Here is a 106089-nt window from a genome sequence, read left to right as displayed (position 1 = left end):
CATTGCTGTGTAAGAAGATCTAAAATTTTAACGTGTATTGTACACTATTTATTACATGGACATATACACGTGTTTTCATAGTTCTGATAATATACCGGTACTTTCTATTCAAACACTGAGAAATATAAGCTCCAATTATATCATTTTATCAGTATTGCTTCTGTTGTTGGTGGTATTTTTTGCATTGACGTTGACAAAATCGTTACTCACTGACAAGTTCTATTTTTCCCACAAAGAGACGCAGATAAGCGGAAGAGTTGTAAAATTGTAAACAATAAAATCAATAGTTGTAAGACCGTAAACAATGAAAGAAATAGTTTTAAGACCGTAAACAATAAAAGAAATAGTTGTAAGACCGTAAACAATAAGAGAAATAGTTGTAAGACTGTAAACAATAAGACAAATAGTTGTAAGACCGTAAACAATAAACCAATAGTTGTAAGACCGTAAACAATAAAAGAAAAAGTTGTAAGACCGTAAACAATAAGACAAATAGTTGTCAGACCGTAGAAAGTGAGAGAAACAGTTGTATGACCGTAAACATATAAAAAAATAGTTGTAAGACCGTAAACAATAAAAGAAAAAGTTGTTAGACCGTAAACAATAAAACACAAGGTTGTTAGACCGTAAATAATAAAACAAATACTTTTAAGACCGTGAACAATAAAAGAAAAAGTTGTTAGACCGTAAACAATCAAACAAATAGTTTTAAGACCGTAAGCAATAAAAGAATAGTTGTAAGACGGTAAATAATAAAAGAAAAAGTTGTAAGACCGTAAACAATAAAAAAAATAGTTGTAAGACGGTAAACAATAAAAGAAAACGATGTAAGACCTCAAACAATGAGAGAAATAGTTCTAAGACCGTAAACAATGAAAATTAGGCGTAAGACCGTGAAAACTAAGATAAACATTTGTAAGACCGTAAACAATAAAATAAATAGCTGAAGACCTTAAACAATTAAAGAAATAGTTGTAAGACCGTAAACATAAGATAAATAGTTGTAAGACCGTAAACAATAAAGAAATAGTTGTAAGACCGTAAACAATAAGAGAAATAGTTGTAAGACCGTAAACAATAAAATAAATAGTTGTAAGACGTGAGAAATAAAAGAAAAAGTTGTAAGACCATAAACTATTAGAGAAATAGTTGTAAGACCGTAAACAATGTGACAAATAGCTGTCAGACCGTAAACAATTAGAGAAATAGTTGTAAGACCATGAATAATAAAATAAATAGTTGTCAGACCGTAAACAATAAAATAAATAGTTGTAAGACTGTAAACAATAAGAGAAATAGTTGTAAGACCGTAACAAATAAGAGGAATAGTTGTAAGAGCGTAAACAATAAGAGAAATAGTTTAAAGACCGTAAACAATATAAGGATTGGGAGTAAAATCGTAAACAATAAGATGTAAAGTTGCAAGACCGTAAACAAATATATGAGTCAACCCATAGTAAAGCATATACCATAAATTCATTCTTTCAATCTCAACCAACTCTTTAAAATACGCATATGCACATCAGAAATGACCTTTACATAACACCAGCAGACCCGAATGAATACACTTCATTCATTTCAAAGGCTGATTTCAGCATAATCCCCCGGAACATTAGCAACATCACCGCGTCTTGGTAATATAGAATGTAACATTAATCAGTGTAAGGAAATGCGGACTACTCTCTGCATGTTTATTATGGCCCAGTTACAATTACGCATTACCGATAAATTCCATCCCCAAGACATTCAGGGTCAGTGCTGGGTCAGTAAATCGTAAGGGGAACACGAAATGTACTATTAATAAACGCCTTATGTTGATAACACATAGTGCTTTCAAAATATCAAATAACACAAATTTTGGGAAATAAATGGATGAAAACCTATCGGTAAATTCCATTTGTCTTGTATTGTGAGACAAAACTACCGAAATAGTATATAGTGTCCACAATAGAAGGGAAATCGTTTAATAATCTAGCCACACATGTGTGACGTACGCGGTCGGTCGGTTTGAAAATCTTTCCTGCAATCCAGAAAAGGCTATCAACATTTGCCAGTTTGCTAAATATAACGCTCGATTGGTCATTGCCGGCTCGGGTACTACTTAAAAGTACCCCGGGTACTCTTAAGTATATTTACCCCAGGTACGAAAAATATACTAAAACGCCCGGGAATACTTACGTTAAGTATGTAGTTGTCGGCTCTTTGTTTTGCGTTATCCCTATACAAAAATGATAAAGATATTCATATTTATGTCAATATTCAGTAAAATGGCCTGTTTATTAACGAAACTTATACTCATAAAAGCACGTTGAGGCAGGTTTAGTTCAAAGAGAATTTAGTTTCGTTATGTTTTGAGACATCGGATTTGGGGCGGAAATAAAACTCGGGTACAGTCTAATATGGGTCGGGTAAGTTTTAGTATATTTTTCGAACCGAGGTACATTTAAGTATACTTAAGAGAATGGCCCATGGCCAATCGAGCATAAATAGCACAGTTTGACTTCAATTTACTATCGGAAAGTATCGTGGTTTGATGGTCCAGCTTTAAGACTCAGTGAGATTTTTAAGATTCGCGTCATGCGAAAATGGGACTTATGCAATATGGTTCCAACGTAGCTCCGGTCCAGCCTGTGTGTCCACACAGTCTTATCATGATAAACATACTGAGGAGGAAACTCAGGAGCTTTCATGAAACCATGCGTGTTTTTTATAGCGGAAAGCGCCTGTCCTACTAAACACTGCAATAGACAGACAAAGACATGCAAAGACAGACACAGACATGCAAAGACACGCAAAGACATGCAAAGACACGCAAAGACATGCAAAGATACACAAAGACTGTTAATAGAATGCACACGGAAAACAATTACATGCAAGTGTACTTTGTTTGGCGTAAATGCTCTTTTTTATATTTTTATTAATATATTCCTTAGCAATATGATCAAAATTATCCGTTTTTGTTTCGACATCAGACACAGTCAGACGAACAATGCTTGATATTGCAACAGCGTCGTAGCCACGCTGAGGCACGCCGAGGCTAAAATTTACAGAGCAATGTTGAGATTTCAAGAAAAAAAGAAAAATTTATGTCAACGAATAAAATCTATATAAGAAATTGGGGCAATTAAATGAATTTTAGGCACTATGATATTCGCAAAGAAATATTATCATTGAGTACAATTGGTTCATGTTGAGGCAGATAATTATTTCAATTTATTAACTTCATTGATGCCAAAATGGCTCAGCAAAATGATTTGGAAAATCCGTATATTAAACAAAGCGTCGCACTGTACACTTCGATGCTATAAACATGGTGGACACACAGGTGGAAGTAACGTACCCTGGATAGTGTATGGGCCCAGGAGCCCAATATATTCAAATAAATATATAAAATCATGTTTAATGAGAGAAAAATTGACAAAAACCCATGAAAAAAAACCAAGCCTCTGATATTGGAATCATAACAAGGTCATTAACAAGAATTTATCATAGACCTGTGTTCGCGGGCCGCAAAAAATATCCAAAGCATCCCTTGGTCCTCTTATGGGCAATTGGACAACCTTTCAAAAAATACTTTAAAGAAATCTGTCCTGCCGTTTACTCACAGTCGGCCGATAACCAAGCAATATTTAGAGCCCGTTTTTCCATGAGAATAAATGAGCTTTCTCCCCTTAATCGATAGCTCGCGTCCTATTCATTTAAAACAACGAGGCATGTCACATAATGCATTTTAATGGTTTGAAATGGTTTCCGCGGTAACCACAAAGTTGTAATCATGGTCATGTACGGCCAGGTCTGGGTCTATTTTGGACCTAGACATACTTCGGGTGGTTGGCGTTTTCGGCTTTATTGGTATTCTCCTCTTTATGGCCGGCGTCGAGTTTAATCCGGGACCGTTTCAGGTGGTAAGAATCTTTGTTTACATTATAATTTTCAAATTATCCCGAGTATTATAAACTTTTTTGATATAAAGAAGTTCAAGTCTTTTCTTTTTAATAGTCAATGTAGTTGATGGTAGAACTGACAGAAAATAATGACGCAGTGCTAAAACAAAATTTTACACAAGAAAGTTGAAAAAAAATGGACAGAATCTTTACTGATTTCAGTTAAATATTTGTACTCCTCATGATTATCAATATGTTCCTGTGACGCAAACGGTAACGCGTCAGACTCTGGATCCATTGACCACTATTATATTGCCACTGCGTTGATTCGAATTCCAGTAGCACTGGGGGCTGACGAGGTCAAAGAGTAGTCCGTTTCTCTACGTCGTCGGGTATATGTTTTACTACAAAACATTGTATCAATCGAGGTACAGATTGGTGGAAATATTGGGTTTAAAAAAGGTAAGTTTCTAATAACAAAACTCTGAATTTAAGCACAATGACATTTCATTGGTCTGTTACTTCAAATTATGTTCCAACATGTTTTGGATTTATCAAACCGAAGTCAATTTCAATTTAACAAATGCAAATAAGGTTTACAACTATATTTAATTGACACAATTTTACAATTTCCATATTGATCTATGTATCGTTAAGCCACTGGTGTGTTTAGAAATGTGTAGGGTGACCCAGTTATCAGAAATAAAGGCTGAATAGTATTAATAGGCATAGGCATGATCATGTGTCTGACAGTAAACGTATATGCCTCGCTACGACAACGCTTTCGGGTATGACGTCCCACGAGGATCTAAAGTCACGAATTCTTCCTTATGAAGATTTATATCTTCCTAAGCTAGAATTCGTGACTTTATTATATCTTCCTAAGCAAGAATTCGTGACTTTAGATTCATGGAACGTCATACCCGAAAGCGTTGTCGTAGCGAGTCATATATCTTCCTAAGCAAGAATTCGTGACTTCAGATCCTCGTGGTACGTCATATTCGGGTGTATGCGTTTCTCCCAGAAGACGTATTGATTATCTCTCAAAGGCGAAAGTCATAAGGTTGTGTTGGAATTAATACGTTCGTGTCAGAAGAGAAAGTCGCAAATTGAATACTTTGTTGGGGGATTTTGCTGTAACGACGTTATTATGCACCATCTTCTACTTTATCTATATTTTCTGTACTTTGTAGTGTATGTTATGACTTCCATAATGGTGTGAAGGGGGCGGAACTATATATATATTATCATGGTATTTAACTCTTATGACCCTGCAGACGTATCTTTTGCGTCTATTAGCAGATGATGTACTTTGAAAAACTTATGACAAACGTAGACATTCGTCATCATCAGCAATGTGTTTATTTACCACAGTATTTTCAAGCGGTAATGATGTCTAAAAGAACATATCCATATTTCAAGCTGCAATTTGATAAAACTGTTACTCGAGTAAATCTGCTAAAGATAAATATTCTTGACATAAAGGTGTTGGGGTTTTTTTTAATACAGAGTCATTGAGTGGCTGGATGTTTCATTTGAGGAGGAGGAGGTTTTAACAACGGCACAACATGACACGAACAGCACAGTTGACATGGTAATGCACATTATTATTATATAATTAAATTCATGACTAGGCCAAAGCAAACGATCGAAATTGAAATTTCATCTATAAGACGACATTTGAACTAGGCAGACGTTGTGAAATGTCAAAGTATAAACGTATATATCTTGACCCTTCCCTTCAACGTACACTCGAGAGCCTAATGTCGTCGGTCTCAATAAGAATGACGTATCTTCAGCTTGTGACAATCCCTTATACGTTCTTTTGGATAGAGACCGACGATAGGTTTTTATCATACGGTACTCTTTATCAAATAACAGTCGATTCTTGTAATCTCCCACTCGCTTATCTCGAAACTCTGCTTATGCAAAGAAAAAGAAAATCCCATCTCGCAACTTCGATCATTATTTATCTCATACGGATTTTTATTTTTACATTGTATATATCAAAGCGATTCTCTTGAAAATCGGTTTCGCCAACTAATTTTCAGATGAATTTCATGTTCGTATACATGATTTTACCTGTAACGGCCGTTTGGTATGGATAGTCACAGGCACTCGGCATTAGCTACTACCCCCTTCCCAAACTCTCAAAATTGTCCATTAGTAATAAAAAATAAAATGAAAAAAAATGTTCGTCTAACAAAAAAAAATTTAAATATAATTAAGTGCGATAGTACGATGGCGACAATCCGACAATGCGATAGTGCGATAGTACGATGGCGACAATGCGATAATACGATGACGAATGTGCGACAATATGATGGCGACAGTGCGATAGTGCGATGGCGACAATGTGATAATACGATGACGATAGTGCGACAATACGATGGCGACAGTGCGACAGTACGATGGCGACAATCCGACAATGCGATAGTGCGATAGTACGATGGCGACAATGCGATAATACGATGACGAATGTGCGACAATATGATGGCGACAGTGCGATAGTACGATGGCGACAATGTGATAATACGAATACGATAATACGAATACGATGATAATACGATGACGACAGTACGATAACGCGATAGCACTGGAAAATGGCAGTCAGCAGTAACTGCAAACTACATGTGCTATGTCCTGAAATGGATGCAAATACTTCGTTGAGTAACCTATGCATTATATTTGTACTTCGTTGCACAACCAATACATACTCTGGGCGAAATCTATACAAAACGCGACTTGTAATTTCCTTCGAAACAAAGCATTTGAATAATTAAAATATATGTTCGTAACCTGTTTTGTACTTGCACAACTATTACGGATGCCAGAAAACGGAAAATAACAGCGTAAGCGAGCTTAGATTTCGCCGCCTACATTTAATTTTTTTTAAAGCACATTTCTCCATTAGGTGATTTGAACAGTGCATTAAAACAAACAGATCATGACTTTCGTGTCTTTGCATGTCTTTGTCTGTATTTGGATGTCTTTGTCTATATTTGTGTGTCTTTGCATGTCTTTTTCTGTCTTTGCGTGTCTTTGCATGTCTTTTGCAGTGTTTAGTAGGACCCGAAAGCGCAGCCCCTAACCAGACTATGCAAGTGCGCAGGCTTGGTTTGATCTACGCTGGCCGCATGTGCTATAAGACCAATTTCGCATGACACGGATGTAACAGTGTTATTTGAATGTGTGGAAAGAAAATTGCGTCTTTATCAAATATCAAATGATTCGGTGACGATGAAATAAATTCATAATAATGATGTGCTCACACGTAGTAAAATTTGTATCCACGAACACTATTACTAAATATACGTGCACTTCATGACATACATTTCATGCGTTGGATATGCGACTTTTAAGTTAAAAAAGAACACAGCAATACTTAAAAAATAATAATTTTATTACTTAGAAAAGTAAATTTCTACCTTTATTTCAAAGTCAGGTTATACGTCGAATATCCTTGAAAAGGGTATTTCTTGTTTCTCAATTCTGTCAAATTGTGCTTTAACGCCTTAATGATCTGCATATTTTGTCAAAAGTACATATGTTTGTATTATATTGCTTGCATGTGTTTACGAATAAATAAATAAATATTTTTTAAACCAACAATAAATTCCTCATAAGACAAACATTTTGTCGTAATGTTTTTATTCAACAAGTAATAATGTTTATTTCATGGTAACACCTTTAATAAACGAGTCTGCCACATGTTTAATAAAGAATAAAATTAATATGCACTTCTAATATACGTTTTAGCACCCTGTTTTTGTGTTGTTGTTTCTTAATTTGTATTTTGATGTTTCTTACTAAAACGATATTGGTGGTGTTTACGGACTCATTTTCTATTTAAAAAAACTTATTTTCAAACTTAAAGTTACAATAACACTGAAGCATGAACAAATTAAAACTATAGTGAATTCCTTGCAGTTTCGTGTAGAAAAAAATATATTGCAAGAAATGTCATTTTGAATGAAAAATTACTGCACAACCGACAAGTGGCGAACAGAAAAACGGGTAACGAGAACTGTGAGCTCATATAAGCTTAATACGGCACCGGGGACTGGGGAGTCTGCATCTGAAGCGTGTTCAAAATCAATGCTCCGCACAGACAGCTTATGTCTCATACTGACTTAGTTTTCTTAGTAAGTTCATGACATATGCGCGTACATGATCACCAAGGCATTGGAATTCACTGCCTGCAAGGCTCAAAGGGTAACAAAATGTACTCAAAATCATATAAAAGAGCTAAAAACATGGATTAGCTTTTATAAAAACGGGTGGATATCATTAACTACTATTCTATTGTATATTTTTACTTCCTTTTATCAAGCATGTAATAATTCATTTTAAAACTATATATGTTCAAAAAATTATGTGAATATATATAGAAAAACTTTTCAATAAGAAATACATTTCAAGTTTATATTTCCAGCATGGTTTTATCAGTTTGTGCATGTCTTTAGTTTTGCTAAAAATGTTTAACCCTCGGTGCATAAATATTTTCTGTAGTATTTTGCTAGACTATGGCATTCAATTTATTTATTTATTTATTTATTTTTATTTATTTATTTATTTATTTATTTATTTATTTATTTATTTTTATTTATTTATTTATTTTTATTTATTTATTTATTTATTTATTTATTTATTTATTTATTTATTTATTTATTTATTTATTTATTTATTTATTTATTTACTTATTTATTTATTTATTTGTTATTTATTAATTAATTTATTTATTTATTAATTTATTTATTATTTAATTTATTAATTAGTTAATTAATTAATTTATTTATTTATTTATTTATTTATTTATTTATTTTTTATTTATTTATTTATTTATTTATTTATTTATTTATTTATTCATTCATTCATTCATTCATTCATTCATTCATTCATTCATTCATTCATTTATTTATTTATTTATTTATTTATTTATTTATTTATTTATTTATTTATTTATTTATTTATTTATTTATTTATTTATTTATTTATTTATTTATTTATACAAGATAAGAACACTGCCTCCACTGTAGATCACATCGATCATATGGTAACTGTAAATAGTGCCACGAAATAAATAAACTTGCTTTTTGCAGTAGCTTTACAAAATTTAATTTCTTACTATATTTTATGTGTCGTGAATTGTTGAATTATATTAAATGTTTGCATGTTAAGCTTTTTGGGTTGGTTCTATTGTTGTCATATTGTTAGCGAACAGCAACGAACAGAAACTGCAAGAAGTGACAGTTAATTACAACATATACATATGAACATCGTCCTTTATACATACATTTTCTTAAGTAATGAAACGTTACATACATTCATTATATTGCAGAAAAGGGTCACATCTACAAAAATCGGAAAACGCTGTCAATTGTTTGGTTGTTGACAGTCATGTCCGCAGCCATTGTAACAGCATTTCTGTGCACCCGGGCAGTCATGATCGGAACTGCACGCTTCCCAGCATAACCCAATGTCAGGCTCAGGACATACGCCTGGTTTGTCTAAAACGAGTAAACTCACAATTGAAACGAGTACACTCACAATTGAAACGAATGCACTCACAATTGAAACGAGTGCAGTCACAATTGAAACGAGTAAACTCACAATTGAAACGAGTAAACTCACAATTGAAACGAGTACACTCACAATAGAAACGAGTGCACTCACAATTGAAATGTTTGCACTCACAATTGAAATTGTCTGCTCCCAATTGAGACGAGAACAATAACAATTAAAACGAGTACAATCACAATTGAGACGAATGCACTCTCATTTAAAACGAGTGCACTCACATTTGGAACGCGTGCACTCACAAATGAAACATGTAAAATCACTATTGAAACGAGCACACTCACAATTAAAGAGACACTTGTCTACTTATGTCGCAAGAAAACACAGTACACTAATAACATATAATATTGTGCACAAAATTATAAAAATATAAAAAATCAAAATGGGCAAATCATGAAAATAGTATTTGCTCTGATCATTCCTGAACTATTTTCTACCCCAGCCAAAAAAATTCATCAATGTAAGACAATAAAATGATCGCTCTTTTAATTTACATATGTATGCGAGTATGCCAATGTTTGTGCGTGTGTTTATTAACAATGGCGTGTTTTTGTATATGTTCAAATGTCTTCAAAATTCAGATGAAATAATAAAATATTACAAATATCTTAATCAATTAAGATATGTGAGTGTTTACAATTGCTTCAATAATGAAGAATCAATTGTCATTGGTTAGAATTTACAGATTTTTAAATAATGTATATAATACAATGTGCAAAATGTTCCCATGCTTTCTTGGAAATAATTTATAAATAAAAACATGATATTGAAGACAAATCGCCCATTATTTAAAAAAAACAAATGTTGAATTTGACACTGATTTTGCAACAGCGAAGCTTTTATATCGAAGTATATAAAGTATATGCAATCCATAATCCCCGACGCTTTGTTAAATACTTCAATATTATTTATTCAGAGCTTCATGTGAGCTATATCATTATGCAGTGCAATGTATGAACAAAATAATGTATGCACTGCAACTTAATAACAATATCAGGCCCTTTTTCTGGCCATTGTGGAAAAAATGCAACTTTGGGATTGTGAATTGTTTTGAGCCAAATGTCCGCTGTTTTGTGGCAAACAAATTTAATATAACATCAATAAAAAATATGTTATGTTATGACATCTTACACATTTTCGCTTAAGAATATCTCCTGTACTAGTTCATTTAAAATCACAAAATTCAAGAAATTCATTTCCGGCTAGAGATTTTTGTTTTAGCTTTAAGGCGATTTTTAATTAAAGATCTTAATTAAAACAACACATAAGTTTCAAACTACCGGTAAACCAGATACTGTTTATCAAAAAAAGTTTGCCTCTTCCTGAAATCTTACAGAGTTTCGCTTATAAATATTTCCGGACCTATGTGAGTTAAAATCACAAACTTTTTTTCGGCCATAGATTTTTGCATTACATTCAAAAATGAAACTTAAATAATGTGTGTTTGAATACCACTGTCAACTTCAAAGTTGGACATCCATGCGGGATATAACTCGGAAGATCTCCCCTGATTGCTTGGTTTTTGCGGAGGGCGCAGAATCAGTGTGGAACATCTCGCATAAATAGAACATGCCAACGAGAGTTGCAGCAACAGATGCATCAAAAAGCATGAAATAAGAATGTTGTTACTTAATTAGCGTGATCATGATGACCAAAATGGTAAAAATTATGATGATAATTATGAACTAAAAATTTATATTTAAAAGAACGCTTACCTTTATAAAAAAAAATCCTTACTTGTATTTGGTTCGCAAGTATACACTAAAGATTAAGCTGTGCTTTTATACAATATTGTTTGGCTTTTTGCCAGGATACAATAACATGATAATTTAGCTTCGATTTCATTTCACAAAACACATCCTATTTGTATCCTGTCCGGCTTGAACACATCCTATGTGTATCATTTCCAGTTTGTTTATCAGCAAAGAACATCCATCCTTAATCCTTAATCCAAAAGGTCAGACTCTTCAACTCTCGACCGAGAATAAAATCAAACATGTTCAGGCGATCCAGGATAGCGATGAACATGGTCCAAATATTTAAAAATAAATCGCCATTTTGATTTCTTTACTATTTGTTACGATGACTCAATATTTCATTCATAATTAATTTCGTGATCCAAAACGTCTTCTCTATGTTCATATCATTGAAAATATCATCACCTCGACATATACTGTTTGATACTTTAAAATTATTAGCAGATGCAACGATTATCAACATAACGAAAGCTTCTATAAAAAAATGTTTGACAATAATCATTTCATGTTAGTTTGATGGCATAACGAGCGATCTATAAAGCAAGAACCAATATACATGTAGCAAGAAAATAATGTGTAAATGCCTTTCGCTGTTTCACAGCATCATTAAATAAACGTTTGAAAGAAAAAGGGCAACTTTAATACAAGTAATTATTTCAAAAAGTTCAATGCATCGTTTTCTTGAATATACAGATTGCTTAAAGTATAGTTGTGTACACGTGTTGCTTAAAGTATAGTTGTGTATACGTGTTGCTTAACGTATAGTTGTGTATACGTGTTGCTTAAATTATAGTTATGTATACTGTCAGAGACAGGAAAGAAGCTCGTCACCATAGAGCTGACAGTACCATGGGAGGCAAGATGTGAAGAGGCTTACGAGCGGAAGAAGGCTAAGTACACAGAACTGATGGATCTGTGCAAGCAACAAGGCTGACGAACTTGGCTTTTTCCCGTGGAAGTTGGCGTTAGAGGATTCTGTTCCCAGTCCGTGCACAGGCTGATGACAGCATTAGGAACAACTGGCAGGGAGAGACGAGTGGCTATCCAGAGACTGAGCCAAGCAGCCGAACGGGCATCAAGCTGGCTGTGGCTGAGGCGAAAGGAGAAGAGCTGGAGGCAATCAACCAACACACAGTGACTGATCACCACTGTGGGCCCACCGCTATCAGAATGTTCATGGAAGTAAAGGGCCGAAACATTCTAAGACGGCGGAATCCATGCTGATGATGTTGGTTGAGGAGCAGTCTTAAGACTGTATTTAAACTAATTTTTGTTTAAAGTATCGTTATGTATACTGATTGTTATAAGTACATGTATATTTATGCATACTGATTGCTTAAAGGGTAGTTATCTATACTGATTGCTCGAAGTATGGTCATGTATAATGTTTGTTTAAAGTACATGAATAGGTATCTACGGCATCTTGATCCTCTCGATTATTTATTAAAATAATGAAATTTAACGCGCTTTTAGATCTTGAACTAATTAAAAAAATGAAATACTAGTAATATAAATAGTTAGTTTATTCAACGAATTAAGAACATTTTAAGATAGCATATAATATATACTGAAGTTAATCTTGCTTACTTGTCATACATTTGAAATGTAAAATAGATTCATCACAAGGGATATAAGGTCGCGGTGGTGGTAGAGAATGAGGTGTCCGCCTAGCGATCGGGAGATCGTGAGTTCGATTCCTACTCGGGACGCGTTCGCATTATCTCCTCCATAGACACCAAGTGCTGGTTCTTCTCAGGAAACGGACGCGACAGTGTCCATATCTGCCAATAATACCCGCGAGGGGAGTTCAGCAGTATAGATAGATAGACAGACAGACAGACAGACAGACGACAGACAGACCAGACAGACAGACAGACAACAGACAGACAGACAGACAGACAGACAGACAGACAGACAGACAGACAGACAGACAGACAGACAGACAGACAGACAGACAGACAGACAGACAGACAGACAGACAGACAGACAGACAGACAGACAGACAGACAGACAGACAGACAGACAGACAGACAGACAGACAGACAGACAGACAGACAGACAGACAGACAGACAGACAGACAGACAGACAGACAGACAGACAGACAGACAGACAGACAGACAGACAGACAGCAGACAGACAGACAGACAGACAGACAGACAGACAGACAGACAGACAGACAGACAGACAGACAGACAGACAGACAGACAGACAGACAGACAGACAGATTTGTTGATAGTTAAATTATATGTATAACAAACAAAAAGTGTGAACGGAACGGGTTATATTAAATAATTAATTAATTAAATTATTTTAATTTATTCATTTATTTTATTTATTTATCTATAAATCAATTTGTGATTCCTTTTGACCAATTCTTTATGAAGTATCCTGGTCGTTTCGCCCTAATTACCGTTCGCCCCTGAGTCGTTTTGCCCTTATTCCCGTTTGCCCTGGGTCGTTTAGCCATAATTCCTGGGTCGTTTCGCCCTAGTTTTTTTTAAAGATACAGCGATTTTAAACGATTTATCTTTAGCTTGTTAGAAGCTGAATGGGATATGGTTCAATGCAGTATTATATTATCTTTATTACTGTTTCTTTTGTCTTTTGCTTCAGGTATATCGTCAAAATGAGGTGTTACAATGCTAGAGACGCTTTGAAATAAAACAAACTACAAAGTTATTTATATTGCATATATTTGGATAGCTCTAAAGTGATAAGATAACAAGAACAATGCACATGACTAAACAAAACATTCAATACAGTGTCGTAGCACACATACACAATCAGTTGACATACATTTAAATTTACGTAACAGAAAACAACTGAGCACATCACATCAAAATACAGACTTCATTTTATATTTATTGATACACATGTCTCAACAAAACATTCAATACAGTGTCGTAGTGCACATTCACGATTTCGACGTTGTTAAATCACGCGTAACGAGACTGACAATCAGTTTACATACATTTTATTTTACGTAACATAAACGACCTGAGACCGTCAAGACCCTTTTTAAAGTATATTGATTTATTAATTGCGCATACTATATTTTTAACTTCCTTAATTGTAACCCCCTGTTGAATTTTTTTCTCCGATGCACAAGTGCAAAATACATTTGGTATGCTATTATAATTTTGCGGTCTCAATGTTTTTGAATCAAAATATCTTGAATCTCGGTTGTATATGACCGACATGACCTGATAACATTCGGTGTAGTATTCCGATAAAGTGGGTCCTACTAAATACCACTAAGGACCACTAAGGACCGCTAAGGACCGCTAAGGACCACTAAGGACCGCTAAGTACCACTAAGGACCTCTAAAGAACCACTAAGGAGGTCCAAATGACCACTAAGGAGGTATTTAAGAATTCTAGCCTGCAAAAAGATGCTATACAACACAACAACTATTTAGCTTATCACTTTGGAGTAAAATGAACCCTGATTTTACGGACAAAACTGGAAATATTTATCACTTTTAATAATAAAATTCAATGCATCATATATGTATAAACACATACAAAATTAAAACAATAAAATAGCAATAGGATATAATAATCAGAAATAATTACTTAATTAAGTGAAGAAATAAGTCCATTGTTCCATTTTATTATATTGGTATACAACACAACAACTATTTAGCTCATTACTTTGGAGTAAAATGAACCCTGATTTTATTAACAAAACTTGAAATATTTATCACTTTTAATAATAAAATTCAATGCATCATATATGTATCAACACAAACAACATTAAAACAATACAATAGCAATAGGATATAAAATTCAGAAATGAATGATAAACAGACAGAATCTAAAATATGTACGTATTTAAGTGAAAGAAATAAGTCCATTGTTCTAATTAATTCTATTGCTATACAAGCAACAACTATTAAGCTCATCACTTTGGAGTAAAATGAACCCTGATTTTATGAACAAAACTGGAAATATTTATCACTTTTAATAATAAAATTCAATGCATCATATATTTATCAACACATACAAAATTAAAACAATAAAATAGCAATAGGATATAAAAGTATTACTATAAAAGAAAACCAAGATTGATTCTTGAAACTGTATAAGATGACACAGAAATGAAGAATCTGAAATATTTATTTAATTGAGTACTAGAAATACGTTCATTGTTCTATTTTATTTCAGTATCTTGTCATTATTCACACTTCACTTTCTTGGTGTAAATGTTCTTGTAGCCTTAGCACGGGTCTTCTGTCCTGGTTTTTTGGCCACTGCCGGAGTCTTTCCAATGGTGTAAGTGCCATCTGATGAGACAATTTTTGATGGAACTTCCACTTTTGACGTCGCATTCAGGAATTTCATCTGGTAAGTCTTTTTTTCGCTATCACTTTTAGAGCGCCACACCCCCTCAACTAACCTAAACCTAGCGTATTTGGCACTTAGAGTATAATTGCCTGTACCATACAACGCACGTTTGACATCTACGTGCTGAACCCTTACAGTGTCATGTAAGTGTTGGACAAGTTCATCAGTCTTTTTCGGCTTCCAGTCTGTTGCCACTTTCAGTCGATTGTTAATTGACTCGGTGTTGTTGTTTGTCCACAATTGATCCTGGTCATTTACACAATAATCCGCGATTTTGCTCTGCACATAACGTTCATAATATGCTATAAAGTCTTCATGGCCCTTCTCCCTTAATGACGTTTTTAGCTTTTCATTTCTTTCATCAAACATTGCACTTGTATCTGCGCATGCTACACCATTTGGGCCAAATATTTCGTTCACAATTTCATTTCTTTCTTTCTCATCTTTGGGAATTTTGTGAGTCATTTGCCTTAGAAGATTATCTTTTATGTGCTTAGTGCACAGTCTGCGCTTAGCCTCAGGAAAGACAGAGTCTATTGCATTTGTCATAGCCTTCTCATCATCTGTCCCAATCAACATTTCAATGCTTTGCAGGTCAAGATCTAATATTCCCCGAAGAAACGAAAAGAAGCGGTAATACGTTTTAGTCGTGCCATCCCAATGTAACATCATTGGTCCTAGCATTATAGGGGGCTCACCAGTTCCTTTGCGAACAACTTTCAAACTTTTGTACACTAATAATGTCACATAGCATCGCCCAAGAAGAAAAGTCCTGTCAATACCCACAACACCTCCATTACTTTTCAAAAAGGACCTTAGATCAGCTAATTGTTCCTCGCTACAACACAAAATGAGTGGCTGTTCACTGTCTCTAGAATGAATGATTTCACTAACAAATTGATGGCCGTTCAGTTCTCTGATTACATTTAAAATTTCATCTGCTGCATTCTTTGCTTTGCTTTTATTTGGATTGGATTTTCCCTTGAAATATTGGCATTGTTTTATGTCTTTGGGGAATGTTTCTGAATCATCTAATTTAGTCAATTTATTGTATGCTTCAACTGGTTTTTCATATTTCACTGCTTCTTTGATACGTTTTATTGTTTCTGGATGTGTCCTTTTGTATGGATTAGCATTAATCTTGGAATTACCATGTGCTTTAACTTGGGTGTCATTTTCTCCCTGGTATTCAATTATAGACACGTACTGCCTAGCCTGAAGTGATTCTGGCAAATTTTCGAACCAACTTACTCTTTTCTTATATTCTTCATTTCCTTTCAAGACGGTATAATACCTATGTAAAGTCACTACATTGTTCAAATCAGGTTGAGGTTGCATATGTGTTTTCACAATTTTCCCCTTAACTTGATTTTCCACACTAACTACATTTTCTTTCACATGTACAAATTTCATATTTGTCGAGCCATTTCCAGAATCCTCAAGAAGAAATTTTGTTTTGCAAGTTCTTGACTTAGCCCCATTCCATACCCCACAGTCATCAAAATAACTGGCCTTTTTACCAGCCAAGTTGGCCTTAATGTTCTCTTCCCCATTAACTAACACAAACACGTTATTCTTCTTACCACGCGGAACATTTGGCACAGTTGGAGCATCTCCATGAATTAAGTTCATAAGGTCATGTACTGGAATGAACTTTCCATTGGGCAGAGTCTGAAAAGGTCCATTGTGCAATTCACTTTCATTTGATACATTATGATTTGGTTCACTTTCATGTGATACATTCTGATGTGATTCACCTTCATTTGATACATAACTTTCATGTGATACATTCTGATGTGATTCACCTTCATTTGATACATAACTTTCATGTGATATATTCTGATGTGATTCACCTTCATTTGATACATTACTTTCATTTGCTACATTCTGATGTGATTCACCTTCATCTGATACATTACTTGAACTATCCACATTTGACTGACTTTCAATGTTGACATTTGTTTTGAATTCACTTATTCTTCAAAACTACTCACATCATTTACATTTTTTAGGGGAGTGGCACTTTCATTGTTAGATTCCATGTGTTCACTAACTGTTATCAATGGGACAAAGTGATTTGGCAACCAGGCCTTGCCAAAGTGAGGTCCCATCTTGGTCCACATGATTGATACAGGTCCATGGCTGGACGAAGTGTGTCTTGTTGAATGTACCTGTAAATAAACCATATGTTAGTATTTCATACTAATTCACAATTAACATTTCATGCTTTGTCAATTAAAACTGATTTTAACGTGCTGTACAAATATTATTGTTTTTAAGTTATCATTTTCAAGTTACCGTAAATTTGGTGTATATAATACTTTAAATAATTAAAAACGTATAAACTTATTTGAATGTTATATTTATTTTAAATATTTAAATAGATTATGTTTTCATGCAAGTAGGGCCCATTACATCCACGTTAATTCCGTACATATAGTGTACATGTCTGTCTATATTGTAATACTCTGTATCTGCGGCCAAGCGCTGAAAACTGCACTCGGTCCCTAGGTAAAATCAATGTACCTATGCGATTCGTGTGCACATATATCAAATACTGACACACGTTCAGTTCGAGAAGACAATGTTCAAGGTATTCAGAATAAAAAATTAATAAGTAGTAATTATTTGTATTTACTATTTATTTTGGTATGTACCGATAAAAAATAGCATACGCAAGTGGGCTTTATTCTCAGAAAGAAAGTAGCAACTAGTTTAAAAAATGTACTTTCGCTTAAAAGTGTGACAATTAAAATGAAGACACATACCCGAGTAAGGATTTTTGCTGTCTGGTCAGATTTACCATTCATTTTTGGATATACGGAATATATATCTCTACACAAGGCATCTGATGCTGCCTGTATTATCCAAGGACTTGTCCAACGACCAGGGGCAGCACACTGACGACAGCTGTCGTCATACGATTCGGACACGAAGAAAAAGTCTTTTGCATATTCCTGAGCATTATAATACTCTTTGTTCAACACCATTTCTACACATGTGCGCACACGGATTTCTTCAGTTAAACGCTCACTACCACAGACACTAATTGACAGTGCATTAAATAAGCAATTGCCATCACCCCTGGTAAGAATTGGATGGTGATCATTCTGGACATCATCCTGGCAAGACTCAAGAATGGCAAGTGCTGTAAAGTCGACACTTAGTTGTGATCTGTCAAATGATTCTTGATGTTGTAAGTTTGGTGGCATCATAGTTTTTTCCCGAACACAAACTGCATGGAGATGGTCAGGGCTAACATCAGACGCCTGTAATAGACAAAGACACGTTTTTATAAGACCAGTTCAGACCCGAAAAGTAAAGCTAAATCAAAACGTTCAGCTTATAATCTTCGTCCAATACACAAAGTTAGACAACACTTAGTATGTATGTATATTCGTATTCGTATGCAATACACTAACCAATACGCGTGTCACCAATCAGCGTCATAAAGGTGTTATACAAACAATGGGCCTGGAGTGTATTGATGCATTCTTGTTAATAACACCTGTAGCAACAGTGGCAACAGTATCAGTTATCAATATAGTATACTGTAATAAAACAACGATTATTTGATCATTACAAACAACACTGGTGAGATCAACAATTCATCAAGACTAAATACATATTGCCGCATCAAGAATACGTTTAATACAGAACAATATCTGGATATAATTACAACAAAACAATTTAAAATAGCACTAACTAAATTCCGCCTATCATCACAAAGATTAGAAATAGAACGAGGTCGATATCACAATATTTCTCTTGATAACAGGAAATGTAAATTTTGTAATCTTAATGTCGTAGAAAGTGAATACCATTTCTTATTAATATGTCCATTATACAAAGATATTCGAAAAACATATTTAAAGTCATATTTTTTTAAATTTTTCTATATCAACGTTAAAGTGAAACTACTTATGTAGAACAGTGCACTCTTTGTCTCATTATTTTATTAACAACTGTCATTATCGATGTTAAAGGAACATATATTATTTTATAAATTAGTAAAATCTGTATTAACTTCTTCCATAACCTAATTTTCGTAATAATTACCTAATTTTCATTATTATTATCATCCATGTGTCATCACACTTGTGTAAAATTATGCATTTGGCTAAAAAGCAATTGTATGCTTAAAAGCTAATAAATGTTGATGTTGTTGTTGTTGTTATATGCATACCACCTAATTGTTCTATATATCGCTGCGAATATAACGAATATTCACAGAAAGTTCTGTAAAAGACTATTTAATGTAAAACTGTCAACAAATTCGATGTCACTTTATGCTGAAGTTGGCCGATTAATACTTCATACTTCATATCAAGTATCATATTAAGTATACACTTTAGGATAATAGTTTCAACTTAATAATCATATTCTACATAACTAATTTCTATATGATTTAGTAATTGTTCTCAATGTTAACTATATTAGGTAATTACGACACTCAATCAATTAACACAGATCGTTATCTCTATAATCTCTTAATTAATCGACACCGATCAATAAAGGCCGGTTGCTACTTCACACCGCGCAATACACGCGAGAATTATTCGAAGTTGATCAGTTTAGTAAATTGAATATTGATGATGTTTTTTTTGATATAATGATGTTCATATGAATTTTTAATTTATTTGCCTATGCAGGGATCGACAAGAATACAAGAATTTAGATAATCCGACAGACGGTGGTTATATATTGCTGAATGAAAGAACCATAAACAACGCAAGAAGTTACACTCAAAATCTCATAATCTTAATGGCTATATTACACATATAAATGTACAAGTAATTTATAAATTTAATATATACAGCTTATATATAGAATAATGAATGATGCACTTTATATTGTGTACATATTTGTAATATTTAAATTTCCATTTTAACTTATTTAATAATTTTAATTAATCATAATTAATAAAATTTTACTTAATTTCAATTAACAAAATTTTATAATTATTATTGCATATTTTTTAAAGTAACTATTGCATATTGTTTAAAATGACTAGTGCATATTGTTTAAAATAACTATTGCATATTGTTTAGAATAACTATTGTATATTGTTAGAAATACTTAAGGAATTGCGCAGTCCGTATCACGCATTAAGCCCATTTTTCACAAAACCACATCGGTATACTTTTTGTGCTAGGTGAGCTACAAATTCTAACATATGGAAAAATACATTGATGTACTATAATAAAACAGTTTAGTAAGCTAAGAGAGCGAGTAGCAAATTCCAATCTAAATTGTTTACCAAATCAAGAACGCAAACGTGATAATTCACAGTTAGGTTATTCCGAACATATCAAACAAAAAAGTGTTACCGAAATATAAAAGACGGCGCTCTTTAACTTGTAAGCGTATTTGTAACAAAGGCCAGTAATATTCCCTAATTGCTTATTATATTAATTAATGATGAAATCTAAGGTACAAACTTGCTTACATGTGTGAAAAATCAAAACGGCGCTCTTTAACTTGTAAGCGTGTTTGTAACATAGGCCAGTTATTTTCACTGATTGCTTACTATATTAATTAATGAAAACTTAAGGTTCAAATTTGCTTATATGTGTGAACAATCAACTGTTCATACCCCGATATGCACATGATAATATAGGGCGAACGAACCCAGGGCGAACGGACCCAGGGCGAACGTGTAACTAGGGCGAACGGACCCGATACCCGATCTCATTGTACATTAAATAATAAACACTAAACTGTTCATCTTATAAACTTTGTACATAGATAAAAACAGTTTGATAAGGTAACTTACCTCTCTCAGCCTGAACAGAGCACTGTTGTAACTGTAAGAATCTCTGTCCTCAACACTGATACAGATACGACACATGTATGATATTCCAGATAGAAATTGCAAGTCACTTTCATTTAATCCTTCACACTGGGCATGTATCCATTTAGAGCAAGAGTCACATTGAACAGATCCAATTGAACAGTTCACACTACACACAGCACAAGGCCAACTTTCACCTTTGGCTTTTTTTCGCGGTCTTGAAGGCATTTTGAATGATTAGAAACAGTTATAGAATATAAATATATTTCCACAGATTTGTTTTCATAAAGATGATACAATACAAAAAAATCACCAGCATATATACACACTTTAACAATTGAGCAACAACACTTACCTTGATTACTCGATAACCCGTGAAAACCTTGTCTTTATCCTCCCTTTGATTTTTTATTTGAAAATGACCGTGATAATTTTATAATTACATACTTACCTAATTGCTTAATTTATACCACAAATAAACATCCTTTGATGACACCGACAGTTCATTTTCTGTAAACATGATTAAAGAATGAAAATGTTTGATTTGTTCACAGTTTGAAAATTAAGATCATTCTCTAAGCATGATTAAATAAGGTAACTAATTGATAGTTTTCACAGTTTGAAAATGAAAGTCATTCTCACAGAATCACTCTTTTCTTCAAAGTATCACATTTCAATTATACAATAGGAAATACAAACTTAATTATTAACACAACAGTTTTTCAGAATATAACATTTTTTCCACCAACAATTTTTAATTTTATTCTAAATAACTGGTCAAGAGAAACACAAATATATATCCTAATTACCCCCTTATCACTACAAATGACATAAATGTCTTCTTAGTGGTCATTTGGACCTCCTTAGTAGTCCTTAGTGGTCATTTGGACCTCCTTAGTGGTCCTTAGTGGTCCTTAGCGGTCCTTAGTGGTCCTTAGCGGTCCTTAGTGGTCCTTAGTGGTATTTAGTAGGACCGCGATAAAGTTGTTTACTTCCGGTTGGATAGCGCCATTTTTCAAGTTTTCAAAGCACATTAACCAAATGCCTCCCAAAAAGAAAACTAGGGAGAGTCCCAAGAAAAATGCAGAGCCAATGGAAGTTGATGAAAATGCTGGAAAGGACCAGCCGACAGATCAAGCGCAGGTGTCCGCTGTCAGTCGAGGATTCAGACCTGAAGGTTCATAACACAGGGCCCAATTTTGAAAATTACTTCCCTCGTTCGATTTTTCAGTTATTTTATCTAAATAACCGTTTCAAATTAAATGCAGATTTTGAAACCGGAAGGGATATATCTTTTATACCTATTGATATATAGTAGAGAAAAGACTTGTAAAAAAATGTTGGTCGAATGGCCGGAAAAAAGTCTACTTTTATAATATACTCGGGGCTTTTTTTCACATTTTTGGGAAGATAGCCCGTGGCTTTGAAATAGGGAATTTTATCGGCATTTTCAAGAAATTGGAAAAATAAATTGGGATTTAAAAAATACATGAATGAGTTCAGCTCCTTTAATCACAAACACCACAACACCATCATGATCAACAGTTTTACACATAATAAGCTCACGCAAAGTTTTCAGTCGCATCAGGCACCATTTTATAAGGAGGCGCTTAAGCTTCTTCTGAAGAACTAATGCTTTCAACATGTTGAATATCAGTCAGCATTTGCTTTCGGAAATCAACGATGAAGATGCAAGAGTCACTTGTGTTTATATATGTCTATTATTAACATTAGAAGGAGTTTCAATGGGAAGACTTGTATTTCTTGACAATGTTTATTTATTTGATGCCACGCTTGCTTAAAAAAGTTTTAGTTTTGCCGCCAGGTTTTTGCTAAGAAATCTTTTAAACGTAATATTTCGAAATGCGCAACATCTTTGTTTTCAATTCAGCCAAATCACAAAACGCTAAAATTTCAGCGCAAATATAATAAGCACCTGAACAACACGGAGAATATTGTGCACACGAATAATGCAGACGTTATCCAAATGGAAGTATAGTCTAAAACCCGTACGACAGTGCTTTCCACAGGATTTTTGTCAGGCGCCCCGGAGCTGACAGGGGTGGTTCGGGAGGGGAATGGACATGGCGTAAAAAAATGATAGTTTGTTTCTGGTGGTCCGACCCTACCTAATTTTTTGCCGCCGGTCCTCATCTTTTTTAAGCCCAAAATTCGAAAAAAATCGGACCGCGTATTTTTGGTGACGCTCAATAAACTTGTCTACATTATCCGCATATTATTTTTATTGTTATTGAAGCGCACGTGGTAGCTGCCCAATCAGCATTGAGTTTGCTCACACATAATATTGGGTCATTCATGCGCAGACACTGTACACTTGGAATACACAGTTGATCTTGTCATCTGCCAACAATGTAGCGGCCGATGGCAAACGTCGTATTTAAAGATTAACAAATCAAAAGAAGCGTACCAATAAATAAATTATTTCTGAGCTGATTACTAAACACCTTTCTCCCAACTATCGATCTGAATTAAAGGATGATAATTAAATAATTATTTTTATTTCGACGATGTTACACCTTTCTGCCGATTATCGTTTGAAAAAGGTGATAATTAAGTTTTTTTTTACCCACAAAAAATGCTATTGTAAAGTAATATGTCAACCGAATTGTATATTTGCTAGGTTTTGCAATGTCTGCAGTCAAACGATATTCACATTTTATTTAATGTGGAAAACGCGTAAAAATTTTCGGACTGTCGTTTTCGGATACATTATTTTTCGTTGATTATAATTTATTTTCGAAGTTCTTTATAGAAGAAATAGAATGACGAATACACATGCCGTGATACGGACTGTGTGGTTTATAATATTTTAAATTGTATTCACCTGAAAATACAATAGGAAAGACTATAAAAAAGAACAATTAGTAAGGGCTCTGGATGGGGTGGGCGATCTGCCCTTTATTCCTGTTGGGTTCCTGTGGCTGGGGTTCTAAGACCCCCGGCCTAATTTTCAGGATTTCAAATTTGAAACAATCGACACCCCTATTAAATGTGCATCTATAAAATAACTTATGTTTGTACTTTGACAAGTACCATACTAATTATTTCTGTATTGAAAACTGTATGTTACATTATGATATGTGATATGCCCTTGTTGTCATTAAAAGAAATATAAACAAGTTGATAGTAAATGTATATATAATTATTTCAAAACCATTGTTAGCACATTGAAAAACAAAAACCTGGATGGCTCAAAGAAACTTTGGGACAGCGCTAGCCCTGGTAGATAGACCCCATGACACCAGTACATAATATAATCTGAAAATGTGGTTCTTTGTAAGCATAAACTGCATCCAAGAAATATAATAGCACATCCAGTTTGATTGGGTCTGTTCATGGTGATAATGTTACATGCAACACCTTTCTCGTCCCCCTAGCACAGCTTTTGGGCTATTTAATATATTATAAATTATAAATAATATAGTATACACTCCATGATCCCAAAGGAACAGAAATTATAACAACACTGAATCCCTATAGACACTGAGGGTCAAGCTAACTGCGACTTTAGTTATGCCTTTTATTGCTCATAAAATGGAATATTTGAGCCGTTGACAGAAGTCAACATTAAACTCTGAAATAAGGAAAGCAACAAATGCAAAATTAATGAACAGCAAGTTTTTATTTCATAAAAGCATTTAAATAAAGCCAAATACACTGTAGCATTACATACATCATCAAATTTATTGTACATACAGTTTTACACAAAAAATGAGAAGAAGATGCACCATGTACGACATTTTCTAAAAAAAAAAATATTTCTAAAAATAAAATTATTTGCCTACCTACCTACCCTAATTTTTTAGGCAATGTCAGTGGAAACAAACAAAAATTTTTTTTAGGCCTTAGCGTTTTTTTCCCAATTGGGAATTCTTTAGCAAATTTTGGGGAAAAGTATACTTTTTGCGATTGGGAATTTAGCCGAATTTCTGCTATAAAATTGGGCCAAAAAAAGCCCTGATACTCGACTGTCAAATTTTACTAGAACAAAATATGGCACATGATTTTAACTAACTTAGACAAAAGCTCTTTCATACGTTTATTTTCCTGCAGCCAATTGTATAAATCTTATCCAGCGGATAACTTTTGGTTATCTTATCATAAAATTGAAGATAACCAAAAGTTATCCATTGGATAAAAGTTATCCAGATTTATACAATTGGCTACTGGTCAAATGCTTTCCATGATTTGTTTACCCTTGACTGTATCAGTGCAATAAGAACATTTAAAAAAAAGCCTTGCTATTGGGTTAGATTTTTACTGAGTTGTTCTGCACATCACTCAGGAAACTCTTGTTCAATTCCTTGGTTGAAATCTTTTTTTTTTTTACATTATTGACAACAATGCAAACACAACCAATGAATAAGTAAACAGGATTGTGTAAGGGACTTAGGGCCATGCCCATGGCTATGCAGGCCTAGATGTTGGGGATTTTCTGATCCTTGAGGCTTAAGTGTCTGCTTGGTTCGTGAATTAACTAACAGGTCTGTGTTGAGATGTTCCTCTAAAGCAGACTCTTAAATACAACAGCATGCAGTGCGTTTTGTGCATCTAAATCACGGTCCGTGATTATGTCAACTGTCATTCATGTGTGTAAGTGGTTTCAGCAGATTCCTGTGTTGAGATATTAAAGCTCCAAACTCGACTAAGGTGCAACATGGATCCAGTCTGGGCAGTTTCAGTAAGGTTTGAAAAAAAGAAGTTGGTTAGTTATGTTGTGCATTTGAATACTTGAATTTAATTATTGAAGGAAGATTTCTGGTGTTTTTATGCCCCCGGATAGATAGATCGGGGGTATATTGTTTTTGGCCTGTCTTTCCTACTGTCATTCTGTCCCAAAACTTTACTGTACAGTAAAGTTTTGAAATATTTAACATAGCAACTTGATATTTGGCATGCATGTGTATCTCATGGAGCTGCAAGGTCAAAGGTCAGCAACAAAAAAAGCGGCACATTAGGGGGCATTGTGTTTCTGACAAACACATCTCTTGTTCTTTATTAGAAATACTGCGCTTTTTTAGAATTGATTTTTAGGCTCTTCTACTAATCAAATTAATGACAAGTACAAAATAATTTAAATAAACACAGAAGTCAGGACCATGCCATGATTTTTTAGGGAAAGTACCAGTAACCTTGAAATGGGAAAATTCGTGTCTTGAAGTCTTCATATTGGGAAATTGGTGGGTTTTCTGCTCCCAATGACAGTTTATAAAAAAAAATCGTATGCGGTTCTTGATATTTGCAGATCTATTTTTCAATTTCGCGAAAGACACCTTGCTGTAATTTGTAAAACAATGAAATTCGATTGGTTTAACAACACACACCTGCTTGCACACGTCATCGTTATTGTTTTTGACCGATGCAGTTCGGTCACATTCGGTTCTTATCGACGGTTTCTCTAGACATTAATCGAGAAGATGCTTTTTGAATCGATCATTTCAATCAAGTAATACGCTTCCGTTTTTGTCAATGTAAACAAATGTCATTGTCGACATAGAGGCTATGCAGTATCTTAGGTATGTTGATGGGGCTAATCCCGCTAAAGAACTTCCAAAATAGAAAATTGACTATGATTTAGAGAAAAAGGAAGCCAAGAAATGGTACAAGGACACCAGAGAACGCTCTTTTCAAGAGCACTGTTTTCAAGAGCACTGGTGTAATGATCGACCGTCTTAATTCTAGTGACTCATTAGATGTAGTTGTATTCACTACTATTGAAACAAATGTTCTGCTTTACTATGTGTAGCATGTAAGTGTTAAAATGTTGTGATTTGTTATAATTTTGGTTAAACAAGTTTGGGCATGTAAAAAATATGTTGGGCATGTAAAAATTCTTAAGTAACTGGCCCGACTGGCATGTAACTTTTCAAAGCTAATTTCGAAGACTGCTATTGGACTGGTACCGGTACTTTTCCAAATTGGGCAAAACAAGCTGTCCCGTATTACCCACCTTGACGAGTCAATATTATAAATCTATGGATTTATGCATCCCTGCAACCCATGCACCCACGGGCTTCATGAAAACATTAATACTTTACTCTTCAGATTACGGGGAAATTGAGATCCCAGCCGCCCCAGAGAGTGTAGCCACCTATGACATCAACGGGCCTCGGCTGATGATTACCAAAATTGTCAATGAGAACTTCAAGTCATATGCAGGAATACGTGAGCTGGGGCCATTCCATAAGGTACTTAGTTCCTGGTTTTGGACGTAAGATATTTTCAACACATCAATAATCATTTGTGTTTTTTCATACCAAACTAATTGTGGTTCCAGTGCCCCAGATAATTATTTGGGAAATACGGCAGGGATTTCAATAGACGCAGAATCCTGCGTTTTGACGCGAGCAAATTAAAAACGACTTGCTTTTGACGCAACCCTTTTTTCTGCCGTGCGTCATTTTGACGCATAGAAAATTTGACCTGTGCGTCAGTCTGTTAACATCTCGAGTTCCATGGTAATAAATCCCGTTGTGCTCCTAATTGACATTAATGTTTCAGTATTTGAAACTCGGTCTATAATCGAAGGAATACCCCGGGCGTTGTTTATCTTTTCTCATCTCTTCCAATACACATGTCACAGTCTAAATAGTGCATGCGCACTAACTGGGTAATTAGCAGCAGTGATTACGTGATAATCGATTGACAATCCGATAATTGCAGGGTTTATGCAGACTTTTCAGACGGCACGGTTAAAGAAAGTAGGCAAAAATAAGTAAAGAAAAAACAAAATTGATCAAAGGTCCATTAATTACGTAGATCAATTATCAAGTCCAGCGAGTTTTGTCAGTTTGTTAACCCACTGATAATTACGAGTAACACCCATCTTATATAAACTGGAAGCAAAGTTCATTTTGTATACTAACAAGTCATAATACTACACATAAACATTGAGAAAACACATTTCCTTGATAAGATATAATTTATCAGAGTAGAATTAAATTGCTACGTCATGACCTTCGACATTGTAAATGCCGGACATATTGTAAATTAACATTCAACCCGCGTTCAATTCAAAGCTGGCGATTCAAGAACAACAGATTCAAATTACAAGTACATGTAATGGTTATTCAATAATGGAGAAAGCATTAACTGGATTTAACAAACATTTGATTAGGTTTGTTAAACCAGATAACAACAAGGAAAATTTGGATTATTAAAGTTAAACTACTACAGGTAATTAAATTCTTAAGTGTACATATTTCGGACATGTATAGTATTCGGATAAACAGTAATAGATATACTACACATGTACATGTTCCATGCAGTTAGATTGTGTTTTGTTACAAAAGCTATCATAGGGATGATGATAATATACATGTTATGATGATAAATATGTGATGAAAAGGTGCTACTGGTACATATCTTAAATTACTTAAATGTGTTAAAAGACTTACATGTGTTATGATGAAGTAGATTTTAATGAGCATTTATTGTTTTTACAAATACACATAGTATAGTGATAGAAATGATAAAACTTGTGAAAGGAACATGTTTTGTTTTTGAAAAACTTAGTCGATATTGTTTGCACAAATTATTTATATTTTGTCATTATCTTTGTGTACCAATTCATTAAAATATGTTGTGTTATGTATCCTGGTATTGTTATTTAATAATTAAAGCAGTATAACTTTTTAAGATATTGTGTTACTCTTAGAGCATCTTTTTATCTAAAAAAATGAATAATACAGACAAAAACACAATTAACGTGCTTCAAAATTGACCCCAGCATTTGTCAATTTGACTCCTTAAAATTTCAATCCAGGGGTCATTGACTCCTGGTTTCTAAAATCTATTGAAATCCCTGTACGGTTTTCACCCATTGATTTTAAAAAATAGGGTGATTTCGGTCTTGAAATATGGTGAAATGAGTTATAAAAATTCATACCTTAAAATCATTGCTGCTTTCCCTGTTGAATAAAAGGCAATCTTGGTCACTTCAACGTATCGATTCAGATTCATATTACTTCTATTGAAGCTGCACATGTGTATTGATTCAATAAAACTGTAAACTATTATAATTAACTGTCATAAACTGATGTTTCATAACATCTTTAATTCTTCAAACTGTCCATAATATAAACTTTAAATTTAAAAATCGATAACACAAATAATTTGTCACTTAATGGCTCTTGCTTTCTTGGTTCAAAAAGTTTGTGACCGATGATATTTTGGCGCAACTATCCCGGACGTCTTTCGACCTGTCTTAGACATTTTTATTTTTCATCGTTATAGAAACTGAATGAACACAATGAGCAACGAAGTAAATCAGATTCAAAACGCATGTTTGTCGTAAATAATTTGGTCAGATTCTGTAATTATCCTCCGCCATAGGCGGAGGGATATTGTTTTGGCGTTGTCCGTCCGTCCTTCCATTTTTCCGTCCGTCTGTCCAGAGCCATATCTTGGAAGTTCTCGGATTTCATTGAAACTTGGTATGAGTATATATATGGATAAGAGAATGATGCACGCCAAATGGCATTGTACACCATCTTTTAATAACGGAGTTATGGCCCTTTGTATCTTGAAAAAATGCTTTTTTTGTGTGTCCGGAGCCATATCTTGGAAGTGCTTTGGCAGATTTCATTGAAACTTGGTATGGGTATGTATATCAATAAGAGGATGATGCACGCCAAATGGCATTGTACACCATCTGTTAATAACGGAGTTATGGCCCTTTGTATGTTGGAAAAATGCTTTTTTGAGTGTCAAATATAACACTTTTGTGTCCAGAAGCATATTGGCAGGGGATATCAATTCAACGCATTTGCTTGTTAACTATGAAATCTAGTCCGAAGAATAACTTTGACTGTTTTACTGCTTCTTCATCCAGACACTTGCTGAATAAAAGCGACGTCGCATTACGATAATAATTACTATTGTATCGTACGCATTGAATTTTATGAATTTGAGTAAAAGTCAAATTGGTTGCGTTTTCAATAATCATGATATTGTATTTCTTTGCGTTTTTAAACATTTTAATAGGGTGACAGACGGAGCAGCCTATCTGGGGCACTGGGTTCTAAAATAAAGCAAATTTTATTCAATTGATAAATGTATTATTTTTCCTACTTTAAGCTTATCTTTAGTACTTAGCAAATATTTATTTACAAAATGCATATATAAGCTGAATTAAGAAGAAATTATATTTTTTCCCATGTCTGCATCAGAGCAAGCAATGTTCATGATATGAGCTATCTATCTGTACATATTGTTTCACAAAAATGTCTTACTTTGATATCCAAAGCAGAAATTCTTGTGTTGTGCTTGTAACTGTTTGAGTTTTTGTTGAATTGTTGAATGAGGTATTGTATTTTCTCCCCAAGAGTATCTGCAAATCAAACTGAATTGTTATCACATAATTTGCAAATGGTGAATACTTCATATGCCCAAAAATAAATTAACTTGAAACCCATAGTTTATTGTCACCTACAAGTACGTTATTTGTTGTCCCTGTTGCAGAGCTTCACGTCGATTGTGGGACCCAATGGCAGTGGCAAGTCCAACGTGATTGACTCCATGCTGTTTGTGTTTGGGTTCCGCGCTTCCAAAGTGCGCCTGAAGACCCTGAGTGGACTGATCCACAACAGCGAGCATCACCTCAATGTCCCCGGCTGCACGGTGACCGTGTACTTCCAGAAAATCATAGACACAGGGGTTAGTGTTTATAAATTGTGTTAATTGTTTAATGGTTTTAGTGTTCGGTTTTGTTATAAAACAGTTCTATTTCAGATGATTTGTTGGAAGTTCTTTTAAGTGTGTGGTTAGGTTATAAAACAGTTCTTTTATAGATGATGTGTTAGAATTTCTTTTATTAAAGTGTGTGGTTTGGTTGAAAATCAGTTCATTATTAGATGATGTGTATAATTTAGGGATGCAATAGATTAACCGGTTAACCTACCCAAACGACCAGTTAACCGGTTATATTTTCGGGATAAGGTTAACCTGGAAAAAATATTTGATTATGTTTTTTCATGGAATAAATCGTACGATTTTACTTTTGCGCGTGACAAACTGCCAACTTGCGCTGGCTACTAGTTAGAACAACATGCCGCACCATCGACGGTAATAAATAACGTGTCAAAAATCAAAGTAATAAAGCAATAAATCAATACCTTTGTAATAACAAATAGGGGGTACATTTTGATAACTGACTCTATTTTTTTGTTTGACTCGCGAAAATTTAGCAAGCAAACTGTGGGGAGTCGGAGCAATAAGCGAAGACGTAATTGACACGTTTATTGAACTCGCGATAAAAAAACAGTTGAGACATTGGAGGGCTTATTTTGGTGTTTTGTTAACCAATATCCAACACTGATTGCTCACGAAAATTCCATGTTAATAAGTAACAATTTTATAAAGAATTGCATTCGTAGTTAAAATTTTGTTGAGTTGACATCGTTTTTGTTTATCAGAAATTAATTTTATTATAATTTACGTCCAATGATTCCACCATTACCGTCCGATGCAAGTGTTATTTAAGAAAGCAAATTATTAACTAGTTAAATAATTAAATATTAATTAAAAATATTTATTTTTTAACGTGAAATTTAGTATTTGTGTAATTGCTTAAAATTTGCGCGCTATGGTACGTTAAGTTGTTAACAAACAAACGTAACTATCAGTATTTGAGATCTTAATACTTAGTTACATCGCTATTAAATAAATGTACTGATTAAATTATTTAACTTACATTTCGTTCAAAATTAATTTAATTTGCATTCATGTCCTTTATTTTACCCACATTAAATTGTATAATGAACATCAAACAACAATACTTCGGCTACAGACGCTAAAATGCAAACAACAAAATATGATATTATCGAAGAAGAGGAGATGCGGATAGTTGAACACACGTGACCCACTTTACGTCAAATTGAAAGGGCAAAGCACATTTCTATATTGAGCCAATTTGAAACACACCATTTTTGTGAGCGTTATTTTGAAATAAAAATATGAGCTATTGTCATCACCTTGGCGTCAGCGTCGGCGGCCGGTTAAGTTTTGCGTTTAGGTCCATTTTTCTCATAAAGTATCAATGCTATTGCATTCAAACTTGGTACACTTACTTACTATCATGAGGGGACTGGGCAGGCAAAGTTATGTAACTCTGACTGGCATTTTGTGCCCTTTTTATACTTGGAAAATTGAAAATTTGGTTAAGTTGTGTGTTTAGGTCCACTTTATTCCTAAAGTATCAAAGCTATTGCTTTCATACTGCAACACTTACTAACTATCATAAGGGGACTGTGCAGGCAAAGTTATGTAACTCTGACTGGCATTTTGACGGAATTTTGGGCCCTTTATACTTGAAAATTTGGTTAAGTTTTGTGTTTTGGTCCACGTTACCCCTAAAGTATCAGAGATATTGCTTTCATACTTGGAACACTCACAAACTATCATAAGGGGACAGTAAAGGACAAGTTGCATAACTCTGGTTGTCATTTTTACGGAATTATGGCCCTTTTTTGACTTAGTAACTTTGAATATATGGTTACATTTTGTGTTTAGATCCACTTTACTTCTAAAGTATCAAGGCTATTGCTTTCAAACTTCAAATACTTTCATGCTATCATGAGGGTACTGTACCTGGCAAGTTTCATTTAACCTTGACCTTCGAATGACCTAGACTCACAAGGTCAAATTATTAAATTTTGCTAAAATTGCCATAACTTCTTTATTTATGATTAGATTTGATTGATACTTTGACAAAACAACTCTTACCTGACATACCACAATAGACTCCACCCAAACCATCCCCCACGCCCCCCCCCCCCCCCCCCCCCCCCACTATAGTAGTGGGGGACATATTGTTTTTGCCCTGTCTGTTGGTGTGTTGGTTTGCGCCAACTTCAACATTTGCAAGAACTTTTGCAATATTGAAGATAGCAACTTGATATTTGGCATGCATATGTATCTCATGGAGCTGCACATTTTGAGTGGTGAAAGGTCAAGGTCATCCTTCAAGGTCAAATATATGGGTCAAAATCGCTCATTTAATGTACACTTTTGCAATATTTCAATATTCAAGATAGCAACTTGATATTTGGCATGCATGTGTATCTCATGGAGCTGCACATTTTGAGTGGTGAAAGGTCAAGGTCATCCTTCAAGGTCAGAGGTCAAATATATGTGGCCAAAATCGCTCATTTTATGAGTACTTTTGCAATATTGAAGATAGCAACTTGATATTTGGCATGCATGTGTATCTCATGGAGCTGCACATTTTGAGTGGTGAAAGGTCAAGGTCATCCATCAAGGTCAAATATATGGGTCAAAATTGCTCATGTAATGTCACTTCTGCAATATTGAAGCTAGCAATTTTATATTTGACATGCATGTGTATCTCATGGAACTGCACATTTTGAGTGGTGAAGGGTCAAGGTCATCCTTCAAGGTCAAACGTCATATACGGGGACATAGTGTTTCACAAACACATCTTGTTTTTTTTTTTTTGTAAAGATCATCTAATAAATGACCCCCACACCCCCACACTATACCCCCCACCCACCCAAAAAAAAAAAAAAAATATCAAACATGGTTAAAAAACACAAATATTTATTTTTATTATTTTATTTTTGAAATACAGTCCAACCATCCCACCCAAGAATCCCCCCCCCCCCCCAAAATAAATATTTTTTTTTGCATTTTTGGAAGATAATGTAATAAATTACCACACCCCCACACTATACACCCCTCTCCACTCCACCCCTCCCTCCTTTGTGTTTCAAATTGAGATAGGTCCCTACACCTTTAAAAAGAAAAATAGATGAGAGGTCTGCATCGGTAAGGCGGTGCTCTTGTTACTCCTTTGCATATACGCAGGAAAAATAAATCATATATATAGGATACATTTACAAAATTGTTAAAATAACTTTTATAATACATTTTATTACAAAACTGGCATGTTATCAACGCACGCGATTTCAAATTTGAAATTACTTTTGTTTCTACCTAGTGGTTAAAACGGTATGACTTTTTTTACTAGCTCTTTATCATTTTAACTATGTATAAGGTGTTTCAGTTTAACCGGTTATGGGGAAAAGGTTAACCGGTTAATGATTTTTGTAACCTTTTGCATCCCTAGTATTATTTCAACAACACAATGTTCTGAAAATACAAATATCAATTGCATTAAAATGTGTCAGTATACATGTAATAAAGACTAAGTCGGACGTTGCTTTATCCAAACAAAGATGAGGAACTAAAATTTTCCCACCCATCACAGCTTGTGTACTTTTGTAACTCATTTTCTCAAAATGCATAGTGACACAACTGGTTTAGTATAATGGTTATTTACTTTATGTATGCAGACACGAATTATGAACTCCATGCTGATGGGCTAGAGGTTATCTAGAAGACTGGTTATTAATTGAAATCATTCATGTCAGCTTGCGGTGTTGTTGTTTTTTTCATTCAAAATTGTGTCCGGTATTCGGCCCCATTCCCAATGGAAAAAAAGTATATATTTTTCCCAAATGGGACCTAAAAATTCCCAATTTAAGGTTTAAAAAAAATTATTGTTTGTTTTTAGATGTCTACATTTTATTAATTTCCCATCCAGTTATATTAGTTTAACCTTTACTTTACTCTGTAGTCAGTATACAGGCCATGGCTGCATTGAACCCACACTTGTCTCTCCCTTGCAGCCGGGCGAGGATGAATACACAGTTGTGCCCAACTCAGAATTCCACGTCTCTCGTACGGCCCTGCAGGACAACTCGTCCCACTACTGCATTCAGGGGCGCAGGGCCACCTACAAGGAGGTCGGGAACCTGCTGCGCGCTAGCGGGATTGACCTCGATCATAACCGCTTCCTCATCTTGCAGGTAACTTCACAAATGAGGGCTTTTTTCCTGTCTTTGTGAAGCGGCTTTTAGGCCCTTTATAAGTGAAAAAAGAGTCAACATTTTTTAAATGGTGAAAAATTGCTTGTGAACTTTAAAAAAAAATGATAAGCCAACTTTTTTAAAATATATGTCGCAAACTTCTCAAAATTGTAAAAAGCATGTCACAATAAAGGAATAATGATTGCAACATTTAATCTAGAGGGAAATTCTTGTAACCATCTGCTAGTATTTTATTTTAGGCAAGTGGCAAAAAGCCCTTACAATATCAGACACTACATAATACATTTACATGACTTGAAACATGAAACATGACAAAAGCTAGGGTCACTTCCTTGGAACAGACTGCAGGGATATTCTGACATTTTGACCTGACCAGCCAAAACTTGTTCTGTTGGCATATTCTGCATGAAAGACAATATCCTGTCGAAAACGTATGTTTGCATTTACCAGTCTTAATGGAACTTGATATCCTAAGCTTGCATTGAGTCCTTGCATGGCATTGTATCTGATGCATTGTCAAGGTCACTGTTGCAGAAAATAGAAAACATAATTATTACTTTCACAGGGTGAGGTGGAGCAGATAGCCATGATGAAGCCCAAGGCGCCTACGCCCCACGATACGGGCATGCTGGAGTTCCTCGAGGACATCATTGGCAGCAACCGCTTTAAGGAACCCATAGAGGTGCTCGCCAAGCGGGTGGAGACACTCAATGAGCTGAGGGGCGAGAAGGTATCAGAGGGTTTTTAAGTTGTTTTTTCTTAACACTTTTCCACTCAGAAGCAAAAGTGAAAATGGCTATATGCAAACAGCATAAAACCAGAACAGCCTGCGAGTAACTCTCAGTATGTTCAGGTTTTATGCTGTTTGCTGCTCATCAGTAATTTACGGTTGGAAATGAAGCTTTTAAAACTTGAATCTAGTAAGAAAGGTCTTATATCAAATTTAACTTTCTAAGGAGCTACAAATGTGTAAATAAACATATCTATGTGGTAAAGGGTTAAGCAGGGCTCCTTAATCCAAGAAATGGCAACCAAGGGTTTTTCTACAAAATGATGGTTGGTTTTTCTTGGGAAGTAGTTTATCTTGGGAAGTTTATTCCCATTATCAGGGTTATTTATACCCCTACTAAACAAAGTTTAGGGGGGTATATAGGAGTGAGCTTGTCGGTCGGTCGGTTGGTCCGTGTCTCTCTAATTCAAGTAGTTTTCATCAGATCTTCACCAAACTTGTTCAGAAGTTGTATCTACATGATATCTAGGCCAAGTTGGAATGTGTGCCTTGCCGGGTCAAAAACTAGGTCACAGGGTCACTTAGTGCGTTTTAAACATGCAGCATGTTTTCCGCTCTCTAATTCGAGTGTTTTTATACGCCCGTCTATGACGGGACGTATTATGGTATACCCCGCGTCCGTCCGTCCGTCTGTTAATGTCGTACGCTACATCAAATATCCTTTGACAGATTTTCTTCAAATTTTAACACAATCTTAATATTGATAAACCCTGATCCCCTTTCGTTTTTGACGGAATTCTGAATTGTCGTTCCAGAGTTATGGGACTTTGTTCGTCAAAATTTCGTGATTTCATTGAATGTCCTACTGTAGCTCAAATATCCTTCGATGGATTTTTTTCAAATTTCAACACAATCTTAATATTGATAAACCCTGATCCCCTTTCGTTTTTGACGGAATTCTGAATTGTCGTTCCAGAGTTATGGGACTTTGTTCGTCAAAATTTCGTGATTTCATTGAATGTCCTACTGTAGCTCAAATATCCTTCGATGGATTTTTTTTTTTTTTTTTTTTAGTATCCCTGAAAAATTGAACAAGGTGAGCTTTTTTCTATTCCGATTGTACACTACCACTTACCCATCTACATTTCTCTTTTATTATTGGTCAAAATATCTATAACAGGTTTACTTCAACTCCATATCCTCTAAAGAAATGCATACATATACTCAAAAAAAGATATGGTATGAATGTCAAGGAGACGGCGCTCCATGCTCATGTACTTATAAAATAAACCATGTATTCAAATACAAATAAACTGAAGTAAAAAAATGATTCAAAGGGTTATTTATTACCTTACTACTTCATTGGCGAACGACGGGCGTATCATGCGCTCATGGCGCAGCTGTTTATTTATCAGAGCTTCACCAAACCTGGTCAGAAGTTGTATCTTGATGATGTCTAGGCCAAGTTCGAACATGAGTCATGGCAGGTCAAAAACAAGGTCACGGGGTCACTTAGTGCGTTTAAAACATTGAGCATGGTGTCAGCTCTATAATTCAACTAGTTTTTATCCGATCTTCACCAAACTTGGTCAGAAGTTGTATCTAGATGATGTCTAGGTTAAGTTCGAATATGGGTCATGCCGCGTCAAAAACTAGGTCACTGGGTCACTTAGTACGTTTAACACATTCAGCATGGTGTCTGCTCTGTAATTCAAGTAGTTTTCATCCGATCTTCACCACACTTGGTCAGAAGTTGTATCTAGATGTCTTGGTCAAGTACTAACATGGGCCATGCAGGGTCAAAAACTAGGTCACGGGGTCACTTAGTGCGTTTTAAACATTGAGCATGGTATCCGCTGTTTTTTGTGAAGACAACATGCAAAATATTCTGTGTCAATGCGGCATGTGGGGGTATTCGTCAAGTCTGTGACAAAGCTCTAGTTTTAATACACTTTTGCAAAGTTTTCATGTATCTTTATGGTGATTTCCCTTGACATACCGGTAAGTTCAAAACCTTTACCATGGACTGATTAAGACATGGTTAATGATTAATTATACATTTTGGGCAAGTTATGGAGACATTAAGAAAGATATGGTTTTCTCCAAGCATAACCATATTTGATTTAACCCTTTACTACTCCAATACCCATTTTTAGCTTGGCATTTTCGAAGTATTGTCATAGCCAGCTCGGCGTCCGCTGTCAGCCGTCCGCTGTAGGCTTCATGCATAAACCTTAACATTGGCTCTAAAATCAAAGTGCTTCCACCTACAACTTTGCAACTTTATATGTAGATGCACCTTGATGACTTCTACATGCCACACCCATTTTTGGGTCACTAGGTCAAAGGTCAAGGTGACCTATAAAAAAAATAAAATCTGACAATCTTTCATTTATTAACCCTTAAAGCGCTGGAGCTGAATTTTAAAGGCCTTTGCAAACAGTTTGGATCCAGATGAGACGCCACAGAACGTGGCGTCTCATCAGGATCCAAACTGTTTGCTATTCTGATAGTATTCTTTGAAAAAAATCGAAGAAAATGCTAATTTTAGAAATTCTGCAGACGACATTTTAGCAGACGACAAATTTCCCAGCATGCAAAGGGTTAAAAAGTGCACCCATAGCCGAGCGTTGGCACCCGTTATGCGGTGCTCTTGTTACATGTTTGTATTCCCATAGAAAATCAAAGTAAAACTAAAGACCTTTCTAAACAGATTCAAGTTTTAAAGGCTTTATTTTCAACCCTAAGACACTGATGAGCAGCAAACAGCATAAAACCTTAACAGACTGCAAAATTAACTTGCAGGCTGTTCTGGTTTTATGCTGTTTGCGTTTAGCCAAAAGTAAGGGGTCACAGACTTTAAACTTGGAGCCGGTATCTTCAGCCCCATACCCAACGGGAAAAAATTATATATATTTTCCCAAATAGGACCTAACAATTCCCAATTGAAGGTTCCAAAAATAATTTTTTATTAGATCTAAACATTTAGTTGGCATCCAGCTGTATAAGTTGAACCTCAGTACCAGTAAATATGATATTGAAAACACTTTCATTTTCAATTTTGAAGCATTTGTAAGCAAAACAACAACAACATTAATCTTCCAATTTTAGTCAAAACACAGTGATTTTTCCCAATCCAAAGGGTCCCGGACCCATTCCCAAAATGGTGAGGAAAAAACACTGGGTCATTTGATTCATGATTTTCAAAATTTATTGTCATACTTGTTTAACACTTGGAGTCCTCATTATTTCAGATGAACCGCGTGAAGGCGGTAGAGAAGGACAAAGATGAACTGGAGGAAGCCAAGAATGAGGCAGTAGAGTACCTCACTATAGAGAACAATATCACCAAACTGAAGAACAAGCTTTTCCAGAAATATATGTAAGCTTGCTGTGGTGTTCTGTGTTAACCCTTTACCACTGAGATACATAATTTGAGGTTTTTGTAATCCCATAGAAAGTTAAATTTAATTAAATACCTTTGTTACTAAATTTAAGTTTTAAAGGCTTCATTTCAATCCCTTAGATACCGTAAAAATGCAGTCATAAGTCGAGATTTTTTTCCTCCAAAAATTGATTAAAATTATATTGTCGACTTATGATCTCGTTCATGAAAAAAAAAATAGATCGATCCCCGCATCCAACATTTGGGCTCTGTGTGAATTGACAGTTTGATGTTATTAAAAAAAAGCTGCTTCCTGTCTGAAGCCATAAAGCAACACATTTCTCGGCGACAAAATTGGCTTCCTTTGTCTAGCAAATAAATTGCGAACCAATCGTGTATTTGTTCCTCAATGGCAATTGTCCAATGAAGTAATGTTTTACTCAAGTTGATTTTGTTTTGCCGTAATTACTCGGCCTAAGCATTGAAGCGACGAATACAATTATCTAGGATTATCAGAGAAAAACTGACAAGTTCAGATTTACAAACCTCCTGTGCAGTTTCTAACAATGGCGTACGCTGGTGTTTACAAAATTCACTATTTTTAACTACTATATCAGGTTTGTTTTATATAATTAACATTTAAACAGTATAGTTGCGTCACAGAATCGGAAATAAATTTGATGCTAATTTTCCAATTGTCTCTTAAATTTTACCCGACTTATGAAGTGCATGTACCCAAAATAATGCATTTTCGAACGATTTTCAACCCCCTCCCCCCACGTATGAGCGGGTAAACCAATGACGGATTTTTGACGGTACTGATGAGCAACAATTATCATAAAACCTGAACAGACTGCGAGTTACTCTCAGGCTGTTCTGGTTTTATCCTTGTTGCATGTAGCCATTTTCACTTTAATGAAAAAACAAAAGCCATGCTCTGTGAAAAACGGAATTTAATGCATGCAGTCCGCACCGGCTAATTTCGGCTATTCCCTTTCCGCTTTTATTGTATTTCTTGTTCAAAGTAAGTCTCTTCTTAGAGTAAATCCAGTTTATGCGGAAATTGTTGTCATTGATTAGTCTGTGCGGACTCCACAGGTTCATCTGGGCAGAGGGCCAGATAAGATGCGTATTTGCGTAAAATACGCATGACAAAAAAGAAAATACGCATGACTTAAAATTGTGTTGAGTAACAAAAACTCCTGACTAAATTCGGATTACGCATCGTGTGCAATTTTAATGCGTATTAACCGTTTATACATGCATATAAATTCATGTAAACATGACTGGTTTCCGATACTGTGTCCACACCGGTAAAAACGTAGTGATATCACCATCTATGTATAGAATGTGGTTCCCAACCTAATTTAATCCTCAGTCAGAACGGTATCATTTCATGTTGGCCCACGATAGAGGCCGATGTTGATACAACGGGCCCCCGCTGCATTGTTGAGCATCGATATACGCTCATGGTGAAAACATTTGACATTACATTCGATAAAACCCGAATCGCCCAACTTCAAGCATATAATTTTTGCTATCAGTTGATCTCTTGTGTGGCAATATGGAAAAAACTTTTACCTTTAAGCACCTTTTAAATGGCGCCAAAATACACATATAATGAACAAGTTTTGTGGGCCAAGCTTAGAAGATTTAAATTTGATCGTGGCTGTACAGTGTGTGCTAAACAGTGGCTTGCCAAATCAAGACGGAAAAAAAAGATTAATGGCTGCTTATAAGCCAAGGGTAAACAAAAAAAATCAGAAAAACTGTTAAATAAAACAAAAGTGATTGCTTTATTGTGTACAAACTGCTTGTTATAGCGAGTTAACATTACATGTACAGTGTATTATTAATTCTGATCCTTTGAACATAAATACTCCTTAAAATTATCAGGGTTCGCACAGGGCTTGAAAAGTGCTTGAAAACGAGTCCTAGGCTTGAAAAGCCCTTGAACAAAGGTTGGCCTTGAAAAAGTGCTAGAAAAGTACTTATTTCATGTAAAAAAGCCTTGAAAATTTTTATTTTGTTCAAAATTACTTTTATCATCGCCATAAACTTAAATCGTTCTTATGGAAAATATTACGAACATTTATCATAAATTCCTTCGCGCAAAAAATGTGTACCAAAATATAAGTTTCGTACACTATTGGGTACGAAACATTAAGTGTACACGTCACAGATTATGTGTACTACGTCAGAGGTTCGCCATTGTGATCAATTTTCGCGAGTAAAAATTCAGCGATGGGGAAGTGTCGTTTCAAACCAGAGTGGTTAACTGAATATTCCTGGCGCTACTTTCTGGTCATAAACACCGATGATATGCAGAAAAATGCTTAAATAATTTCAACTTATACGATACGTCAACATTCTTTAAACATGAATATTCATGGCGCTATTTTCTGGTCATAAAGAAGTTGTCAAAATGACGTTTATCGTTATGTTTTGCGCGAAACTTATGAATGTTCCTCGGAACAGAAAACAAATGACATTTAAAAAGCACATTGTTGGGTCTATATAAAGACCATTGGTGTCGGGGGGAATGGGTGAAAGCGCTTTGAAAAGCCACGATAAAGGGGAAACCCACAAAGAAAACATGAAATTGAGAAGCAAACAGGGGTCCTGCATTGTGCTTTTTGGTGAAACAGGAAGGTGCTATTGTTAAAACTGTGCAATCTAAAACAGACATTAACAACAACAGCCCTGTGAAATACAAAATGTTATAGTAACTGACTTCTGTTTAAATGAAATGAACTAGTCTGTTTGATGTGAGCATATAAAGAGACAGTGTGTTTGTTTGTAATAACTTTAAAAAGTAAATACATATGTGAGACTTATTGAGTTAAGGATGGATAACATTTATGTGTATGTAATAATTAGAAATAACACAAATGATTTATTGTGAAATTATTTTAATGTGTTAGAGCAAATTAATGATATATACTGTGTTAATCTGGCTTGAAAATGCATTTTTTAAAGGAAACTAACATACGGTTCTCGGCCTTGAAAATGAAAATTTGGCCTTAAAAAGTCCTTGAAAAGTGCTTGAATTTAGGTTTGAGATTTTTGTTTGAACCATGATTATCGGATTTTGATTTTAACTCATCAATTAAAAATTTCATGAGTGAAATACCCCTCGGCTGAAAAAATTATCTGGAGCTCTGTCTGCATCTGGGTAGACTCTTTACGCACAAACATTAAACCCACTTTGCACAAAGCCATCAGCACAATGATTCCCATTACAGCTCGTCGTGTCAGAGCAATGAGGAGAAGTTCAAGTTGGAGTTTGACCGGGTGAACAAGGGCATGGAGGAGTTCAACGCAAAGATGAAGGAGATCACAGAGGAGAAGGGGCAGAAGGTCAAGAAGCAGAAAAAGATACTCAAGTAAGTGTGGGTTACATGCAAGTATTTGTGGGTTACACGCACGTATGTGTGGGTTACACGCAAGTATGTGTGGGTTACACTGAAATTATGTCTAGGTTGGCGCTAAGAGATCTGAATGGCTAGGCAAAATGCTTGTTATTTAGAATGTTAGCTCGTAATGAGTCAAAATCTACTTTATGTTAAAATATTTTTAGCCAATATGAGTATTTAGTGGCAAATATCAGATTTCATTAGCCATTGGATCATTTTTGCTACCATTAATGCTAACACAGCCATGTTGTAGTCTTTGCAAAATCTTGCTGTCCTGACAGTTTAACGTGCAAGTATCAAGCCCAGTTTTCCCAAAACACTGCTCTGTTAATCGTTAACCTTGTTTACGCTTTCTGACTGTTCTATCTTACTGTGTCATTAGAGCCTATGACGATCTCACGAAGAAATGTGAAGAAGACAAAGAGAAGTTTTCAGAGTTTGAGAAAACTGACGTGAAAATGAGAGAGGACCTGAAACACGCAAAGTCCAAGAGCAAGAAGCTGGAGAAAAACATAGAACAGGAGAAGAAAAAGGTATATGTGGCTTATTTTTCTTACTATTGAGCAATGTTTGATTTATGAGTCTGAAAAAGAACTCGGCAATTTGTTTACTGCTATAGATCATCTAATTTTAGTTAAAACTAGCAAAATTTATAGATTTTGTTAACAGTGTTTGAAAATCATGGTAACATGAACTTTCATTAAAGATTTTTTTTAAAGAAAATATTTAGTGAACAATTTTGTTATATCAAATTTCCCAGATATAGCAAATATTACAGTTATTTGACAACATTGATTTTTTATTGATTTTTTTTTTTTAATGTCATAAGATTTTTTACTGATGCAGCTTTTTACCCTGCCCCTTTTACCAGCACTGAGTACATTTCATGATATGATAATTTCCCCAAGTCTTTCAAAATGAGTATCTCTCTGGGAAAACAGGGCTTAATGCATGGGCATTAACCCTTTGCATGCTGGGAAATTTGTCGTCTGCTAAAATGTTGTCTGCTGAAGTTTTAAAATTAGCATTTTCATTTTTTTTCAAAGAATACTATCAGAATAGCAAACAGTTTGGATCCTGATGAGACGCCACGTTCTGTGGCGTCTCATCAGGATCCAAACTGTTTGTAAAGGCCTTAAATAATTGGTTCCCGCATTGTAAGGGTTAAGTTTTGTCCCAGGTTAGCCTGTGCAGTCAGGGACAAAACTTTCCACCTGGCCTGCATTTGTGTTCAGAAGACACTTCCTTTGAACAAACTTTTCCATAACAGCAGAAAGTATCTTCCCTTATTAGCCTGTGCAGTTCACACAGGCTTATCTGGGACGATACTTTACGCGTGTGCATTTAACTCAGATTCCTCAGAGCGAGGCAAATATGTGTTGCTTTGATAGAGGAAATTCCATATGAGCGGAAAGTTTTGTCCCTGATTAGCCTGCGCAGACTTAACAGACTTAACGCAGATGCAATTTTCTGAGAGCGAGGCTGAAATGTGTTGTTCAGATAGAGGAGCTGCAGGAGGTTCCTGCGCAGGCACAGAAGGCCATTGACGAGATGCAGAAGAAGAAAGAACGCCTTGAGAAGGAGAAGGAAAAGGAAGAAGTGAAGCTCAAAGAAGTCATGGACAGTCTGAAAACTGAAACACAGGTAGATAACTTGTATAAACCACCACAGTCTTATACAGGCATTAAGTTTAAACATACAATAGAGAAAAAAATCATTGAAGCTCCTGATAACTTTATTAAGAGAGGGGGGAAGGCTTTCTTTTAGGTGATTAATCACTTTTAGATGCAAAATTTTCTTAGTTATTAATTTTTCTGGATCTGTTATCAGTAAAGAATTTTTTGATAAACTCAGTAAGGGGGAATGGTATTTTGCTTACCAGTGTTTTATTTCGTTCTAATGCGGGCCTGTATGTGGCCCAATTTCCAATTGAAGGAGTATTATATTTTTCCAGATGGGACCTAAAAATTCACAATTGAAGGTTTCCAAAAAAAATAAAAATATTTTTGTAGATTTCAACATGTAGTAGATCTCCCATCCAGCTATATAATAGCTGAACCTTAGTAAATATATAATGAAAACACACTGGCACGTACATTTTCAATTTTGAAGTATTATAAGCAGAACAACAACAACACTTATTTTTCCAATTTTAGTCAAAACGCTGTAATTTTTCCCAATCTAAAGGGACCTGGCCCCATTCCAACAATGGTGAAAAGAAAACTGCTATAAGTTTATACTGGGTTGGCAAGCTCAGTTTGGTTGAGCCCTGGACTCAAATTCACTGACGTTTTAAGTCGAAATGATAGACTCTGGCATAAGAAAAAAATGGAAAGATCGTTTTATCCATAATTCTTATCATAAAACAATCACATTCAATATAAAGAGAACTACACAAAGATCACTTCATTTATTTATTAGGATTTGATATCTATAGAAAATTTATTTTTAATTTGGGAAATATAAATCTGAGTCTATAATTTAGACTTTAAATGTAAATACGGCCCTGAACTACAAATCAAAGGGCGGTGTATTTGTTTCCTAGCCCAGCCACATAAATGGAGTGAAATATGTCAGGAAATCCTTTCTATGGCTATTCTGCCCATACCTCTGATTAAAGTTTTGCAGTTGTCAGTTACTTGCACAAGTGTGTTCACTTAGTACTCGTAAACAGCTATCACAGGAAAAGTATGAGTTGGTTAACCCCTTACCTCTTAGATATGTATATTTACTAGGGATGGCAAACCTAAGCAAATTCGTAACCGGTTAACTTGTTTCGATTTTTGAGCGGTTAACTGGTTAAATGGGAAAAAAAACATCTGAAAAACATAAACGTTTATAAACAATTACATATGCAAATATACTCTGTCTTGTTGATTGTCTTGTAACCTAATTACTTTAAACATATTATCAATTAAATATTGTTTCTTTACCAATTTTGTTGGTCCATTAAATTGGGAATTCAAATTCTAAATTTAATATTATACATTTTGAATCTAATACTTAGTCATTTCCGAAAGTCATATACGGCATATTTTACATGCTTGTCAGTGAACTGTGATATTTCCTATGTGTAATATTACCTTCATGTCATTTACACATTATTATTGTTCTACATCTTGATCAATAAAAGCTAGTGCAGAATTTGAATTATGTTGTGTTTTATTAACACTCATTATCCTTTAAAAATTACGTGCATTAACAGTTTGCTGATTAATAACATTTGTCAATTAGCATAAATATATTTTGCAATGGGCATTGTGGTTTCCTAACCTCTGTTGTTAAGGCCTGTTCATACTCTCCAATGTTTTTAACCAGGTTTTCCGAAGGAAAAAACTGGTTATTAGATTGGCAAATGCGGGCGGGCTGGCTGGCTGGCGGGCGGGCGGAACAAGCTTGTCCGGGCCATAACTATGTCGTTCATTGTCAGATTTTAAAATCATTTGGCACATTTGTTCACCATCATTGGACGGTGTGTCGCGCGAAATAATTACGTCGATATCTCCAAGGTCAAGGTCACACTTTGAGTTCAAAGGTCAAAAATGGCCATAAATGAGCTTGTCCTGGCCATAACTATGTCATTCATTGTGAGATTTTAAAATCATTTGGCACATTTGTTCACCATCATGGGACGGTGTGTCGCACGAAAGAATCACGTCAATATCTCCAATGTCAAGGTCGCCACGACTAAAAATAGATTTTTTTTAAAAACAAACTTACAAAGGGGGTTTATTTTGTTTGTTCATTTCAAAAGTTCAGTTTGAGTTTTCTCCCTTTATCAGATTTTTTTTTCATAATGAAAACCTGGTTTTGTGACAATTTTGTCCCTTTTTATTAGGGTGTTTAAGTTTGCAATAGTTGTTAAAACAACAGTGATCGGGTGTAATCACAGTGTCCAACTTTAGTGATTTTATCAAGCAATGGTAGTCAACACCTGCTGCACCTTGATGGTTTACAACTCGTAATCGCTTTTGATCCACAGGGGGGCATTACGGGGTGGTTATTGCCGATAATTTGCGATAAGATAAGCGGATTAGCCAATACAGTGAAATGAAGTAAAACAAAACTAACAAATTGAGCATTTATTGCGTTCAACCAAGAATTGTTTTCTGCAAGAGTAACCAATTATTAATTTTTTAACCAGTTAATTTCCTTAAGAAATAGATAACTGGTTAACCGAATAGCAGTTGCCATCCTTAATTTTTAAGCATTTGTACTTCCTTTAGAAAGTTAAATTTAATTTAAGATCTTATAAGAATCAAGTTTTAAAGGTTTCCATTCCAACCTTAAGATACTGATGAGCAGCAAACAGCATAAAACCTGTACAGACTGCGAGTTACTCGCATGCTATTCTGGTGTTATGCTGTTTGCACATAGCAATTTTCTCTTTGCTTCTGAGTGGGAAAGAGTTAACTGACTGTAATGCGACTGAAATACTGTTAAAAATGGCCCCAAAAATCGAACAGCAAGCAAACATAGAAACCAAAGCAATATTTCTGCATTCCATTGAAAGATCCCTGACCGTTAATGCTATCCTGGAAACTGATGCATGTCCTGATGAACAATTATTCCAAATATTTAATATTTTAAAGACAAAATTACGGTAGGCAAGAAAGGCGTTATTGTCCTGGCTAATACACAAACCCACAATTCCTGTGTTAGTCACCAGATCTGTGTTTTGGGGAATGGGGCCAGGAAATCGGGAAAAAATCCTGTTGTTTTGGCTAAAATTGGGAAATTAGTTATGATGTCTGTTGGCTAACAAATACATTAAAAATGGGAATAAAAGTGATTTGAATAAATGTACAAAGGTTTAACTTATAGAGGTTGATTGCAGATGAACTAAATGTTGAGATTAGTTTATTTTTAAATTTTGTTTAAACCTTCAATTGGGAATTTTTAGCTCCCATTTGGGAAAAATATATACTTTTTCCATTGGGAATGGGTCCCCCTACCAGACCAAAATTTGAATGAGAAAAAGAAAATGAAGATACTACACAGCTAAGAGTGCATTACACTGTGAACTTAGCTCATTCACACTTTACTTCTCCTGTAAAACACTTAATGCAGTAAAGCTGCATCAATACAGTCATGTTTGTTTAGGTAGATTGGTAAGGATGAGCACTAGTTGTTAACTCCTAAAATACCTGAGTGAGAATGTTGTCTTTGAAGGGGCTTCAACAAGAGAAAGATAAGAAGGAGGAAGAGTTACTGGGCCTGCAGAAATCTGTCAACGAGAAGAAATCAAAGGTTTGCATCAACAATTGAGCTTGTGCTGGGAAAACTGGGCTTAATGCACATGCGAAGAGTTTCGTCTCAGATTAGCCTGGTAGTCCACACAGGCTCATCTGAGACAACACTTTACGCACATGCATTAAGCACCTTTTTCCCAGAGCGCTGCTAAAATCAAATTTATGTTGATTTTCATGTGTATAACTTTATAAGCCCAGGGGTTTTTCAGCATTGTCTGCGCCTCCGGAAAACGGAGGCACTCCCAAAGCAAACGGACTCGATCCCAAACCGAAATTATTTTTAAAAAATCCCTATTTCCAAAAAAGACTTTTTTTTTTTTTTTTTTTTTTTTTTTAAGAATGAAGTGTCTTATAACTTGTGTGACTAACCAGTGTTTGTTTTGGTCAAAAATATCTGCTATAAGGTTTTGACTGTACAGTTCTTATCTCAGAGTGTAACTGTAACTGAAAAACCAAACTACAGTACTTGAATAAACGTTGAACATGCCCAATATTGCATCTGTTTATATAAAAAAGACAAAATAACAAATAAAAACAAATTTATTTGTTAAGCCACTGAATTATTTAAGCATGATAAATTCACAATTTTTTCCCAAATGAGCCGTTTCATCGAATTAAAAATTCCCAAAATGGCCAATTTTGTCGATAAAAAATTCCCACTTTGGTCAGACTCCTTTTCCCTGAAGCCAATTTCGGATAATCAACTTCATATTCATGCCCCCCTTCGAAGAAGAGGGTATATTGTTTTGCACATGTCGGTCCGTCCGTCCACTAGATGGTTTCCGGATGATAACTCAAGAATGCTTAGGCCTAGGATCATGAAACTTCATAGGTACATTGATCATGACTGGCAGATGACCCCTATTGATTTTCAGGTCACTAGGTCAAAGGTCAAGGTCACAGTGACTCGAAATAGTAAAATGGTTTCCGGATGATAACTCAAGAACGCTTAGGCCCAGGATCATGAAACTTGATAGGTACATTGATCATGACTGGCAAATGACCCCTATTGATTTTCAGGTCACTAGGTCAAAGGTCAAGGTCACAGTGACTTGAAACAGTAAAATGGTTTCCAGATGATAACTCAAGAATGCTTACGCCTAGGATCATGAAACTTCATAGGTACATTGATCATGACTGGCTGATGACCCCTATTGATTTTCAGGTCACTAGGTCAAAGGTCAAGGTCACAGTGACTCGAAACAGTAAAATGGTTTCCGGATGATAACTCAATAATGCTTATGCCTAGGATCATGAAACTTCATAGGAACATTGATCATGACTGGCAGATGACCCCTATTGATTTTCAGGTCACTAGGTCAAAAGTCAAGGTCACAGTGACAAAAAAACGTATTCACTCAAAGGCTGCCACTACAACTGACAGCCCATATGGGGGGCATGCGTGTTTTACAAACAGCCCTTGTCTACTTAATATAACTCTAGTCTACCTTGCAATTTTTAGCTCAGCTGTTTTCGGAGAAAACCCCAGGTATTGTCATAGACAGCTCGTCGTGTCGTCCAATGTCTGCGTCGCGCAAAAACCTTAACATTTTGCTCTAATATCAAAGTGCTTCCACCTACAACCGTGAAACTTCATATTGAGATGCACCTTGATGAGTTCTACAGGCCACACCCATTTTTGGGTCACTAGGTTAAAGGCCAAGATCACTGTGACCTCTATAAAAAAAAAGTTGACAAGCCTTCATTCATTTTAAACTGCACCCGCAACCGAGCGTTGGCACACGTTATGCGGTGCTCTCGTTTGTTTTCCCAGTTGGAAGTTTCCCAGTCAGAGCTGGACCTGTATCTTAGCAACCAGACCCTGGAGACAAACAAGCTCACCGACATGCAGGGCCGTCTGGACAAGGCAAGGGAAACGCTGAAAGAACGATCTAAGTATGGGAAATTTTCTTATAAGAGCATCGTACTGGTAAAACTGGGCTTATTAATGTGCGAAAAGTGTCGTCCAAGATTAGCCTGCAGTCCACACAGGCCAATCAGGTGCCACACTCTTCTTTTATGGAATTTTTATGTCCCCCACTATAGTAGTGGGGGACATATTGTTTTTGCCCTGTCTGTTGGTTGGTCTGTTGGTTAGTTGGTTGGTCTGTTTGCGCCAACTTTAACATTTTGCAATAACTTTTGCTATATTGAATATAGCAACTTGATATTTGGCATGCCTGTGTATCTCATGGAGCTGCACATTTTGAGTGGTGAAAGGTCAAGGTCATCCTGCAAGGTCAGAGGTCAAATATATGTGGCCAAAACCGCTCATTTTATTAATACTTTTGCAATATTGAAGATAGCAACTTGATATTTGGCATGCATGTGTATCTCATGGAGCTGCACATTTTGAGTGTTAAAAGGTCAAGGTCAAATATATGGGTCAAAATTGCTCATGAAATGTCACTTCTGCAATATTGAAGCTAGCAATTTTATATTTGAAATGCATGTGTATCTCATGGAGCTGCACATTTTGAGTGGTTAAGGGTCAAGGTCATCCTTCAAGGTCAAACGTCATATAGGGGGACATTGTGTTTTACAAACGCATCTTGTTTGTTTAAAGGAAGATCTTCTAAACGAAAATCTTGCCAAGATGGAAATAGTCGTTCCTGATAAGACATTGCAAAATAATTAAAACAGCAGGCTTATCAAGGACAACACTTAGTGTGCATGTCTATGGAAGGACACTAATCAAGGACAACACTTAGTGTGCATGTCTATGGAAGGACACTAATCAAGGACAACACTTAGTGTGCATGTCTATGGAAGGACACTAATCAAGGACAACACTTAGTGTGCATGTCTATGGAAGGACACTAATCAAGGACAACACTTAGTGTGCATGTCTATGGAAGGACACTAATCAAGGACAACACTTAGTGTGCATGTCTATGGAAGGACACTAATCAAGGACAACACTTAGTGTGCATGTCTATGGAAGGACACTAATCAAGGACAACACTTAGTGTGCATGTCTATGGAAGGACACTAATCAAGGACAACACTTAGTGTGCATGTCTATGGAAGGACACTAATCAAGGACAACACTTAGTGTGCATGTCCAGAGAAGGACATTTAACCATTTTCTTCTCAGATACTTATTTTGACATGTTCGTTGTCTCTCGGAAAATCAAATTTAATTTTAGACCTTTAGACTTTTCTTGCTAGATTCATCTTTCATTTCCAATCTTAAGATACTGTTGAGCAGCAAACAGCATACACCTGAACTGACTGTGACTTACTCACAGGCTGTTCTGGTTTTATGCTGGATGCATATGGCCATTGTCACTTTCCTTCTGAGCAGGGAAGGGTCAAATCTCCGTCCATGGACTTATTATCAGCTTCCATTGCTAAATATTGGAAGTTACTGAAAAATCAGTGTAGTTTGTGTGATATGAATTTCGGTTGATTTTGTTGGTAGACTAATATGAGAATTTAATGGCCTGATGAACAATTATGCCCAATGTTTAATTTTGTAAGACCAATATACCGAAGACAATTTTAATAAACAGCATCCTGTGTTTGTTTCAATTCCAGTGCTTGAGTGCATAACTCTGACTCTTGAAATTTGCTGTTCACTGCGTTACACTTGATACTTGATATTTCATGTAAACCGCTTATTCAGTAAACCTGCATCGAAACAGTTACAGTGCAATAATATGACCCAATAAAGGCCAGGGTTTTTGTCCCATACCTGTCAAACCGGAGGGGACTTCTGGTTTGCACTCTGTCAGTCTGTCTGTCAGTCAGTCCGTCACACTTTTCTGGATCCTGCGATAACTTAAAAAGTTCTTCATATTTTTTCATGAAACATGGGTAGATGGCAATATGGAGATTATGCACGTCATTTCATTTTGTTCCTACGTCAAAAATTCTGGTTGCTATGGCAACAAATCTAAAAAAAATATTCATTTTTTTTTTACTGACAATGGTGGAGTTTCACCGGTAGGGGACCATATTGCTTGGCAATCTCTTGTTTTTCCTTCTTTGTGACCTGCCGAAAAACGACCCGTTCCCCGTGGATTTTTTTTCCCCTCAGCAGGGAATTTTTTTAATTTAATATATATTATTAAGTATATAAGTTAACCTGATCCAGTGTAGAAAAAATTAAAAAATATTGCATAATTTAATTTTCTGTTGCCTTGAATTTGTTTAAAAAACAGTAAAATATGTTAAATTGATTATTTAAGACTTTCCTCATTCCCCAAAATCTGGAGTTTCGGGCGATTTCTTTCCCTCAAAAAAGGCCAGGCACTTTCCCCAAACTCAGATATAAACCCCTTGAAGGGTGTGAAGTCATCCCTCCTATCATGACATTTGTGTGTTGCCTCCACAGAGAGGTGTCTGACCTGGAGCGCAGGCTGCCCAGCCTTGAGGCAGCTGTGGAGAAGGCTCAACATGACTACGAGGTCGCTGTACAGAGAGAAGCAGAGCTTGCGGAGGAGGTATGGATGGATTTGAAACCTTGTGTACTCGTGTCATGAAATTTAGTACCGGGATATGGCCTGGTTGCCAGGGGTTATTTAGTACCAGCACGATATTAGCCCTTTCAGTGCGGGAACCGAATTTTGAAGGCCTTTGCAAACAGTTTGGATCCAGATGAGACGCCACAGAACGTGGCGTCTCATCAGGATCCAAACTGTTTGCTATTCTGATAGTAGTCTTTTGAAAAAAATCAAAGAAAATGCTAATTATAGAAATTCAGCAGACGACAAATTTCCCAGCATGCAAAGGATTAGTGTGTGTATTTTTTCATCATTTTGGGTATAGTGCTGGGGTCCTTTTGAGTGTGAAAAATCGCTTTGTTTTGACCAAAATTGTGACATCCATTTTGGTGTTGTTTAAATACTAATGCAGACCTGTTTACTTCTACGGATTCGCCATAGTTACTACGGATTATTTGGCTAAACTACGCACTACGGATTTGTACTGAAAAACTACGGATCCATCGATCAAAATGGTCACATTTCAGTTTTTAATCGTACTTTCGCATATTTTTGGTGTTTGCGGGTAATTTATCAATCATAATCATTTTGGCGCTTGCGTAGTAATTAAAGAAACGTAAAAATTCAAGCCTCCCGGGGAACGAGTGCTGATCGAGCTTGTCGAGTCGTCACCGAACGACAACTGACTTACGTATTGGTTCGCAAATTTAGCCGAATATATACGATTTTACGTTACTATCCAGTATACACATCTCTCTCTCTCTATTGCGGAGAATACCGACCATAGATGATGTATCGGGATTGAGCACGCCTGTTTTTACACACGTCCAAGATGGCGGCAAGCAGAGATTAACGGCGAAAATAATAAATACCATACAAATTAACAACGGATATCATATGGTCAGTAGGGAATAATTTAATGCCTGTGACAATTAACGCAAAATACTATGTTTGAGATAAAAAAAACAACAACACATATTTATCAGAAATCTGCACAGTGAATGTGCGTCACGGAAGTGAGTGTTGGAATATTGGAGTTCAGTCTACTCACAAAGTTAAAGCATTTATTATAATAAGATGAGCATCGTTCGAAAATGGAAAGAGACAAACATGATTTGATTTTTAGCCGGATTTTTTTCGAAAAAATCTCGGCTTATAGATTGATGTTGTCGGGCGGGCGGGCGGGGTGGCGGCGTGCTCGAAAATGTTAAAGTTCTTATTTCATGGTATAACTTTGGTATGCTTGGACCTAGAGTCTTCAAACTTGACATGAAGGTTGGCCAGGATTAACAGATGACCACTGGTCATTTCAAGGTCATTCATTTGAAGGTCAAGGTCACTGTGACCTTCAATATAAAAAATGTTAAAGTTGTTATAACTTTGGTATGCTTGGACCTAGAGTCTTGAAACTTGACATGAAGGTTGGCCATAACTAGTTAGTAACCACTGGTCATTTCAAGGTCATTCATTTGAAGGTCAAGGTCACTGTGACCTTGAATGTAAAAATGTTTAAGTTCTTATTTCATGGTATAACTTTGGTATGCTTGGACCTAGAGTCTTCAAACTTGACATGAAGGTTGGCCAGGATTAACAGATGACCACTGGTCATTTCAAGGTCATTCATTTGAAGGTGAAGGTCACTGTGACCTTCAATATAAAAATGTTAAAGTTGTTATAACTTTGGTATGCTTGGACCTAGAGTCTTGAAACTTGACATGAAGGTTGGCCAGAACTAGTAAGTAACCACTGGACATTTCAAGGTCATTCATTTGAAGGTCAAGGTCACTGTGACCTTGAATGTAAAAATGTTAAAGTTGTTATAACTTTGGTATGCTTGGACCTAGAGTCTTGAAACTTGACATGAAGGTTGGCCAGAACTAGTAAGTAACCACTGGACATTTCAAGGTCATTCATTTGAAGGTCAAGGTCACTGTGACCTTGAATGTAAAAATGTTAAAGTTCTTATTTCATGTTATAACTTTGGTATGCTTGTACCTAGAGTCTTCAAACTTGAAATAAAGATTGGCCAGTACTAGAAGATGACCACTGGTCATTTCAATGTCATTCATTTGAAGGTCAAGGTCACTGTGACCTTAAATGTTAAAATGTTAAAATTGTTATAACTTTGGTATGCTTGGACATAGAGTCTTCAAACTTGACATGAAGGTTTGCAAGCACACTTAGATGACCACTGGTCATTTCAAGGTCATTCATTCTAAGGTCAAGGTCACTGTGACCTTGAATGTAAAAATGTTAAAGTTCTTATAACTTTGGTAGGTAAAAATGTTAAAGTTCTTATTCCATGTTATAACTTTGGTATGCTTGTACCTAGAGTCTTCAAACTTGACATAAAGGTTGGCCAGTACTAGAAGATCACCACTGCTCATTTCAATGTCATTCATTTGAAGGTCAAGGTCACTGTGACCTTCAATGTTAAAATGTTAAAATTGTTATATGCATTCAAAACATAACACAAGGTTTGCTCATGCCTTGAAAAGTACTTACATTTCATTTTGACCTTTGAACAATATTTCAGTAATTTAAGTATTGCATTGACAAAAACACGAAAGGTACTTTCCTGTCATTTAAATCAAAAATCCGGCTTCAATGCGGTCATCTCCGACCGCGGAACTCTTGTTATGTTAGTGTATCTGTGTATACTCCGATTCATATTCATATTCTGCTTTATTATGTTTGTTGTGTTGTACAGTTCAATGAAATAGCATTGAACTGAGGTTGTCGAGTGCAAGATATTGAAAGGTAAACAAATAAAATATATTATTTTAACTCCATTTAATACAGTCAATCTTGTATTAAGAGACCACTCAAGGGAGTAATCAAAAGTGGTCTCTTAATAAAACGGTCTTTGAATACAAAAGGCCATTCTGGAAGAATGCTTACCCTCAATTTTAATCTATATGAAGGATTATCTCTTTTATCCACAATGATTTTAACTTTTATAATAAAATGAATATAAACACAATACATAAACAATATTTTACTTATAATGTGTTTTATTTTTCACTTATTATAAATTATCATTTATTATAAATCAATTGTGTGTACATATTTATTTGCAAAAACAACATAGACAAGGAAATATTTTTCCTAAGAACAAAGAATTTTGCTAAAAATGTGTAACAGTCTACATATACATGTGTACAGCTAAAACTAGAAATAAATGCCAGAAGCCAAAAGCTATGATATATTATCACATGTATTTCTCTTTCCGTTTCTATATTGCGCGTTTTTTTACACCTGACACATTATTTTCCACGTCTTCAAGCACCTCGGCTTTACGCTTAAGAATGTTCTGAATTTGGGTTTTTCCGACTCCAATCTCGTCTGCGATTTTACGTGCACTTATACTCTTTGACAATTCCAAAACCCGAATTTTCTCGTTCAACGTTAACACTTTTTGTTTTGACATTTTAATTTCTGCATGTGCGCTTAAGGAAATCTAACTCGATTATGATACATAACACGTCAATTGAAAACAAACAATCAGACCTGGTTGGAAAATTTATTAAGTAAATAACAATGTGATTGGCTTACAAATATCTACTAATTAGCATTATTACAAATTGATAATGTACGGATTTCGACAGATGTTGCCGATTAATAGTTTATTTTCCGCACTTCTCAGGAAATGTTTGTCGCGTACAGTGCATTGTTTCTGCACCTGTTATCTATACTCGAGAAAAATCGGCATTGTCTCTTAACGATCCACATAGTAAACTATTTAAGCTGTAGACTGTGCGCAATACGTTCCCCTATTATTCAACTCAATAAATTAAAACGCAGTCTACAACAATACCGGTCATAACCGGTTAACGAGACAAAGCATAATCATAATGGTTGTGAAAACAAAGCAGAGGTGTAACAGTACATCTTATCGGCTTAGATAAACAATTAACACGGATTTGTCCCTGAAAGATCGATAGATTAACCACTTTTACCTCCTAGTGGTCGCTTAATACAAGATTCGGACATCAAAATACACACAAATCAGCGGTCGCTGGTCGCGTAAGACAAAAGTCGCTTAATACAATATCATTATATAGCGAAAAAGCTCCGTGGGATTTCAAAATGGTCGCATAAGACAAAGGTCGCTTAATACAAGTGGTCGCATCCACAAGATTGACTGTACATCATTTACACAACAAGAACACTAAAGGGTGTTTGTCAATATTTGTTTATGTTTTCCCCTTATTATATTGAATTTAAGAAAATACTGAAATACTAAATTAATAGCTATTCTTAAAGAGCTTATGATCAAATGGTGCATTTAAGAATCTATAGATTATTGCAAGTTTAATATGCATGTGGATGGATATTAACTAAATATTGTCTTCATTGTAAGAAGACATTAAAGCAGCACTTTATTATATAAAAATGCTGTCAAACATGCACTTAAAAACAATTTTAATTCTGTTACTTATAATCATATTTATAATGCTTAATGTTTCCCAATTTCATGGTTTATCGCGCTAATTTTTTCCAATTTCATGGTTTATCGCGCTATTTTTTTTTCAATTTCATGGTTTATCTAATTTTCCCAATCGAAATGGCACAGGCTGTAACAAATAAAGCAAAAAAATCACTTAACAGATTAAATTATTAGCAAGTAAATTCATCTAATGCTTTATGTACCTTTAAACTGATATGTGACCCAGTCATGGTGTTTTAATGCTCAAAATGATTGAAAAGGTTAAAACTACTGACAACAGCCCAACACTACTGAGAGATGCCCTCCATACTACTGAGAAGCAATCAGTAGGGTAAACAGGTCTGCTAATGCTTAAATACTTCAAAATGGAGTATTACAGTGTTTTCAATATTACATTTACGTTGTTTCAACTTTTTGAGGTGGAATAAGAAATTTACTAAATGTTGAAAATTCTTTCAAAACAATTATTTTTTTGCAAACCTTTAATTGGTATTTCGGTCAGTCATTTTGGAAAAATATTAAACAGGTTTTCCAAAGGAAAAAACTGGTTATTAGATTGGTGAATGTTGGCGGGCGGGCTGGCGGGAGGGGGGGGGTACAAGCTTGTCCAGCCATAACTTTGTCATTCATTGTGAGATTTTAAAATCATATGGCACATTTGTACACCATCATTAGACGGTGTGTCGCGCGAAAGAATTACGTTGATATCTCCAAGGTCACACTTTGAGTTAAAAGGTAAAAAATGGCCATAACTATGTGTTCATTGTGAGATTTTAAATTCATTTGGCACATTTGTTCACCATGATTGGATGGTGGGTCGCGCGAAAGAATTACGTCGATATCTCCAAGGTCAAGGTCGCCACAACTAAAAAAAGATTGATTTTGAAACAAGGGGGGGCAATGATTTTAAAACAAGGGGGGTAGCTATGAACATATCAGTATCAATGCAGTTGTCTCCCTTTATGATACTTTTTCTTTCAAATTGAAATCAAGGTCGCCTCGAGTAAAAATAGATTGAATTCGAAACAAGGGGGTAACAATGCACATTTTGAATTGTCTCCCTTTAACAGACTTTTTTCTTTTTTTTTGGAAAACCTGGTTTTGTGACAATTTTGTCCCTTGTTTCTTTTTTAGTTCGGGAATTGGGCCAAATTTCGGTCTCAAGTTTAGCACACACAAAAAATCTGCATATGGACTGCATGCCAACTGTTATTTTGTATCATTGTATTGATTAAATCATTATACAAATTATAATAACAAATCCTGGTTTTGCATCTCCTGTCCAACTGTTGGGAAGAGATTAAATACCGTTTCCACATGTTATTTTCAAAAACTTTGAATAGTGGTAACTTTTCCCGTAAATCTGATTTAAGAAAGGCAGTTATTTTTCACAATCAGGCACTTCCCTGCAATGTGTCTCCATTCTTTGCAGATCCGCACAATTCGGCGCACGGTGGAGGAAGGTCGTAGCTCCATGGAGGCCAACAAGAGTCGAGGCAAGGTGATAGACTTCGTGATGAGCCTCAAAAAGGCTGGAACAATACCTGGCGTCTATGGAAGACTGGTGAGTATCAGCCTAGAGGTCACCCTAAAGAAAACTAGAGCGGCATTAGTGCATTTGCGTAAAGTGTCGTCCCAGATTAGCCTGTGCAGTCGGCATAGGCTAATCATAAACAACACTTGGCTTTTATGGTATTTTTTTAGCTCGGCTGTTTTCGGAGAAAACCCGAGGTATTGTCATAGCCAGCTCGTCGTGTCCGCCGTCTGTGTCAAGGTTTGTAAAGGTTTTCATGCTCCCCCAAAACTTTGGGGGGGGAGCATATAGTCGCCGCTTTGTCTGTCCGTTCATGTGTGTGTCCGTCCGTCGGTGCACACTTTTTGTCCGGGCTATTTCTCAGCAATTAATGACCGGAATTCAATTAAACTTTATGGGAAGCTTCACTACCTACAGGAGATGTGCATATTATCAGCCGGTTCTGGTCGAATAATTTTTCACAGAGTTATGGCCCTTTGAAATTTTCCATTAACTGTACATATAGTGCAATTCTTGTCCGGGCTATTTCTCAGCAACTAATGACTGGAATTCAATGAAACTTTATGGGAAGCTTCACTACCAAGAGGAGATGTGCATATTATCAGCCGGTTCTCGTCGGATGATTTTTCACAGAGTTATAGCCCTTTGAAATTTTCCATTGTACATAAAGTGCAATTCTTGTCCGAGCTATTTCTCAGCAACTTATTACGGGTATTCAATGAAACTTTATGGGAAGCTTCACTACCAACAGGAGATGTGCATATTATCAGCTGATTATGGTCGGATGATTTTTCACAAATATGGCCCTTTGAAATTTTCCATTGTACATATAGTGCAATTCTTGTCCGGGCTATTTCTCCCCAACTACTGACTGGAATTCAATGAAGCTTTATGGGATGCTTAACTACCTTGAGGAGATGCGCATGGTATTTGTGGGTTCTGGTTAGATCAGTGTCCGACAAATTTCTTATTTTTCAGGTAGCCCACTGGGCTACCAATAAAAATATTTGGTAGCCCATAAAATTTTCCTACAAAATGATAAGAGGCAGGTTTTCATCTTTATTTTATTTCTTCATTGACATATACATAATATGTATACATACATATACATAATACAGCAAGTAGTCTGATGTACACAGTCAATATCGTTAATTAATGTTACAGTACAGGCACCGTGTACGCAAATGTAAATGTACCAAGGAAAATCATATACTACATGTAGATATTACATGTATGTGCACATGTATGTGTACTTAAGTTCTGACAGCACGTTAAGTTGGAAACGTAAATAAAGCGTTTAGATGATCAATACGATTGGCTCGTGTCAATGCAATCGCCCTTTTTAACAACAAATACTGAGTTTCAAGAAATCAAGAGTATTAAATCATTTATTTACTTGTGTCCGACTTTAAGTATTGTCCGATTTTACGTATTGCATCCGTATGTTACGACACTTGTGTGCTGTCAGTATACAATACAATAATTGTTTCAATAATGAAGGAACTGATACAGTGTAACGGTAACGATACAGCGTGTTTACATTATATTTTATTAAGAGGAAATGTTAATGCCAAATAATTCGCGAGATACCCCGGTACTTTAGTTGAAATTCACAACGAAACTTTTAATGGAAATTAAATGATCTCAATGTTGTACCCGCTAAGAAATTTTTATTTACAAATAAATACATCCATGCCAATTTTTGCGCGCTTTTTTTCTGGACAAAGAAATTCATTTATTAAATGTAGAATTTTGTAACCTAAAATAGCTGTACACAACGCGTGCAAACCGTGGCAGGTTATTTACGCATGTTGCAATTTAATGGTCCTGATTGGGAGCTTATTTCATCATATCTTTAAATAGAACCATATGTCGAAATTCATTTGACACTTTAGAAAATTTCAAACGTTTGTGTTTATGACTCTTATCGTCTATATTACCCTCCCATAATTTGGTTTCAAAAATAAAAATTCGGCATATATGGGATTATTGATTAACAGTCAATTAACCCAATTATTAATTGACAATGCAAACTAATTAGAAGGTGTTAACCGCGTTCACACCGTTGTTATTAATATTCATTTTCGGTTTCATTACCGTTTTGAAGAATCTGCTATTGTTTTGATTTATTTAATGTTCGACGTCCTTGGATATTTAACAACATCAAAAACGTTGTCGCTATTACTCATTGTTGCGGTCAACAAAGAATTCCAAACTGCGAAATGATGTTGCATCATGTGCGCCAACTATCCAACCGGCTCTCATTATATTATTAGCAGACGACAAATGTTGATTCTGATGGAATGATTAAAACACACTGTTACTGTTTACGACATTACCACAAGTGATCGGTGACTGATAAGATAATTGATTGCACTTTGTTATCGGATTATAAGCATACACATTGTAGAAACACATGGTCAGCGTGTTTATTCTACGTATGTCTGTCAATAAAACGGGCTACCGCTCTTATAGATTTATAGTAGCCCGGCGGGCTTCAGCTGAAAAATTTCAGTAGCCCGATGAAAAATTTCGGTAGCCCCCGGGCTCCGGGCAATGGATTTGTCGGACACTGTTAGATGATTTATTTAGAGAATTATGGCCCTTTGAAATTTTTAAGTTGCTAAACCATCCATCGTATTATTTTGTCCAAAGTTATGCCCCTCAAGACGTTTCCTTTTATCTGAATATATAGTGCAATATTGTGACCAAAAAAAACTTTGGGGAGCATCACCTGTCTCCAACGGTTTCTTGTTAAAATTGGCTCTAAAATCGAAGTCCTTCCACCTACAACTTTGAAACTTCATATGTAGATGCACCTTGATGAGTTCTACACGCCACACCCATTTTTGGGTCACTAGGTCAAACGTCAAGGTCACTGTGACCTCTAAAAATAAAAAATCTGACAAGCTTTCGCAGCCGAGCGTGACACCCCTTATGCGGTGCTCTTGTTTTATACTTAAAGGCTTTTTCTTTACTGGACGTCTATGGAAGACTGGTGAGCCCAGTGTTACTAGAACCAGGTGTCTGACTAGCGACCAGTAAGTCATGGGTTTCTCTCCCATGGATGCACACAAATCTCCCTCAAATGCAAGTTCTTGTGCTGCGCAGGGAACAAACTCACGTGTGCCTTAATTAGTCTTTTTCTTTCCATGCTACAATAATTTAGTTATAACAAACTTAAATTTAAAGTACCAAGTGATATAGCAGGGCACTGTATCATGAGATATGATCTGGCTTTTTTTTTGTTCTGATTTGTTTCTTCACCCATTTTTTATTCCTAGATTAAGCCGAATAAACTTAAATTTACTGTATTTTGTATTGATTTTGGTACTAGACTCTAAAACAGCTCCGAAGATTTTGAGTTTGATATTAGTGTTTGAAGACATGTCAATATATCTTATGAATTTAGAGTTATCATGCCCCTTCAAATGAAGTGTAAGTGGGGCTTTATTGGAGGAACACTGTCAATCAGTTGGTGTCTGCATAAAGTTCTAGGAGTAAACATCTGCCATATCTATCATGCCATTCAAGTGAAACTTAAAATATGTCATCACCATAAACTTGACGTGTGCACGCAACTTTTCATCCCCAGTGATTTATACAGTCAGGAGATATTTGCGCATGAATATATTTTTCAAAGCTCACAATGCAGGAGTATTTGTATTTGAAATGGAAAATGATAGGAGAGGTTGCTAATTATGCCTTTCTTTGGTCAGTCTCGGACATATACCATTGACATTATATAGATAAGCTTTCCTCTTGGAAAAACGGGGCTTAACACATGTGCATAAAGTGTTGTCCCAGACCAGCCTGTGCAGTCCTCACAGGCTAATCAGAGACATCACTTTCTGCTTTCTTGTATTTTGCGCTTTGAAGGATGTCTCTTGTGTACAAATCCAGTTGAGGCACATGCTTTAAGATCCATTTTTGCAGAACGCAGCTAAAACACATTTTACATACACCTCCATCACACACAAAAGTCCTGGCTTACTAAATGACTACAGCTTTACTCAATGATTGCTTACTAAATGACTACAGCATACTCAATGATTGGTCCATTACTTCTAGGGAGATCTTGGAGCCATTGATGAGAAATACGACGTCGCCATATCAACCGCGTGTGGTGCCCTTGACAACATTGTTGTTGACACTATGGAGACCGCTCAGAAATGCGTAGAGTTTTTGAAGCGGGGCAATGTGGGCAGTGCTTCCTTCATCGGTCTCGATAAGATGAAACGCTGGGAAGATAATGCCAACAGAACTATTAACACGTAAGCAATATGCAATATCACATTTTGCAAAAAAGGGCAAACAAAACTATTAACACCTGAGCTAAATAGATTAAGCAATATCACTTTTTTTATGCCCCCTTTTCGAAGAAAAGGTGGCAAATAGTGATCGGACTGTCAGTCTGTCTTTCCGTCACACTTTGCGTTTAGGTTTCGAAAAATGCTCATAACTTCTATGTCCCTTGAGATATAACCTTCATATTTGGTATGCATGTGTATATGGACAAGGCCTCTCCATACACACAAAAAATTTTAACCCTGTGACCTTGACCTTGAACTTAAGGTCCGTGTTTAGGTTTCGAAATCTGCGTTTAGGTTTCAAAAAATGCTCATAACTTCTATGTCTTTTGAGATATAACCTTCATATTTGGAATGCATGTGTATACAGACAAGGCCTTTTCATTCGCACACAAATTTTGATCCCTGTGACCTTGACCTTGAACTAAGGGTCTGCATTTAGGTTTCGAAATCTGTGTTTAGGTTTCGAAAAAAGCTCATAACTTCTATCAAGCGTTTATAGGGGGCATATGTCATCCTATGGTGACAGCTCTGGTTTTTAAAGAAAATGCAAACAAAACTATAAACAAGTAAGCTACATAGATTATGCAGCATCGCATTTTGAAAATACAGTTTATTGTACCAATGTTGTAAATTGAATACCACATGAACGTTCTTGTGGACTGCAGTCTATTTTACCCTGTATACTTTTCCTTATTTCAATGTTCTTGTTGTTTGTTTGTTTTTGGCCAAATTGCCAATGGGCATAGGAAAAAAAAGACAATTTTCAAAATGGCTTGTGCTCAAATGATTAAACCACAGTTTTCTAAATAAACTGTTTTGATTGGACCTTTTATTTCCCCAGTGAATATGGAAATATGATATTTAAAAAAAAGTTTGCTATTAAGGCTATTGATAAATAAGCCCTATTTAATCATTCAGCAGCTAAATATAACATTTGTTTACCCCCGCAGCCCTGAGAAAGTTCACCGACTGTTTGACCTTGTGCGTGTGAAAGATGCCGAGATCAAGAACGCATTCTACTTTGCTCTGAGGGACACACTGGTGGCGGATGACTTGGACCAGGCTACCAGGATCGCATACGGAGCCCAGAGGTTCCGTGTGGTCACACTGCAGGGGCAGCTCATTGACCAATCAGGTTTGGAAACTATTTCTTCTATTTGAGCCACGTCCAGTCTAATAGAAATGTGTTGTCCCTGGTAAACATTTGGGGACTGTTTGTCCTTTGTCACTTGATGGCTAACGTGGATCAATCGCTTCCCAAATTAACCCATTTATGCCTAGTGGACTCTCCCATCCTTCTAAATTGGATCAATTTATTTCCAAAATTAGAGATGTATGGTATATATTTTTATTTTTTTTAGAATATTTCTCACAGAAATTCCTTTAAGCAAACAGTGTAGACCCTGATGAGACGCTGCATTATGCGGCATCTCATCTGGGTCTACGCTGTTTGCCAAGGCCTTTTTTCTAGACGCTAGGCATAAATGGGTTGAACAGAAATTACACAGCTTATTGTTAATTTTGAGGGCCTGGTGTAATTACTACACAGGCAACAGAATTTGATCATTCAAACACGAGTCATGTGATGCTGATACATAAATCAGGCAATCAGGTTATATCGAATCTAATCTTAGCCAAAAGCTGATTTAATGTTGTCCATTTGGACAAGAAACCTTTCTTGTCAATGTTTGCTGTCCATCAGATTGAAGAGGAAAAAAAAAAAAGAGGAAACTGTGTCTGAATACTAAGCAGTATGTAATTTGTTGCTTTTCTTGCCTCATGTGATTTCTTTAGCTTCTGTCTTTTTGTATGTGTCAATGTTTTTGTTGTAACGGGATTTTTTTATGTGTCCAATATGTTCATCACATTTTTGTGTGTCTTTGAAAGTAATCACTTAAGTTTTAGCTGGTTTAAAGTGGGTTTTCCTTCAGAAAGTTATTAAAATGATCTGCTTATCCTTATAAAGGTTTTGGTGTTGCCATGTATCTTGTTTGATCTTTGCAGTATGTATTGTTGTGCATTATTGTTTGCACTCTCTCTGTCTGCCACACTTTTCTGGATCCTGCGAAAACTTTAAAAGTTCTTGATATTTTTTTTTCATGCAACTTGAAACAAGGATAGATGGCAATATGGAGATTATGCACGTCATTTCATTTTTTCGTTCCTACATCAAGAATTCTGGTTGCTATGGCAACAAATAGACTAGAAATATTAACAAATAGACTAGACATATTGCTGAAAATAGTGGATCCTGCGATAACTTTAAAAGCTCTTCATATTTTATCATGAAACTTAAAACATGGATAGATGGCAATATGGAGATTATGCACGCCATTTCATTTTGTTCCTATGTCAAGAATTCTGGTTGCTATGGCAACAAATAGACTAGAAATAGTGCTGAAAATGGTGGAGTTTCACTGGTAGGGGACTTGGGGACTTATATTGCTTGGCTATAGTCTTATTTTGGTTGTTTCTGCCCCCCTCTACAGGTACGATGTCCGGTGGTGGTAAGAGCGTGTGTAAGGGCAGGATGGGATCCAGTGTGGTGGCAGAAGTGGACACCAAGGACCTGGCAAACAGCGAGGCCAAGCTGAACAAGGTCAGTCTGTTGTAAAAATACTTGGAAAAAAAAAGACATTAAACTTGCAATGGCCCTATTAGTGATGTTTATGCCCCGGGATCGAATGATTGGGGTATATTGTTTTGGGCCTGTCTGTCTGTCTGTCATTGTATGTGTCTGTTATTGAATGTGTGTGTCTGTCCCAAAACTTTAAACTTGGTCATAACTTTTGCAATATTGATGATAGCAACTTGAAATTTGGCATGCATGTGTATCTCATGGAACTGCACATTTTGAGTGGTGAAAGGTTACGGTCAACCTTCAATGTCGAAGGTCAAGATATGGCTTCAAAGCAGCACAGTAGGGGGCATTGTGTTTCACAAACACTGCTATTGTTTTAAAAAATCCTTGTTGATACATTGTGCAATTTTCACATACTTTTTTCTGTTGAGAATATGACAAAATAACAGCTTTAAAATATGCTGCCAAATATCCCTGAATATACTCTCCTCTTATCTTCTCTACTCCTATCCTCTTTGTGATTGTTGCCTATAGCTCACCCAGGAGGGACAGCAGTGTCGCGCCAACAAGGAGAAACTAGAGGACGCCATCAAGCAGCATAAGAAAGATATCACCCACGTACAGCACACCATACAGAAGTCTCACAACGAGATCAAGGTATGTGGCCGACCCTTTAATGAGCCTCGTTTAAGGAGACTGCAGAGATTATTGCATGTGCACAAAGTGTTGTCCTAGATTAGCCTGTGCTTTCTGTTGATTGTATGATAGCAAAAAGTGTCGTCCCAGATTCGCAGGTGGAGACTGCACAGACTTATCTGGGACGACATATTACGCCCAGTTTTCCCAGAATGAGGCTCATATGTGTATAAAAAAAAACTTTACTGTGTAACCTAGTTGGAATTTTTCCATTCATTTATTGGGCAAGTGTGAAGAAGATCAAAATACAGAGCGCATATTCAAAAATGTGATTTTTTTCCATCTTGGAGCTCATGTCCTTCTTTTGAATGCCAATATTGCTTTACAGAAAAAATTTAATGATACAAGATTTATTGAAAAGAATTTTAAAAGCGTTTTGGTGTACTAAGTAAGGATTTTCCCTTTCCTTTGGAGATAAAAAATCTCACCTTCGCATTATTTTCCCCTACCAGTTTCACTGAAGGGGACATACGGTTTTCGCTCTGTGTGTCCGTCAGTCTGTCACACTTTTCTGGATCCTGCCATAACTTTAAAAGTTCTTCATATTTTTTCATGAAACTTGAAACATGGACAGATGGCAATATTGTGATTATGCATGTCATTTCATTTTGTTCCTACGTCAAGAATTCTGGTTTCTATGGCAACAAAGCAACAAATAGACTTGAAATACTGCTGAAAATGGTGAATCCTGCACACTTTTCTGGATCCTGCTATAACTTTAAAAGATCTTCATATTTTTTCATGAAACTTGAAACATGAATAGATGGCAAATATGACATTATGCACATCAATTCATTTTCTTCTTATGTCAAAATTTCTGGTTGCTATGGCAACAAATAAAAAAATACAAATTCTGACAATGGTGGAGCCGGTAGGGGACATATATTGCTTGGCAATAGTCTTGTAATTTGTAAGATGATAAATCTCCCATATGCAAAGAAATGTGAATTTTTTCATGGAAACCTGTTATTTGGAGAAAGATTGCTTTTAAAAAACAACTGGCACCTTATTTTCCTCCAGTCGCTGAAAAATTATGTGATCTGAAATCTTTAGAATTTCTTTGCAACAAATGTAGCAAAAAATGTTGTTTTTTTTAACTCAACCTGGTATACCAAGACAATGTTTAAGGTTGGTACCACACAAAATTAGAATTATTTAAGGTCGTGTAAGTTGCAAATAAGTATTTTTCCTCCAGTCTCTTAAGGAGCATGTTACCTAGACTGGTTTTTCGTTTCAAGCCAAACATTTTGAAAATAGCGGAAAGTTTTTTCCAAGATTAGCCTGTGCACACCGCACAGGCTATTCTGGGACAGCATTTAAGGCACATTCTATAGGCCAATTCTTTTATTACAGTCTCTGAAGGAGCATGTGAGCAGCCTGGAGGGTCAGATAGAGGAGCAGAAGGAACGCGTGAAGGCGGCCGCACCTGACCAGACGGCGCTGAAACAGCTGGAGAAGACAGTGGCAGAGTACAAGAAGGGTATGGGATAAAACTTATCTTACTTAAGCATTCCCATGCCAGGGTTGTTTTCCCGTCTTTGCGAAGCGGCTCTTGGCCCCTAATTGTTTGAAAATTTGAGAAGCCAACTTTTCAAAATTGTAAAAATTGCAGTCACAAACTTTATTAAATTGTGAAAATTCGATTCGCTAATTTATTAAGCTTATGTCGACAAAACTTAGGGCAACTGTTCTCATGTGAATGAGTTGAAAAAATAACAGGATGATAAAAGAAATCTGTCATGGCAGCCAACTGGGAATATACAGGGGCTTAGTATATTGTTTGATTTTTGTCAAATATGTCCCAATCCCCAATCTCAAAAAGTATACCTGTTTTCTTTAAAATTACCAATTACAGGTTTCCAAAAAAAAAAATTCAACTGCATCATTTAGTTCACCTATAAGTTGAACTTTATGTTATTGAAATCAATTTTCAAAAGAATGCAAAACCAATTTCCCAATTAAGTCTAAATGACGAGATTATTCACTATGTAATGGTGAAAAATAAAACAAGAATACAAGAAGGGAACAGGTCTTTGAAATAAAAAGTTTACATACACTCCAACATTTGAAACATGTAATTGCTTATTTAACTATTATAATGTAAATAATAGTTACATGTACTAATTTGATTGCTACATGCAGTATTTTTGTCCTGTAGATTACCATAAGGTTGCAGAGGTAGCCAATAAACTGGAGGCAGAGGTGCAGGAGTAAGTTACATGCTGGGTCACTTCACCACAATATTGAAATGTACAATTCACAAAGCTCCCTATGAGAAATTGGAGTTCTTAAATGTAGAACACTTGCTTAGAAGAGACTTTCTTAAAAAAGAAAACTACCATAAAAGCAGAAAGTGTCATCCCTGATTAGCCTGGGATGACACTTTTCTATTGCATTAATCTTAGTTTTCCCATAGTGCTGCTCATTTCAGTGGCTATTCAAAACACTGTGCTTGATAACCTTTCTAAAAAGTGTTTTAAAGTTACTAGGAAATTTCATGGATGGTAAATCATTTCACAAGAGTGCTGCGCATTTTTAGCAACAATAACTACCGGGTAATTTGTGCTTTTCCATTTAAAGCACCATGTGCAGCCTTATGTTGTTACTCTAGATTCATGTATTTTCAATGGCATTTTTTTGTAGATTATTAAATGTGGCATTTTTGGTTAAGCTGAAATTCATGGATTTGTTTAATAAAATGTCTGATATAAGACTTTGGACTTCCATCGGACATTGGATTTCATAGTTGAGAGGACCTGGGAAAAGTAGTGACAGACAAATAATATTGGAGTCACAGTATAAATGATTGGTATTGTGTTGTTTGCAATAGAGGTACTGATTTACCAAAAGTATCATTATTTCTTCAATATTTATTGTTACTTTGTTATCTTTTGCCCGCTCAGAAGCAAGGTGACAATGGCTACATGCAACCAGAATAAAATTACAACAGATATAGAGTAACTTACAGTTTGTTTAGGTTTAATGCTGTTTGCTGCTCATCAGTATCTTATTGTTGGAAATGAAGCCATTTAAAACTTTAATCTAGTAGAAAAGGTCTTCATTTTTAGCTCGGCTGTTTTCGGAGAAAACCTTAGGTATTGTCATAGCCAGCTTGTCGTGCCGTGTTGTCCGCGTCATGCTAAAACCCTAACATTTTGTTAACCTTTTGAACATTGGTTCTAAAATCAAAGTGCTTCAACCTAAAGCATTGAAACTTCATATGTAGCTGCACCTTGATGACTTCTACACACCACACCCATTTTTGGGTCACAAGGTCAAAGCTCAAGGTCACTGTTACCTCTAAAAAAAAAATCTGACAAGCTTTCATTTATTCAAAACTGCAGCGGCAGCCGAGAGTTGGCACCAGTTATGCGGTGCTATTGTTTATTTATTTTTTATAATTGATTACAAATGCACCAAAGTAGGTATCTGAGAGGTAAAGGGTTAAAAAGAGAATTGGCATCGCAGGTTTTTTCTCTCGTTTTTGCTGTTTTATAGGGTTCTATGAAGAAATCATAGTCGAAGAAAATGTTAATTAGCCAAAGTTGCTTCTTTGTTGAAATTGGCTAATTTGAAGAGTTGCATATCTGCCTTGTTGACAAAAGTATTTTTGTTTTGATGACTGTGTTAGAAGGAGAATCGTCATCTCAAAGTCAATTGGATTATATTTTGCAGGCTGCACAACCAGATAATGGACATTGGAGGGTCCAAGATGACCGCGGCCCAGTCACGCGTGAACACCATCCAGTCGCAGATTGACAACGTTGAGAGCCAAATCACCAAGGCAACAGTAGGCGTGAAGACCTCTGAGAGGTATAGTAGTTGGCATGACTCGTATATTGCTCTAGCTTGAATTTGAAAAGGACGGATTAGTCCTTTGTCAAAAGGGGCTCTTTAAAACTCAGTGTTGTATTATCACTGTTGATATTTAATTCTACCACGGCACGTGACTTGTTTTCTATATACAAAGAAGGAAAACTACTGTTGGTTATTATTCCGATATACCAACGGTTGTTTAAAGTGACGTCACTTTGATTGTCCGCACACTGTTTATGAACGAAGACGACGTCATTTGATTTAATTGTTGTGGTGACGTCACGTTTTCGCGGAAAAGTGGAGGACGTTTGGTTAATATAATTCTCATTTATAATCTTTAAATCGCGGATAACTTATTGATGAAATCGTGTTAGAATCGAAATAATAGTTGGGTAACCGTTGGTTATTGCGGCAATACCCAACGGTATGTCATTCCGATGCTTGTTATCAAACCACTCTGGCTACGCCCTTGTGGTTTAATTCCTATGCATCGGAACTCCATGCCGTTGGTTATTACCGCAATAACCAACGTTTACCCGTCGATTATTTCTTATATTTCTTAAATATAAAATGTGTCATATACATTTGTATTTCATTTTACATCCATGTCATGTATTACCTTGGCTTTTATAATACATTAAACTAGCTTTACTGTGTTACTTAGACAGACAATTTATTCAAACTACTAATACAACTTGCTGTACAATTATTTAATCAGATGAAAAAACGGCATCTGAGCAGCTGGGAGTCAGAGGCTAAAATAATTTGTTCTGTCTCCCAGAAACCTGAAGAAAGCTGAAGAGAAGGTGGAGAGTCTGCTGGCAGAGATAGAGGAGAACAAGGAGAACGTGAAGCAGCTGGAGGAACGGCTCACACAGCTGGAGGAGGAGGCCACCAAGGTCATGGAGGCATACCAGCAATCTCAGGTACCTGGCGTACGGGAGTGATTAACGGGAGTTCGGGGTGATTAATTGGAAGTTTTGGATTGATTAATGGCCATTTTGCAAGTGATTAATGGAATGTCTCGCACAGCTGGAGGAGGCCACCGACGTCATGGAAGCATACCAGCAATATCAGGTACCTGGCGTACGGGAGAGATTAATTGGAGTATGGGATTTTGGGATTGATAAATGGACATTTTGCAAATGATTAATGGACAATTTGTGAATGATTAATGAAACTTCAAACAGCTGGGGAAGGAGGCTACCAAAGTCATCAATTACCAGCAATCTCAGGTATCTTAAGTATGATAGTGATTAATGGAAGTTTGGGAGTGATTAATGAAAGTTTGGGAGTTATTTATGGCAGTATTAGGGTGATTAATGGAAGTGTGGGAGTTATTAATGGAAGTTTGTGATTGATTATTCAAATTTTGGAGTGATTATTATACTTTGAGAATGATTAATGGAAGTTATGAGATTAATAAATTGAAGTTTTTGGGAGTGATTCATTGAAATTGGGGATTGATTAATAGAAATTATGGAGTGATAAATGGATGTTTTGGAATGATTAATGGACGTTTTAGGAGTTATTTATGGAAGTTTTTGGGAGTGATGAAAGGATGTTGTGAGAGTGAATATTTAAAGTTTTGTGAGTGATTAATGGAAGTTTTGGTAGTGATTAATGGAAGTTTGGGATCAATTAATGGATATTTTGGTAGTGATTAATTAAAATTTTGGGAGGGATTAGTTTAAGTTTGGGGACTGATTAATGAAGGTTATGTGAGTGGTTAATGGTAGAGTGAGAAAATTTACATTTGGGAATAACAAATGAAAGGTTTGGGTATGATGATGGATGTTTGGGAGTGATGATAGGAAGTTTGAGAGTGATTTATAGAGGATTGGTAGTGATTAATGGACGTTTTGGGAGTGCTTAATTGATGTTTTGGGGTGATAAATGGCAGTTTGGAGTTATTGATAGGAGTTTAAAAAATATGTTTAAAATAACCATCAATTACAGGCAGCTATTTTGACAGCCCACTGCAATCAGTTTGCAGAGCGCAAAAATATTTGATTGTAATTTTCAACAGAAAGAAAATTCTCTTAAAATCTTTCAAGCTGTTGAGACTGCCCTTAGGCATGTATTGATTATAATTTTTGATAAAAGTCTGTTCTTATGCATATATTGATTGAAATTTTCGATGAAAGTCTATCCTTATGCATGTATTGATTGTAATTTTCGATGAAAGTCTATCCTTATGCATATATTGATTGTAGTTTTCAATGAAAGTCTATCCTTATGTAGGTATTGATTTTTATTTTTATGCTCCCCATATATATAGATATGAGCATGTAGTTGCCAGTTTGTCCTTCCGCACCTCCATACTTCCGTACGGAAAAAAAGTTACAGTTTCTCATAGCACCTTCAATACTTTACCGATCTCTTTCATATTTGACATGTAGATACCTTGCATGGACCTCTACCTTTTGATGACGTTTGAGGTCACTGGGGTCAAGGTCACCAAGGCTAATAATAGATTTTTCCGTCACACTTTTGTTACAGTTTCTCATAGCACCTTCAATACTTTACCGATCTCTTTCATATTTGGCATGTAGGTACCTTGCATGGACCTCTACCTTTTGATGACGTTTGAGGTCACTGGGGTCAAGGTCACCAAGGCTAATAATAGACTTTTGTTACAGTTTCTCATAGCACCATCAATACTTTACCGATCTCTTTCATATTTGGCATGTAGGTACCTTGCATGGACCTCTACCTTTTGATGAAGTTTGAGGTCGCTGGGGTCAAGGTCACCAGGGCTAATAATAGATTTTTCCGTCACACTTTTGTTACAGTTTCTCATAGCACCTTCAATACTTTACCGATCTCATTCATATTTGGCATGTAGGTACCTTGCATGGACCTCTACCTTTTGATGACGTTTGAGGTCACTGGGGTCAAGGTCACCAAGGCTAATAATAGACTTTTGTTACAGTTTCTCATAGCACCTTCAATACTTTACCGAACTCTTTCATATTTGGCATGTAGATACCTTGCATATACCTCTACCTTTTGTTGACGTTTGAGGTCAAGGTCACCAAAGCTAATAATAGATTTTTCCGTCACACTTTGTTACAAATTCTCATACCACCTTCAATACTTTACTGATCTCTTTCATATTTGGCATGTAGGTACCTTTCATTTACCTCTACCTTTTGAGGAGGTTTGAGGTCACTGGGGTCAAGGTCACCAAGGCTAATAATAGATTTTCATGTGTCAAGGTCACACTTTTGTTACAGTTTCTCATAGCGCCTTCAATAATTTACCCCTCTCTTACATATATGGCATATAGGTACCTCTACCTTTTGATGAGGTTTGAGGTCACTTGGGTCAAGGTCACCAAGGCTAATAATAGATTTTCTCAAGGTCACACTTTGGTTACAGTTTCTCATAGTGCCTTCAATATTTGACCGATCTCTTATATATTTGGCATGTAGGTGCCTTGCATGGACCTCTACCTTTTGATGAGGTTTGAGGTCACTGGGGTCAAGGTCACTGAGGCTAATATTAGATTTTCTCAAGGTCTCACTTTTTTCCACACAACTAACCCATATATCGACAAAGCATCAATGGGAAGCAGTTTTACTGATATCCTTGTTGATGAAAGTCTATCCTTATGCATATATTGATTCTTATTTTCAATGAAAGTCTATCCATATGCATGTATTGATTCTAATTTTCAATGAAAGTATATCCTTATGCATGTATTGATTCTAATTTTCAATGAAAGTATATCCTTATGCATGTATTGATTCTAATTTTGAAGAAAAGATAAATCAAAGAAGTTATTGACACTGAATTGTACTGATTATGATCACCAACAGGAGACCATGAAGGCCGCAGAGACGGCCCTCACGGAGGTGAACAAGGAGATGTCTGAGCTGGAGGAGACGGAGAACAAGCTGCAGAGAGACGTGATCGACGTGAAGAGTGAACTCGACATGTTCCAGAACCACATCAAGGAGAACCAGGCCAAAGTGAAGCATTGGAAGAAGGAGGTACACTGCATGAGCGTAAAGCGTCGTCCCACATTAGCCTGGCTAATCAGGGAAGATAATTTCTGCCTTTTTGGAATTTTTTGATAAGCTTATATAAATCAAGTTATGTTCGGGGGAAAATACTGTTGTCCTAAAATCCAAACTGTATCTCTTGAAACAATCTTAAAAGATAATTTGAAAAATGATTTTTCTCATCCTCTTTCAAAAGGATTCCAATGCTTTTCTTCATTGCTCTTATTCCAAACTGTCATGTCCCCCAGTTGCCCGACCTGTCCCACACACCAATTGACAGGCAAGACCCTGAAACATTAGCCGTACGTCTGGGAATACTGGGCTTACTGCATGTGTGTAATGTGTCATCCCAGATTAGCCTGTGCCATCCGCAAAGCCTATTTAGATATGACACTCTACTTTTATGGTATTTTCTTGCTCACCTGAGCACATGTGCTCATGGCGAGCTTTTGTGCGGTGTGCGGCATCAACATTTGCCCCGTTAACACTCTAGATTGTTTAAAGGAGGTCACTTCATAGCGAAAATCCAGTCAAAATGGAAAGTTTTGATATTCAAAATGATTATTCTCATCTCCTTCCAAAAGAATTACAGAGCTTTTTTTCCTTAAAATCCTAACTGTTGTGTTGCCCAGTTGTCCGGCCTGTCCCTGACACCAATAGACCGTCAAGAGCCCGAGACTTTGGCCACGATCACGGAGGAGGAGATCGCGGGAATAGACAAGGAGGACACGCAGTTCCAGATCACTGCACTCGAGGAGAAACTTACCCAGATGAAGCCAAACATGGCCGCCATCGCCGAGTACAGGAAAAAGGTTAGTATCACAGGTTAAGGTTATTACAACAAACTTACAGATGAAACCAAACATGGCCCCCATCGCAGAGTACAGGAAAAAGGTTAGTTTCACTGGTTAAGGTTATTACAACAAACTTACAGATGAAACCAAACATGGCTGATATGGCCGAGTACTGCAAAAAAGGTACTGTATTCTGCAGGTGTCTTCTGTAGGAAAACCTATTTCGCATTTTTAGCTTGGCTGTTTTCGAAGAAAACCTGAGGTATTGTCATAGCCAGCTCGTCGTGTCGGCTTCCGTCGTGATAAAACATTTACATTGGCTCTAAAATCAAAGTGCTTCAACCTACAACTTTGAAACTTCATATGTAGATGCACCTTGATGAGTTATACATGCCACACCCATTTTTGGGTCACTAGGTCAAAGGTCAAGGTCACTGTGACCTCTTAAAAAAAAAGAATGACAAGCTTTCATTTATTCAAAACTACACCCGCAGCCGAGCATTGGCACCAGTTATGCTGTGCTCTTGTTATGAGTTTGATTTGAGTCATACCATGTTCTCATATGTCTGTGATTTTTAGCTCGGCTGTTTTTGGAGCACACCCAAGATATTGTCATAGCCAGCTTGTCGTGTCGTCTGCCGTCCGCTAAAACCTTGACAAAAAGTCAAGGTTTTGAACATTGTCTCTAAAATCAAAGTGCTTCTACCTACAACTTTGAAACTTAATATGTAGCTGCACCTTGATGAGTTCTAAATGCCACACCCATTTTTGGGTCACTAGGTCAAAGGTCAAGTTCACTGTGACCTCTAAAAAAAATAATCTGACAAGCTTTCATTTATTCAAAACTGCACCCGCAGTCAAGCGTGGCACCCGCTATGCAGCGCTCTTGTTCACACTTTATTCTGCTTTTTATACGCCCGTCTATGACGGGACGTATTATGGTATACCCCGCGTCCGTCTGTCCGTCCGTCCGTCCGTCCGTCCGTCCGTCTGTTAATGTCGTACGCTACGTCAAATATCCTTTGACAGATTTTCTTCAAATTTTAACACAATCTTAATATTGATAAACCCTGATCCCCTTTCGTTTTTGACGGAATTCTGAATTGTCGTTCCAGAGTTATGGGACTTTGTTCGTCAAAATTTCGTGATTTCATTGAATGTCCTACTGTAGCTCAAATATCCTTCGATGGATTTTTTTCAAATTTCAACACAATCTTAATATTGATAAACCCTGATCCCCTTTCGTTTTTGACGGAATTCTGAATTGTCGTTCCAGAGTTATGGGACTTTGTTCGTCAAAATTTCGTGATTTCATTGAATGTCCTACTGTAGCTCAAATATCCTTCGATGGATTTTTTTCAAATTTCAACACAATCTTAATATTGATAAACCCTGATCCCCTTTCGTTTTTGACGGAATTCTGAATTGTCGTTCCAGAGTTATGGGACTTTGTTCGTCAAAATTTCGTGATTTCATTGAATGTCCTACTGTAGCTCAAATATCCTTCGATGGATTTTTTTCAAATTTCAACACAATCTTAATATTGATAAACCCTGATCCCCTTTCGTTTTTGACGGAATTCTGAATTGTCGTTCCAGAGTTATGGGACTTTGTTCGTCAAAATTTCGTTATTTCATTGAATGTCCTACCGTAGCTCAAATATCCTTCGATGGATTTTTTTCAAATTTCAACACAATCTTAATATTGATAAACCCTGATCCCCTTTCGTTTTTGACGGAATTCTGAATTGTTGTTCCACAGTTATGGGACTTTGTTGAATGTCAAGGAGACGGCGCTCCATGCTCATGTACTTATAAAATAAACCATGTATTCAAATACAAATAAACTGAAGTAAAAAAATGATTCAAAGGGTTATTTATTACCTTACTACTTCATTGGCGAACGACGGGCGTATCATGCGCTCATGGCGCAGCTCTTTATTTAGTCATACCATAATCCACAGGTTTCTGTGTTGAACTTTAGTCATACTGGATTCCACATGTTTCTTGTGTTCATTCACACTATATTCTATATGTTTCAGTGTTTAGTCATAACATACTGTAAACGTATAGAAATTCATCGGTATGAAATTTCGTGGTTTAATAAAAATCCACTAATTCGTTGACACGTTATTTTGTGGTTTTAAATAAAAAACAACTAATTTGTTGACAGCAAGACTTGAGGTTAATGTGTACTGAAGCATGAAAGGGTTCCCGATAAGTGTCGATAAGAGCGATAAAGTGGCGCACTTGTGTGTTCATTGCTCACTCATTGCCATCAATGTTGTTTTGACAATATTTGCAATTCTCAGCGCAATCGGTCCCCTAGTAGTAACAATTGAGTAATAAGGTCCCCAAATTACACGTGTGAAAACCGTTATGTCTGTTTTTACTTCGATTTGCTCTAATTGACAAATGTCATAAATCTGCAAACTGTTAATTAGACGACGTCACGTAAATGTGAACTATCATTGATGTACATTTTAAATACCGTGAAATATTTTAATTAGTCAAGATATAGTGTACTGTGACCTACTGAAGTGAAGTAACTATTACTAAAAACAAATATCTTGGATAACCGACAACAAAAGAACATGTCGGAAAGACATTCGGAAATGACCGATTTCGTATTAAAAATGTACAAATAATCATTGGTACTTAAATTTGTGGTTCAGCGGACCAACAAAATCCACGAAAATTCGTGCCACACAAAATTTAATGGTTTTACAGTAATTCAGCATGTTTTCTATGTCTAGTGGTACTATATTTCGTATGTTTTCCATTTTTGTGACTGTGTCTAGTCCTACTGTATTGTGAAGGGGCTGTACCTCCAACGTATTTCTGAGCTGGGCCAGATCATGGTGTCTGTGTCATATTTTGAGTCTAATCATACCATATTCTGTGTCTTATCATACCATGTTCTATGTCTAATCATACCATATTCTGTTTTCAGTCATACCATATTCTGTGTCTAATCATACCATCTTCTGTGTCTTATCATACCTTATTCTGTGTCTAAATATACTAGGGCTGTAACGAATACACTAGGTGACAAATACGATACATATCACGAATACAGGGTGGCGAATACAAATATTTATTCGCGAATATGAATTTCAATTAAAAAAAGTAATACTGACAACTTGACATGACATTATATAGTATGAAACTTTGAGCATTTGCCAATTTGATTAATTGAGTATTATTGAATATTGAAAATATGAAATATAACACTTTGAAATAACAAAACACTTACTAGAACTGCTAAAACTTTGAACACAGTTTTGAAACCATGACCAATAAAATCCATGAGTAGAACAATTCAGCAACTTGACATGACATTATATAGTATGAAACTATGAGTATTTGTCAATTTGATTAATTGAGTATCATTGCATATTGAAAATATGAAATATAACACTTTAAAATAACAAAACACTGACTAAAACTGCATTATATTTACCTAAATGAACATTAAACAACCATCGAAAGATTTTTCAATTCAATGTCATAAATATTCAATCGGTGCCCTCCATTTTTGTTGATAATCTCACTTTGTAACATAGTGGGTGGGGAAAACATGATGATAAAAAACAGAATAAGGAGAAGAACATTTAAATATAAGGGTTTATTGTATGGACCTTCATTTGTAAGGTAAGATAAGATGATTAAACTTTCAAACCCGAAACCACGTTGTTTGTATTAGTCATATATTTGGTTCAGAGGTGGCGAATTGTGAATACAATTCGTCCACAGCCGTTTTCGAGTAATACAAGTATTCGAATGTATCGTTACAGCCATAAAATATACCATATTTTGTGTCTAGTCATACCATATTCTGTTTTCAGTCATACCATATTCTGTGTCTAATCATACCATGTTCTGTGTCTAATCATACCTTAATCTGTGTCGAATCATAACATATTCTGTGTCGAATCATAACATATTCTGTGTCTAATCATACCATGTTCTGTGTCTAATCATACCTTAATCTGTGTCGAATCATACCATATTCTGTGTCGAATCATAACATATTCTGTGTCTAATCATACCATATTCTTTGTCCAGTCATACCATATTCTGTGTATAATCATACCATATTCTGTGTCTAGTCATACCATATTCTTTGTCTTATCATCCCATATTCTGTGTCTAGTCGACTCGTACCATGTTGGTTCTCCTCTTCAGGAGGAGCTGTACCTGCAGCGTGTGGCCGAGCTGGACCAGATCACGGAGTTCCGTGACAAGCAGCGTGCCTACCACGAGGATCTGCGTAAGAAGAGGCTTGAAGAGTTCATGGCGGGCTTCAGCGTGATCACCTACAAGCTGAAAGAGATGTACCAGATGATAACCCTGGGTGGTGATGCAGAGTTGGAGCTCGTCGACTCGCTGGATCCTTTCTCAGAGGGCATCGTGTTTAGGTGACTATTGTACTAGTATATAGTTTAGAATGCTTGTACTTGCTTTTTTGATTGGTTTAGCCTGGTAACATGCTGACCTGTGCGTTCTAAAATAATTTGTTAGAATATGTAAATATTGAGTCAGTAAAACATCCTGTCTGTGTGTAAAAAAAATCAAATCAAATCCATTAGTATATTATCAAGTAAAAAGGCAAAAGTGTGCTTATGTATTGCTACATGAAAAACACTTGAATCCTATTAAGTAGGGTATAGCGGCCTAAGTCAATAATTGTATTGGCGATCTTGTTTGACGAAACCTCCAAATAGCAGTCACAATTGTAGAGTGTATATAAAGGATCTGGAACGAGTTGCCATATCATACCATATTTTATTAAACGAGTTCAGGAATTTTGTTAGTAAGCGAGTCTTTGGCGAGCTTACTAACAAATTTCCTGGATCAGTTTAATAAAATATGGTATAATATGACAACAAGTGTCAAATCTTTTTAGCTCGGCTGTTTTTGGAGAAAACCCGAGGTATTGTCATAGCCAGCTCGTCGTCGGCGTCGTGCTAAAACCTTGACATTTTGCTCTAAAATCAAAGTGCTTTCACCTGCAACTTTGAAACTTCATATGTAGATGCACCTTGAAGGGTTCTACATGCCACACCCATATTTGGGTCACTAGGTCAAAGGTCAAGGTCACTGTGATCTCTAAAAAAATATAAATTCTGACAAGCTTTCATTTATTCAAAACTGCACCCGCAGCCGTGCGTTGGTACCCGTTATGCAGTGCTCTTGTTTATCACATTAAATGAGCAAATTAAATAAATATTTACGCAAACATAATGATAAATCCCGAATGTTGTTTACATTTCATGCTATCATTAGACGTTGCAACGTCATTTCAGCAAAATAACAAAATGCGATTGGTCCATAAACGCAATCTAAACCAATAAAACGCTTAAAAAGTATATTACACATGTGTAAGATAAAAATATATGCAATGCTTATATTACATGTGTGGCGTATAATACCCGTCTCCTTCCTTGAAAAAGTATGGGTCAAGGTCACACTTTAAGGTTAAAGGTTAATTTCTGTTATATAACAGCTTGTCCAGGCTGAAACTTCATAATTAGTCCCCTACGGGTTTCACCGGAGGGGACTTATGGTTTGCGCTCTTTGTGTCCATCAGTCAGTCAGTCACACTTTTCTGGATCCTGCGATAACTTTTAAAGTTCTTAATATTTTTTCATGAAACTTGAAACATAAATATAGATGGCAATAAGGACATTATGCACGTCATTTCATTTTGTTCCTACGTCAAAAATTCTGGTTGCTATGGCAACAAATAAAAAAAATATTTCTGACAATGGTGGAGCCGGTAGGGGACTTATATTGCTTGACAATAGTCTTGTTCATTATGCAATTTTATTATATTTTAATCCTTTCCCACTTAGATACGTATTTTGACGCATTTGTAATCCCATAGTAAGTTAAATTTAAGTGAATACCTTTCTTACTAAATTCAAGTTGTAAAGGCTTTATTTCAACCCTTAGATATTGATGAGCAGCAAACAGCATAAAACCTGAACAGACTGAGAGTTACTTTTTATGCCCCCGGATCGAATGATCAAGGGTATTTTGTTTTTGGCCTGTCTGTCTGTCTGTCATTCTGTCCCAAAACTTTAACCTTGGTTAAAGTCAAGGTTAAAGTTTTGCAATAACTTGCAATATTGAAGATAGCAACTTGATATTTGGCATGCAAGTGTATCTCATTGAGCTGCATATTTTGAGTGGTCAAGTTCAAGGTCCAGAGGTGTCAATTTTCAGGATTATTCCTGAATTCAGGATTTAAGCCCTCAAGGAAAATTTTTGATATTGATATAAAACAGAGGATTGTTTTGGTTATTTTAAGCATTCTTGTCACAAAATGTCATCTTCAACACAAATTATTGACCTTTGGCATTTTGTTTACAAATGAAAGATAAATTAATTAATAATTAAAACTCTTTTGACTCTGTCCCCCAAATTCTAGGGTGATTTTCAGGATTTAAGATTAAGGCCAATTGACACCCCTGAGGTCATCCTTCAAGGTCAAAGGTCAAATATATGGCTTCAAAGCGGCGCAATAGGGGGCATTGTGTTTCTGACAAACACATCTCTTGTTTCACTTTGCTTCTGAGTGGGAAAGGGTTAAGCACTGACTCTAAAATTCTAATATTTTGAAACCCAGCGTGCGGCCACCCAAGAAGTCATGGAAGAATATCTCCAACCTGTCTGGAGGGGAGAAGACCCTGAGCTCCCTGGCCCTCGTGTTTGCCCTGCACCACTACAAGCCCACCCCTCTCTATGTCATGGATGAGATTGACGCGGCTCTCGACTTCAAGAACGTCTCTATTGTCGCAAATTATATCAAGGTAAATGTAATGTGGTGAAGTTGTGCAGGATTCTTTTGATAGAGTGGCCTGAATATCACTTGAGCAAATTATATTGACCTGACATAATTCTTAAGGTGAGGTATTCGATTTTGTGGTTAGAAGAGTTGATTTTTTGCTAGGCCAGATTTTTAAAACATTTGCTATGGATCTTATTTGTATATATTCAGTATAATACAATTATAATTATTCAATTTACATAATATCCTTTTGCATATTTTTTTTTATCGAGGTTAATTAAGATGGCAAATTAAATTTGAGAAACTATCATACACAGGGCTTGAATTTTAAACTTGAAAAGTAGGGTATTTCATTATTATGTTTACTTCACTTTGCAGGAGCGGACAAAGAACGCCCAGTTCATAATCATCTCTCTCCGTAACAACATGTTTGAGCTGGCTGATCGTCTGGTCGGCATTTACAAGACGGACAACTGCACAAAGTCTGTGACTATCAACCCAGCCAAGCTGTCCATACCCCCTCTACAAGAAGTGGACGGAAACATTGTATAGGTCATTGTGTTATTGTTGTTGTCTTATCTGGGGAACTGATCAAAGTCAAGAGTGTCAAGAACGATGGACATAATCCATATTGTGTCAGTGTTTTGGCAAAGCTACATGAGCCCCTTTAGAGATGTTAACATTGTATGCATTTAATTTATATATTTTGAAATTGAGTCGCCGTTTGTAAATCTATCTTTATTGCTTAATTAGGGAGAATGATTTTATAAGAGCTCTTTTTGTTCTATAGCTAAAAAACATATTTCCCCCACACACACACATGCTAAAAAAAAACATTCAAATATCTGTTTAAAAAAAAAGAAAAAAGATGCTTTCTGAAAAGTTGCATTATTTTGTACACCAAAATGTTATAAGTGTTGTTCATAAATACTATTTCTTTTTCTGTCCGCATGTTTATGAAAAAGTTTTCCTTCCTTTGTGTCTTATTTTGTGTAAATAAATCTGTATTCAAATGAAAGGTACCAATATGGAAATATTTATACGCCAATATTATTGGGTACCCTACCATTTTGTGTTCACACAAATACGTTGTTCTATTTACTATGTATTAAACAACTGTAATAAATAATGAATCATGCTTGTTGTTTATCATTTTAGCTTAGTTTAAATAAAGTTCTACGCACAGTAGTTGAATAAAAAAAATCTGGAGCATATATTTGAAGCAAATAAAGAGCGGTAATGTTCGGTCATGCTGTATTCCATTGATAATGCAAAGACATGTTATTGTCAAGGGAAGCAACTTCTTTGACTGGGAAATACTAGACTATTTTCTGTGCGAGTTTTCTCCCATGAGTTATTCCTCTGTTCACTATGTTTTTAAGGGGTTAAACTGTTCTCGGTGCTTCATGATTGACTTCATGTTGCATAATGCATTGTTACATGCTTAGTGATAACTGGCTGTAATGTCCAAACTGTAAAGTGATACCAGTTGCTTAATTAGACAATGTTTATGTGCGACTTATGCATATACAGCTCATCATAAAAACGAGTAAGCAATAATGCCAACGTATCGCATTCGTGGAAATATAACAACAAAAATATAAAGAAAGAAATGAAAATATTAAATTTGCATGCATTGTTTTTTACAAATATATGAAATTTCGTGGAAGTGGGGAGAGTTTTATTTGTATGCCCCCAAAGGAGGGCATATGGTGATCGCACTGTCTGTGCTTCCGTCACACTGTTGCGTTTAGATTTCGAAAAATGCTCATGACTTCTATATCGCTTCAGATGTAGCATTCATATTTGGTATGCATGTGTATATGGACAAGGCCTTTCCATCTGCACACAAAGTTTGACCCCTTTGATTTTAAACTTAGACTCCGCGTTTAGGTTTCGAAATCTGCGTTTAGGGTTCGAAAAAAGTGATTTGGGGGGGGGGCATATGTCTTCCGATGGAGACAGCTCTTGTTTTAAACAAAGTTAAGTGAATGTAGAAAATCCGTCATTTATTGAAAAAAGAACACGTGCATTTAGACAGTATATACGCAATTCCTATTTAGGGAAAAATGAAGCATTTTCTCAATAAGCTTTATATCGGCTATAAGTTTAAATGCTTTAAAACAGGAATTAGCGTATCATTATTGATTTTAATGTCTTATCCAGTGCTCCATGTAGGCCTTAATGGAAGGGCGCCCCGCCCTACCATTTAATTTACTTTTTTTTTTTAATTAACTTGACAGATGATAATTATAAAATCTCTTATTACATTGTAATTAATGTATTCCTTATTGTAGATATTTTATTTGAATGGTTTAATAATAATGAAAATAATATATTCTAACCATTATTCATAACATATAAATTAATATGCAAGCAACTGGTAACATTCCAGATACGCCCGCGTTCTCGAAAGTGCCCTTTTGACCAAATACTGCGCTTCAAAAGTGCCCTTTTTACAAAATAGCCCCCCTACCTGCCCTTTTCAAATCATAGCTGAAGCACTGTTATCCACACAAAAACGTATACCGGTAATAGTAAAACATACTTGGCTTTCTTGTGTAAACAAAAGGTGTCAGAGAATTTAAATATTTGAACAAAATTATACTCCTCTTCAATTCACTAATTGTACAATATATATATATATATATATATATATATATATATATATATATATATATATATATATTCATATATATTCATATATATATACAATATCAGTTTATATAAAAAGAACATGAGACGAAAATCTCAAGTTAAATTATATGTTTCTTAATTTCGAATTATTAGTTACATGGATCATTCCAAAACAGGTTTCAATTTCCTTGTAAAAAAAAATAGTGATGATGTATCATTTACACAACTGCCGTTTTGAAATAAACACATCTTGTAATTTATTGCTAAAAATAAAGCTGTTAACGTTAACAGATTCTTGTCATTAAAACCTGATTCTTGCAAAAGTTTTCAAACGTGTATTGCCCCTGACATGGAGTGAGGGTTTCACATGCTTCTTTACATTGTCTACGAATAATAATGCTTAAACATTGTTAAGCTTTTTTCGTTGAAAATTTTAAAGAAATAATAATTAATACGTGTTCACGCAATTGCATGTGATATACATTTATCAATTAATGTTCGATGTTTTGGAGCTGTTTGTATGTGTCACCAAGTGCTGTAAAGAAGCTCATAGCTGCAGTGTGCTTGTAACGAATAGCACAATTCATAAACATTTGTCATATACAAACATGCAATTGTTATCAAGCATAATATGGTTGTCATTTAGCAATAAGTTATTGTCATTTAGCAACAAGACTGGACCAACGGACATTCCGTCCCATAGAATAATATTGCCCTATTGATTAACTGTAATTGCTGGAAACGCCTACAATTTCAAACGTATAGTGCTCGCTCTTTAAAACTGACATTGCTCGCTCTTGAAGACATTTTCATTAAGAGCAACATGATTTACATGAAAATGTCTGTTTGCGTTCAGTGTAGAGCAGCTATATATCCACGAACTTGCATATTTTGCTGCACAGTCGCCCTATTGTGTGCGAAGTTATATATCTTACCGCGTTACTCATCATACATGGAGCATCGTTATAAACTTTAAAAAATGCACTCTTTACAAATTGCATAGCAAACGACCCAATAGTCAACAGAACTCGATTTGCATAACAATGATAAATGTGTGAAAATAACAAAACAAAAAATTTAACCGCTACCATGCTTAAGTTTTAAATTTTTTAATTAAAACTCATTAAAAAATGTTCATATCACTGGCTGTATTCATTAGAATTAGTGTGTGTTGCAGGCGATAAGGTTCCGTGTACAACGGACAGTAGACAGGTTCCACAAACATTGAAGTCACGGACAGGATTCGGGTACTTTAATTCTAAAATTAGTAATTTTAGTACAACTTTACAACCAACAAACTAAATAGCTTTTCTGACAGCTGCTTTTTACAGCGATCGCAGACTGGAAACATGAACGGCTTAACGCTTTCTGCATTGCAGCGTTTCCTTTTAATTTGCGTTCCCTATTGCTTGTGTATTCAAATCAAACGTTGCACTGCTCATTATTCTTATGTTCTGTGAGTTTTATATAATAAAAAAATAACAACTCAAAATAGTTGTTTCTCTTTCTTCTTGTGGGCCTTCGTTTATGAAACCATCGTGATGTAACGGGTAGTGACAGGTACCGCAACGAAGAGGTTACATTTTCGGTTATTAATAACTGAATGGGCACTGAAACACGTTGACACAGTGTTAAAGGGGCCTTTTCACGTTTTGGTAAATTGACAAAATAAAAAAAGTTGTTTCAGCTTTGCAAATTTAAGTTTCAGTTATGATATTTGTGAGGAAATAGTAATACTGAACATTTACCATGCTGTAAAATATCCATTATATGCATCTTTTGACGATTTGAACACCTGAGAATTATGAAGCGTTGCAACGTCCCGATTGAATAATTTGGAAAGTTTTGTTGTTTTTGTTATATTTTGGGAAACTACGACGATTGCTTATATAAGTAAAAAAATACATCCTCTCATAGCATTAGCACGGATGGTCGTGTGGTCTAAGCGGGAGACTGTTTAGTCCAGGGGTCAGTGGTTCGAGCCCAGTTGAGGGTTACTTTTTTCCCTTTTTTAAAATGTATTATTGTTTTTATACTGGAGATTTTTAGGTCCAATTTTTAAATTTATCAATTAAAAGCTTTTAATGACAAGCCCCAATATATGCCAAATTCTGTGAAAAGGCCCCTTGTAAGTAAAATTATAAGTGACAAGGTGTTTTGCTGTTGTATTACTCGAAGCTACTGGTTTTTAATTATGCAATAAATATCGCTTTTAGGTTATGTCTCGCTTATAAATTATGTTTGGTCAAATGTTCCGAAGATTTTCTTTAACGTGCATAAAATTGTATAACAAATGTGGATCAGAAAGAAATTACTACTTAACCTACATGTAGCGAACACGTCTTCTGTACAGGGGTGACCGATGCCAAAGATGTCGCAACAGTACAATAACAAGCGTAAAGAGCACAGTTCAAAACGTTAGCACGATTTTCTTACGTTCTGATGTGTATAAAGTTCACATGAGAACGTCGTATCTCTTCATATAACAACATACAGCGTCAATAGTCAAGCTTTTAAATATTAAAGTTACGATTGGCCAGTAACTTGCGCTTATAAGGTTTGCAAATACAATATTATGTTAAGTTATTCGTGTTTCCATTTGTTATTTGTTATGCTTTCATGATCAGTGAATATGCTTTTATTTTATTTTTTATAATGCATGCAATTTATTGCATTTTTGGCTTTGGTTTGGCTTAGTATTTTGCTCTCTTTATTGCTGAAGCTGGAGTTACGAGACTAGTTATGTAAAATAAAGCCCTCTTATCCCTCTTTGTGAATTAGTCATCCGTTTAAAGCCCGATTGGCAAATCTACCTGGCTTATTGTGTATACGTATGTACTCGTAAAACGTCTGTTTTTGCATATGTATATGATTCAATGAGCACGGTGTCACACATCTATCACTGAATGGCCCATGGGAATCATCTATGCAAGATCATCTTGTACTGAAATTGTGACGGGAATTTTCGCGTCTTAAATCTTTATTTGATTGATATACGACGATTTTTCACAGGAGTTATCAGTGTTCAAACATTTTCCCCAAGTTTGATACCATTTTCGTGACTTATACGAGTTTGGCGTGTTTACTAACTTGCCGGTATATCGTGCTCTTTGGCCTGCATTCGGGACTACGTTTGTCTTTTCTGGAATTTGGGTTCATAAGCCAATTCAGTGTGACAGAAACTGAATGCAAATTTTAATATATTCGACACTGTTTTGATATGACAAGTGTCAAAATGTGATAATTTCTTAAACACGGATTTCTTTAATCAATGGCTGGAATGTTTCGTCTCAATTTTTGTCAAACCCGTTTAATTTTCCTATAAAAATTCCGATTGTATATACTTAAGGCCAATATCACGTTTTTTTGTGTCATAATATATATTAACAAATTATAAAACATGTGCAACATGATAGATTGAAATAGTTTGCACACGTCGGGGTTCTTTTTTATTTTTTGTAAACCTTTCGTCTTTCACGTAATTTTGTTTCGCGCGCAAATTGTTGTTTTTTACTTATACATTGCTATTAACGTCCCCAAAAGCTTTTCTAGACCGATTGGTATTTTCTATGGAAAGAATTTATACTATAAACTATCAAAAGAAAAAAATAATATGTATACAATAATCATTTGATTACAAATAATTCTGTCAAAAATATTTTTTCCTAAATATTACTATCTCGATTAAAGTAATTATTTCTCGCCTCGCAACGATTGTAATAATCTTCCTCAATACAGCGATGATTGCTCTTTGCGACACATTCACAGTTAAGTCAGAATTTCTGTGAAACTGTAAATTGCCACTAAGTCGCGTCGCCCCTTTGCTTAATTTACAGTTGCGATCATTTTAAATAGCTGTATCTATCACGTTTTGATGGCTATTGTCGATACCCCGTCAACAATATTGTAAAATATAGCGGACAAAGGTGTTTTATTCGCACGGAATTCTTGCACCGCCTTAGATCTCTGTGTCTGTTATTATCTATTTATTATCATCAGCGCACAGCTTATTTGTAATATTGGCAAGAAATCGTCGATGTTTCGGCTTGGCAATCATTTTTGTCGCGAGTTTATTACTTTATTGGGTTTCACCAACCAAAATTATTTCGTCTTCATAATGATAAAAAACGTGGATGAATTTGAATGTCATAACATAGTTGTGCATGCTGATTGTTGTTTTTTTTTTTAATTTTCACTTTGCTGTCTGCATAAGATATCTAAAGAATAACGACAAATAAGTATATTGACAGATGTCTTAAGAACATTTCATGAGGTCTGCGCAATGAAAAAGTTATGTAAACACATAAGCAAGAATTGACGACAGACACAGTGCTGTGTTTTATTTAAACAAATAAAGTTTTGAAACCTTTTTACTTCTGTGACTAATAAACACGACAGAAGTGTATTTTTCACGCAATGGTGTGATGTAATAAACCGGTCCATTTGTCTGTGTTTATTTACCTCTAAACCCATTATTAAGTTTTTTACTGTCACCCCGGGGCGCTTTGCCCTTGCCTCGTAAAACATACAACACAAACCACGCCCACTTTCTTTCGATTTCACTTTAATTCTACGGAAGGTCCAATTTAAAACTTCAATTGATTTTACACCTTGCCTTATTTCGGCGATATTGGGCCTATTGTTTGTTAGACACATTTAAGCGTCTTTAAATGTTCAGCTTTTCACCTTTTTGTAATCTAACTTGTCGAAATGTGAACATTAAAGGGCTTTCCATTGTCAGATGTTTATTTGCACGTATTATTGGACCGGCCTTTCAATTTCGGGACAATATAGCAAACGTTTGTTGCAATTTATGTGCCCTCCTAAACACGGGTACTAAATCAGTTTGGCTGATCGCCTAGTTCGACGTTTAAATAAAAGTAAAAAGACGTTTATTTCAGAATGTAATTCGTCGATTTTTCTACCCCAACGGTAGCTGCATTTTGTTTGTTTTCACGAACGGAAAAAGCATCGTTTTCCCACGACGTTGTTGGATTACTTTAACGGTTACAAACAGTTGATTCAATGTGTCATTAAAATTTTGTGGATAGCCTTTTGAAACGATTTCCTGGACTATTTAGACACAACTGGAATAAACTTATTTGTAAATAAAAGTCAAATGATGGGTAGATTCCATGTCGTACGCAAACTGGGAGTCTCGTCCAACTTGCTATCAAATGTCGGGTTATCGGTTCATTTGGACAATATTAAGTATTCCAACGCTTTTTTTCTCTCTCTTTTTGTTACACTGTTTTGCATTGGTTTTCTGCACTGTTTTGATTACCCGGACATTGTTTCCGACATAATAATGGCAGCTAAAACAATCGTTCCGAAATGCGGTATCCGGACAAAACCCCTCCGGGACAAAAACCCTCCCGTCATTTTCATAGGGGCGAACAAAAACCCTCCCATGAAAAACGGGGCCGGACAAAAACCCTCCCATGTCCGGCATTCCCGAAATGCGACACAGGAAATTCGTTTCTTAGAAGTATTTAATAAAATTATTGCCGATTTTTCGTTCAAATTCAAATTGATACATGATAGCAAATTCTAGTTTAATTATGGGCTAAACTTAGAAAAGAGTAAACGCCTAATCAAATAATTATGGCAATCTCTTAATAATAAGGCGACAAGTTGTGTTTAATTCAAGTTTCCCAACTGTCAACAAAAAGTTTATTCCTCGTGAGTCATGATAGATATTAACCCTTTCAGTGCGGGAACCGAATTTTGAAGGCCTTTGCAAACAGTTTGGATCCAGATGAGACGCCACAGAACGTGGCGTCTCATCAGGATCCAAACTGTTTGCTATTCTGATAGTATTCTTTGAAAAAAAAAATCGAAGAAAATGCTAATTTTAGAAATTCAGCAGACGACATTTTAGCAGACGACAAATTTCCCAGCATGAAAAGGGTTAAAGGGACTTTTTCCCAGATTTAGGCATGTATTGAAGTTTGTCATTTAATGCTTTATATTGATAAATTTAAACATTGGATCTAAAAAGCTCCTGATACAAAAATATAATAAAATTAAAGATATAACGACAACCACAGAACTCTCCAATTATTCAATCGTTTCGCATTGCAACGCTTTATAATTTTCAGGTTTTTAAATCGTCAAAAGATGCGTGTAGTGGGTATTTTAGAGCATGGTAAATGCTCAGTAAAACTGTTTCCTCACAAATAGCATAACAACAACGAAAATTTGCAAATCGGAATGAAACATTTTTTTTATTTTGTCAATTTTGTCAACAAAACGTGAAAAGGTCCCTTTAATCTATCAGCTTGCTGCATCCTGATCCCTATTTGTTGCCCCAGCTGCCCATCTGTGCTGGGCATTGTCGTCACTGACATATGAACATCTCCATCTGCACCCACCCTCCTAACAAAAACTCCATGGATTTATTCCAGCCCATGCATTAGTGTTTCATATCTTAAAATTCTATATATTCTTGCACATATTAAATGGTGACTTAGTCGACTATGTTTCCATGTACAGTGCACAGACGAAGCTATGCGCTTTTCTTGTTATAGCTCTAGGCCCTGTTTACTCAATGATTCTACGACACGTTCAAGTTAGGTATGACTGCATTTTATAATTGAAATAATATATTATTTTTCCGGAAATAAAGAGTATCCGTGAAATATATCAAGGAAGAAGCAAATAGCTGAATTTAAGTTATCACAAATTTGATACTTAAATTTTTTTTCATCTTTGAAACAATAATCGTAAAAAATTGTTTCGTTAGTACATAATGACCCATAATGTTTAATAATACGGACCATTGATGCCAACAACAACTGTACATACAGGGTACATATGTAAAACGTCTGAAGTTATAATATGAATTGCGAGGATTCGAACCTGCGACTTCTAGGACGTGAGTCTGTCTGCAGACAAAAAATAGCATCGGTCTGGAAAAACGGGATTAAATGCATCAAAGACCTATAAAATACATATAATATGTGAAATGTTTTTATAGGTCTTTGAATGCATGTGCATAAAGTGTCGTGCCAGATAAGCCTGTGTAGTCCGCACAGGCTTATCACGGGCCACACTTTCCGCGCATACTGGATATTCGTTTAGAAGAGACTTCATTCAAACGACAATTTCCTTAACCCTTTGCATGCTGGGAAATTTGTCGTCTGCTAAAATGTCATCTGCTGAATTTCTTAAATTAGCATTTTCTTCGATTATTTTCAAAGAATACAATCAGAATAGCAAACAGTTTTGGATCCTGATGAGACGCCACGTTCTGTGGCGTCTCATCTGGATCCCAACTGTTTGCAAAGGCCTTCAAAATTCGGTTCCAGCACTGAAAGAGATAAAGAGGGTAAGTGTTGTGCCTGATAAGCCTTTCAGATACTCAGGAACAAGATACTTGCTTAACCCTGTTTTAGTAAACGCTGCATGGTTCATTTTTTACTTACGTTACTAGTTTCGTCATCTAACATCTGTTATAACTTATAACAAATGTATATGAAATATTACTTGTTTTACACATGTCCTACATATATTCCGTGTTCTGTTTTATGTTGAATCATAACGCAAACTCGCCAATCAAATGGGAAATAATCACTTTTGCGATCTTCATTTTGGTTGCTGCGATGATATATTATCAAATTTTGAAGAGTTCTCATCGTACAATTTCAGGGACTTATCATATTCGTAGTTTACAAGCATACCATTAAATAAGTTTTACTAACAAATCAAAACTGTTTTGCATAGTATTTACTTATAACAACAACATGTAGAAAAGTTGAATACAAAATATTGCTATACCTTTAACCGAGCATTCTGGAAGCGAAAGTCGATGCGCTAGCACTCTGACACGCTGGCATTATTATAATTGAGCCTTGTTCTGAGAAAATTAGGCTTAATGCATGTGTGCAAAGTTTCGCCCCAGATTAGCCTGTGCAGTCCGCACAGGCTAATCAGGGACGACACTTTACGCCTCAACTTGATTTTCGGTAAAGAGGGACTTCCTTGACACCAAAAATACCCTAAAAGCGGAAAGTGTCGTCCCGGATAAGCCTGTGCTGAGTTCACAGGCTAATCTGGGCACGACACTTTACGCACATGTATTATAATGCCCAGTTTTCTCAGAACAAGGCTCATTATAAAACGTCGTATTACAGACACTACGTTTGTAATGCGTTTATTTTCCAAATTATCGATGACAAGTCTCAAAGACGCTTTCTTACAAAGCCGATTTCGAATGACAATTATAAATAAAGGAACAAATATTTTACCATTTTCCCCAGTATTGTGTGTTATTTCCATAATGTATGGATTTTTTTTAAATCTTTGACAATTGTTTCGGAAATCGCCATATAATAAACATGTAAACAAGTCACTTTAAATCAAATTAAACAACATGTTTGAAAAACTTACACTTATTTTCATTATCTAAAAGATGTAGTTCATTCGTGAAGTTTATCTAAATAAACAAACGTTTCAAACGTGAATTGAACTATAAATTAAAATGGCTATCAATGTATAACTTACAAAACTTTTAAATACCCATGGAAACATTATTCTCTATTCCCATGCGATGAACTCGCTATATTTGTATACGTAAATTTCAATGATCCTAACTATATATTGTAACTTTAATTGGAAACTTTGTAAATTATCAATGAAATACTAGAATAACATGTTGAGTGCATTGTTAATTTGCTAATAAAGATATTAAATGTGTGCATTTAATGCCGCAAGATTATGTTGCTAGGCAAATGCTATTTTATTATTTCGTCTGTACATTTTATTGTATTTAATGAATACTAAAAGTGTTTTTGTTCTATATAAAATCTAAAATATTGTCACAAAAAAGAGATAAAAATATATATGCATCCCAGATGCCACAGTAGTTGATAAGTAACCAGCTCCAAAAACGGAAGTTACATAACGTGTCACGTACGTGCGATGTACTAGTAACCCGCTCACCACATGACCCCATATTTTCCTGCCACCTTCATGTTATTTAGGGCCGTCCTCTTTAACACTCGCGTGTCATAAAAATATTGACTTATGTTAAGTGTATATCTAAAAGAAGCCTATTGATAACAGCTTTACTGAGTGGCCGTCCAAAGTGTCCGTATACACGTGTGGTTATTTTGTCCACTTGTGTAGGCGCGAAATTAAACATCCACCATGCATGTTGCCGTATTAACTGTTGACACGCTGTTGTTGGTATGATAACTCTGAAAAACTCACATAAGACGTTTATGTGATGAAAGTCCCAAAACTAGTTACACTAGTGGAAGTCAAATAAAATTAATACAAATGAAAAAAAAAAAGGTTTATCAAACTTTTAAAACAGATTTCACATTAGCATACATATAGTAAGACGTATAAATATAACTTTTGCAACAAATCAATAGACCCACATTTATCAATTATATATAGAATACATATCAGTGCGTCGTTAAAGTAAGAACCTGTGCAATATAGACTGGTAAAACAACAACATTACAAACACGTCAATAAATCAACATCGAAAACATATTTTTTTTAAGTAGAACCGTGAATATTACTACCACTTTTTTAATATGTTAAACATATAAACATGTGTTATATTAGCAAAAGTAACTTTTTTAGTAACGACCAGGAGATATTGCATTACTCTTGATCCCGTAAATATATTAAAATAAAATTAGGCATGTCACTGGTGTGTTCAAAGATTTATATACTTTAAAGGGAATACATTATCAATAATATACGCATGTCAGAAAATGATCCGAAACATAAGGACACCAAAATATAAGTACAGTTTTCGTGAAATCATCAGTTTTTTCCTTTTGCCAATAATTGTATTCGTTTTCCCAGAAAGACTACGTCTCTGGTTTCCCTTTGTTTTTCTTTCAAATACATGTGTGTGGCATCAATAATCAATTTTAACGAGATGGGTTGACGTTAGAGAAAGTAATCCGAAAAGCCAACACAGTCCGGAATATGTACATTTGTAAGTGGCTGATTCTGCATCGAGCAAATATTTGCAGATTCAATTCGGAGGTTCAAGAGAGTGTCAAATGAGGAGAAAGGTTCTTTGAGTTAATAGGCCTTATGTAAAAAAAGAGAATCTCTTGGGAAATAAATAATAGTATTAATAATAATAATACACGAATAATAATAACAATAATAATAATCATCATAATCATTATAATTACTACAACAACAACAACAATAATAATAATAATAATAATAATAATAATAATAATAATAATAATAATATATTTTTCTTATTAATAATATAATAATAATAATAATAATAATATTATTATTATTATTATTATTATTATTATTATTATTATTTTATTATTATTATTTTTATTATTATTATTATTGTTATTATTATTATTATAGTAATAATAATAATAATTTTTATTTTTTTCTTTAAGATCTTTTACCGGACATTGAAAGTCGCTAAGTGTCTGTATCAATATTTAATTAATAATATCAAACTTACAATATGTTTAACTTCCTTAAAATGATGTTGTTGTTTTTCTTTTCAGGTCGTAAAATAAAGATCAAATTAACAAATAATTTACATTAATCGTACATTAAGCCAACAGTTGCGTTATTATTTTATCATATTTACAGTACCATCATTAATAATATACATCGCAAACTATAGTTTGTCTCGTGTTCGTTTATGCATTGTTTAGGGTCATGTTCCGCGATCATTATGCTCAAATTGAACAATATCAATCAACTACTAAATAGTATGTTAAAATTTGATAATAACACTAGATATAGCTTATATTAAATGTGTATCTATTAATATTTAAAACAAAACATAAAGAATTGCATGCACGTTGCTATCATTTTCACTATTTATTTATTTCATTTGTCTTAGTCGCGTTGTGAAGACCATGGAAGCCTCGTCCCCCAGTGTAGCAAGACAATAAATATATCTCTAATTGTTGATACAAAAATCCTTGATTCCAGTTCTCCAACAGCGCTTCCACAGTTCCAATAATGATACAAAGTCAACACCTATCGCTGGCATAGTCACGCCCCCATTCGCTGTTACGGCGAATCAGCCCCGCCTCATTGCGCTTGGTTTATCGACCAGCAGTCAATCAAAACAGCGACGCCCAATCAGCGCTCAGTGGGTCGCGCAGCTAGTGTGCGCAGGAGCACTAAAGTTCGACAACCCGCTGTCGTAAATGAACTGTCGAACGCATGATGATTTCAAAAACAACGTGGTTTTACTGACTAGCAAACGTCGTGGCACGCTGTTTTCCACTGAGATGGGAGTGAATTAAAATGTTGCAAGTTTATTAAATCGTGCTGAAAACTGTGTATCAGAAATCTGTAAAAACATTGACTGCAGAGTTGGGCACTGTTATTATACGGCTAGCTCTCAGTATGAACGCTGCTTACGTGGGACTCATTGGGCTCTGACAAACATACAACACCGCGTGACATCTCACAAAACATATTCGAGTGCCACTGTTGTCTGTGACAGGATACTAGATCTCTAAAATATTGTTGTTGTGTGACAGCAGTTTTAATTGTAGTGCTGTGAAATAAATGCCGTTTTGTAAGTAGTAAACATTAAAAAAAATACTGTCATTGGAACGATGATGTGATTGTTATTTCAAAAATGGGCGTTTCACGTTTTTTGCTCGTACATTTATAATATGCTAAGAACTGCGCAACGTACACGGCTGAGGGCCGTACTATAATTTACGCTTGGATTTGTAGTGTACACTGTGAAACAAAAACGGACTTATTTCTGAACCCTTGGTCAGCTGGACAAACAACCGCCGCGAAAATGATCAACCCATTCATGGAGTCGCACGCCAGCCATCTCCCACCGGGAGCGATGAAGCTGAGTCCGCCCCATCACATGACGGACACCGGAAGTTTGCACAACCAGCTGAACCAGTACGTACCGCAGACCAACGGCTACAGCGTCGGTATGACTCCATCGCACCTGTCCAGCTATGCGTCACGCGACTACCTCCTCCGCCGCGACATGGGCCTCCAAGACAATAGCATGTTCATCCCCTCATCCAGCGGCTATCACACGTCGCACCACGACGCCGGAAGCGGTCACATGCTATTTCCGGGAATCCACGACGCGACGTCGCACCCGGGTCAGCTCAACAGCCAGATGCGACTCGGCCTCACCGGCGCGGACATGTATTCTAGGGACCACTTTAACCAGATGGGAGCGCCGACGCGCGGCGTCGATCATTTCGCCGCTCACCAGTCGCACTTCAACAGCATGAACCCGATGAATGCCATGAACCATATGTCCATGGGTCCGCACGGACCCGGTGCCTTCTTCCGCTACATGCGACCACCGATAAAGCAGGAACACACGTGCCTCTGGCTGGAAAAGGACCAGCCAGAGCCTAAGAAACCGTGCAATAAGACTTTCTGCACCATGCACGAGATCGTGACGCATATCACAGTAGAGCACGTGGGGGGACCGGAACAGACGGACCACGCCTGCTACTGGCAGAACTGCCCGAGAGACGGTCGGCCCTTCAAGGCAAAGTACAAGCTGGTGAACCACATCCGAGTCCATACGGGCGAGAAGCCGTTTCCGTGCCCGTTTCCGGGATGCGGGAAGGTGTTCGCGCGGAGCGAGAATCTGAAAATCCACAAGCGAACCCATACAGGTTGGTGACAGTAATTTGTTTTAAGGTTCTTTATGTTACTTTACTAGGATAGTACTAAATTTATACTTTGCTTCTGCAATTTAAATTGGCCACAACATTGACTAATGTGAATGATGACCAGTTTGAAGGAGGCATTCTTTAGTTCAACATAAGTTAGCTTAATAACGTTTGACGAACCTTTTTTTAATGGTATATATATTTTGTATGTATAATTGTACTAAAATATTTTAAAAAAATCATGGTAATTGTTTTCACAATACAAAAACAAACTGATTTGATTTCAAGATAGTAAGGAAGGGTTGGGTATTAATGTATTTTGATTTTAAATGTAGAAATATAGAAATATATGCGTATTGTAGAAATGTATTTATTCTTTATATCATCATAATCAGTATTTTAATAATAATAATTAGTATAGTGCTCTTCATGGCAGTTGTAGTCAAAGTGGTCGGAATAAGACTTAGTCGTTATTATTAAACGCAAAAAATAAATAAATGCATTATTCGATTGTATATCAACAAACAGTGACATTGCAATGACAATTTGAATGCAAATAAATTGTATGCACGTTTCTCTTATATTCGTAAATGTTTCCTCTTAAAGATAGAAGAGTGTTTTGTTTTGGTATTTTAATATAAGGTTAACAATATTTATCAAAACTTCAGTGTACGTTTGATAATTTATTTGACATTCCGCCCGCTACCTTTATCAAAGTTTACACATTTTTCAGTTTATCTGGTTTATTTGCTTTCCGCCCGCAAATGTGACGACGAATTACGTGAAATACATTGCGATATATAATAGAGGAGTCATTCACAATTTCAAAAGTCTTAATATTGAATCTGTTTACACTGGCAATGTATTTTTGATGAGAATGTTGCGGTTAATTTTAATTTGTTATTACAATTTAATATTGTCGGATAAAATGTTTAGGTTAATTAGTTTTATTTCGGTAAGTGGATGGACAAACGAAAACAAAAACATACGCCATATGTATATCTCTTTAGAATCAATCAAATGTTGATCTACATACGGACATTTAACGCAAGTTAACAAAAGATCTAAAATATGTATAAAATTACAATAATGTTTTAATAATTAAGAAAAAATAACAACATTTTAAAATCAAAATTAAATGTTTATAAAACAGTTGATTACAATAGCCAATAGTAATGTTGAAATAACCTTACAATAATTCTATTCCATTGATGTATTACGTAATAAGTCCAAATAATAATATAAGTTTTAGCACACAAATTAACAAATTTAATTTTCAGTTTCACATTCCTTATGAACTCAGTCTTAAACATGTTTATAAAAAATTTATCTTTTTTTTTATCAAGCTATTGGTGTAATTAAAATACAAAGATTATTAGGCAAACAGTAGTTGCATTTGCTCATATTTTCAACAACTTGTCCATAATGCTAATTAAAACTTTTCATAAAATTCTGGTTTGAAGGATAATATATGATGGCTTGCAATGATCAGGGCTACCAACATTGCAGCTATTGAATATTGGAAAATTTCACGGTCTTATATATTCTATTATATAACGGTAACCAAGTTAAAAGATATACATTAATTTTTCGCAGAACATGTTTCTCCAAACCTTTAAAAGCACCTTCAATTTATAAATTTATTTCGTTTTTTTTTAAAGTATCACTTTAGCCACACACTATCAAACTTCGGCTATATTAGGAATACTTCCAAAATTAGAGACAAGGTGTTTAGACATTCAGATTTCAAAATTTATGAAAACCCTCAGAAATTCGTTTTTTTTAATAGATGAAATAATGTAAGCCATTTTCAGAGAACACAAAGAGCTTTTAATTCAAGTATTGAATTATTGAGAACTTGCAATTGTTTGTAATTTTAATTTATTTATATTTAATAAATGCAGGGCTCGTTAAAAGCAAAGTTGTCATTTGCGTAATAACCTTATTATGCTCTTTTACGCGTTTATGTTTTAGTTTGATGATATGCATGCACGCAAAATGGCATTAACCATAATAGTTTAGAATCGAAAACATATGAGAGCATTTGCTCTACAAGATTCCCTGAAAATCTTTCCTCCACTTAACAGTCTCTTGTGGCTAAATTCTAGCCGTTGGGCTTAATTGGCAATGACACTTGTTGGTAATTTGATAGGTTGTGAAGTATCAATTATGTTACCGTCCCATTTTTACGATTATTGAATATACTCGCATACAGTTTCATTACTTTTCATGTTTTATTAAAATTCGGACGAAGAAATTTGGAGAGAAATAGTAGTCTCTGACTCATAGGTTGAGAATATTAGAAAAAGTAATCTATCGGACAGTTTTTTTATCTGTTATATTGAAAATGTATTTCAGCGCAAAGTGCAATGAAGGACAGAATGTCATTTAAAAACCAGTATATATTTTATGAACGAGAATTTTCTCTTAATCACATCTGGAAATGGAAAACTATGTTTATTATTAAAAACATTTTAAGCCTATTAATTAAATAATGCAAATTAATACATCAAAACAATAAACAACAACATAAAAACAAAAATAACTAAATAACCAAATAAGTAAATAATATATATATATATATATATATATATATATATATATATATATATATATAAATATATAATATATATATATATATATATATAAAATATATAAATATACAAATATATAAATATATATAAATATATAAATACCAAAGTACATTATCAAGTTGCTCATTTTTAGCTTGACATTCATAAACAATAAATAAATTGAAATTGATGTTAATATATTTTTTTACATATAATATATCATGGTCGTATTGACTTTCATAGGACCCCTTCCGTGGAACCAATTTTTCCAGCCTGAATCACGGAAGAAACACTGGCCCCTACATTCTTGCTGTCTTAGGGTTACAAATCTAGAATGGATGAATATAAAATTAACTGTCTCAGCGCGGAACATTACGTTAACTTAATTTTCGGAAAGCACGAAAGTGGGTGGGGAACGACTACATTATATTCCTCGTTAATCTACCATACCCCGTATAACCGGTGCTTTAGGGAGGCTAAAAAGCAGTTATTACCCACAGTTCCGCGTTTTCTATGAACCCACAACACGGTTACAGACATGTGTTTTTGTCCGTCGTTCCGTCTGCGATTCACATTCGGGTTTCCTTCCATCCTTGCTAAATGGTTTTGGCATCTATATATCAAAGAGGCATCCCTGGAAGGCAAAACACTGCATTTCCGAAATTGTTCAGTGTCCAGTTGGAAAAACGAGATTGACTGATGGATGCTGTCTTTCATAGAAGACTTTTGCTGGCTGCAAACTGTCTTGCCCTGCATCGCAAATACATTTAAGAATAATAACTTTATTTGCATATACTCTGGCCTGATCACACGTTGAATTTGAAATTCGAAAATATAATTTCGATATATAAATTGGGATCTTTTCAAAAAAATAAATAAAATACTGTCATTTAAATCATTTAAATTTTAGAATTTAAGAAGATGGATATCTTGATATTTGTTTACATATAAAATGAACCATTTACAATACAAATAGTGTATATATTCCCGCCATTCTCCGCCATGTGTCTGCTTCAACCATCATAAGCCTGTAATCGATTGCTTAAGAAAATACAGCGTATCTAATTATTGATGACAATTGAATTGATGTTACTTTTATAAAAGACTGAATTATAAGTGATATTTTATTACTGATTGACTGACCATAGTGTGTGATATCTTTACTGATTGAGTGATTATCTATCAGGCCTTGTTTGTTGCTGGTAATAAAACGGGCGGCGAAAGCGGTGTCTTTAATGCAAACAATGATTGAAGAAGTCAGCTATAGAACGTATTGTATTTATTTATCACTCAATGATTTTAACCCTTTCAGTGCGGGAACCGAATTTTGAAGGCCTTTGCAAACAGTTTGGATCCAGATGAGACGCCACAGAACGTGGCGTCTCATCAGGATCCAAACTGTTTGCTATTCTGATAATATTCTTTGAAAAAAATCGAAGAAAATGCTAATTTTAGAAATTCAGCAGACGACATTTTAGCAGACGACAAATTTCCCAGCATGCAAAAGGTTAAAAAGTCCAATCTATCGAACACACGCTGAAGTTTTGTTTCTTTGAAATCACTTGCGCTCCTGTGTCGACTTCTGCAAAATGGATTAAGTTTTCATTTTATGTTTTATAATTATAGATAAAGATCTATATATAATTCCACAGATATCCATTTTTCACTTATCTCAATTTAATACATATTTTTATATAACTTATGTGCATAATTGTATTAATAAATTTAATAATTAAATATATGCTATTACGCGCACATCGATCAATATTCATTCATTTTTGTGTCACGACTTCTGCTTAAAGTTTTTGGACCCACGTTAATTATTTCAGTTTACGGTATGACCCCGAGTTTTTTGAATATTCATTCATTTTTGTGTCACTCAGGTTATTTTACATATTGAAGCCTTTACAGAAACAAATGTAAATTAAACAATATGTATATTAAATATAATTGGTAATGAATGTGAATATTCACGGTATCTTGATATTGCTTTCAGTAACTATTTTCATGGTTTCGTTGTTTTATATTTACGGTTTCTTCAGCTCTTGATATTACCATGTTCATGGCATCATTTTTTACGAAGTAATAAAACGCAAGTAACGTCGTTAGGCGTATAATAAATATCATAAATGTTTGATGAACAATTAAATTCCGGATACCATGCTTTAATCACCGCTCGCGACGTCTTAAGCACCGTATTCCCACCGGCTGACGCGCGGAACATTTAGGACACAATATGCTGAAGACATTAATTCCCAGATGTAAAGGGTATCAGACGAAATTTCGGGACGCATTTGATTGAAATAACTTGCATCACTCTGCTGTAAAATCCATCCGATGTTACCGATGTTTTCCGAAATTTTCCTTTGATTTATTAACTGAAAGTCTTTTGAACTTTCCAAGTTTTCTTCCACGTTACATCACTCTACCGTCTTTATGGCCGTCATTTCGTACATTCCTATCATAGTGCCGCAGGTCACAGCATTTTATATTCTCCTTTTGCGCCATTTTTTTTCACAACGTTGCCTCTCTAAGATGATTATGACCATTTTTATAGCATGTATCACACTTGTTAGATATCTAAGACTGCGGGAATTGTTGTTGTTGTGTGCATACTTATTTTCCTTACAGATATCAAAATGGTTAAAACTCGAGAGCCTAAAAGGCATGCGGGGTACTAAAAAAATGGCGTTGATAAGTTTGTGTTGGGTACTTGGAGCTGTTACTTACCCCGGAATCCCACAGGACATGATCGCGCATTTTATATAATTTTAATCACTCTACTCGAAGCTGGTAAAAACTGAACCCAAGGGATTTCAATGCTTGCCCGTCATTAAGAAAAATTGTACCTTGATATACTAGTACATACGTTGGCAATTGGAAGATTTGCTAGTTTCGTAAATGGCTCATGCTTCAAAGCCTAGCTCCGTTTGATGTTAGGTGTGCATATATTCGAATTGGGAATATAACTCAATCTGCTACGTCCCGCGAGAATAATACTACAAGACATCGTTCATAATAAGATTATATCATAAACAAATAAATGGCTCTCATCGTGAAAGGATAATTTGAAAACAAGCTGCGAATTTTATTGGCCGTAACACGTTTGGTGGGAGTCTGAGGGAATGCAAAGGTTAGTACACTTGAAGTTCGAATATTTTTACCACTATGATGTATTTTTTTCGAATGTACGGAAAACTAGCTTAACCTGATTAAGACATCAAAGCAGGCATCACACGTCAGGGTTGAAGAAAAAAGATCAGAAAATACATGTTTGATTCATTAATGCAGGGAAAATAACCGAGGGGTTCCGCTTTTGAGACAATGTCAATCATTTTTGCAGACGACAATTGCTCGAACTTCAAACGGAAGCGCGCGTGCACTACAAACCAAATCTACCCGCAAATGAGATAGATTTCAAGCCGGCTTTAGCGCCAATAGATCATAACGTTGCAGAAAATCATGGTCTGTGAAAGATTCTGGCTGTTTTACGGTACATCGTGCCGCTTTGGTTGCCAAATGGCTCTTACACGTTAAATTCGAATGATTTATTAGAAGTTTATGTATAGAAAAACGATTGACGATATAAAGCGATTAAAAATAATCATAGCTGTGATAATATTTTTTCAAAATATAGACAATATTTTTTTTTATAAATATTATTACATTATTATAGATTTATATATCCTTTTAAAACACATTTATATAAAGAATTCTCTGCCCTTTTTAATTCCATAAGATATGTATTTTCAATTATTTCTTAATCTAAATTAAAATATTTTAAATTGTTTAAATATAATAATGGTTCGACTCATAACATTTGAATTCAAGTGGCTCATTAGTCAAGTAGACAATTTTTTATTCAGATTTAGGAATTTGCACAATGAAATGACTGAGGCGTTGCATATTGATAATGAACGAAAAATGCCATACTTTGCGTCAAAATGTGTAATTAGACTTTCATCAACATCTGAAACAGACGAGAGAAATGAATCAGACATTTTTTAATGAATCTCTGCAGTAACGCAACCAGAGCTTACGTCGCAATATACAATGGCGCATTCAAGTCGATTTTTACGCTATGTGTCAGTCGACGTAAGCCCTGTTTCGAACTGACAACAACCCAATCATTCGTTCATCTTTCGTTTGGCTACAACTTTTCGCGAATATTATCATCGTTACCGTCTCCGAGCGGTATAAACGCCGTACAAGAGACGAAGACGTTGTGGCATTTTAACGCCAATTTCATGGCGTTCAACCGTCATTTTTGAGCGAAAGGATGATAATAAATCGCTAATCTGGCAATGATTTCATGAAAACTTGATCAAATAAAGGTGTTACCATCTATTGTTGAAAGATTAGCAATTCGAAAATGATAGGTGCTTCGACGGTGTAAGCCATTCATTGTTCGACGGGATTCCTATGCAAAAGGGTGGCATTTCTAAGCAAACTTGCGCGTACACAATCAGATTTATCGCTACTTAATCGTCACTATCTTGTGGTAAATAGATAAATGCAAATTTGCGCCAAGAGTCCGAGCGTTATAGCAATTGTACGCACAGAACGTTACGGTGCTTTTATGAATGTCAACGTCGTAAATTGTCGTGTTAAACATCAGTTTAGTGTGCAGAGAATCCTTCTTTTATTAGGAGATTTATGCTTATTTGTTTAACAATGTTTTTTCGTAGAATGAGGCAATAAGAAGTGAAGTTTACGCAAAAATAGATGAATGAATGAACACTCTATTAGAATAACACTTCTCGTTGAGTATTTGTTTATATTTTTCTGCGAAACTAGTATTTTATTATTTACACTTGAAAACTTAATATGCTTGCGAAACAATTATGGTGAAGTTTGAACATGCAAACTAGCACATTGGCGTAAACAGTTAACATGTGCATGCATCCTTCTTTTCGCACTTGCCTCAATTGGTTTTTATAAACTGGCATTTCAATTTTTTTTATCAACCAATTAAAACAAAAACAGCTGAAAAATATGAAATAATATTTTGTAGCAAATGTGCTTAATAGCATTAATCCAAAAAGCACCAAAACTATCTGAAAGCGATTTCCGTTTTGCTACAATCTAAACCTTGAATCTTAAAGTTGCATTTTGGGGGCCGGAATCTAAAGTAGCAATCTAACATCAGATCGAGAAGATGAGATTTGGTGGTTCTATCTGGATATTCCCAAAAGATGGCGTGTTCTCTAATCGTGCTCCCGTCTTTTAATTATTTAAACATGGTTTAGAATTGTTTAGTGAACTTACATTGGATTTATATTAAAAAAAATATTTGTACATTCTTTTCTCCACTTTTTAGAATTTTTCTCGTTTTGTTAAAGATTACATGATATCAAGTGCATATTTAAAAGGTATAAATAGGCACAATTACTTGTAAACAATTGTGTTTTACTTTTTAGTAATTTCTTATGTAACATTCGCGAATGTACTAAATAATGTTTACGCATATGTGATGTATATTGATATTCTAAAAGAAATACAAGTAACAAATGTATATATGTCATAACGTCCGTGTAAATGTGGTAACATGTCAAATTAAATTTCATCACATATTATTTAAAATAGCTAATACATTAATGCAAATAATACCAAATAGTAAATTTTTGAAAGTCAGCATTGTCATTAACAAAAGCATTCAATGACAGTAAATACAAAAAGAAAAGCAACACACATGAATGCAATATATGGATGCTATAACCAACCAGTATAACGTTGCCACTGAGCTTAAGCAAAAAAAATAACGAAAACTAAGAATCATTTAATTCATAAATATCTTTTTAATATAAATATTAAATGTACACACACGACATCTCACCAAACCCACTGAATGCCATTTAAATACACGAAAAAGAAGTTTGTTTCGGCTAGCCAGTCACTCGAAATCGTTGTTGAGTGACAACCGTATTGTGATTGAGGTCGTAAGAGGCTTAACTGTTTACAAAAGGTGTCAAGCGCCCAAATGAAAAGGATTCCTTATTCTCGATCAATAAAGGGTTGGGAAGAGTTTAAAGGATTTTTTTCAGTCGCATTTGCTCATTGAATTCATAAAATGGAATTTTGTATAATCTTTCAACTGACATTATGTGCCGATGTACGGAGAAATATATATGGGTACTTTTGTAATAAACTAAGATCCGTTTAAATTAAAATATATTTATTTATGTTTATTTTTTAATGTAATAGTTTGTTTGTAAGTGTTTGTTTATTAATATTTTATTTTATTTTATTTAATATAAATAATATATGCGTATCGAATATCTGCTGCGAATAACTATGATGTAACTGACGTTTATTCACGGCTAAAAAAACCAAAAAACAGGGTTCAATTAATTTAATTATCACACACACAATCTCCCCGTTAATTATACTCCCAGAGTTTTTCCAAACGAATTGTTTCGCGCGCACGAAAGAAGTTCGCAGTCAATTCTAACCCCCAAATTAACGCTCAAATAGTCAGAAAACGTGATTACAAAATAATTTCATGCCACAAGTCGCTCGACCTGTCAATTGCAGAAATTCCCTCGAAGAAAAATGTGCATAATTTCAGATTGATAAAATGTCGTCTGCAAGTGAATTATCCGTGTCACATGGACGCCTGCTGGCGGGAAAAGTCAGCTTCAGGGTCACTCGAACGCTGTCCGAAATGCAATCTCATGCTGTTTTTGATTGAAATTGGCCAATTTGACATATGCTTCGATTGCTAATCTGTTAATTTACGTCGTTCTTCCCTATAATCTTGAAAATGAGTGAAAGTTAGTTTTGATAAAAAGCC

The 106089-nt window shown here is 35.4% G+C and overlaps 3 protein-coding genes across 5 annotated transcripts in view; 2 read left to right on the top strand and 1 right to left on the bottom strand.

Moving 5' to 3' along the window:
- Positions 1-14464: 14464 nt before the first annotated feature.
- On the bottom strand, positions 14465-19304 carry LOC127836436 (uncharacterized). Of its 3 annotated transcripts, none has more exons than XM_052363075.1 (3): positions 19249-19304; positions 18338-18838; positions 14465-17740 (listed from the first exon to the last, which is right to left on the bottom strand). In XM_052363075.1, the coding sequence occupies exon 3, from the start codon at positions 17199-17201 to the stop codon at positions 15411-15413; it is 1791 nt and encodes a 596-aa protein (XP_052219035.1). In that variant the 5' UTR covers positions 17202-17740; positions 18338-18838; positions 19249-19304; the 3' UTR covers positions 14465-15410. The 3 variants fall into 3 exon arrangements, with proteins under 3 accessions (XP_052219035.1, XP_052219034.1, XP_052219033.1); XM_052363074.1 differs by lacking the exon at positions 19249-19304 and adding an exon at positions 18992-19191; XM_052363073.1 differs by lacking the exon at positions 19249-19304 and having other exon boundaries at positions 18338-19191.
- A 3041-nt stretch (positions 19305-22345) lies between these two features.
- LOC127834161 (structural maintenance of chromosomes protein 4-like) lies at positions 22346-82592 on the top strand. The gene is made up of 26 exons (XM_052359796.1): positions 22346-22540; positions 27430-27572; positions 30847-31041; positions 35034-35213; positions 35800-35964; positions 39219-39346; positions 42595-42735; positions 43148-43298; positions 44266-44409; positions 47938-48015; positions 49792-49913; positions 52357-52465; positions 58348-58479; positions 62521-62723; positions 63713-63897; positions 65252-65361; positions 65878-66000; positions 67393-67519; positions 68198-68249; positions 69715-69852; positions 70637-70781; positions 73680-73853; positions 74498-74677; positions 78847-79079; positions 81293-81476; positions 81833-82592. The coding sequence occupies exons 1-26, from the start codon at positions 22405-22407 to the stop codon at positions 82004-82006; spliced, it is 3852 nt and encodes a 1283-aa protein (XP_052215756.1). The 5' UTR covers positions 22346-22404; the 3' UTR covers positions 82007-82592.
- Positions 82593-95304: 12712 nt separating this feature from the next.
- Positions 95305-106089, top strand: part of LOC127834573 (zinc finger protein ZIC 4-like) — an 18342-nt gene continuing 7557 nt past the window's right edge. Inside the window, exon 1 of the mRNA XM_052360551.1 lies at positions 95305-96726. Within this exon, the coding sequence (XP_052216511.1) occupies positions 95871-96726 (856 nt within the window). The 5' untranslated portion in view covers positions 95305-95870. The remainder of the gene's footprint in view (positions 96727-106089) is intronic.

The sequence above is a fragment of the Dreissena polymorpha genome, chromosome 6 (assembly GCF_020536995.1).
Source record: "Dreissena polymorpha isolate Duluth1 chromosome 6, UMN_Dpol_1.0, whole genome shotgun sequence".
Lineage (NCBI taxonomy): Eukaryota > Metazoa > Mollusca > Bivalvia > Myida > Dreissenidae > Dreissena > Dreissena polymorpha.
This window is presented reverse-complemented; position numbering and strand designations above follow the sequence as displayed.

Excerpts from the sequence above, each read along its gene's own strand:
- LOC127836436 (XM_052363075.1), bottom strand. The coding sequence starts at position 17,201 with ATGAACTTAATTCATGGAGATGCTCCAACTGTGCCAAATGTTCCGCGT.
- LOC127834161 (XM_052359796.1), top strand. The coding sequence starts at position 22,405 with ATGCCTCCCAAAAAGAAAACTAGGGAGAGTCCCAAGAAAAATGCAGAG. Across the intron at positions 44,410-47,937 it reads GTCTGAAAACTGAAACACAG|GGGCTTCAACAAGAGAAAGA; the intron begins GTAGATAACTTG and ends TTGTCTTTGAAG. Across the intron at positions 81,477-81,832 it reads TTGTCGCAAATTATATCAAG|GAGCGGACAAAGAACGCCCA; the intron begins GTAAATGTAATG and ends TTCACTTTGCAG.